Source organism: Lipophrys pholis (genome assembly GCF_963383615.2).
Source record: "Lipophrys pholis genome assembly, chromosome: 21".
NCBI classification, from domain to species: Eukaryota; Metazoa; Chordata; class Actinopteri; order Blenniiformes; family Blenniidae; genus Lipophrys; species Lipophrys pholis.
In genome coordinates this window covers 16696804-16824758 of record NC_137649.1, presented here as the reverse complement: position 1 = coordinate 16824758, position 127955 = coordinate 16696804, and the positions used below count along the sequence as shown (strand labels likewise).

Here is a 127955-nt window from a genome sequence, read left to right as displayed (position 1 = left end):
ACCCCCGAGCAAGAATGGCTGGTGTGTGTAAGTCTGCATGTGAATGTTGGGCAGATGGGTAAAGGGGAGGGTTGAAAGGGAGGAGAGGAAGGTAAAAGTGGGGTCATGGGGCGGATGGACCGAACAGGTTTCAGAGGAGGTGAAGGATGGTGGGCCTCATGTGTAAACATGGCCTGAGAGTGACATGAGAGACTTTCCAAAGTGTGTGTGTGTGTGGGGGTCTCGGTGTGTGTATGCTATTATTTTCACATAGTTATCCACCCGAGCGCCTCTTGAGGATCACCTTGAATTTCATTACTCTAAGATGATGAATAGCCACCTCGGGTCATCAATCAAGGACATGAAGGACGTGAAAGACTGAAGTTTTCAGTCAGATCTGCAGGTTTCTGCTGACATTTTGCTCTCTCCTTCGCACCGCCGCTCTCAGCAGTCTGCCTCCCTTTGTTCAGGCATCACCTCTAACCTTGGCCCTCAGAGACTTCGCAGGGTCATTTGAGAGCCCACAGTGGAAGGTCATAAATCTGCTACGAGGAAGACAAGTAGCTCAGTCAGTATAAATGCTGCACTTCACCTCTACTGACATAGGACTTCTTAGATTTTGAATGGTCACATCCATCAGCTGGTGGGAACCAGCAGGAAGCGTGTCATTCAGAAAGAAAAATGAAAAAAAATATGGTCCAGATAGTAAGATTTATTATTCCTGAAGTGCACAAAGTTTACTTTCTGAGTTATGTCAAAGGGAATTTGTTTTTGTTTCTTACAGTTTAGTGAAACAAACAAATGCATGATTCAAGTTAAATGATGGTTATTTAGCCTATTATCTTGTGTAAGACCCTCACCAAATTAACAATTGTGACAGAATAACCACAGCCCTGGTAACTCCTGGTGTCCTCGTGGCTTAAGCCGAAACTAGAACTTTCAGGATGTTTTTCTATCCTGTAACTGCATCGTACTTATATCGATTTCATTCCAGTGTCTTTATTACCACTGTTGAAATGTGAAAGATGAATGACAGGCCAAAGGTGAGCGTCTACTGGGATCTGTTCCTGTAAGTCAAGAAGTAATTCACAATACGGGTTTCAGCTATTGTAGACTGACATGTATATCTGGAACAAAGGTTGTCAAGAACGTACTGACAATGCAAGGAACTTCTAGAATTCAAGTCAGAATAGAAAAGTTTGAGAGGTGAAAGAGAACCAGCTTCTTAGAGAACAGATGGAGGTGTATTTAAAACAAACAAGACATCCGAAAGTACTCATTCCTGAAAGCTTCTAATCAGACCTTAAGAAGGCAGGGAGGTCTGATAGACCATGAAAACATGGAGTAAAGAAACAATCCTGTATTCTGAATCGGTCTTTTGTGTCCTCTGTATTCAGGTTCATAACCAACATTTTGCTCAATAAGGAGAATGAACCACAAAGAATCTTTTTTTCCATCGATCCCATGAAGGAAAAGTTCTGTGTTTCTGAGCTCATTCATGCCATGTGTGTGAAACAAAAAAACTCACTAAAACAAAGAAAATAAATATTTCTGTATATTGTCAAACCGCCTTTAATTAGCCATGACTGCACATTAAAGGATGCAGGAATGCCAGAAAGAAAGAAAGAAAGACCTGCAACACCAAATAGATTCAACAAATTGAGTGAGTTGAAGAGACGGACCAGGAAAAAGGAAAATGTTCCAATGAAAGAAAAACATGTGAGGTTGAGATTTTAAAATCAGGGTAACTTTTCCATTTTAGGCAGAAAAAGCAAACTACAAGCAAGTTGGTACGCTGGGTCTGAAGGCTATGGTTAAATGCTTATTTGACCACTGAGGTTCCACCATTGCTTTGGTTTGCTTGACTGCAATCAAAATGGAAACTACTACACAATTACATGTTGTTTTAAAAGACTTTGCCTTTGTCAGCACTCTGCAAACAACCAGTTAAATCTATTTTTAAATTTGAGTTATTGGTCGCTTTGTACGTGAGTCAACATCCGAACTGGCGATCATAACAGGAAGTCTCTTTTGTGTAGATCAATAGATAGGAGTCGCTGGTCCGTCTGACAGGTTTGACTGGAAATGCTGATGTTGACACCCTGACGTTGGCCCTGTCCACATGAACCAAAACAATATTTTTTTTTCTCCGTGTAATTCTTAAAAACGTTCCCGTTTGGTCGGCATCGGTGCAGGAAATATCTGTGTCCACACGGCTCTATCAAAACGACTCAAAACAATGTAGTACATACGCCAGGCCTATCAGTGGCGCTGTAAATGCCTCAGAAATACACCATAAACAGAGAAGAAGTGATGTCGCAGGGTTCTAGGTGTCGAGAGGCGGGGTGATGACATCGTCGTTTTCATCAAAATATCTTGCCCGTCTACATATCAATTTTCAAAATTTCTCGCCTCTGGAACCCGTTCTCAAAACAACACTGTGTGGATGATCGGCCAGAAACGATGCAGTTACAACACACATTATTGAATTCGAAAAAAAGTGACATGAATACAGAAATAATATTTTCTTTTAATTTAATACAAAAAAAAAATCTGATGCCAAAATTGGACATTACTGATTCCAGGCTATCCTGACTGGCCAGTGTTTCACTTGCTACCGTCAGGTGCAGATCCAGCAAACCCAAGTCTTGTGACCTAGATGCCATTGGTATGCTCAAAAACTAGATGCGTCAGTGTGTGTATTTAGGAATTTTGTTTTCCTTTAATGTACAGTATGTTATACTGCTGGCTGTATGCAAATTGCCCTGGGAATATAATAAACTTTGCCTGGACTTGACCTTGAGAAGTTGAAGTTATGAAACAAGATTTATTGGCAGTAGCATATCATCTATAAAACCTGACCAGTCATGCCTATAGCTCTCAGCAGATATTTTCGGCAATCCCTTATTATGTAAAGATATCACAAAATCCAACTATAAATTGCAGCATTTAGACTGTAACACAGAAATCTTAACAGTATGAGCTGAGGACTTTTCTTCCACCTCGCTGAGGGCCTGAGTCTATATTTACACTATAGCACGTCAACCACTTCTCAAACATCAACTCGCATTTTCAGTGTGTGGATTGGGGCATCACAACCAACTAGAGAGGATCGCACTGTTTGCCGTGCAAACAGGCTATGTGCACATGCACTGACAACACGTGCACATTCACACACACCTCACAAGTACATACACAGACATGGATGTTGCACGTTTCCCATGTGTGCTTGTTCTTACCAAATACCAGGAAGTGGGAGGGGCAGTAGCCTCTGGTTGGTGTAGAATCTTCTCTTCTCTTCTCTTCTCTTCTCTTCTCTTCTCTTCTCTTCTCTTCTCTTCTCTTCTCTTCTCTTCTCTTCTCTTCTCTTCTCTTCTCTTTCTACACTTGCCTAATGGTACATTAACACTTTTTGAATGACAAAGTTCATAATTAAAAGTATTGTTTGACACCTGTTCTTGCACATGATGTGCCATAACATTAGATTTTAACTTGTACAGATATATACACAATCAATCCTGCAAAATCTGTCACCAAAAATTACACATTTGGTTTTCATTTTCCGAAGCACTGCAGTGAAAACATTGGTCAGAATTAAAAACACATTTTAGATGAAGTTGAAGGCGAGTCCGCACTCGTGTCCCAGCTACAATCTTGATGAAAAATTCTGGTGTGGCTTCTATCAGTGTGAAATTTGTGGAGTTTGCTGACCAGTAGTAGCTTCGCCAGTAGTTTTCAGGACATTTATTTCAAGTTCTGCAGAGTCAAATCTTATAGTTCCACCCAATGAAAAGTTGCAGTTGGTAAGTTAGTATCCTGGGGAAACATCTATGGAGAATTTAGTAAACACTTTCTGATAAATTTCAGTTCAGTTTGAAAACATCCTAGGTTTGGAGAGATGGCTGGATTAACAAAGGGCTCAGTTTAGATGCCAGAGACCTCAGAGTGAATGCTGCCTTTTTCCAAAAGGCAACATTCATTTCTTTTGACCGCGACCACGATCTTTATGAAACTTTTACCAAGTGGATTTCGTTGCCAAACCAAACTCGTACCACCAAGGCAAAAGATTACAAAGTGCTATTGTGAGCTGTGGCTGTTTCGAGCTTCCTCAATATGATTCACTGATCATAAGAAATGCTTTTTTCATGCAATGACATTCACAAAGCTACAAGATGATGTTTTTAAACGAGCGATTCACATATTGCTCACAAAAGCCCCTGAGAAAAGTTACAAAACAATATGTATTTTATAGAACGAGACCCAAGTTGTGACAGAGTGAAAGTCGGCATGAGCAAGTCATAAATGATGAGTTTACAAACAGACTAAACCCACAAAATCCGTTTTTATAGTGCAAAACCACATGATATGGATAACTTCCACAGTTGTAAATTAGACATATTTCACATATTTCTCATGTATACTGTATATATGTTTATCAGAGGTCAAATGCTAAGTGTTTCAAGGAATATAAATGCACATATATTCGCAATGTGTTGTTGGTGAATGACATTAAGCTTTAATATTCCAAAACAAAAAATAAATAAAAAAAATGTTTAAGGTCATAGTGCTGCAGAAGCTGAATTCAATGAGAGGGGAGAGCAGCTGTGTCTCACTGTCAACTTTAAGATAAGTTTGTTTTTTGTTTTTTTTCTCCGGTTGGGAACAATGCTGTGTAAATGAAACCAACAAAAAGTGAGTGTGCAGACTTAGCACAGTCTGCTCATGATTTTCAAACCAGCAGCACTAATCACGCATAACTCGCCAAAACATTTGCCCTGGTGGGTATCTGCAGACGAGCTGTTGTGATGAAGACATCGTCTGGAATGGATTTAAGAGACAGAGAGTCCTTCATCGCATACTCACTAAACCATTTCCTCCCCGTAACAACTTTCTCATTGACAATCCAGGAGCAACATTAGCACTTTTATAGAGCCTTCAGGAAGTGGCAACACACAAATTACGAGTGTCATGCAGCCATATACCATGAAATGATATACGATGCTGTAAAGCTGAATCCTAAACATGCCCACATGCACATGATCATTTCTTGAGGCCACTTAAACTTTCTGTTTCCCTGCATTGCAACAAAGCTATACTTAAGCACATACAGGTGTGTGTTTGGCACAAGCAAAGTGCTGGCAGGTGTGTTTGCCGCTACAATGTGATAATCACTATTATTACAACCCAGGTAAGAATAGACGTGTTCGCAGGCGGCCGGGACGGAGACGAGAGCAAAGCAATATTGCCTTTACCAGGATGTGATTGCACAACTGGCATTTCTACTCCTTTACACATGCAATACACACACGAGAGAGGTACAGACACACACACACAGAATGACAGAGTGTGACACACAAACACAAACTAACACAAATTGGCACCTTGCTGATTTAAATTTAGCTCGAAATGAACCCTTAAGATGATATCAGTTCTGGGACTGAATACTCAATACAAACAACCATTATCCCACGGGAGGAAGAAGTGAGGGAAAAGTTTGTAAAATGAGGATAAAATGAGGATCATAGCACTTTATAAAACAATTTTATTGATTTTTTTATGCATAATCATAAATAATCACAAAGAAGAGTTCTAACACTTTGTTTGTCTTCTTTTATGTATTTGACCGAGCGTAGCATGTTATCATGAATCAAACTAAGTGACAAACAAATCTCCACCCAGCATACACACAAACAATGAAACAGGTAGTTAAAAAACAAACAGATATTTTCTCATGCTCCTGGGCTAAATATATCACAACCTTTCAGTACCTCCCTGGGTGTTGTAAACAGAAACGGGCAGATGTAAAAAAAAAAAAAAAAACACATGTGCCATGCAGTGTCAACTTCCAAACTACAAGCCAATGTCTTATTATATGACAGCTTTGACCCTGTTATAACTTTGAACGTTCATCACAACTCAAATTCATGTAAAAGTGAAAGTTACAACCTCCTCTTGGTTTTCTGTGGTGGTTGAACACTTTCATACCTTCCGGTAACCTTGCATTGACTTACATTCATTTCCTGCAGGCTTGCCTAGCGTTGAAACATGTCTTCTCCAGAATTTCTAATAGTTTTCTTTATGGGGACTTTATAGGTCTCGATAATGGGAGTGTGTAAGCAGATTTAGCTCCCCATTACAGTAACACTCACTCTCTCTCACACACACACACACACACACACACACAAACGGTCTTTAAACATGGTTGTTCTGTAGACAATCTGGGGAAAGCTCCAAAGAAAGCATTATTCTCCAGAGTGACGTTTTAGGAACCAAATCTCTGGAGCCAAGACAAACGACACGGCATGATAAGCACCAGCTGCACCGGCGATAAGAGCAAAAGTGATTTCCTAATTACTTATACAGTCATGATGATGACAATTACAACCATTTTAATCCAGATTGTGTTCAATAGTTTGAGTCTGTTCGTTGACTCTCGGCACGGTTAGCATCGTGTTTGGGGCTTCAGTATTAAAGAGCAACTAGTGTGTGTGTTTGTGTGGGGGGGGGGGGGGGGGGGACGACGGACGGACGGACTTGTTCATCTATACTGGTGGGGACCTAAACTTGACTGCACACTGACCCATAGGGACTTCGTGTCACTATGGAAACATAAAATAGAAATCAGTGGTTCCCAAAGTGTGCTCCCCCCCCCCGGGAGGCACCAGAGAGCTTCAGTGGGAGAACTGTATCAGAAAATATGTGTGAGTCAGGTGGATGCCAAATAACTATTCATAATTTTGTGATTTCATTTGTTTGTGTATGTTAAAACTGTCATTTAGGTCAAATAAATTCTTATTACTGAATTTGTTTTAAGTGTAAGGAAAACAAATTAAAATGGCAAAATAAGCTTTAGAGAGAGAAACCATTTGTAATAATACTTGTTGAACAGTTGTTTGTATATCAAATAATATAGCATTCAACCCCGGATGTATTACTTGTCATGAGACAGGATATGCGGTTTTATTGTTGTTTTGATGGTTGGTGTGGTTAAAGTCCACTGAGTGGGCCTTGTCTTTTAGAACGAGACTATGGTTAGTAGTTACAACTGACTTAAGAGAAATTCTGCAAGAAAAGAATGTAATGCAATGCTACGTGTGTGCGTGCATCTGGAAGGGAGATGGAACTCACGGAAACGTCTTCCAATGTTCTGATGTGGAAAAATATAACTGCATCTTCGTCCACGCCAGGCAACGACAGTTTGATTTAAAAGCCATTTCCCCCAAGAGGTACCCTTTATGCTGAGTTTTCAAGTTTTGACTAGTGGCTGTAGTGATGCTTTTACTGATGTATCATGGTCAGAAACACGCCTAGAGATATTATGTTTTCATGCTGTGGTTCTATTCCCAGTAGTGTGATATCTCAAACCAGCCCTGTGGGAATTTTGTCACCATAAACGTTCGTTTTAACTCAATAGAACGTTTTCATAATTTGTTGCTCTAAAGTCAAGGTTACTAACCTCACAAAGCTTCTTTTCACTTTAAGTTTAAAACGACTTTATTTCCTCAAGAGTGCACTAATAATGAAAAATCAACTCAAATTTTGTTTTTCAAAAATAGCCGAGAGTTTTGAAATATGGTATTTCATATCCGAAATGCCAAACCTCAACTTCACTGTGACATCACAGTGCCAATGACAGTTGCAATCTGATAATTGTCAGGATTCGAAAACAAATGTGTGTGGTGCATTCGCATTTTAGAAGCTTCCAGCTTCTTGGAGAAACATTCATATGTAAAAAACTTCCTTGAAGTCTAAACATGATACAACTATCAACTACATACATGAAACTCTGCCCATAAAAGAATAAGAAAAAGGATGATGCTTTTTCAGCTACACAATTATTTTAATGAATTGTGTATAATTGTGTAAGTTGCTTGTTAGTACTGTTGTTAACAATGTGAATTGCTCCATCACAGTTATTGGCCCTGTGAAATCTTTGTCATCATTTTTTAACTCTATTGATATCATATGGTTGTTTGTTGTTACTGGAAGATTAGGCCAACATCAGGGGATGGGAAAAAAACTGTTCAGATAGGTCGTTTCAGGTGTGTAAGAATACAACTACAACAAGAAAAAAGAAAAGAATATAGGGTTTGAGCTGAGTTGATTACATCAGATTATGTCTTGACTACACGTTTATTGCACAAAGTCTACACTGCAAGTTGCAGAGACTTCCTGTGGTGATTCCTGTTAAAGGTGAGCAGTGAAATAGATATTGCTGCATGGTGAGGTTTTGTCTCTTAAAAAACTTAAACATTTATTTGGCAAGTGATCATATTTAGTAACTTGTGTCCTTGTGTCAGTGTTCTTTTGTAGTGTTTATTACAATCACATACACACACATTTCACTTGCTCCCCATAGGCAAACATCTCCAATTTGAAGCATGCACTCCTGGATGATAAGAACATAGTGCTTGGCCTCCATTAGAGTGACATGAAGGATCAGAACTCCCAACAATGTTATCGGAGGATTACAGCTGTCTTCTTCATTAATTTTATAATCTAATCAATTTGTGGCATGCATTTTTGTTGCAGCTCTTTGGGGGGGTAAACGGACGTCTGCATGCCTGACTTGCCACATTGCCTCTGTCATAATACTTTAACCAGTAGAGGTCACTATATATCTTCCCTTCGGGCTCCAGATGGGCCTGTTGAGTCCTTTGTGCCGTTACCAGACAGCTTGTGGAATACGGCATAAATGAATTCTCACTCAGTCTCTCAAATGTGGTCGTACGAAATTCCATTTGACACAAATCTCCTTGCTGTGCACTGATGTGAAATTCACCAATGTTCTATTTATAGATCTATGACAAAGCAGTTCTTTCTTACTGAAAAAAACAACATAATTTTGACTGCTGTCAAATGACTGTCTGCCCCTCCCTCTCTATTAATGGTGATCTCTGCTCTGCGACAAGCTAATCTGTATTCCAGTGCTTTCCCTGCTCCAGCTGGAGAACTATTTACATAACTAGGCATAAACACTTAAGTTTAGGGATGAATCTGATTTATTCCTGCAGCCTGCCAGTTGTTTGGCATCTGATATCACGGAAAGTCTCTGTGGTTGGTTTGTTCCACATGTATGAATTATTATGATTGTGTTGTCTAATAATCAAGAAGATCGGGTTTTGCTTATGGTGGCTATTTTTAATCTCTAAAAGCAACACCGCCATGTCTGACACAGAATTCTAGACGCTAAGTCAAGTTTTCCGCTAACACAAACACATGATTACAGACGTGCGTGCACATACACACTCGTTCTCATCTTCTTCATTTATCTCCCTTTTTCTCTTTCACACGTGCGCGTATACACTCACAGATCGTTGTTTCTCACAGTCTCGTCTGGCTGTTGTTTGATTTACTCGGTGACCTCTGACTCCGGCCGGGCTGAGCTGGATGGACTCTTGGCCGCACTTTCCCTCCAACTGGTTCATCTCCAACACACCACTGCTGGACATGAGCACGTACATGTGAGCGTTTGAATGTATGGACAACTTGTAGCGTGTACAAGCGCTCTTTATTTCGTAAACGCAAAATAGAAAGGGAAAAATACCACAACAAGCACTGAGAACACGTGATGTGGTCGCTTGTTTCTATCTGCTGTTATTTGTACCTGTGCTCCTATCCACACATAATAAAAACATCCAGTCAGCGCTATGCCCATAATTCATGTTGCTGCTAAGTGGTGCTATTCATTTCTTGTTTTTGTGAAGTCTAAAATCAATAAAAATGCCAACAGTAATGTGACTCCATCTGACCTTTGCCTGTGAAAATACCTCCACATAATCCTGGTGTGCAGCAGCCGTGAACCAAAGGACCCAGAAGAGTACCATCTCAAATAATTCAACTATAGATGACAATCACTGAGTTGATTTTTCATCAAACTTTTCTAAATAGTCAGATTTCATCTGTGGCACATTAAATCACCAATAATCTTCTTAATTGAACTCCTCACAAATTCTCATTGGACTTTGCTGGTTTTCATTTAGTTGCCTTAATGTTTTCCTCTAAAATGTGGCATGCATTATAATAAAATGCCTGTTGATTTATCTGTCCCTCCAATCTCAACGAGTGCCTAGAGAGCTAAAGCAAAACAAAGCGGTGGTACAGATAATAGCCTCCTGGACAATGAGAAATAGCAAAATCTGTGCTAAATAAATCTGTCATCACTTGCATAAACACGTAAATCTATCTAGAATCTTTTAACTTGCGTTTCTTTGAGCAGTGATCATTTTTCCAAGCATCCTTCAAGGCTGTCCATGGCTTTTTGAACAGATGTGACATTTCCACTGCATTTTCTTTCACATCTTAGTAAACTAAGATCATAGTCTGGTGTAGAAAGTCAAAAGATTGTGAGTCTGAATTCTTAAAGCAAACATTTCAATAAAAGCATTTTCTTGCTGGATATTAGCAAAGAAAGTCAGCAGTGCTCTGAGGCCTGTAGAGTCACTATAAAGCTGAAGCCAGCAGGCAAATAGCTTAACTCAGCAATAGGACAAGAAACGGGGACGAGCCACCAGCCTGGCTTTGCTAAAAGGCAATAAAATCCATCCACCAACACCTCTAAAGCAAGTTGTATCTTTTTATTTTGGGTACTATATTATTTCTGACATTAAGAGGTGCCGTTTGGCGCAAATGGTTGCATTTATGAAAGAGGAAGGCCATCTGTTTCTCTCATTTCCTGGCTTTACATTAAGCTGAGTTAACCAGCTGCCTTCGGTCAACTCAATGTAAATACATGAGAGCATCAGTTTGACAGTCTAGGCTTTAGAGATGGAAAATGAAAATGAGAAATTCTTGTTTCTGGTCTTATAGTGAGTACTAAATTATGTTTTTTTGTTTGTTTGTTTTATTGACATGATTTTACTTTCACCCTCTACATTTTAACACAAGTGTCTCATTTCCAGACATGGGTAATTCAAAATGTGCGTAAAAGTATAGCATGTAAATGGATAGACATGTACAGTATATACATCTATACTGTGTATATTTTTTATGTGCATATATGCACTTGTGTTTTTATATGCATGATCCTTTTTTCTGAATAAAGTCCTGTAACACGTTTAAAAAAATCTGTAATTAGTTTTTTAGTTCAATTTTTACTTCAAGTGTCTTTTATTTATTATATATATTAACTGCATCAGTGACTGCCTTGCCAAGGTATGAGAGCCTGTGAGTGTCCTTTCAAAGCACAGTGGAGGCAAACATTACATATCAGGTTCAGGTAAACCAGGGAGGGAGACCTAACTGCAGCAAAAGTTATTGCTTTTAAGTATAATACAAAAAGTGCCGACAAAGAGTTTTTGTTCATTAGTTTTTTCATACACTGGATACATTTCAGGAACTGTACTTTATACTCTGACTTGACAAAGAAGTTCAATGAGTCCATCCAGTGTTCCTCTTTTTTTCTTTTCTTAATTAAAAACTTCTACTGGGGTGAAGAATATGAAATTATTGTCCCTTGTCTTTATGACATGTTTGTTTCTTCTCTTTTCCAAATAATTGGGTGACACACTGTCTCACCACAGCCAACTTGTTGAGACACTCCATTAAAGCACAACCTCCCTGAGCTGACCGAGTTATTATGGTTAGCTCTTTTCCTCATTGTGCAACACACTAAATGCCTCAATCCCTTGTTCTCAGTTCCCTTTAAGCCCTTGATAAGGAAGTGGACTCTTTTTTTTTTTTTTTGTGCCCTTTCCAGCGAGACTGACCTGAAAGACTGCAGGAGATGGGGCAGGTATGTGTTACAGTACAATGGCCAGCAAATCTCTCCACAGAGGCAACACCAGAACCTTGAGTACATGCTTACAGAGGAAGGCTAATCAGCTTTCGGCAGATGGGCTAATGTCCTTATAGTGGCTGAGAGGGGGGCCTATATTTAGCAGACACTCTCTCCCTCTTAACTGGGGATAACACAGGCCCTGTTCTGCTCTTCATTGCTCTCTGCTTAAATTTGGAAGAACAAGAGAGCAAAGCAAACACTGCATATACACATAGACATGAAAAAAAAGGCTGTGTATTCATGTGAGTGACTTCCCTGACGGGTGACAACCTTTACACACACCAGAGGAGCATTAAAATACCAGAATTTAGGTGAAAGGCAGAATTAGAGTGACTAGAAAAAAAAAAGCAAGGTGGCAGACAAAGAGAAAGCAAAAAGACTTTGATAGTATTATTCCCCAACATCAGCAGGGAAAGTGACATCTGGAGGCTTCAAGGCATTAGAGTGACGCAGACCTGCGGCCAATCTACTCGGCAAGTTACCATGTGTCTCTGGAGACCAGGGCTCTGCTGGTGGTAAGGTCTCTGTATCATACATACAGAGACATTATCGCTCCACAATGTAACACATTTATTGACCAGCGCAATGTATGTATCCCTAAAAAGCTGACTGAAGTCTGATGAAATTATGTTTCCATGCAAAATCAACAAGCCGCTTTGCTTCTGAAACTCGGAAGAAAAAAAAAAAAACAGCCCAGTTGCAGGTGGTGTAAATTAGAGACAAGAGAAAAAGCACGGCTATTTTCATGAACAAATCTCAAAGCACCAAGACCTTAACGTCGTCTAAGTGTTTGCATTCATCGCAATTCATGTTTGTTATCTCAGGACTTGAGCAGCATTATCTGACGTTTGCCAAACACTGTGCAGCCCTGACAGACATGTGCGTGCAGTTTCACTCAGAACAAATGAGGTTGGCAACGCTTACCCACCATTGACGTCAACCTGTGATGTCCCATGACGGGGAAATCCTTCACGTTCAGCTGTCAGTCGCTGGCAGGAAACGTTGTGCCCGCTGGGCTCGTGCAGCCACCTAAGTGCATTGACCTAATGAAGACTATTTTGTCTGTCAAACCCTGAACATCACATCTCAACGCCAGAGCTGTTTACCTCGGATAAACTCTGGTTCAGTGAGGTGAAATGTCAGGCTGACTGTCATTGAAGCTGCAAGTGAGAGTGAAAGAGGCTACAAGAGGAAGAACACTGACAACAGCTCTGTTCTGAGGGTCATTTCTTTTGGTTTTAATCATCAAGTCAGTCAACTTGAGCACAATTATCAGATCATCACTTTTATGCCCGGACAAGACGGGAATTAGAAACACTGAGGAAACAATGAAACAATCTCTTTAGAGCAACAGAAATCCATATGAAACAGCTCAGAACACACATACAATAAACACAAGTGTCTCATACTGTCGCTACTGTGTCCTCCTGCACCGCTCTTCATCTGCCAAAATAATAGACTCGCTTGCGTACGCCACCCAAAAAGATTACTCTTAGATCTGATGACACAGCGTCAGGTCTGCCTTGCTACATCAGCCAAACTGTACAAAAATAGAGCTTGATAGAAAAATAGGAGATCTGACATGTTTGAGAGAATATAGTTACTTGAACATGTAAAGCTGAAAAATAATAAAATAAAATGTACATTTTCACAATCATCACAATAAATGTCATCCCCAAAATCCTCATCAATGTGTTTTTATTGCTACTTAAAAATTATCTTTGGGAATTCTGTTTGCCTGCGTTCTTGGCTCTTATGTGATTTCCTCACTGAGATCGAGTTAGAGCTGAAAGACAGGAAGAGTTTACATCATATTTGAAGCTTTTTGCTTTTCGTTCAGCGAGGATGACTCTGCTGGGTCTCTGACTCTCCCTGCGTTTTGACTGTCGTCTGCTGTAACATTCCTGTACACACAATCCATTCTCCACCCTTCTGACAAGCAACCTGCTTGCGGTTTATTTCACACATAGAGATAGTTTTCTTTTACAGTGCACACATTAAGAAAAGATGCATTCAAATTGCACAGTTTTGAAAAAGAATACCATACTTATTTGTATTTATCCAAATATTTTTACATGTTTTAACGTATCACAATTTTCCAGTGTCCATTTTGAAAAGTGGTCGCCTCTGGTTCATAATTTAATCTCCATGAGCGTCTGCTGTTAAAATCACTGTGGTGACCAGAAGGTACCCTGTAGTGTTTCTGGAAGCCAGTAGCACTGTAGAGCCATGTTTCTGTGTCTATTAGTTGCATAAGCGAGGGAGTTTTTCCTGGCCACTGTTGCTTGTTACACCTGCTTGCTTTGGAAGGGTTTAGTTGGGTCCTGTTGTACTCTATCATTGTAAGAGCGCTTTGAGATGTTTGTTGATGTGATTTAGCGCTTTACAAATAAAATTGAATTGAATTGAATTGAATAAGGATGGACGCATGCCGCAGTGGATTAAAGGCAGATTTGGCTGACATGATTCCGCCGCTTTCATTCTATTTGCTCATCGACAGCTTTGTTTGCGTTAGCTCGAACACCCTCATCAGACATTAAAGGAACATTTGGGTGTATTTTGGTGAGTAGCACCAAATGTAAACAAGAGCGTTATTTGCTGACAAGAAAGCTCCATGGGGCATTTCAAAGTAAACTTCAGTTCTGTATGTCATCGATGCCAAAGTGCACAAAAACACTGCAAGGAGTGCATTTCTTTTTGCAGATTATCATCCCTTTGAGATAGCTGACTTTTTTTCCAATAATAGGCTGTATGCTTGGATTCAATATCATTTTTTTTATACACATTACAAACAAAATACCAAGATTTGACTCCTACAAACTCCCCCGCTTTTTTTTTTTGGTTCACCCTCTTAACCCTCCCACAAGATGGTGAGATTATGTGGTTACTTCCTCTTTGGTAATCAGGATGTGTACTTGTAAAGCAGGACTGCTGATAAGAACAGTCTTCCAGCCAAAACACTGTTGACAAGGATCATTAGGTCCGAAACCTCCCTCAGTGTAAGAGGCCGTACTCTGTAAAATCTTTGACCTCTCAGTACATTCGTTATCACCTTGTAAATGTCAATGAGACAGTTCAATAGTCTGCTATGATAAAGAATCACAAAAATATCTCTTCCCTTTAGGCTTTATCTAGGCACTTAAAAATGATTCCTGTAAAGAAATAAAGCATGCATTGTTTTGTTGTTTCTTTCTGGGTTAGACTTGACAAAAGTGGGTTAGGAAACAGTGTCCACTTCCACTTTTTCTTGCATTGTCTGTAAAGGGAAAGTTCAATACACTCAGTGCACATGGGAAATATCTTCAGCACATTTTGTGTCTTCCGCTACTCTTTTTGTCTCTGCGAAACTGTTTCGCCTCATAATGTGACAATGTGGCTCATCCACATGTTCATCATTTGAAATGTATGTTCCTGTGAGCTGCAGCTCGCAGCACATGATTGAAATATCTTATCCAAGCCATTGATGACTCTGATGCTGAGCTGTGGTTTGCAGCTGTTCCGCCAGCTCTGATGGCACCTTCCTCATTTGTTCCCAAAATTCTCCAGCTGAAGCACCTTAACCCAGGGAGGAGCATTCCTTTTTTAATTCTCTTCTTTTGTCTGTCTAATTTTATCTCCTGTTTATCCTTTCCTCATTTCCCTTCTTCGTCCCATCTCAGGGATGAGATGCAGAGATCAGTGCTTGTCCCTTCAAAGGGGCAGTGAGTTCCTCCAGTTACACATAAGTGCATGGATGACATGAATGTTCACGGGTTTTTAGTTACAGGGCAACCAGGTGGCATACATGGGATGTGGCGTAGCAGCAAGGTACCGTTGAGGAGGTGAGGGAGGACAGGGGTAAACAGGCTGGACCTGCGCTACGTAATAGTTGCTGAAGTTGCCGTCTGAGACATAAGGAGCGGGCTGGTAGAAGCAGGTGACGTTGGCAGCATTGGGGATCGCGTTCTGCTCAGCAAGGACCCGAAGGGCCAGCGAGGAGATGAGGCTGAGCGTCTGACGCCTCTCATGGCCCATCAGGCACACAGTGCTCTCCTGCACCACGTTGTGCAGGGTAGCCAGGTAGTCGTACTTTCTGTCCTCCAGGTCCACAAAGTGGTTCTGCAGATATGACTCCAGCTTTCTCCTCTGCTCACCCACGTCTGGAAAGTCTATGAAGAAACGCGAACACATGTAGCGCTGCAGCAGCTTCATCTCACTGTCGGAGGCTGCACGGAAACCCCGAACCAACAGGTGGCAGTACTTGAGCAGTCCCCCACCTCGGATCTCCTCGGGACTCCTAGTGCAGATGAGGCGCTTGCGGAGGTGGTCAAGAGCGGTGGGGAAGTCGCCGTAGACGCTCTCCCCGAGGATTGTGGGATGGAAAGTGGCAGCCATGGGGTGCTCTGAGCACTCATAGAAGAGGAGGAGTGAGTCCAGACGGATCTGGAAAGAGTCCACGCTGAACTCGAACTGACGTCGGAGAGAGTCCACAAACTTGAGCTCCACATTCTTGCCATGGTTGTTGGAGAGTGAAATGAGACTCCAGCGATCTGAGTCATTACAGACCTTCACCATCTTCTGCACATAGGCCTCCTAGAAACAAACACATCGAAAAGATTACGCATCATCACAGACTGGGAATATTGATCCTCACTGACAACACCTCACATTTCTTCATGTGTTTATCAGGTCACTGAGTCCATTTAGAGAACCTTCAGTCAGACAGTCAGGAAGTTACATCAGTACCTAAATAACAAGATATGGATAGTGTCTTTCGATAGCTAATAAAAACAGGGTATTTGCTGAACTTTCACTGAGTAATTTTACTTATTTAATTTTAGGCGGCTAATATGATAGTCTCTATAATCTCATAAAACCAAATAGTTTCCTGTACTGGATCATATGAAATCTCAATAAGCAATTAATATTTAATATTCAGGTGATTTTGTATTAATTTTGTCATCAAGACAACTGGATTTGCTCAAAGTTTTTAAAGTGCTTTCTCCTATGATTTATGAAGTCTTTGGACATAAGGTGATTTATGTTTCAAACCACTAAGAAATCCAGTTGCCTATACATCCACCACCTTTTTTTCCATCCTTCATGAAGAGGCCTGTTGCTGTGAATCTGCTCCTCCTCTGCTCTTTTTACAGCCGCATTACTATACCAGTAATTGTAGGTCCTCTTCATATGGTGCACAACCAGTTCATCTTATCAATGTTTCTGTGATTAGGTTTAAGAAGGATTGCTCCGTGGGTCATGGGATGATATGATTTGGATTAAAACACCTTGAAGACTGCTTTAGTTTGTGCAGGCCTCAATAGCTCCCCATTACTGTTATTTCCACCAGATAAAAATCTGTACTCAGCATGTTAGTCGTGATGTTTTGCTGATCACATCTATTGGTGGGCCATTAGTAGCTTGGGTAGTCCTGGGTATCCAGGTGACTGAGGGAAGACTAATTAATGTGGATCCGACTCCAATTGGATTAGACTGAATCCTCTTTAAATTGGAAACCTTTTCACTATTTGTACGTTTATATTTTGTATTGTTTGCACATAACCAGGTATGAATTCAGTTTGTAAAATGAGATTAAGAGTTGAATTAAAAATATGAGCAATCACGGGAAAATGAAAATCATCCAGCCTACCTTTAAGGTCACTGGTGTGATTTTTTCCTTGTTCACTCCATCAGGCAAGAAGTCCAGGAGAGAGTCCAACACTATGTCTTTCACAATCTGGAACTCCATCTCTCCTTTTAGATCTGCGCAGAATATTAGGTCCAGATCTTTCCATCCCAGACCGCTGTCCTCGTGCAGGACATAGCTGGCCGCGGATCCATTCAGCCTCACCTCCCGGACGTGTATCCGCTTCTCCTCCATGCGGCTCCGGACCACCTTGACGATGTCCCGCGGCTTCACCTCCAGCGTGGGGAAGCTCCAGCGGCCGTGGATGGGGATGGAGCCGGTGAGGATTGCATCCAGCCGCTGCACTTGCTCCCAGTTGAGCACGCTGAGGTTGATGCTCTCCCTGTCTGACGCGCACTCGACGCCCTCGTCCATGTTTAATCGGGAGGTAGACTGCGGGACGTTACCGACTGAAACTTTCCGCCAACTCCCGCTGGAGCATCAGCCGGGTGCAAAGTATCGTAGAATTGACCCTTTGGAGCTGAACTCGATCATAACAAGATGCTGGACGGCCAAACGTCTCTACGCATGTCGGAAAGTACAAGCTGGGCGGCGTTGTCCTACTTCTTACATAAAGGTCTCAACTGCAGACAAATTCAATTCATGAGCTCGTCCCACATATGCTGCACCGGTCCACACATCAGCTGAAAGCATCTAGCTGCTGGTCCCTGTCGGTGTCACCTTCTCTCCACGTCCCAAAGGCTCACCGACGCATCCATCTCATCCGTCTGTCTTTAACTTCTGTCCTCCTTGTTTGGAGCAATTTTACGCACGGGTCATTACGCGTCCGCGCTGCGCAGGAACTTTCTGCATAGTTGTTTTTTTTTTCTTTTTTCTCAGATTTAATCCACTTCTCCAACGCACACCTTCTTTCTGGAGGCGGTATATGGCTGCTTGTCCTTTACATTTTGGCCAGTGGTCGCTGGTGATACTGCGTGATGCCGCAGGGTTGCTGCTCCACAGCTGCTGGAAAGGTTGTGAACAGTGCGCTTCCCGTCTGAGAGGACTTGGGGCGGGTCGGGTTGATTGACAGCACTCACCTACTAATAGCTGCCCCTGCTTCTCATTGAGTATTTGACTGGATGCGACTTTCAAGACTGAGGCGTGTCTGCATAATAAGTGTTGAAAGAGGGAAGGTGTCAGAATATGAAACCAGACTTTTATAATTTGTCCATCACCACGTCCCGATCCCGCAAAACACACACTTTTACTCGCGTCACTACAGAGATGCAGCCGCCACACACTCATTTACAATGGTCACTTCCACATACTTGGTCCACCGGAGGTATCATTTAACTGTAATATAGAGTAATACAGTCTCGGTTTAGTGTGATTCTGAAAGAACTTCTAACATATCTGTACAGATAGGTCTAGTAATTCTTTTATGGGATTGAAGCTGCACGTGCACGCCCTCTAGGGTTGTTTATCCAGTCATTCTTTGCAGTCATCCTAATATTTTTTCAGTTTGATGCATAAAGAAAATGCATTTCAGAAAGTTGCATCAAAACATCAAAGAAATGCACAACCCAAAAAAGTAGATAGTGTAATATATATTAAGTAACTAATGCTTTCAAAGTCTCCCTGTGGGCAATGAAGGCCTCATATTAAATGTAACCTGTCCATCAGGATGTAGGCCAGTCTCAGGTTAGTTGTCATGGAGAATCTATCAGTGCAGAGCTTGGTGCATATATCTGCGTCATTGCAGACGAGCCCATAAACCAGCTTACCAGATTACCCTTTATGTGCAGTGACACACACGTTCACAGAGATGCACACAGGCATACACACACACACCCTTCAGTTGAAATGCGCTGTCTTTGATGCTCTGAGAGAAGTTGAAAAGTACGAGGATAAAACTATTAAACAAATCATGCAATGTGAGTAAGCTGCACTACAACAGAAATATTTCACAAAAAATAGTGATTTCCTTTGCAAAAACGCAAGCATTTGGGGTCTATTAGAAAAATTACAGGCTTTAATCTAATGCAAATTCTATCATTTCATAATGCAGCTGGACACACTAAGATTAAGTAACAAATTGGATCCGTATATGTCTATGAAGTGTGTTTGCTTTGGTTTACACTTGTTGGTAGTTTATTTTCCCAGGTCAATTAAGCAGCAGACCCATTAAAAGATATGTTTGAGTTTCATGGTTATCCTTATGCAGTTTTGTTTATTTGCAGAGTTTTTTTCTAAGACCCTAGTCTGTGTCTTTTGCAGGCTGTTAATAGAGAGCAGGTCAGTGACACTTGTCTCGCTTCCCCATTCACCAAGTGGCTCAGGCTTACTGATCGGGATACTTACCTCGAAGCAGCTCCAGTACTTACCTGACCTCTGACTTGTCAAGTGGATGATACTGGCTTGGTTTCCGATGTCTGACGACATCGGAGGATTGGTGGGGGATTTCAGATAGACCCCTTGGCAGCTTTCCAAACCAATTGCTACATAAAGAGTCTAATTTCAGTTTTGAAGTGTATGTTGCATGTGCGTGTAGGGAATGTGGTGGACGTTCAGCTCACATTTGTGTGGTTTTGATTTGTTAAGTATGCATGTCTCACTGTGTGTGAGTTACAAATGCTTCTCTCTCTGTTCAGGAACAGGATTGATGGAACCAACAGCTTCATTGAAAACTTCAATGTTGCTGTTTGGTGCCTGACTTTCTGATCTCATCTAAAATATGTCTTGATATGTTCAACTGTTATATTATACACTCTATACCTACTCTTCAACGTTTATCATCCTTCTTCCGACCCCTGTTTTCACCATTACTTCACGTGGACGTTCATTAAGGGATTACAGTGAACCCGTGAAGTCAACGTGGCTCCAGTCCGTCCTCTCTCTCTTTCTCACCTCTCCTCTCCTAACGCCTTTTACTATTTTTGTTTTCCTTCTGGATTTTCATTAGAAGGGAAGAATTAGAATGTTGAGTCAACGTGGGATCCTGCACTCTCTTTGGTCCAAGTAGCTTTCTTGATTGTTAAAGACTGCTGAGTCTCAAAGCTGATAAGAACTTGATTCATTTGGCGCCACAGTATTTGGAGAGTCTAACAGAGGCATCATTCAGTGTAATAGTTCTCCGTCCACAATAAAGACCAAATTTTGATCAACTATATGCGAGCTAGATTTACCAAGGAGGATCTGACTTGATTAAATGTACGTGAACCTGATTTGAATGCTGCAATCGTTCATGTAAATGCAAAATTCCCAAACTATAGCTTTCAGGTTAAATATGTCTCACTCCAAATAATATTTTAGCTGTTCATACAAGCTGAAAATGTAAAAGCCTTGGTTATGTTGCAGAGAATGGATGGATTTTGATGCTTTCTGGTGACATAGTTCAAATCAAACTTATCAAACTTGCAAAAGTTTATTATATATCATATATATATATATATATATATATATATATATCATTATCAGTATAATGATGTTTTGTTTTTTATATTTATCATGAGCACAAATTTGAAGCTATCACCAAAGTCAATTATAGCTAATCTATACTAACAAAAGCCAAGGTTACACCCAATTAGCTTTATTTTTAGAAGAGGAACTGCATTTCAGAACGTAAAACATGTTGTAGATAAATAGATACGTCTCTGGTGAGCGTATTCATGCACTTGTCTTTAGATTTGAGTTGTCAACCAGCGCGAGTGACCATCTGAGGTGTAAAGCGATGCTTGGAGCAATACGTTCTTTACACATAAGGCGTATTCTCATGCAAAGAAGTGTAAATTAGTGATAGGGAAATCTATGCTTTAAATCTACTAAATTATTAATATTTGTTTTGATAAATTACATTCATGGCCAACATGGTTCAGTGGGGCAAGAATTCATTTACAGTGTTTGTCAATGACACAATTTACAAACTTAGCAACAAACAACCATCACCGTTGGTGCTGTGGATGCGTTTGGTTCTGAATTTGTAAATTATAATGGCATGTGGCAGGAAGGATTAACCTACTGCTGATTGAATAAAGGCTGGAGTAAGGCTTCAAGTGAGCAGGTGAGTATTTTCCATTACTATTATCCTCCTAGCTCCCTGACCAGACTGCCTGGTATCCCCCCTGAACCGGATATTCCAATATTAGAGTCCACTCAGTGGTGTAAGTCCACTCCACCTGTGAACTGTTCCCCAGCCACTAATGAGATTCACTGGTATGCTGCGTGCTGCAAGCCAGGTCGAAAAGGCTCCTCGGTTCGACTGCAATGGCTGATGTAAAATACAAGAATGCCTCAAGCTGATTCCTGAAGTAAATATTACAAGTCACTTTTCACATGATATCATGAGTTTTAGCCCGGGCAGGGTTTTTTTTTTTCTTCCTCTTGAATTCTACTTGTGTAACCGTCAGATTATCACAGGACTGCACTTGACCACGCACGGACTGTTGTAAAACAGATTTATGAGTGTTTTTTATAGTCGTCCATATCAAAGAGCACAAAATGAACCTGTTTGCATTTCATCCATCATTAAATGGAGACGCAGCAGACATTGTCGGTACAGACAAACGTCCCTTTTTTTAAGCATCTGGAAATATGAAAGAATATTGTCTGTAAACTGGACTTAAGTTTTTATTTTTCTTTAATGCAATCCTTGAGATTCATACAGTCCCCACTGTCTTCCAAAGTCATGTTTTTCTTCAGTCTTCAAACAAATTGTTCTGCTTTTTTTTGGAACTGTCATGACTGATGGCTGTGAGCTGCTGTAACAAAGCAAATAGGAAGTGAGTCGCTAAGTGTGTGACTCAGCTTCCTGTAAGATAATGTGGTTGGACACTTTAATACCACAGAGACACTGATGGTCTCTTTCTCATGAAGAAAGGGACACTGTGTATGCTGACACTGATGCTAAAACATTGAAAGTTGGGTTAAGTGTGTAATGAGTGTGCGCCTCATCCACAGGAAAGCAGGCGACGTGAAATTTCTTAAATAAATTAATTAGGTGATCTGGAAATGACAACCCAGTTTAAGAAGTCTATTCGGTAATCTCCTTTTTGACAATAGTCATTAAATGATTTGAGTAGGTGCTTTCCAGATGGTGTTCGTACATAAACATAGTTTTGTTTCAGTTCCATGTATATGTTCTCTATTTAAAAAAGGAAAAAACAAAAACAAGTCTAATAAATTAATCTCGTGGCATATCAGGGTGAAAGCTCGTGTTATAGCTGAAATATATTCACAATGAAGTGAAAAAATTGGAAATAAGGGTGCAGTACATTATACTTTTATTATATTGTAGGAGGTTGGGTGTGCCTTCATTACATGGGAAGTAACATGTGTACAGTGCTTTCGTCAAAGATGTTATAAATAACTGCACTAAACCACACAAACACTCATTGATTGACCCTGGTAGAATCATTATGTCTCTTTTGCCAGTTTCTCCTAATCATAGTAAATGTTAGGATTAGATATGGATCGGAAATGAAACGGCAGGTAATAGTAGACAGGAAGGGACATAAACTTATTTATTTAATTTTGTTCAATATACTCCCACAACCCTGAGAGATAGGAAAACCCCTGCATAGTACCAGCGAAGGTCACATTTTAAACATTAAGGCACTAGAGCACCATCTGCTGGTGTCACCGTCATCAGCTTACTGTGTCCACCCCGCTAGAGGGCGCTCTTTTCGTACTGGTTGAATCTTAGTGGGCGTTTTTCTCAGTCATTTCTCTCATTGACTCTCAGCTTCCCCCAAAAGAAACGATACCACGTGTATTTGTGCAGCTGTGTTGAGTAAACAGAGTCGATCCTGCGCCAAGTTTAGGTCAATTTAAACTTTATTGTGGTGCATGATGATCCCGTTTTCAAAACTTGAATGGGTAAACTGCACTAATTAAATGCATACAGACACTCAAACAGACCAGTCATCAATCGTCTGGACAATGTCTGTTTCTTCTCTTTCTCTCTGTTTGTGTAGGGATTATGTGTGTGAGGACAGATTTAGGGCCCGTATCTGAAATCTGAGTTGCATGACTGAAGTGTCTCCAGAGTGTTATTATTTTCTGCATTTTTTCTTTCCTTTTGACACCTGTGTCGGCAATTTCCCGTGTCAGAAGTGGAAAGTATCCAAGTATTTAACAATGTAGAGTAAAATGCCTTTGGGGAAGATCTCAATGTTGAGAGTGCAGGGTTGTGTGCGTGTGCAGGAATGTGCACTTCTCAGATCACTCTTCATTTCAGGCATTTTCTACAGTGTTTCCTACAGAGCATCTGCAACATGTTAGCTACCACGATGAGGGAAGGCAACATGTGAAATGCATAGAAAATAGCACAAGAAATGCACATGTGCAGCCACACCCGAGTATTGGTAATCAGTTTGTTTCACTGTGAGTATACACAGATTTCAGCTCACATCAGGCTACCGCCGGGTCTTTAAGGCTCCAGATGAACAAAGAGTGTAGATATCTTGATATGCACCCTGGTCTTTGTTGAGCCAGGGGCTGCAGGTGATGTGGCAGTAATTTCTGTGCTGTGGTTGGTCATTTGGCACTTTGCTCTATCATGAAAGGTCTAGGGTGGGGTTCCTCTTCTCTGTCTCATCTCCTGCAGAGTGCAACCCTGGCGAACAGTGATTTAGGGTGAGCTGTACTTGAGTCACTCCCACCACGCAGACCAGCGGAGGTCCATAGAATGGGGCCGTGTGTGTCAGATGAAAAGAGGAAAAATGCTCCTTGCTGTGTAATTGAGGTCTTGGCTGAGTAGAGAGAACAGTGAAATAAAGAGGAGGGTAGAGCGTAGACTGCATGGAGGGACGATGAGTTGGACATCAGAGGAAGGTGTGGGGGAGAAGGAGGCTGGGAAACATAAACGAAACATCACAAGACAAAGATGAGTGATGAAGAGCCCAAAGTAAAATTGCTAACTCAGGTCCCAGTGGACCACGTTACAGTCTCCCAGCCAGCTCATCCTATCCAACCCTGATGTCACACACCACATCTTAGCTCATCTTCGTCATGTGGGAAATGGGAATATCCCTCATCCTCACAGGCTTTTACTTTGCTTTTCCCCCTTGGCGATCTTTAGCTCGTGACATACCTCCTATTTCTAATCCTTCTTAAAAAATATAAAAGCACTCTAAATGTGTTCTCAGAATCCCTAAAGACTCATGTCCAGCTACTACATATAACATCTGTTTATAAAAGTCAATGCCGATCTTTCATCTTCTGAAGTATTTGTCCAAACAGGGTCACGGTGTCAACGGTCTCAGCGGAGAACACAAAGTCACAAACGTCCTTGTTTTCTGAATCATCCACCAGCCCTCTCCCAGTTGGGAGACGTCCTGTTGGGGTATCCTAAATACTGTAGTGCCAACGGGGGATTTCAGTCACCTCACAACACCAGGAAACTGTGTTTCTAATCACGATAGTTGATAAAACAGTACATTGGAATATAATAAGACAGTAAAAACATTATATACATTTCTCAAGACATTTTACAAAATAAAACTGAACTAACATTTTCCTGATCTACCTTCCTACTCTGCAAAGGAAAGCTATTCTCTTTCAGCTGCTTGTATCCATGGTCTCATTGTTTTGGGTCATTACCCAGAGTTTAGTTGAGGAGAGATGTAGATCATCGGATATAGCTCAGCCTGAGTCTGCTGTCCACTCTACAGTTATTTCATTACTGCCATGGCTTGACACAACCTGCAGCTCATCTTATGACCCCCATCCTGAAGGGGTCCCAACAAACTTGAGGAAAGAGGAAAATCAAATATTTATTTCACTAAATCATGTACGTGCGCAGCAGGAACAAATAAAACAGTTAACACACATCAAACATCAGAAAACAACGATTGTTACTGATAGCACCGCTCTGTCTCAATAAGCATTAGAACTTTATGTCAAATTTAAGTGGAAACAGATTGCAAAGGTGTGTAAACTATCAAAACTAGATTCTCAAAATATAATAGATGCAATGTGACCATATGTGTGTGTGGGTTGGGGAAATAATTAAATATTTCAAATGATATTGTCTTCCCTGTTAAACTCAGTCCTTCCTGGACAGCGTCTTTATTCTTTAAAAAAAAAACAAGAAAAGAAAAGAGGGAAAAAAAAGCATTTATCAGACTGGAGATTTTGCTGGTGCCTCATAAATAAGGGCTGTGTGTTTATAATCAGAGCTTTTCCTGTTTGGAGCACAGAGAAAAGACACTTCAAAGGTCAGCGGGGTCGGAGTGAAATGCTTCTCTGTTTCTGTGCGCACAGATGTGATGAGTAAGAAATATAAAGAATATAAATGACTATTATCGATCCACCCTGTCAGGAAATGAACTGAAGTGGTCAAGTAAATCATCTCTCGTCAAAACAAACTGCAGTAACGGAAGGTTTCACTTTGCAGAATGCTGATTTTTGTTTGTTTGTGTTCTTGTGTTGCTATGGTTGTTATATTACCTAAATGTGTTTGTGGTGTCTTGTCAGCAAAATCTTACTGAAACTTAGAACGCGCTCACAAATGACGGCAGCCGCAGGCCAGCAACTCTCATGTTCTGCAAGGTGAAACTACTGCTGCTTTTGTCAACTGAGTCTGGTGACTTCGATGGAAACCAATGAATGTGTTCCCGTCTGGGGGGAAAAAGCCCCTGTGCAAACATATTGGAAACCTGAAGTGATATTTATTTTTTTGGGAGGGGGTGGTGTTCTTCTTTGAAACTAGAATGATCGTATTTTTGCTTGTCCAGATATTGGTTGACCCTTGTTTCCTGCATTTAATGCAAGTATTACTACTACTACTACAAAAAAAATTTAAACACTAGAAATAATCCAAGCACTGTGAAGCAAGCACTGTCCATCACTTTCACTTCTGGGTTTACGGGTCAGTCTTGAAGCAATGCAAGATTTCACAATTCCACCTCTCAAAGTTTCCTGCCAGCTGGCTGCACTTGTTTTTTTTTGTGTGTGAAAATCAACTCTCGGAAACCCAAAGAACCTTGTCTATGAAAAGACAGATGAGGACCCACATCTCAACATCTGCATGCTATTTAATTTCATTATTATTCTTGTTAAAAAGCCCTCTGCTCTGCAGTTAAGAAAAAAAAAATACTTTTTTTCTTTCTCTTGCTGGTTTTTTTTCACTATTCAGACATTTCTTTGATTGATGCAACAACAAGACATTTACGCACTTGTCTCCTTTCGCTTGTACGTTTAAATGAATCAACTGACAACTTTTCCCACCTCCTCTAAAAGTGTGGATAGTTTCAGCGGTTAAAGTTTAAGTTCCTTTTCATTGCGTCTAGTAGTTTGAGCCGACAGCCTGCAGGTTTGGAATGGAATGTGAGAGTCATCAAGTGCAAGAACTCAGAACAAAGTGTGGACATGGAGAGGTCATACGAGGACATAAAAACGACAAATGCATGTTAAGTGATATGCGACTCTGTGCAGAGAGTCGGGGGGGGGGTCGACGACCAAAAGATGTAGTCATCAAAAGGAAAGAAGTTGACTACATCGACCCACATTTACAGTCAGCCTGCACGCTGGTGGTTTGATTTCCTTCTGGCTAAACTGCACTTGAACATTTGCACAAAATTCTCTTGTCACTTTTTTTTTTAGTGCACTCGCCGTTCAGCTTGAACTTTGAAAACAAATTATGGCAGAGGTTTGATTGTTTAAAGTATGCCGTTTGAAGTCGACGTGACCTTGAAATGTGCAACGGCTCCACCTGTCAGAGGGCGTCGTTTCCAGAGTGAGATTACAGTGCAGCAATAATTGTCCTTACTTTACACTGATGGCATTCATGATATGAAACAGCATCACTTTTCACGCGTGTACCTGTTATTTAACGCCACACCCTCCAGACTAAGTGCACTTCAGCAAAAGACTGACTTCAACGTTTTTCTGCCAGGCGGAGGAATGAATTAAATACTGAAACAAGTGTTATCTAGTTGTCTGTTCAGGGTAGTTAAATACTTTTATGGAGAACAACTCCTGCATCTGGCATCAATATAATGTGCAGACTCTATTTTCCCAGATTCCAGGGTTTTTAATTTACTCCTCATCTTCAACCGCTCAGCTGATAAACTGGAGCTCCAGGCAAACACAGTCTGATAACTTTGCTTACTTTCCCGGGCTGCTGCTAGTAAATTGTGTTTTACTTCGAACCCTCATTTGTTACAAAGTGATGAGGGCTTAATAAACTCATTTTGGTGTTTAGCAAAGACTTACACCGTGAGAAAGAAACAGAGAGCGAGGCGGACAATGGTGTTTGCCGACAAGCATTCAGAACCAAGGATATTACACCCATGTGTGACTTTTAAAATCCAAAATTAACAAGTGAGACACAAGAGGATAATTCAAGTTGATCGTAATTTCGCGAAGAGTCTGGCCTTAAATTTGTCCCAGAGGTGGTGATTAGATTTAAAGGGGTGTAATTTGTGGGGTGTTTGACAAATGCCTCATCAAGCTTTCCATATTTAGACTCAAATGCTGCAAAATCTAAATTACTGCCCTCAGACTAAGTGTGTGGAGAAGTGTTTTCACTTGGCCGTAATGTGGATTTTCAGATTAGTTTATTATGTTAGCGGTGGATATTTTATACAGACAATGGATGCCTTTGTATTTCTTGGTCAGTGATTTGTACAATGATTTATTAGATTTTTCTTACTCGTCTGACAAAGTCAAGGTTTGGCTCAGCTTTATGGGATTCGTAATAACGAATGTTGAAGTCAAGAACAGTGACCGGAAAAAAGGAGAAACAATGAAAGGACAGCGAGACAGTGATTTATACCCCGATTCAGTGACAGGCTTAGAAGGTCTGCATGTTCTCCCTGTGCCTCCGTTGTTTGTCTAAACTTTCTGTAAGCTTTAAGTAATGCTGGAGAATTTTCCTTGATCAAGCCTCTAACAGTAATCATGTGAGAGGAAAAGATCTCTCACGACTGTGAGTTAGACAGCTTTGTTCCGCTAAACAGTTTCTTCTTGTAGAAGAATATCAACGGTCTTCAACTGCATCACTGTCCAGGTTTAAATACCTTCACATCCGTCCAAATTGTAAACACATGGCTGAACACGCAGCACTGAGCGAGTGCAGAGGAGTAAACAACAACACATACAAGTGAGCCATACAATTGCAGGGAGTCGGTAAACACTGAGGGACACACACACACACACACACACACACACACACACACACACACACACACACACACACACACACACACACACACACACACACACACACGCCCTAACGACTCACCCCACAACCAACATGGGTGTCCCACATGCACACGCCTCCAAACAAATACACACATTTGATGTGAAATAACAGCACAACAAATTCCTCCTCCAGCTGTTGTTGGAGAGATAACATGACTGTCACCGCACACGTCAGCCTGTTTATAAGATCTTGTAGCAGAAAGATACAGAACACATTAAACACAGATGTTTTCTGCGCTGAATCTCATCACGTATTGTCACAACTGTTTGGACTGTAGACTGCTTTAAAGTTGGCGCTCTGACTCACTTGTGTATGATGATACAGAAGAGGAAAGTTTCAGTGCCGCTGCAGCGAGTGTGAATCTTCACATTGTGTGTGTAAACTGATGAAATACTGCCGATCAGCCCTCTTGGGCTGGTATTGGCCAATCTTTGAAGCTCCGTTGAAGGAGGGCGCCCATCTGACCGCCCGGTTAAACCTGTGATCTTGTGAAATGTTTGATAATCAATTTAAGAATTTCTTTCTTTCAGTGTAAGGCGGGATTTCTGGAAAATAGATGTATTTGATATGTATGATTTATTAGTCATTAGATCTAAAGAACAAATAAAGCTTCTTTGTGGGCGGTGATTGCCGTACCACAGGAGGGTTACTGGTTCAAACCTGTGGGCTGACGGGATCTTTCTATATCGATTTTGCGTGTTCTCCCTGCGTCTGTGAGGTTAAGTTAATGAGTAAGTCTGCATGAGCATTAACTGCAAATGTGTGTGATATTGTGTGTTTTCCCTCTGCGTGTGCGACCTTCTTCCCCTCATTGGCCGATATCGACTTCAGCCGATTCGAAACCTTAGTGGTTAAGAAGATGGATTAATCGTATCTCATGGAGCTAAATTGATTTATAACAACCACCTTTTAGAATCCATTGGTCGATGCTGAATAGAGCTGGTAAAACTATCCTGGGTGTTTCCTTGACAGACTGTTTCTGATTTATTCAGTGTTGCAATCATGCATAGTTAAAGCTGAGCCAAATATAAAGAAATACTCCATTTCGACACGACAGTCCTTGTTTTAGTCTGGAAGTCTCCTCTGAGACTGCAGACTGCTGATCTCCAACTGTCCACTGCACCAGTCTGCCTCATTCATTTACTTGGCGTGGGTGCTTTGTTTATCTCTCTGTCCCTGAGATCATGTCCACGAAAGCATCTGTAGGCGGCTGGGGGAAACTCTCTGTTACAGATTATTGAAGTTTTGTGAAGTGACATTTGAAAATGGCCAGACATTGTTTTATTAAAATACAAAACTTTTGGGGTTTTTTGGAGAGCTGTTGTTCCAGGTACAACTACAAACTTGCTTTTACAAGGTCACTACATCACTCCATTACAAGTGAAACAAAAGGCTCTACAAATGTGCTCAAAACTGGATTTTCTCGTATTCTTTTGAGTCAAATAAACTAAACATTTGAGGGGTAAAGACCCTCAGTTTGTTCTGTATTGGTAATTGGAGGTCACTCACAGTATATAATGCTTTTCCAGTAATTTAACAGCCCTCGTTAGTCACATTCACCCATTCATGCATACTTTCACTCATTAATGGAGGCGGCAGGACGCTCAGTCGATTCACTGGGAACATTCAGGTATTGATCGATGTTTTATAATCTGGACTTTACATCCCTGGAGGGTTCATCCGTGGACCTGATTGGTGCAATTTAATTTATATGGCAATTTCACAACCATGGGACACAGCGTGATTTACAATAAATATAGAAACAAAACTGGGGGAAGCATGTGAAAAAAATAGAAACATGAAAATAAAAATCATTCAAAAGCAGGTTAAAATAGGAGGAAAATCATCTGAAATGCATTAAAAAGCCATGTGTGGTGTGGTCATTCTGTCTCGTGTGTGTTGAGCGCTTGAGGACAGCTTTTTGGATCAACTGTGGTTTTTGCATGTTATTTTTACTGAAACCAGAAAAGGATAATCTAATATGGAATATATGAAATCATGAATGACCTTTTCTCAATGAGCAAAGCTAAAAAAAAAAAAAAAGGTTTGATCTCTTGTAAAGGCAACAGTTGTTAAACAGGACTTTGCATGGTTGACTATTGAAATCAAGTCAGACTCAAAAACTAAACCAAGGTGATGTGATGGTGATTGAAGTCATACGCATGGAAATTTCAGTTTTGAATGTCACAATAACATCACAATTACTAAAGTGCCTTTCTTCAGGCCACCACCAAGCGGCACTGCCGGGAGCTGCAACACATGCACACGCTCTATCTTTGGATTTGCTTTATTCAGAAAGTTAAACTGTTCTAACATGTCAGTGTTTTATCTTTGTTTGTTTTTGCACCCCACACTCCCCTGGAATCAAAGAAAAGCTGCGCATCCGCCACATTTATTTTGGCTGACATGTTCTGACACAATTGTGGCTTTGGGTGCATTTACTTCAAAAGCTCCAAATAAAATCAATTGTCGAGTTCTGTCTTTAAAAACGTCTCGCCTCATTGACGTGTATGCACATGAAGAGTTAACCAAAACACACACACCTCCCACAGCCTAATAAACTAACATCGGTCCTCTGACAAATCTTTGGAGGAAAATATATAATCCTATCACAGATCAAACACCGATCTACTGTCAGTGTGTTTTTGTAACTTTGATTGTTAAAGCTGCATCTACATTTGAGTATTCAGGGAAATTCCCTTTAACTGCAAAATGATGAGTGGGAATCAGAAAAAAAACAACTCTGGAGAGATTGTGGGAGCCAAGGTAAACCACCTCCACTTCTCCTCCCGGACTTCTTCTCTGCACCTGGCCTTCTCTGTGAATCCCTCCAGCTGTCGCCAGCTTCTTGCTGGGAGAGGGAGTTGTATTGTTTTTGTGTTAGTGGGTAGTCCAAGGAAGAAAAAAAAAAAAAAGCGTTAAAGAAAGGGTGGGGCAGCCGGGGGCAGATTAGTGACTGGGGGATGAGGAAAAAGAGAGAGAACAGCAAATCCTCACGGCGTGAGAAGAGAAGAGTGGGCAGGCAGCAGTGAGTCATGTACCATCCCAGGACAGTAGTGTTGCTGTTATCTCTGGCTCTCCAAAGACTTGACCTGGCTCAAAAGTCGCATATGTCTCACTTGGACCTTATTTCTTCTGCATGATTCCCACATCTCCAGTAATCTAATTACAATATGGAAATGTGTTTATTATTTTAATTTCACAGCAGTTTATCAATATGATGCCAAACCAGTCAAAATGAATGATCATAAATGTAACAATTATGTTTTCATAATACATCAAAATTATATATTCGATTGAGGCAGAATTTATAATAGGAGATAAGTCATTAATTTATTAGTTTTCAAGCTGTATTAATAAAAAGTAACCCATTTTTGCGTTAACCACATTTTCCTAATGGTATCCTACACAGTCATAAAAAGACAGTACCGATGTTCAGTTATTTAAGTAATAATATTCAGGTAATTTCTATAAAAGTTCATATTTTTTTCACGTAATGCCATAACGACGGTTGGCAGACATTCTTCTCGTGATAACGCTTCTTAACATACCACTCTGCCCACATTTGTTCCTAAATCATTGAACTGACATGACTCTTTCTCAAAAATAAATAAAAAATAAAGGACTTCATCAACAGATGGACAAGATCCATGCGTCTGTCACACACTTGTGATAAGTTTTCTCTGTGGCATCAAAACACACTAATATTGAAGAACCTCCAGATCTTGATAGCTGAAGTTATCTTAGAAAAAGGGACAGGAGCACTTTCTAGTTAAACATTTTTGACACTTTTACAGATATGAAATAAAAAAATAGCCAGTGAATGTTAAACGAGGACAACCCCAGCCAGGTAGATTAGAAATGTGCTGCAACAGGAAACAAAAAGGAACCCCTGTAAGACTGTGTGAAGATGTAAACATTCAATGGTAATTAGTTGATTTCGGTGAAATTAAAGGTGCTCAAATGAGGGTTTCCCAGCATTCAGACGGACCAGATGTTCTCCTGCTCACTTGTCTGGCTAATTTCCTGCAACAACTTGAATGTTTATCTTACAGACGTGAGAGCGATATCAGCCTGCTCTGGCAAAACTCCCCACAAGAAAGCAAATAAGCATATTTCTCGAATTGCCATACTTTTGATCTATTATCAGACCATTCGGCAAACACAGGAATATTTACAGTGGTATTGTAAATACTTCTTGAATCGATATGGGAACTCTCTTGATGTAGTTTTTTTGATTTCCTAGAATTGCACACAATAAGGAGTGTCATTATTAGGCAATATAACCATAATTACACCATCATGTCTGATTTGCACAACTCGACTCCTCCTGCCTTGCTGCACCAACTAAGCAAAAATAATTTCCCCGGAGAGAGCACTGATCTTATTTTCATGTTCTCTCACACAAAACCCCCAAACTGGAAACATGCAGAGACATGGACAAGTGACTCAGATTCAAGTATTTTCTTCTTTTCTCTGCCAAGGAATCACAAGGAATCACGATCTTCATCCTCCTCCTCCTCCCTGATGACCAAAAGCGTGTGTTATGGATCATGAAAATTGTAAGGGAGCATCTTGGCAGCAGTGCATACAGAAAAAGTAGAGAAGAAGAGATCTTTGTATGGGAAAATGATTCTTTGCTTTTTGTGAACAGGCAGAAAAAAAAAAACCTGTCAGGGCCCAAAGGAACAGCTGGAGGAAACACTGAGTCACAAACACAAGAAAGTACACTCTCCCGCAGTAGTGCTGACCCTTTGGGTAGATTGATTCCATTACCAGTGGCGTCTAGACAGAGTTCAGCACAGAACAAAAAGTGAAGAGTTGAGCCAGACTTCTGGCCACAAAGCCCGAGGAGAGAATATAAATGAATGCATATACTCAACTTCTGAGGGCAAGACCAGCACAGTCACTCTGTGAAAACGCCCCCGCACATGGAGGAAGACCCCCCCTGGATCCGCTGGTTCACCGAACATATCAGAGCCGGTGTCAGTTCCAGTTCGTCTGAAAGTTAATAAAAAATGAGGGACAGAAGGTGAAAACTGGATAGAGAGTTGAGGAAAAGTTGGGGGGGAAAAAAATAAAGGAATGAAGGAACCAAATATCATGAGAGACATAAGTGTAAGAACAACACAGGCTTTTCTTGGGAATGATTTGTGCGGTGAGTTAAGAGCAGCCACAGGCTTTTCCAGAACTTAGCTTCACGCGTTAGTTGTTATAATCATTTTCTAGACTTGGTTTCTGAACAGTTGTGTCATCATCGGCCGTTAAAGTAAAAAAAAAAGTGTTTCAGTGTAATTCGGGTAAAAGACTGTTTGTGCTGCGCAAGTAGCTCATAGAAGGAAATCACATTGAGTGGGTTTCAGGTATTAACTAAATTAAACAGGAAAGATAAAGCAGGACAGATAAATGGATGTTGGATCACATCCTGTTGTTTTCTCCCTGCAGCGCTCTCTCCATTTGTCAGCTGCTGAATTATGAAGACAGATGGTCATTCTTATTGTTGGATGAATTCCAGTGCAAACATTAATTTGATGTTCTTATTAATTGTTATTTCCGCTGGCCTAATCTCTCCAACTAAACTAAGATGCTAACCAATTATATACCATTATCAAAGAACAATGTGGATTATTTTGCAGTCCACACACCCACACAGAACTAAATCAACACGAATACACACACCACACGTGCTCTAAGTTAATTTTAAACAGAAATGTAAGTTCATCATTGGTAAATTAAATAGGGAGTTTGGCTATTTGGATTGGAGACGTCTATTTCTACAGCTTCGGCTGAGGGTCATTTATAATTGGCACAAAGCTGATCTGAGGCTTCTGTATCGACTGTTCAGGTTTCGGCAGATGGTGCACATGTTTTAAAACGAGAAGTGCATACGTGATTGGATTCAAGCAAATGTTGCTACTCCAGCAAAGCTCCTGGTATCCGTACCCAACAGCTCTTCTTTCTTGAAAGAAATCACTGCCACACCCGTGGCTTTGTGACAGCATGCTGAAAGTGAAGACACCATGATGATACTGGTGAGCAGTGCTGCTGTTGACTGTGGCTGCTTCACATTTGTGAAGAGCCACATGTAAGCAAATGCCACAACACAACCGAATAAACATCTCCTGGGATCGTTTCAGTTGCCTGAAACATGGTGACGTTTTACTTTTGCTACCTGAGCATGAACATCTGGAATTCTTCCTTATTACATCCTTAAAACTGCCTCGCCACTTGTTTTAATACCTATCACAATGATTTATTGTCACTAAGAGGATCAAAGCAGCTGATAGTTAATGATGTGAGGATCCTTATCAAAATATTGATACTTCTGATACCACATGTCTATTTTTGGATTTGTTTTCATGTTAAAATGCCTATAATTACATTGTAGTTAGTCTTTCTAGAGAAACCACTTTATTGCTGGTGGGCATAAGCACCCCTTCCTCCATGTGTGGCTGTGATGACAAGGAAAGGAAAACATTTCTCCGCACCATTCAGGCCCAAGGCAATTCACAGTGCTTCACAAGGAAATGAGTGAAATACATTCAAACAAGGTGATTAAGAAAAGCATTAAAATGAGAATAGATAAAGTACTTTAACTTTACAGAACATAAGGCTCTGTATAGAAGTACAGAATCTGTAATGTTATCAAAATCTCCATTCACACCTTATTATTTGAACTTAAATAATGTGAATACTTCAAATCAGCCGACAAGATTTGATTCATGGAACTTAGAGCGTCAGAAAAAAAAAGATTCCTCAAGCTTCCCTACATCTTCCCGTTCTTACGCACAATAAAACAGCCTCGTGTGTCCAATCGTTTAATCAAGCAGTCCCTCCACTGAATGAACTCTTGTTGCACTGAGGCAGTGCGAAATGTTAGTTTTTTTTTAAAAACTCAACACACACACGGAGGTTAAAATACAGGTTCCTGTGATCTGTGCGCCCTTCAGACCTCCAATAAAATAAATGCGCACCAACAGTTTTCAACCGCAACGCACCGGATAAACATTGCTCTCAAAGGCAATGTCTCAGCGCAGATCTCTCTGCAAACATCCATACATCTAAATGAAAGTTTTGTTTTTTTTACTTTGAAAGCGTCGCGGTTCAGTGCGTAAAAAGAAAACATTTACGGAATCTGAGGGAAAATATCCCGATCTGTCTTCACTTGGCCCCGTTTTTGACCTCCAATGTTGTCTCACCCGTCAGAACCCCCCCCCCCCCCCCCCCCCCCCCCCCACACACACACACACACTTTATTTACACTCATGAGCTGTCTCACCCTTCAGCCTGTCTGCCTGACGATTTTTTTCTACATCAGTGTGGGATGTGGAAGTCAGGGAGACATTGTGCGCAGCCTCTCCTTCAGTCCCAGTTTTTTTTCCTGGAGCAAAGAAAATGATGGGACTAGTCTGCTGGACGTCGTTTGGCTAGACAGCTTGGTTTTTTTTTTTTCTTATGAGAAGAAAAAAAAAATTCACTGCAAGATTTTGATGCTTCTGTTGAATGTTCGCAGGTAGGAGCGTTTTCTGTCTTATATTGCCTGAATATCAAATGACAATTTTAAAATGTTGTTTATACACATACTAACAAACTATGTTTACCAACAATGATTCACATCTTATTGTTTTTAATTGTTACTTACACTTTACGTTTATCGATTTAAATTTTAGGGTACGTCTTATTATATTCGCTACGTTTAAGACGAATGACTGAATTGAATTGTGGACTTCCAAAACCACCTGAGTCAAGTATTTGTAGCTGACAGTTCAATTGAGATGTTACATGGACTAATGCAAAGATGGCGTGTATTTTGAAGCAGAGCATACTGGTTGATTACTTGACTTTATTACTTTAGTTTTGTATATTTCAAACAAAGATTATACTTTTCTGCAGAGTTATTTAGCATTAGATTGGGGTGGGGCGCCATCTCCTGGCCGTGTATCTTCAGGTCCGAAAGACAGGAGCAGAGATTCTCTCCAACACCTTGGTGATAATAATGACTTTTGTCTCTTTGTTTTTCTTCTTTCAGTGGAATGGACCTGAAAGTCTTTATACATGTGCTGCTCTGTGCAGCTTCCACAATACATTCCGGTGTTTGTGGTGAGAATGAGAGCAGTGATGCCTATAGGTGGGCCAAGCAGAGACTCCCGGGGCTGCAGGTCACACACAGAGCAGTTTTAGACGCACCTTTGTTCAAAGGACTGGTAGACAAGGAAGACCGGGGGCAAAGAGAGGTGTTATGTGGAATAGAGTGTCAGAGCAAGCTGCCCCTGATTGATCAGCGCGAACAAGAGAGGATTCTGGGATATGAGACAATGTATGAAAATGGCACTTGCACACACACAGACGTGAGTTTGCAAGCGTTCAACGGGACAACGGCAAAGTTGTCAGGCCTCTCATCAGATCGCACCAGAAGGAAGCGGCAGGTTTACGGAGCAGACGGCCGCTTTGTGATTTCAGGCTCTCACTTCACTACCAAGTACCCATTTTCCACTGCAGTCCGCCTCTCCACTGGCTGCTCTGGTGTCCTGGTATCTCCAAAGCACGTCTTAACGGCGGCACGCTGCATCCACGATGGCGAGGACTACTTGGAGAGTGCCAGAAAGTTGAAAGTAGGGGTGTTGCAGCTCAAGACCAAACGAAAAAGAGGGGGCAGGAGGAGAGGAGAGCAACACAGAGGTGGGAATAAAGAAGAAGGTGAGGCAGATGTGGGGCAGCTGATGGAGGAAGAGGAAGAGAAGAACAGTATAGATGGAGATTTAGTGAGAGGAAGAAACAGAGGTGAAGGTAGAAAGCGCAGGGGAAGACGGGGTCACGACAATGAGTTTAAGAGAAAAGGCAGAGGGAAAGAAAAGAGCCTCAGTCGTAAGCGGCGCAGTGCCGGAGCCCAAAAAGAGCCTGTCTTCCGCTGGGCCCGAGTGAAACAAACTCAAATCCCCCAAGGATGGATCCGCGCAAAGAGCTCCACAAACTCTCTCTCCCCCGACTACGATTACGCTGTTCTGGAGCTGAAGCGGCCCGTCAAGCAGAAGTACATGGAGCTCGGCGTGGCTCCCTCTGCCACTGACCTGGCTCGGATCCACTTCTCAGGCTATGATGCTGACCAAGGCCTGCTGAGCAGAGGCGGGGATGAGAAGGTGGTCTATCGTTTCTGCTCCGTGGCGAAGCAGTCCGACGATCTGATGTATCAGCATTGTGACGCGCAGGATGGTGCAAGAGGTGCCGGCGTCTATGTCCGTCTCAGACAGGAAGCAGGCAGAAAAGGAAAGTGGCAGAGGAGGGTGATAGGTGTGTTTTCAGGTCATCGGTGGGTGGAGGAAGAAGGAGGCGAGCAGAGGGACTTTAATGTCGCGGTGAGGATCACACCTCCCAAATATGCCCAGATCTGCTATTGGATCCGAGGAGATCCAAGTCTCTGCAAAGAGATCTGAACTCTTTATTTTCCCCCTTTGAAAGGACTCAAACATCAGAGCTGTGATGTCAAATTTGTAAGGCAAGAGCCTATGAGTGGTCTGTACTGTTGCCTCACCAAATCTTTGGTTACAGTAGGACTATGTTGGAAAAAAAAAAAAAAAAAAGCCAAATATATCTTCAAGTAAAAGTCTAATTCCAATGTGCAGCCTCCAGTGACAAAGTATTGTAACATAAGGATCACGATCATCATCCCTCGAGCACAGTGCACCTTGAGACGACCCGTCAACTTTGTGTGTTCTTCAGTTCAACACACAAGAAGAAGATGTGACGAGGATGCGCCCTGGAGTTACAGTAATGATATGCTGTTTTCATGTATGACTGGGAGGAATCTGAGTGACGTCATGGTTGTGGGTATCTGATTGAGAATTTGTATGAATATAATTTGAATTAAACATTTTCTTAACTTTGACGTGCAAATGTGGTGGATCTCTACAATTTCTAATGTTTACTGGCAATTTTCGATTCAACATCACAGTAATTTAACTTTATTATATTCGTCTTTCAACAATTTGAGAGGATCTTGATATAAATTGGGAGGATTTTCACATCGCTGAGAATCGCACTTACATGGGAGAATTTAATGGTCAAGAGCAGATACACCCTTTAATACCTTAAGAAATGAAAGCTTAACTATTCAATTTTGACTTAAATAAATGCAGAACTGAAATGCTTCACTCATTTCTGTATCAGTCCCCCCACAGCTTTTACGAGTTTACAAATAGGAAAATCTTTGTGACTGTAATGTATTTCCTATCAAGTTTTAAACCCTGAACCCGAGCAGAGAATAGTGAGGAGCCAGGAGCGTCGTTTGGATCAGTGTATTTGTTCTTTATTGCATCTCATTTGGACTCACATGCAGGTAGGGTTGATGGAGGAAGGACGATGTCATCCATAATAACCAAAAGAAATAGAAAATCAAAAGGGAAAATAAACCACAACTTTCATTGGAATACTTAGCAAACATTATTTACCCACATTCTTTTTGATTTTATGTATCATAGTCACCTTTATTTTGCTTTCAACACTTTGTTTATGCCACAATGGATTAAGATACAGCCACTTTTTTTTTTTTGGAAATAAACAACACACAGAACATCCAGTGTATACTCGAGTGCTTTAAAGTGAATCCCCCGGGACTTCTGCAGCAGTACTTAAACAAATGTACCAAACACTGTTGCATCACAAATAACCCAGAAAAGTTCTGAGGGCCTGTTCCAATCACAAATGCTTCCTCATCTCATTGACTTCCACATTAAAACCTCTTGTGTGGAGAAATGAGCTCTTCGAAAGTATCTGAATGTATCCCAGATTGAGTTGTGTTGCACGATATGATGGAGTATCACTCCATACCAGCAGAGGGCGCAACAATTCACACTCTGCACTTTGGAGAAGGTTCCCATTCACTCCCACATCTTGTTACACATTGGGAGGTTTTGTACAAAGAGGGTGGGAAGCGTTTTTCTGTCTACTTCTTTTTTTTCTTTTTTTTTTTTTGTCAACGTTAAAACTGAATGTAACTAAAAAATATATGATATATTTTTCACTCAAAATAAAGAAAATATGTGTAATCTATCATTCAAAATAGACTAGAATGCATATGTCAATTTAAATACAGTTTTGCATGTTTCATACAATCACAAAAAAAATAAAGTAAAAACAAAACTGAACACTGTTGCATGTGTTCAATGATAAAATCCAGATTTGCAGTCCAAGTTGCATCAAGGAACGTTTCGATTGAGATGTTTCATTTCTCCAAAACTCGAAGTAGACAGGTGTGAGAATGGATGGCCAAGCAGGTATAGGTAGAACCAAGTGTTTATGACATTAAACATAGCTGAGTATTAGTTTGGACAACGGGGATAGAGGAGTGGGGGTTGGCCAGTGAAGTTACACCGAACACAGTCCACATTTAACAACACAGTCCTCGTCTGGGAGATGCGCAAAGAAACCAACATATATCCACCATTCCAAGTCAGCTGATACGCCGAAATCCAGGATGAATCTAAATACACATTTAATTCTTCTTTTTTTTTTCTTTTTTTTGGTAGATTTTCTGTAGTATATTAAGTAAAGGTTAACACTGAAGTACACACACACCCACACACACGTAAACAGAATCATTTTTTTTTGTATCTAGGGTTCACATTCACAGTTGTGCTACAACATTAGATAAGGAAGGAAGGTCATCTTCTTTTAGGGGGTCGCGGCAGGAGGGAGGGCAAAGGGGCCAAAGATGGAAGAGTTGATGGCTGGTTGGCTGAAGGGGCAGGAAGGGGGAGTGCAGACATCCACATCCACAGAGCTCCAGACACAATGACAAACCTGTCGAGACGAGAAAGAAGATTATCCCCGATTTAAAAATGCACTCTGAAATATTACAATTAAACTGACAACGGGCATATTCACACAAAAAATTACTGGAATAGCATTCATGTAGTCAGATCGGAAATACGTTTACAAGTGTGTAGCGTCCTAAATCAAACATTTGTGAAGAGGTGTAAAGATTTAACCGTTGACATCGCCAGTTGAACTGTTGCATAAAGATTAATCAATATTCTTCATCTAATTTTTGATACGTATTTCTATAAAAGAGTCTCAAACACATTCATCTTATGCAGGTTGGCCACGCTGCTAAACTCACAATTAATAAAACATTTGAAAAAAAACAGAGCATCAGAATGACATTTCTCAATTCTGTCTGTCTTTTTAAAGTTGAATATGTACATCCTGCTTTAGCCTCAATTATTGTTTCTTCTTCCCACAAAGCGAGCGAAAATTAAGAACAGCAAACATCAGTGTTGTAACGATATGATATTTTACTGTGACCTCTGTGTGTTCACAAGAAATGTAAATTGCTATTTAACCGTTAATCACATTCACAGAGGACGCTTCCACACATGGACACATGTGCCCTCCTGGTCCTCAAAGGACGCAATCCTGCAGGGCTTCAATGTGTCCTCACTTCAACACACCTGATAGTAATGATTGGCTTGTTATCAAGCTTTCTGCAGAGCTTCATCGTGATACTTTCATTAAATTCAGGTGTATTGGAACAGGGGTCCCTCCAGGACCAGGAACGCCCTATCATGGTTGACATTATAGTACACTGCAACACCACACTATGATCTCTATGGCTCGTCATCTGCCCCAATCAGATAGAGAGTACGACAGAAATATTGCAATTCAACTCTGCTTTCATGTGAACTCTGGAAAAGATTTGTCTGCAGTTTGAGTTTGTCTCCAGTGAAGACTCACTGCATGTACCTCGGGTGTTTATGGGTCAATCAGTCTACATGAAGTCCTTGATGTTGAGGTCATCCAGAGCGTTCCGTGGTGGTGGAGGCTTTCTGGGGCTCTGGGCCACTCCAGGAGACATCTGCAGAAACAGTTCATTTTAGTACTCATGCTCTTTTAACCAAAGTGACCTTTATGCATGGGGTTGTTATGAGGATTGAGCATGATACCGGTGCCCCGGGGGTCGGTCCCGTGGCAGGGAGGCCAGGCCTTGCCATTGGCATCATGGGAGCTCCTGCACCTGGTGCCGGGCCCTTACATGGACACAGATGGAAGATATAAGGCTCACTAAAATATAGTTTTTGATATCTGATGGGTGCGTATCCGGCCACCTAGAGGGGCGATTGTCCTTCAGCATCCAGTAATGTCCTGGACAGACATTGCAGGATTGGACTGCACTCTCGGTCTTACCATGGCGAAGCTAGGGTAAGTCCCCATAAAAGGAGCGACACCCATGGGTATGGTCTAAAGGTGTGGAGGGCAGCGGATGGAAAGGAGGAGGTGGGGTGTTACTATACTACAGACATTAAGACAAGACATAACTGCTGCAAACACACACATAAACAAACAAAATGGGAACAGGATGCACAAAGAAGTGTCGAGGACGCTGGACACACCACCACACAAACAACAAAACTAACTAAACCCATTTAGTCTCTTTTCACTCATGCATGAGCTTTTAGAGAGCAGAGGGGAAGGTTGTTGCACGAAGCCTTCAGACGGAAGCTTTAAATCTGTTGCGGCCAAATATACAAATATGGCAATGAAGTTGTGAGTCAGGCTACGAGAGGAGACCCATTTGGTGTCTCTGGCCATATTAGGCTTTAAAGAAAATAGAAAGTTAAAAGAATACAAAGCCGTTTCCAAGCAACAGCTTCTTTGATCGGCATTACCAATTGCCACTTCATCGCTCTCCAGTATATTTTCACCAAATTATTTTAATTCATACAAATGACATGCCTACATTTCTATTGCTGATTGACATCAGATCATCAGCATGTTGTCTTCTTGCTACAGCTTGAATGGAACATTAAATCTTTGCGTCTTTTCATTCCTCATTGTTTCCTGTCCTCTGTTTTTGTCTACAGCTGAAACCTGGAGAGCCAGATGAAGGCAAAGCTTGCGATTGCTGCTACAGGAAGACCCTGTCTGTCGCTGCCATGCAGCTCCACTCCATGCTATAAGACACAGACAACATTTACCATGGGAGCACCCCAACTTGGGGGAGCTACCTGAGGAGCTGCTGTGGTTCCCATCGTCAGATCTTAGGCAAGAAAATAAAGGAAGAGAGAGAGAGAGAGATAAACACAGGTAATGTAACATGACTGATTTCATGTGTTCATAATCACACCAGATTCAGTACAACACATTGATATGTTTAAAACAGAATCAATTAGGACCCGAGGCACAGCTGGCAGTGATGTGAATGTATTTATTCTACGATGGAAAGACTGGGAGTCACCATAAAGTAATACGCTTCCACGTTGCCTTTGGTCTGAATTGATTGTAGTTGTTGACATTTTGGGAAATATAGTTATTTGCTTTCTTCAGCTGACAAGGTAAACATTCTCAAACCATAACAAATTCAAAACTAAATCAGAGTTAAGCATTGATTAGCTTAGCTTAGCATAACACTGGAAACAGAAACAAACACGTGTTAAAACCAAAACTACAGACATGCTCTAATAAGAAAAATGGTTTTGTTTTTAGCAGGAAGTTTTAAGGTTTTTTGAAATCTGAGGTAAATAGGAAAATCTCGGTCCATTAAACTTAAGGCTGCAATTTATTTAGTTCTGCATAAAGCCTACAAATATAGCTCAATCGTCTGTCTGGTCAGGCTCAGGTGAGATGTAACATGTCCTTATTAAAACTGTTTGTTGAAAGACGAATACACAATTTTCTAGTCGTCGTTTCATATTTATTTTATTCCCACCAGAGAGCAAAAAAAGCCAATTTCCCAAAATGTCGTTTTCTTAGGAATAATCTAGAAATCTACTCATTTTAAGGACTACTTACTACTAGCCATGTTAGCCATGGAGGTGTCAACATCCCCCGCCTGAGGGGTCAGAGTGGGCTTCATTACATCTCCTAAGCCATCAAATACTACAGTGGGGACGGAGGAGATACAAGGAAGGAGGAGGAGGGTGGAGAAGTGAGGGAGATATTAGCATCCTTCAGAGCAAGCTATCCTCACACTCAGTATCAGGCCTCCTTACTACTGGGGATTACCATGACAACCAACAGATGTCTCCATGACAACAGAGAGATGAGAAACCCACTGGGTTGTGAAACTACTGAAGACAGTAGGTTAATATAAAAGAAGATATTGGGCGTCATCAACGGCCAACAGTGTGATAAATGTTTTGTCTGACGGTGAAATAGATTCAACTCATGTTGTCGCTGTCGCATCAGGAGACATATGCTACGATAATATACAATTGAGTCATATAAAATAAGAACTTCACATCTTTGAAACATGCATATAAGCCTAAACATGTTCGATTTGGAGTTGTGTGTTTTGTTTTTGTTGCAGAAGCTGTGGTGGAGGCAAAAGCACGGCGGCTAAAAATGAAGCTGTGCTGATTGCTAAAGCGCTGCTATGTTATTACAGCTACTTTACACAGTCTGTGTAACCGTCAGGCATATGGTGGTGGAAGGGACAGTGCAGCTGAGCTTGCCGTGCACCACTGCAATGCAGTGCACTGTGGGAAATTGGCGTGTTAAAGAGCAAGGAAACTCACCCAATCAAATGGCAGGAAGCAAGAAATGAGCCAGCCCAAGAGCCAGATGGAGAGAGCGAGCGAGCGAGCGAGCGAGGAGGAGGAAGAGAGGATTGTGACAAGCACAGATGCCAGAGAGAGGGAGGGGAAAAAAATGCAATGAGGTTTGAAAGGAATCGGGGACAATGAGGCCGTGAGAGGTTATTGCATAAATGACAGAAAGAGAGGGAAAGAGAAAGATTTCAGCTTTAAAGCAGTAGTATTGCAGACCATCAATTTACATAATATGAGACTGGAGGAACAGAGATGATGGCGAGGAGGTGAGCATGGGCCTGTGTTGTTATGGTAACAGATATGCGTAGCGAGTGAAAGAATCCCCTAAACACAAATATCTTCTTTAACTGTGGTGATTTTAATGATGGCATTCAAATGGCCATATGTGAGCTTGACAGAAATCTGACGGATTCTGTGACTTCACAGACAAAATGGAAAGTTTCCTTTGTAGTGTGTTTATGGGTGAATACACACAATGAGATCTTGTCATCAAACAACAACCAGTTCAATAACTATTCGAAAATGTAAAAATCAACTAACACAAATCAAGTACTTCAGCAATAGGGAACAATGCAGGTGAAGAAAATACATCTAACAATGGAACAAGCAAAACTTTACATTATTCAAATCACGTGTTTGCGTCTTATATTAAGTCAAATGTATGCAGTCGAATCACAGGGTTAGTAGTTACTTTTACACAGCTGTAGTAGCCACATGGTTTTATTTAAGTATTAATATTTTGGTATCAATCTGCGCAATACTCCAGATTCAGGCTTCTTTACAATGCTTTATTTAAACTATTTACTGTTGCCAAAGTATTTTAAGCAGATTACATTTGGTTGGCAGGCCCACATTGTTTTTAAAAAAGACCATTGTAATAAACTGGAAGCAGTCCATTTCTTTAAAAAACTAAGAATAAAAAAATTCTTTATTCAACAACACCACTGTCCTTTGTGTCTGTCCTTAATGTCAGTGAAACATCTCAATGAAATGTCTGCTACATGTATTTACTGTCTCCACTGTGCACATGCAGACTACCACCTGTCACATCTGAGGATTTTACCTGACATCAGCTCAGCAGCGGGGGCGGCAGGAGCCGCAGCAGCAGCGGCAGCTGGGGCGTCCCCTCCTGTGGACTCTGGCAGATCAGTCCCCAACACACCAAGTCGGAAAAAAAAAAAATCACAACGAAAAAAAGAAAAACCAAACCAATCCATTCCAGGCCGACGCAGGTTGATGCATTTCCACCGCAGCATGAGGGCAGAGAAGGGTAAGAATCAGCCTTCAGCTTCACACTGGTGATGCCAGAGAAAATGTAGCGTTAGAGAAACGAAGGTTCAAACAACTTTTCAGCAAGTGAATAGGGAAGCAGGACCTTTGAGATTAAAACACACATACACACACATACACACACATACACGCATCGCAGCGGCTTTTCTTTTGGTCCTGGAGCTGACACATTGCATCATCCATGTGCAGTTTGAAATTCACACAAGTCTACACTGACGTAATATAATTTATTCCCATTGGATACATTGCAACCAGGAAAACTCTCTTTTATTCTGTTCTGCCTTTTGTTAAGGTTACTTGAAGCAAGAAAAAGAAAGGACGAAAAAAAAACATATCACTCATACTGATCCTTGGTAAATAATTACAATTTTTAACCAAACGTTGTCTCGGGTGTTTGTATTACTCCTTCTCATTCTAATGCTCATTCTTCTTGACGATGTGAATGTCTTCCAATATCTCTCAGCTGTTTTCTCTTTCCTTTGGTGTTTTCAGGAAAAAGGAAATCAGAGTGAACGCAGGCAATCATGTGAGTTACCCACCACCAAACAGGTTCATGATGGCTCCTGAGTCAATTTTGGATGGGGGTGCTGAGGAGAGGATGGGGGCAGGGGAAGTGAACACATCCGCTGGAGAAGGCAAGGTTGGAGACAATGTTTAGACACCAAACACACACACACACACACACACACACAAACACTTGCACACAAACTCTACACTCTTATTCATTATGATGCAAAGTGCACGCAGTACATGCTGGCATTGGAAAGGAGGTAAGAGTCATTCAGTAAACGTTTCAGACAGCTCAATAGCTTTTAGCTGACCCCGTAAGTGAGCAATCTCATTTCCTTTTTTTTTTTTTTTTCTTTTCTCTTCTTCTCTGATCAAAGCCAAGGACAAAGCTGAGAGACAGACACGGCAATCCAGGATATGAGACTGAGAGCGCTCATGGGGTGACAGACACGAGGGTACCTGATGAAAACAAGTCATTGCTGGGGGCGGGGTCTGCTTTGGAGAAGCTTGTGGCTGGCATGGAGTCGAAAATATCTACGAAACACATGCGCACCCAATGACAAAGATTACGAATGTGCTTTGATTCTTCTAAATGGTGACACACAGCAAAGATGCAAACATGTGTTGGGCATCCTGAGGAAAATCTAAATGAATGTATAAACCAGAGGGTGTGTTTGTTGGTGGGGGGTGGGGGGGTGGGGGGCAAGCAGAGTCAGTTGAGGGAGCCAGGGAGATGCAAATCAGTGTGACAAGACAAGAGATTAATATGGGACCACACACATCTCTAACGTTTACCGCTGAAAAGGTCAGTCGAGGGGTTGGTGGCTCCGGGGGCAATGGGAGCTGAAATGGTAGCGGTGGTGGTAATGGTGCTGGATGAAGATAAGAACAGCGGTGAAGGGGAAGGGGAGGGCTGCGGCACCACAGAGCTAAAACAGGCGTCCAGCGAACTGCCGGGGTTATTACTGTCCACCGTCATCAAGCCGAAAAGGTCTAGACCTGAAGACGCTGTGTTGGTGCTGCCCTCCGAAGGAGCAAAGGGGTCTTTTGGGAGGAAGTGGGAATGGGGGGAGAGAGAACAGTAACAAATGGAGAGGAGGGGGGTGTTAGAGAATGACTTTAACATGTTATAGAACGGACATACATGCAGTACGGAGCAAAAGTTGTAAGACGAGGTGACACAAGGTGATGTCAACGTGAGTGACAGGTGATAATACACACTTCTGAGAAACAGCTTAAGTCCAAGGATAAACGATGACTGGTTGTGGAGAATTGCCACATGCGTTTGGGTAGTTAACTACATTAGCTACCGATGGGGTACAAGTTGCAATGACTTGCTGCGTTGACTATTATCATCATTTATGACGGCTCATGAATAAACCCAGCTTTTGTTCTGTACTGTATGTTTAACAAGTTTAACGGTGAGGAAAATACTGCAACTGCTATGAGATGAGACAGAAACATATCGGCATCAAAGAAGAATGACAGCCGGAGGAAATGAACAGAGCCCCAACACACTACTGCTCCGCCCAAAACAATACAGCAAATGTTGAATGGTTTCTCCTCGGAACATGAACCTCGGAAGATCGCAATGCAACCGAACTGCAAACGAGACCGGCTGACTGTCACAAGCTCACACACCAATTCTCCTCTCATTTGAAAAGACAAAGTGCAAGTGTGTTTCCTGATTGCGACAGAAAGTACAAAAGCATTCACAGACAGAAGCAGGGATGAAGAGTGAAGCTGGACCCCCTACTGTTCCTGCACAAACACTGGAAATGAAACTCTGATGAGTCCAAGGAGAAATGCAGGCTTAGACACACACGCGCGCACGCACGCGCGAGCTCGCCCACATACGCCCACTCTACAGTCTGTTCGGCTATCGAACTCAACCCTCAGAGCAAAAGAAAAAGAATAAAGTAAGGCTTGATTTGACCCAGTGGGAATCTAAAGGATCGTTGGCTGAATTCACTTGACAAGCTAATTCCGCAACTTAGGAATTAAAAAGCCCAAACTTAGCACTCTTTAGCTTAGTTTATCCAAATACCACTAAAAGCTATTTTCATTAAATTTATTAAAATTGTTTAAACAAAATGTGAAAAGTTCCATTGCAAATGCTAATCATCTGTTTCATTACAACTATTACATGATGGTGGTGTCATCTAAGTTAAGGTTGCTGTATAAAGAGTGCAGGACATTCGAAAGAAAAACTGAAATCCAAACAGACGAAATTAATGCTTCATATATTTTTATTTACTTTTTAACCCTTTCATTATTGAACTGACAAGATTTATTTATCTTTCTATTGCTGTAAGTGCTTCTCCATCTTCTATGATAACTTAAAGATCAATTTTGATCACGTTACAAATGTATGTTACGCTGGTGAATCTTGATTGGACAGTCATAGTCTCAGGGCCCTACTATAATGTCTAGGTCTTTTTTTTTTTTTTCAATGTTCTCCATATATGTGATATAGTTTTGGTAAGTGTGCAGCCAAATCATGTTGTGGCACAGAATAGGATGGCCGTCGGGAAATGTCGTCTGGGTGGGGAAAGTTCACCAGTGTTGCTGATTTGAAGCATAAACATAATTTGAATAGGGTGGACAGCAAAGACAGGCTGCATTATATTCAGTTGACTGTTTTGTTTCCATATAATTTAAAAGAGAATAATTTCAAGCTGTGTGGTGAACAAAAGATGACTCTTGACAAAAAAAGCTTTTCAGCTCCTTATAGTGAATGCACACAATAATGATGGCATTAGACGTGAATATTGATGCTAAATGACTGAAAAATAAATACAATTCAATGGAAAGTCAGTGTGTGGTGCCTACATTTGCAAATTTACAAAATGCCACAGTGACACACACACGCACACACACACACACAGACACACACACACACACACACACACACACACACACACACACACACACACACACACACACACACACACACACACAGACTGATTCACCCACCAGCTCCTGTGTTGGCGGCTGGGGTGGACGTGGCTGCTGCAGCCCCTCCTTCGGCTGCTGCTGCAGAGGCCTCAGTGGCAGGGACAGGTGTTGCAAAGGCATCTGAAGTTTCATGCAAGAGCCCCAGGGGAGGAGAGAAACGCCAAGAGAGACAGATAAGGAAATGAAGATAGAAGGAGTCAAGGAATGTGAGGTGGAAAGAGAATAGCAGGAAAGTAAAAGTAAGTGTACAGCCGATGAGTCAAGAGCATTTTTTTTTTTTTGTTCACTCTGTGTTCAGTATACAGCCTTGTTATGTGACATTAATGGCTGACAGGTGAATGGAATGGGGATACAGACAGGAGGCACTACAGCAAGGATTAATCTACTGCACAAAGAAGAGAATAAGCCAGAAATCTATGAACGTTACAGCTGCCATGTGTAGCTGTAGCTTCAGCCATGTGACAGCGTTTGATAGAATTGCTTTTCGCTGAGATCAAAGAAAAGCATGTCTGCCTATCAAACAGGACGCATGTGGAGAATGAGAGTAGCAGTGCTAATGTGCAAGCCAGACGTGGAGTAGAGCAGGAACAATATTGTGTCTGCGTGTGTGAGCATGTGTGCAAGAAAGAACCTGAGTTTTTTTTCTCAATCCAAATGAATGCAGTATTTATCTACATAACTCAACATGGAGGCAAGCTGAGACCGATGCAACTCTTATTTTTTAAATGAATGCTCCCTTCTGTCCATTGCATTTAATCGTCAAGCTGAAACTCTTTTTAACGTCATGCTACTTTTTTTTACTGTCAACGACATCAAAGATGAACATTATATATCTGGTGTGTTTAATATGTGAACAAATGCCTTCAACTTGTAGATAAATACCTTTTTCAGAGTAGAAAGCCAGAATGAGATAGAGTGTATCCATATGGATCCCGAGTTGGTTTCTTTGTGAACTTCTCTCTTACAAAGCTGGACTCAACACAATTCTAAGTTCCTAATTTCAGGGATTAATGTCATTGGTAACAGAACTTGAAAGACAAAGCATTATCATTTGATCACTCATAAGGGAAAAATATTATAGATCGCTTAGAAATGTTTAGATTGTAAATTTAGCAGGAATATACACAGCTCTTGGGGAATGTTTAAGACGTTTATAATGAAACGAAGATAAGCTTCATTAAGGAAAATAGTGTGATAAATAGTGAAGACAGTTTCATGTTAGTATCTCACTATCCATTCATTTATCTTTTCTTTCTTTTTTTATCACCATTCATTCAGGCATGATACATTTTGAGGTTTCCTTGATATTCAAATCACTTAATATTGAGTGATTTGGGCCTCCATCATTTTCAAGCAGTGTATAGCTGGCGTGATGAGTGTGCAGAAGAAGTGCTTTGGATGATGCAACTTTGCGAGCAGTGTACAGGCAATATCTGCAGAAAATCAGCAAAGTTCTACATACTGTATGTGTGCAAACATGCAGTCATTTCTATAATCATATCGTGTGATGGCTTTTAGGCTTGAGCTTCCCAGAGTGATTCCTTCAAGCAGAATTTTCTGGAAGCCCACTGACCTCCCAACAGATCCATATTGGCGGCGCCAGGGGAGGTGGTGGCTGCTGTGCTAGTGGGAGGAGCTAGAGACGCTCCAGGTTCTGCCGCTGCAGGAGTGGGCGTTGCTGCTGCAGGGGAGGGGGTGGGCTCTGCTGTGAGGGTGGGTTCGGATAGCAAGGAATCGCCCATTTCTGCGAGTACCAGCGGGGGTGTTTAAAATCCCCAAAGAAAGTCAGCAAAATAAAATCATAAAAAACGACAACCAAAATAACCAGTGGCATCAAGCCAAAACAAAAGTCCAAAACAAAAGAAACCCGGTGAAGAAAATTTCAAATTCACCAAGAAAAACCAAAATCCATATTTTTTTGGACCAAATTAAAGTTCCGGCACCATCCGGTCATGGCCAAGAAAGAAAATAAAACCAAGCAAAATAGCCCCCGTTACAAAGCAAAAACAGACAATGGAGTATGTGGAGGGAGGGGAGGGAGAAGGCAGAGAGAAACAAAGAGACTTCTCAGACTAAAGAGAACAGCTGGAGACAAACAGGGAGCTAACCATCTCAGATTGGTCCATACAGTAGTGGAGCAAAATGTCCTATTTATAATACAATTTCAAGGTCGAAGCTGTTGAGAAAGAAAGTTGACATTCAGGTAACTGGGAGGGAGACGACACTAATGAAGACCAGAGACTGTTGAAAAGCAGAGACTCACCTGATCCAAGAAGATCTATGGAAGCAGGAAAGGAGACAAAATGGGGGGGGTTAAAATCTTTTTTCAGTCCATTTTCTATTCCTGTAAAAATTGCTTATTGCACAGTCGCTAAAGCACTTTTTATAATTTTGAACATGAGCAGTGATAGAAGTGTCAGTGTACAACTTTACACATGCTTGTTAATGGGAGTGCATTTCTTCAGTTCAGACGTATTCAAAATGTGGGATGGCAATGCTAGACTGTCTAATGATTTTTACATTATAACTACTAATAAATCCATAGGCAATAAAATAAAACTGCCTATACTTGTCATACGCTTCTAATTTGAGATATAGGATAAGAATTCATATGTAATCTGTAACTGTGACATCTGTTAGTCTTCACATTATTTTCTAATTCATCTCTGGTCAACTCACAATAAATTAAGTTCCAGAAACGTCATCCAGCAATTTCTATTCATCAGGATGTCTTCTCAAATATTAAAAAGAGATAATCCGACAGGTAAAAGACCTCTTCTCACCCAAACGTCTGTCTGGCTCAAAGGGGACATGAGGGGACGTCAATCACTGTACAAGAAGGAGCCACTTACCTCCCCAGGATGTGGGGGCTGCTGATGGTGCTGAGGGCCCAGAGGAAGACAGCGGGTCCAGGTCCAACAAAGAACTGAACAAACAACAACCAACATCTAGGTTATTATTCATTCCAGTCCCAAAAAAAATAATAAAGTAAATTGACGAGATTGGCTTTTTGCAGCTGGTGATCAACATTATCAATTGATGATGTTCATCCCATGTGATTTTTCAGGAGACAGAAACCTACTCTTCGACTGGTTCTGGAGCAGCTGAAGCAGCAGCCGCGGCGCTCTCTCCAGGAGGAGGCTGCAATGTGGGAACAGCGTTTGAGGATTTGGCTGGAGTCGATGTTGGAGACACATTGTTTGTTGGAGATCCCTGGAGGATGGAGAGAGAAGCCCCTTTTCAGTGGTACGTCAGACTGGAAGTGCTTCATGTAAAACGAAGACTATTTGAAAGTCTTACCTTTGTTGGAGACCTGGAGGGGGAGGAGCAGGAGGCAGTGTTAGTAAGATTAGTTTCACACAGAATGAATTTAATGATTCATTTATAAAGTTAGAAAGGTCTGAACTCAGGAAATGAAACAAATAGACTGAATCGTATGTGATCATATGAAGAGTTCAAGTCCAAAGTTGTATATTGTATGTTGAAAATAATTTAACAGGCTAAAATTGTCAAATTTTGTCATATAAATGCATCACTTTAGTGCAAACAATTTCACTTGGGAGCAAAACCCTTCATATATTGATTCACATTGCATATTGATATATGACAGCAGACGTGGCGACTTACTGTTAATGAAAACATGTGTTAGACATCACACATGTAATCACATCAATACACACATTTACACATGTGAATCCAGTTCGCTGTGGGGCGTAATCTGCCCCTGCTCGATTCACGCGTGAATAATGTGTACGTATATCTGTAGGTGGGGTGACAGTAAAAACATGGTTCTCTAGGAATCTGATTTACTCCGAACAAAACACACAATATATGCTCACCCTTCACTGATGTTTCCAAATCAACATAAAGGAGAGTAAAAGAGAGGAAGGGGTTAAAAGAAAATGTAGAAATATACCTGTAAAGACCTGTTTCCGCTAACATTTCCTGGGATTAAATTAGCATTTGTGACAAATCTTGAAAAAAAAATAGTGGAAAAGATATTCATTGGATTTTGATTATCCCAACTATTTTTCACTATTATCAAAAGAAAAGGCACGACACACTTCCTTACCCCTTCTTTCCTCCTTTTACATCCTCCAGGCCGTTCATGTGTGTTTCCAGAGACTCCAGGATACTGCTGGGAGCCTGACGACACATGCAGTCATCAATAACACAATTTTCCAGGCTCATTAATCAAAGTTTACATTTCAATCAACAGAAAAACAGAGGAGATGTGACAGAACTTCAGAATCTCACAGCAATATTGACATGCATTTATAAACACCGAACACACACGCACACACACACTAATTTGCGTGTGTGACGTGTTTGTCAAAATAAATTAGGATCAACATGCCGACACTTCATCCTGCAAACAGGCACTTAGCCAGGGCACCCTTTGTTTCTGTGGTTACCGGCTCCTCGAGGGGTTTAAAGGGACAGTCCTCATCGTCTGAGTCTGCTAGATCCACTACTACCCCCGGGTGGAGACACTGGGTGAGGAGACGGTGGTTGGGTGAGACATGTGGATCTGTGTATGCATGTGTGTGTGCGTGAGGCGGGATGGACGGCGTCCGAGTGCAACAGATTCTGAATCCTAATCCTCGCACGTAGTTAAAAAAATAAAAATAAAAGATGAGCGTGTGCAACTTACATAGTTGATGTCAGGAATGTCATTTTTGTCAACTCCAACTGTCTGTGAAGGAAAGTGACAATGAAACAAAAGGTTACTACACATAAAAGGTAAACACTGTATGGTCAGTACAAAAAATTAGAAGGAAGAATCTGTGTTAGTAATTGATTTAGGAGTAACATCTTTAAGATGTAGAGGAGTTACTTCATCGGTTATCGGGATTAAAAACTAACTAGTGACTTGAGAATGCTATACTAGCATTACGTTTGTTTCCCAAATTGATAAGCTCACTGAAACTTTAATGACAGTGCCTGCATTACAGATTTAATATTACCGTTGTAATCAGTTACTCATGTGTGCCAAGAGTAGCAGCAAATGTAGCTGAGCCCTACCTCTGCCAACTTCATGAACTCTCCGATCTTTGTCACCCTGGTCAGGAACCTCTTGTAGATCTCCAGGGCATCCTTACATTCACTTTTCTTCATCTTGAAGAATTTCTCTGTATCCAAAAACAGCAGAGTCAGCAGATTGACAGACGCTTCGATCTTTAAATCATGTCTATGAAGGAAAACAAACCTAGTAGGTTGATGATTCCGTCGTTGTAGGATGCAAAGAGTTTGACCAGGTCCTTGAAGAGAATCAGGAATGCAGCGTTGATGATCCCGTTGTTCAGCTCCTTGGGGTGAACCTGCAGTGATTATGGCACAGGGATATTGAAAAAGACTCATCTGGTGCTCCGATCGTTTAATCAAAACCCAAAGGAGAAAAAAGACTGCCTGGGGCAAAGATGAAAGCAGAGACGCACATCAAATTCCAGCAGCGTGTCAATCTGAGTCTGCAGGACTGGCATGCCTTTCAGCAGCTTCTCGGTGGTCATGGTCCTCATCACTCCTTCAGCACTGTTAAAACAGGACAAAAGGTTCACACTTAGAAATAGTCACACTTTCCATTAAATTACACGAGAATGACTTAAGGTCTGAGAAATAAGTTAGAAAGGCTCCAAGTAAACAGTGTTTCAGGTTTACCCACCCCTTCTTGACTCTGGTGAAGTCAAATGCCATCTGGCGATAGGCGAAGGCTTTCTCGTTCAGGTAGCGTCCATACCGCCGGATGAATGTCGACATGTCATAGCCTAAACACAGACATTTAGGTTAGGATATGAGAAAGCTTGCTTTCCTATAATGAGATTTTCATTTGTTCTGAGGATTGATTTATTTAGTTAGTTAGTTTATTTTTCAAGGACCATGTACAAAAACACTAATCTTAAAGAAAAGATGCTCCGTACCAGATTTTAGCCGTAACTAGTTTCAATCTGCGCTCCCTGGATTATTATCCCTTATAATTTCAGTTCAGTCCCGTTTCTTTTATATGCTCCCTATTACAACAGTTATTTCGCGGCTTTTACAATCGAATAAGAGACAATTAGACACTTGTCCTTCACTGAGTATCAGAATGTATTTGATAACTTTGGCAATCTGTTTAAAATCTGAGAATTCATCTAAACCATTAAAAAGTTGCATTATTGATCAGCTATGGCCTCATATCATAGATTTGATCAGAAAACAGTCTTGTCTTCTAAAGCATTTTTTCGTGTTCAACATTAAATTTCTTTACATCTAAAAGTAAGCTATTGATTCAGGCACGGTACTTTTTTTTTCTCTCGTTAAAAGTGAAAAAGAAATATAATTTCTTCTTTTTTTGAATTTATTTTCAGAGAAAAACATGCAAGATCACATTACAATTAATTATTATTCTGTGTGTAATATGCATATAGTCTGTCTTTCATGTGTCCATAAAGGAAAGTATCTCTTCCAGCTCGTTTTGCTGTGACACACGATGACAGAAGGGGCTAAAACAGACCGTGAGACTTTCTCACCGTGAGAGCCGGTTTTGTCAATGAAGTTACTGAGGTTGAACAAGGAAGTCCTGGAAGCCAAGTACTGAATGAACCTCTGGAAAGAAAAAAAACAAAAAAACAGGAAACGTTAATGAATACTTTATCAAATCGGTGATGAAAATTACAGCACAATTGCAGGCCTTGAATATGTGCTGTTCTTTGTGTAATTTCTGAGCACTTTCCCAGAGAGCAGCTTTTACAAATCTGATGCTCTCTGCCACAGGATACAGACCATTTATTTGAGCAATTGTGGTTGAAGCCATTAATGATTACTGGAATATCAAATTTCTTATTCAATCTCAAAGTGGCCCCAAAAGACCAGTTCCAGCGCTCTAAAGTTATAACTAAGTTATTACTCATCTGATTTCTGCCCACATGTGATTGGCTCACATGGTTACAAACTGACCTCGTTGCCGTGGACACACATGTGATGAGTGGTGACAAGAGCTTTGAAGACGACCACCCAGCTGGCATTGGTGGATCGCTCAAACAGTGTGTCAGCCATCTGAGGGATGTTCACATTGGTGGTGTTAGTGGCTGACACCAGATCTGCAACACAGTCACAAGAAGATAGATTCCTTTGTCAGCATAACGCAACACATTCCGTCTGCCGAAAGGAAAGTCATAGTAAGTTTATCCTCAGGCGAATGTGCTGCTCGTGTTTAACTGCTCTGATTAAACTTTTATCAGCTGAGAAGACCAAGTGTTGCTTCAATCACCCATTTGAATGTAAATTCTCGAGGCGGACCTGATGCACATACAAAATACTGCTGGTGCAGGAACCCATCCAGACACACTTGCAAATGCAGACACACGAACACAAACTCGCTGACACTGCAGAGAAAATGATGCTTTGTCATCTCCTCTTCATGGCTGCCAGTTAGGACACTCAGACAGACGGAGAGGTCCCCCAAAATGAAGTGTTCGGACTATTGCATTCATGCAGAAGAGAATATTACTACTGCTAACGCTGATTCACAGTTGTTCTTAGAAGATGCACATTTTTTGTCGTTGTCGTTGTTTGATGTTGATATTTTCACCAGCTTTTTTTTCTTGCTTATATGCATACCAATGGTCCAGACATTCGTCTCACTGTATGACGACAGCAATTCTATGATTTCCAACCCCAAACACAAACCATAACTTTGAGGTAATTTACTATGCTAATTAATCAATAATGCGTGTGTGTGTTTGATAAAGTGATATAAATGTCAAAAATGCGATCATTTATGGAGGTTGTTCCTTCCTGTGCATCTCCAAACTGGTGGAGGGAAATCATCTAAAATTGCCCACATTCATCTATCTTACACCACTTTATCCAACTTTTTCCAAGCATTAGACAAAGCTGAAGTCGATCCCAGTTTACCAGCTAAACACTAGAGTCAATGACATTGCAAATACAGAGTCAATTTATACATTTATAGTCACCAAGTAACTTGAAATGCATAATTTAGGATTGTGTGAGGACACCAGAGCACCCAGAGAAGGTCCATGCCCAAACTCTGGGGATCGTCTCACTTTTGAATGAAAGACGAACAACGACTTAGAGCAGCGCCTAACAGACGGCATGCAATTTAATGAGAACCATAGCAGGTTGAAATAATTCAATTTCTCTTCTAACAAACAAGTTCTGACTCGCTTCATCTCACTCCTTTTGAACAGATTTTTACGAATGTGAAACCTGCTCTTTGTTGTGTCATACTGTATATTTGAGAGAGAAGAAATTACATTGCTATTATTCTTTCATGTGCAAATCATCTACGTGTATCATGAGAACAGGAACAAAAGGATCAGGTTAAACAGAGGATGACTGACTCAGAAGGTATGGATTTCATTTTTCACAACGAGTATAGAAGCTCGATGTATGTAACAGAAATGTGTACATTAGTTGTTGCTACAAGACACAAACTTTTTTTTTTTTAAGTGCACCGTCTTTACATTGACATCTCTGAAGGCCAACACAGAGTGTATCTATACAGAGAGCAATACAGCAAATATTGGCAGGTCTTGCAGATAATGGAAGGAGTGAAAGGCTATTAAACGGAAAAGGCCTTGGACCAGCCATAAATAAGCAGAGACCTCACTGCAAGTCATCCCAGAACAAAAATACAGCGAGGTGATGAGTACAAATCATGAGCGGATAGGAGCGAGCGAGGCAGCTGGCACTGAGGAGAACAACAGGAAGTCAGGTAAGTGTGTAACATGTTGAGAGACGTGTGAGTTGGAGCGGCGAGGCCGTTTAAGCTCAAAACAGGGTGGCAGGTTGGGCGCGGAGGGATTGGGGGGGGGGGGGCTTTTGACAGAAGATTATTACTAATCACTGATCCTGCTCTTTTAGTGGTGGACGTCTCGCTGCCCTTCCCCTTTACGCAGCACTGCACAAGCACACTTCGCACTAACTGTTTCACAGCCCCCGTCATCTAACACATCTCTGTTACGCACCTTTTGTGTTATATACTGTGTCAATGCCGCCAGGCTGTAATGATTATCTGCCAAGCATCGTATGATACAGGAGAGTGCCGGTTGCGACAAACAACATGGAGCTAAATGACACATATAATTGAAACCTTGTGAAAATATTTGATTTGTTATTTCAAATTGTGGAAATTATAAATCATCTTCTGATCTTTGTGGAACTAATTTTACTTCAGTCAGTCACCAGATGGTAACAGCCACATCAACCAATCTCGTGATGTCCCATATTTCTGATATTCAATGAAGGCTGCAGTGACATAAATGCTACCGCCAATGTCTGTGTTTGGATTTAATTTAGTCTTTTTTCATGTTTTCTTTAATACCAGATCATTTCAGTCTCTGATTTCTGTCCCATTTTTAGTCTTCATTTCTCCTCTCTCCTGTGTCAAATGACCAACCATTACAATCCCCTGCAGCCTTTTCAAATAACACATAAAAACGTGGTCCGCAGTTGCTGATTATATAACCTTATCATGTCACTGGCATTGCTACAAGTTAATATTTCTGCTGGCATCATGAACGCAGCGCCGCACACAGCCATTCTCTCATCCCTCCAGCCCATAATAACTGTGTAAATAAGTTATTTTACCTGTCTGTGGGTTTTACATGTGCTGCCATTTGGGGTATATCATTGTCTATAATCCCTGCTTTCTGTTGTGATATCATTACCTGAAACACACTCGCTGATATACAACTGGTGCGAGTGTGCACGATGAGGATTGGCTGAGTTAAATAAAGACTCTTACAGTAATCCACAGCCCAGAGGAGACTTCTAAGAATGAACTGTGAGGCCTCATGCTGTGCAAGTGTATGTCTGTGTGTGTGCGAGGGAGTGTGTATTTAAGTCTGTGTTTTTCTTCTGCCCTGTCTGAATGTGCCAAGGATAATTGTGTTTTGCCGTACTTAACATTTCACACTGCAACTAACCAGAATTTATCAGAAGAGAGTAAATAATGTGCTTGTGTGTCAGACTGGCATGTGAATTGATGCAGGTAGTTTTTATAGTGCCACCCAGACCGGCTTTTCAGGTAATTGGTTCCTTTCAGCTTACAGTTTGTACCCAGAATCACAACCATTCATAGTCACTTTAAAGCTCAATGCACTGTGTGCAGTAGGATTCAAGCACTTGTAGAGATGTACTGTACTACAGAATTTTGAGAGCAGTGTAAAGAGCATAGATTTCACATTCATAACTAAAGTGGCAGACAGCAAACATCGTGGCCTAAGAAGTGAGTAGGAAGTTGTTTCGGTCACTCGCTTTAGTTTATGTGAACTAAGCATCTTATAGATGACACGTTTTGAGTCTAATATGCTACAGGTTAGTTAGGAAGTTACTGTGATAACATTACATGTGGTTTTTTTGCACAAGATTGTACAAATTACATATCAAACAATTATATAGTTTATTTTGTTCAGATGAAAGTTTACCTCTGCTATACTAATTCCACTTATTTATTGTTACCACAAAGAAGGCTAAAATATATCTCAAGCTACTTTAATTGGAGACAAAATATATTGAATATGCTGTGTTTTATAATCTAATTGAAGTAGATGCATGATTTTTTGCTGAATATATTGTTGTCAACAGCTGATCCATTGGCAATAAATCACATATGTTGATTAGTGGTAGTTTGAGACTCATGTCACTGAAACCGTTATTAACATCTTGCATTTGATTTTGTCTGCATTTATAATTTCTACAATTTCACCAAAAACATTACGTTTAAATATAATTATAAAACTTTTCTTTTTACAATTTATCTGATGCCATTTAATTCTCATTAGAATCAAATCCCACCTTGGCAACATTTGTTCTTTGATTCTTTTTTTTTTTTTTTAAATCACCAGCTCAAACCTGCCTTTAAGCTGTAACAAAGAGCACACAGGTGTGTTTTACTTCTTATCACTATAAATTATGAAGATCTAATTACAGGAGATATGTAGGTCAGACTTGGCATATGAGTAGAGATGTGAGCATGACCTGAAAAAAGGAAAAATCAAGGTTGTAGTAACTGTGCAGGCCTTCTTTAAAATCATTATCATTTGCTTCACGGTGGATTTGATCAATTGCGTGACTACGAGAAGAATAAGTCACTGTGTGATAATGCACTTCACATTTTGCAGAGTAATACAAAGGTAATGTAAGAACTATTGTATTGAATAACCTCCCACTGGAGGTAATAATGACACATTTCTATTTTAATCAAGGACACCCACTCTGACCCTCCTTCTTTCTCACCTAAGATGATTGGGATATCCCTCCGCTTAGCAGAATGAATGAAGAGATATTTTTTGCTCACTTTCTTTCTGGGCCTTCTGCTCTGTAGTCCTTCGCCTGTAAAAAGCCCCAGCTCCAGACTGGGCAGCTTGACAAAGACTAAAAACTGTTTTACCTATTTAGGTATTGAGGCCGTGACTCGTTTATTATGGCTTTTGTTTCTCAAGGCTTTCATACTTTTTGAATATGCTGCCTCTCTTTAATACACTGGTTTTTCATGCATAGCAGTTTAAGGTGTCTTTCTACACAATGTTAAATTGAACATTAAATGCATCACTATTTTAAAAGGTTTAAAGGTTAAACAAGAAGATGAATGACTACAGCATGCGGAGCATTTCTTATTGCTTCATGCTTTTTGCACAACTACTCCTGACACCCCAAAACGACAACATGCTTTTTACACTTGAAAGAGTGAGATGCAATGTGTTAATTATATTTAGAGCGACTGGTAGACATCTTTATATAAAACTATGCGTACTGTGGCTCATACTGACGGGTAATGTGGCGCTACACACATTTTGTCTTCAATTTCAGCTTGGGCTTTTAATCTACTGTTTTGACATCTAGTACATTAACAACATGATCTCATATCAAGTCCCTCCTATTACTTGTATTCCTGAGTGGACTCTACTCTTTGAGTTCCCTTTGTAGACTCATATTTGCTCATTTGTACCCCATGCACTCCAGGAACTCTTTACGCTTTTATTGTACAGTATGCTATGTCTACATTAATACAATAAGCCAAAATATGTCCTTCAAACTACAATGTTCCACTTGATTACATGCAAGAAGGCATGTAATCTTTTTTTTTTAATGCTACTCTCTTTTTTTTCTATAGATTCTGTTTGTACTTTTCAAATACATAAAATGACTGAAGCATGCGTTTAGTCACTGATACTTGTTGATTTTGTGGAAATGTTTTTTCAGTATTTTCAGGTGATGAAGGTCTGTCTAAAGTTACAGGAGAAACATGTTGGCCTACATACAAGAGGCTTGTTGAGTTGCTCTAGAAATAGACACAACGTAACCCAATTTATGAATATCCTCACGAAAAAATGTTTAATGTTGCATCTTGCCTAATCTTATTTGAAATAATGCAAATGAGGATATTTCCAACATGTCTACAGTTTTTGCTCGATCACAGAAATCCAAGGAGCTATTTCTCATTTCAGTTAAAGTTTTCTCAATGGCTTGTCAAGGCTGCACAGCCGGAAGTTAAAAATACAAAAGGCCAACACATGAATACAGCAGAGAACAGGCAGGTAATGGCCTCAGGCGTATTCTAGCTTTAGCATTGTCACCTTTGGCTGTGTAAATAATGCAGGGCAGTCATTGGCTGATTATTGAATTATTCAGCAAGGGAGCGGATCACAAGATTTAAGGTCCAAGCAAAAGATACAGGACCAGACCTGTCCAGACATGGAAATACGGAAGAACAGCAGACAGACAGACTTGAAGGAAAAAGCAATGTAGCGTTGATTAGACAACTACCAGTCATTTATATTGACATGTGCTCTGGTTTGATGCTCTATGGGCAGTGACTAACCATGATTTATCATAAGGTGGTCCATGCTGTCCTAGAAGTGTCAGTAAAGCTGTGAGATTTGATGTTGGTATTCAGCTACGCCTTTATGGACATATATGGAAACTCCATAGAGGAGTCTATGCTATTGGAAATGCCCATACAGCATTGAATTCAAATTTTATTGTTGCACTTGTACACAAACTCAGAAGTCAGCATGCAGAGAGGCTCTTCACCATCACTGTTGCAGTTTTCTTTAGATAAGCAAGAATGGAAAAAGTGAAATGATGAGGAGGACTGGAAAGGAAAGTATAATGGGCTTGTCAGGCAAACTGAAATGATGGTCACGTCTCCCTCTCTGAGTTTTCATCATCTTCATTGGAGACTCACACATATAGGGTCACCAAATGGGGTCATCACCACAGCTACATCGATTCATTATGGCACCACACCCACTTAAGCAAAGGGAATTAACAAGTGACTGCTCGTCGTGGTGGTGAAGGCATGTGGCCTGTGTCGGAGTGTGTGACTGCAGGAGGCCTGCTGTCTCTACAACATGCATGGGTTAAAGAGGAGGAAGGAGCACACACTTACAGTCCAGGTGCTTCTTCTTCGGCGCCATCACCTCATGAGTGGTGGCTTTGCAGACAGCCCGGGCCATATCTGATCCCGTTAGCTGGTACTGCGCAGCGGCAATGCGATCCGTGAGCGTCTGCCCCGACATTTTCTCTCCGCTCGATCGACCACCTCAAGAATCTATTCCTCCACGAGACGTTTAGTGGGGAAATGTGAAAATAATAACCCGGTGGTTTGGATCTGTACGGTGAGATCCGGCGCGTTCCTCTTCCTCCGACTGACAGGCCTGTGACCTTCTGTGTGAGAGGGAGGAGGGAGGAAAGGGGGTGGGGGGAGCACGGAAAATAAGCTCAAGCTTCCAGAAAAATTAAAATGTATCACAAAATCGTGCGGTCACGTTGATGGTGGCATGAGCAGACTTACGCAAGGTTGTGAATTCCCCACAGCTCGTCCCGTTCTAGGCTCCAACCCGTTCGGTTCAGCACCTTGGACAGCTAAAGCCACTCGGTTATGTAACACTCAGCTGGCAATAGAATAGGTTTTCTCACCCCGCAGCTATTATACAGAAACCAAAATAGGCCGACGAGGAATCCTCCTGCTCGTTAAAAAAGATTGACTATTTTCTTGGAAAAATGCGAGATGAAAATTAGCACTCCATCGGTCGGTCAAATATCCCGTTTGGACGGAGGCATCAGGTTTGGCTGCCTTTCCTCCCGCGTCGTTGCAATAATAGTCTTTCAAAATGAGAGAAGAACCCGCAATGTCCGACTCTGCTTCCACACTGCGGTGTTTTTTTTTTTTTCTCTCCCCTCTTTCAAATGTGCGTTTGAGCTCCGAAACGTCGCTTCAGATGCGCTGGTCCTCTCCTCAAAGCGTCAGAAAATGCGCACCGCTCCCCGGTGGTGTCGCCAGCAATGCGCAGCGCAGGATGCTCGGGAACAGGAAAAAGACAGAAGGGAATTTCCTCTTCTCCGTCCCCCCCCCAAGTCGTTTGTTTATTTATTTGGCCTTTCTATACGTCCATCTAGACTCTCCTCCCCCCCAAGCAGGTTCTTGGATGGGGTTGGGTGACACGCGTTACATCCCACGTCTCTTAAAGGGTCAGTGTAAGAAAACGATGCGCCAAAAGGGTTAATTTATGAGCGTGACTGTGGTTCACGCACTGCTGCATGTAGGCTTTGCGTCGCATGGGTCTGTGAACGGTAAATGATGAAGGACAAGCACTTTCTGTCAGATCTATGCAGACACGCTGTGCAACATTTTACTCAAATTTCAATTTGGGATCACCTAAGGTTTCCTTTCAGAGTTGTCCGACAATAATCTGCTTGTAGGGAGAAAAACAGTATTCGTGTGTGTTTACAGTTTTGCTGTTTTTAAGGATCCACGGTGGTTTCTGTCATTTTGATTTACATTTTTATACATTGTGATTTTGTTTTGAGTGTGATATCTGTGAATCTGTAAATGAAAACAGCACAATTTATATTGTGTTTCATTTCATATTTTTATGTATGCGTCTCTTATTTATTTATTTATTTATTTATTTATTTGTTTATTTATTTATTTATTTATTTATTTAAATCGTATCGGATCTTAACCTATGAGCGTATCCGCGTCACGTGACGTTCACGGAAGTGCAGCCACGAGTGATGAGTGGGTGACGTGCCTGGAGGGTAAACCAGCATCGCCGCCATATTGGATGAGGTATATCACTGTCGGGTAGCACCAGAGTCGACCGGAGTTAACGCAGAACGAGCAATGTTGCCCGTGTTTTTTATCCGGTAACTTGAAGTACAGCTGAAGAGAGCCTACCAGTGGACCTTTCTCAGCATTTCCCTGAAAGTGAACCACAGCCCGCTGCGAGTATGTGAGTATTTGTATTTGATATGTCCCATAAATTCCCGTGGGCCCACCACCCGCAGGAAAGGTTCTTAATCGGTGCAATGTGGTCTGGGTGACAGTGCTCAGACTGCCACCCCCGCGACCCGGATACGGATAAGCAGGAGAAGGTGGATGGGTGGATGTCCCATACAGCTGTGTATCATGGGTCTGCTCATACATATCTCCCTTTCTTTCGGCAACTCTTTCGCAATACTCACACAACCACTTTATACACGTTCCCATGCACACGTATGTATAGATTCAAGATATTTATTATCTTGTGTTATTCAGTAAATATCACAAACATCAGCCGTTTGAGACAGGCTATTTGGGAATCTAAGCCTGTGAGCAGAAATCTCGACAAGACATGACACAAGGTGTGTGCGTTTGTGTACGGGTGTGTTTAAAAGCAGCAGTGGACTGTGGGTCGACACACACTATGAGTTAGACAAAAAAAAAACATTCCTCGTTTCAACAGTTTGGTTTGGTGACGATGTATTCCAACACAACTGAGTGAAAAATGTACTCGAAGTTTAATACGAATGCGTGCGCGTGTGTGTAAGGGACACAGAGAAATAAATCCAAATGAACAATCGGTTTCTTAATTTATGCATTTATTGATTCATCATACTATACCTCTGTCGTTGTTAAAGAGCATAATACCGCCCATGAAAGCACGTATTTTATATGTGTGAAAAATTCGGGGAGTTATAATTATTGTAGTTGGACTACACACCTTCCAAAGTAGAAATAAAAGCACTGGGGGCGCATGGGTGCCCCATCCAAGATGGCGGCCTCGCTCCGCATATCGTATTGCTGCATGTATGTGCAAATCTGAAGCATTGCGCTCAAGTGCATATAGTCTTTTTATCAAGGGGTTGACATACGAGCCTGAAACTATCTTCTCCTAAGGCAACTCCACTGTAGCTTGTTGGAAAGGGGCAGGCAAAAGAAGAGTTTCTCCTATGAGTTTAAACTCATCAGCTTTAAGTGGAGTTATGTCTGTATTGAGGGAAAAGAGACCCACACTGGTTCCGTCAGATTATTTAGCCTTGCCAGCTTTAGCACTTGTTGCCAGCAAGTTTCAGGGTTGTTTCGTTCCATCTGTTCCTGCATTTGAGCAAGCTTCTGTTGGCTGCGGTGCTTGATCAGAAGTACGTTATGATTTGCCAAGAATTGTGTCTGACTGGTGCAAGTGCAGGGATTTTATCACATTATTCTTTTCCAATAAAATTAAATGAGAAATGAATTAAATACATCAACTAACAAGCGAAATAGGAGGAAAAAAAGCCCACTGTATCGGTCACGTGACTTTTTCATAAAGCGACAGGCACACCGTTTCGCGCTGTGAGTTCGACGCATGCGCCGACGCATCGTTGTCGCCAGACCCGTCACTGCCAGCCACGTCAACGGCGGAGAGGGGAAACAGAAAGTGCTTATCTCTCAGTAACGCGCTTGCAGAAAAAAAAAAAGTACATAGGTAAGTGAGTTAAAAAGCGAATCCTAGTGTAGAAGGTGGCGCGAGGGGAGGCAGAGGCGGAGGCAGGACTTCCGGGTTTGTGAGGAGGGAGACGCGTTTAGTGTTTGGTGTTTAGAAGTTGCGTGCGGGGAGAACTGCCCTCCTCTGGATCTGAATCTCTGTCCGAAGTGGGATTTGTCAGTGTGTAAAACACTTTGCCAGTGTGAACCGGAATCTACAAAACTCTCAAAATACCTTTCTCATTGACTTTTAATATTCGTAAAAATAAGATCTTCTAATCTGTATTGTGTACATGAAATAAGATTTGATAATGGGCACAAAGATCGTCAACGTTAAAATCTACGTATTCGGCTGAAAATGCAGACAAATCACCAGGTACGAGTGGTAAATGTTCTATTAGGTAGCTGCCCTTCACTGTCCACTTCAAAAGTAATCTCAAAGTCCATTATTATTCCCTGATTTTTAACCATGTTTGAGACTCTGCTCCTTTTTGTTTGTGCCCATTTTATTATTACGGTATTTTGTTGTTTTATTGCTTACTCTTTATGTATTTAGGTTCCTGTCTATTTATGTACAGGACTTTGGTTCCCGCTGTAGTCGTTTTATAGTGCCTTAGAAATAAAGGTGACCTGACTTGATTTTTCAGAGATGGCCGAGTTTCAGGAAGTGTTAAAGCAGTCCACTCTGCACCCAAAGCCAGCCGGCCTGGTTCTGCAGTATGGCACCGCCGGCTTCAGGACCAACGCCAAACAGCTGGACCACATTATGTTCAGGATGGGGATGCTGGCCACCCTGCGCTCTAAAAAGACTCACGCTACCATCGGAGTTATGGTGACTGCATCTCACAACCCAGAGGTGAGCCTGATTCAGTCAGAATGACTCTTACTTATTCAACTGACATGTTTGGTTTTATTGTAATTGTAAAAGTAACAACTTGGAGACGTCTATGTCTTTGTTACAAATAAATGTATGTATTCACGTTCTTTGTAATCATAAAGCACAAAACCTTTTAATATCGGTGCTCGTGTAGGAGGACAATGGGGTGAAGCTGATTGACCCGAAGGGGGAGATGGTGACACCAACATGGGAGGGCTACGCCAGCCAGCTGGCTAATGCAGAGCAGGACGATTTGGTCTCTGCTATGAAGGACGTCATACAGAAGGAGGCTATAGATATGAGTCAGGAAGCAAATGTGTTTGTCGGAAAAGATACCAGGTATTGAAATGTAAAAGCAAAAAAAACTCTCAAACACTGAAACATTGAATCCAATAAACTATAAACCTGCCATTAATTGATCATGCACATTCACACTTGTGTTTGTGTTCTCGGCCGTCTAGGAGCAGCAGTGCTGCACTTTCCAAAGCAGTATTAGATGGAGTTTCTGCTCTTGGTGGTCACAGCAAAGGTAAGGCTCATTAAAAATGTTTTGCTTTTTTTGTCTGTGAACTGGATGCGTTTGCTCACCTTGCTTCTTTTCGCAATGACTGTTTCTGCTGATTCTCTCCATCTGTGTGGTCAGACTACGGTTTGGTGACCACCCCACAGCTCCATTACATGGTGTGCTGTCAGAACACACGGGGCAAATATGGAAAGGCCACAGTGGAAGGATACTACAGCAAACTCAGCCAAGCTTTTATTCAGCTCACCAAGAATGTAAGAAAAGAGTACATGTAATGTTTTGTCAGATTGAATATCTTAGTTTAATACATCCACCCTATTCATTGAGGATTGTTCTTTTCTCTTTCCTTGTTCCTTTCCGGTAGGCTTCCAACCGAACAGATGACCAGAAGCACCTCTGTGTGGACGGTGCCAATGGGATTGGGGCACTGAAGGTGCGTGAGATGGAGCGTCACTTGCAGAAAGAGCTGCAAATTTCTCTCATTAATGATGGTAGCAAAGGAAAGCTGAACTACCAGTGTGGGGCCGATTTCGTCAAAGTGCAGCAAAAGCCTCCAGCAGGTGCAATGATGCTTTCTAAATATCTACAATGCTCTGGTGTCTCTAAAAAGTGTTTAACAAAGACTAAATCTTGCATAGAATTCTGCTTTGTATGAAGATTGATTAGTGGTAATGCGCATAACAGACGAGTATTGTATGTAGTACAGCATTTATTAAAGCTATATTGTTTCAGTTGGCATCATCGAAGCTCATGCGTAGTGACATTGGTATCTGTAATGCTGTAATTAAAGTTAATCATGTCCAGCACAATTGGGAAAAAAATGGGGTGGAATCTAATTTGCCACGTCTCTCCCCTCCCTTTGGAAAAGGCATTGAGATTAACGCAGGGGAACGCTGCTGCTCCTTCGATGGTGATGCTGACCGGATCGTTTATTACTACACCAACTCTGAGGGATGTTTCCGCCTCCTGGACGGAGACAAGATAGCGACTCTCATCAGCACTTTTCTTAAAGAGCTGCTTACAGAGGTATACTCACAAAAACATGTATACAACAAATACTCACACATATACACACACACACACACTTTGTGATGACTTATCTTTCCCCGGATGCACAGGCAGGCCTCGACCTAGAGATAGCAGTGGTGCAAACGGCTTATGCAAATGGCAGTTCAACACAGTATTTGGAAAACACAATGAAGGTGAGTAAACAAAAACAAAAGTGCATCTTTTGTGTGATGTTTCTCATGTGCGGATGCTGTCAGACATGTTGGTCTTACACAGGTGATCGTGAGATGCACTAAAACCGGAGTGAAGCATCTTCATCATGCAGCTCAGGAGTTTGATGTCGCTGTGTACTTCGAGGCCAACGGCCATGGGACTGTGAGTAAACGCCTGCACACTTTCCCAATAGCAATAATAGTCACGAGATCTGACCAATTATTTATGATTCTTAATGTCTGTGCACTTACTTTAGTTGGCTTTGTGTCATTGAGAAGGAGCAGTGTGTTGACATCATGTGATCAGTGCGCAGATCTGTCTCACAGAGTAATTGTGTGGTGGTCAGGTGTTGTTCAGTCAAGCTGCAGAAGAGAAAATCCAGCAGCTCGCAGAGGATACTAACAGCAATGACATGAAGAAGAGAGCCGCTCTCCTGCTACAGAATACCATCAACGTCATCAATCAGGTACACACACACACACTCATGTAGTTTACGTGTTTATGTTTAAAATCATTAACCCTCATTTACTCAAGAAAATTGTTGTGCACATTTGCTTTTTATCTCCACGTGTAAGATAAGTCAACATAGTTCAAGTGTTTTATCAGACGTTTGTCCCCGCTACAGTTATATTGTATGAACGTAGGCACATACAGCCACTGATCAAATTAACGAACAGTGGAGACTTTTTAATGTTAATAGATGCTATTGGTAATTCCTCTCATGTTGACTTTAAAGACTGTAGGAGACGCCATTTCCGACATGCTACTGATCGAAGCCATATTAGCTGTCCGAGGGATGACAGTCCAGCAGTGGGACGCCATCTACAGCGACCTGCCCAACAGACAGCTTAAAGTCAAGGTACATACCTATTTATTTTTTATGTATAATAATTAGAGTCTGTGTGTTCAGTGTACAGGAACATAAAGTTTGTATGTTTGTATAGTCGCAGTATTGTCATTGGTCACAATAATGTTCCGAAGAATTAATGTGAGCAGGTTACTCCTCGCTTTATGGGTGTTGTCATTACCAGGACCTCCGAAGCTGTAAATATGCCTGGACTCTTCACTCTCCTGTAGGTGTCCGACCGCAGAGTGATAGACACCACCGATGCAGAGAGACGGGCAGTGACCCCAGCAGGACTGCAGGAGGCCATCGACAGTCTAGTGAAGAAGTACAGACAAGCTCGCTCCTTCGTCAGGCCTTCCGGTACCGAAGACGTGGTTAGAGTTTACGCAGAAGCGGAAACACAGGTGGGGGATATTGGAATGTTTCTTCTGTTCTCTCACACAGACATCAGTTGGTGAAAGATCCTTGTGGGTGAGGTTGTATTGTGAAAGACGGATGTCATGTGTTTGATTTTCAGGAGAGCGCTGATGTCCTGGCACATGAAGTCAGCCTCGCGGTGTATCGGCTCGCTGGAGGGGTGGGTGATGAACCCAAACCATTATAGTAGAACACTTAAGGGATCTGTGCTTTTTCTACATGTCAGATTCTTCACAATGTCAATCATTTAAAGTGCCATGTTATCATTATACGATGGACTTGGTACTGTACTCCAGTTTTCTTATTTATAGTTCTCTTTCACTGCAACGATGTGGGAGGATAATGAAGCGATGTTACTGGAGCTCATAAATCATGCTGTGTATCGGAAGGGGTTTTCTGGTGTCATCAACAAAATACTGTGCCGTTTTTATACGTACATTGTCACACTACCAATAGACCAAAAAAACAAAGTCATAAGACAAGTTTTACAATAATTTCTCATTTAATTGTACATTTCTAACCAATAAGGCCCTTTTGTGTACTGTAAGAAATGAAATGTTTATGTAATGCTTGTAATTTCTGTTTCTTATATTTTGAATAAGTAAAGGACAAAAAGAGCTATTTCTTACTATTAAAGCAGTCAGTCCTGTAAACCTTGACCACCGTTTTTGATAATGAATTGAAAGCCACGCTTGTTCATTAAATACCTTCAAAAAGACTTTACTGAAACGAAGAAGGCTTAAACAAGCCAAGAGGCCGAGAAACGCTGACGGAGAATTTGCAGGCAAAGCAGAGCGAGGGGACACACTGAAGATCAAAATCTTGTAATGTCTGACAGAACTAATGTTGGTGTAATGGGTACATTTCTGCTATTCAGTAGTTGGTTTTTTTTCTGATATACAGTTTACATTTTTTAACAATAGGCTTAATGTGAGACTCAGAATTAGTACACTATTTTTTAGTCCAAACAAACAAATGGATTTACTCTTCATCTGTGTCATCGGCTGCTCCAGAAATGATGATTGTGCACTCCTGTGTCTTTCTCTCATAAGACTCTTCATCTGTTTTAACTGTTCTAGGGGTGAAAAAAACAATTACTGTGTGATTTGGCTGAAAATCATCTAAAGTGATAAGAGTCACTCTACCTGGTGAGGACCGTCTTCCTCTCAGACGTCTCAGTTGCCTGTTTACTTAAGGTACAGTCAGTCTGGGTGTCGGATGAGGCCACCTCCACCCGACGTGCAGCTTTCTCTGCACCGACGCAGCTCTTCTACACGCCGGCAGAGCTGTCCGAGGTCGAGGTGCCGCCACTGGTCTGCATTTGCAGACCTCGAGTCGAGGGCAAGTTGCAGACCACGGTGCTCAGGCGACTGTCTTCCCCTTCAATCAGCTTCCTGACAAACAGAAGAGAATTGCGTTTGCATTTACAATTCAAACAACAACAATAAAGCAGCATCAGTTCAGTTCAGCTATAAGCACCTTGTGATCGCTCACCTGTAGGTGATGATCTCAATCTCAAGAGCCATCTTGACATTTAGCAAGTCCTGGTAATCCCGCAGCCGCAGAGCAATCTTCCCCTTTGTCACCTGTAGATCCACTTTAATCGCCTCTATGCGCTCCTGGTGCAACAGACCAGAACATTGCAGTCACATTTGAGGGAGCTCCGGCCCATGTGAGGTCTAGAAAGCCCATTGCTTAACTATGCTTGAGTAAAATAAGAAACCAAGATGTCACACCGCACCTGTAAGTCCTTCTCCTCCATCTTATATTTTTCCACTGCGTCACGGATTTGAGCCTCCATATACTCATTCTTTGTCTTTAGTGCCTCCAACTCGTGCTCCTTATTGATGATCTAAACATGGATGTAAGAAACAGCTTTTTTATTCACTCGAAAAAACCGGGGAGACAAAGTCGGAACAGTATTTAATACTCACGTCCTTTTTATAACCGGCGATTTCCTCTCTCACACTTCTCACACTCTGAACGTGTTTGGTGGAGGCATTGCTCAGGTCGTGAAACTTTGTTGTGTACCAAGTGTCCATCTCCTATAAGCAAACATGAGGAGCTTTTTACCTGAAATGACTCACTTTATTGCTTTTGATTCGGACCTAAATAACATAGAGACGACAGCACATTACTTGTACTGTATTATTTAGAAAAGACTTAAAATGGACAGAAAAATACGGTTTGAATTTAAGTGTGGCGTGGGGGGCCTCTCGATGTGGAGTTTGCATGTTCTTCCTGTGTCTAAGAGGGTTTTTCCATCCATGTATTCCAGTTTTCTCTCACAGTCCAGAAACATGCATTTGAGGCTTTTTGGTGATTCTATATTTCTGATAAGTGTGAGTGCATGTCTTTCTGTGTTTGCCGTGTGACGGACTGGTGACCAGTAGTCAGCCGGGAGGGAGCTCTGTACCTGCAGGTTTTTGGCTGCGATACTGTCATACTGTGACTGAATCCCCTTGAGAGCAGAGGAGAGGTCTGGCAGGCCAAAGGTCAACTCCACCTTCGAGACTTCCGAGTATATCTGCTGCAACAGCTCTTCAATTTCCTTTCCGTGGAAGAGAAACAAACAAACACTATGAGCAGGAATATCACATGAGATAAGAAATGCAATAAGCCTGAGTGAGTTTCATCTGAAATCCTGTTTATAGTGTATTATGAATACCACACTATTTATCTATGCAGATTATTCATTTCATTGTGGATTTAACAGACACAAAAACTGTGTTTCCTCGAGTGTATTAAAAGATTTACAACACTACTTTTCCCATCACATTATTTGTACCTTTCTTCTTGCTATGAGCCCTTCACACTATGCTGATAAGTGTTTCTGGTCTTACTCACTTGATCCATCAATGAGGTCTTCATTCATGTGAAAGCAGTCACATCAATAATTACCAGCCCATTAAACCATCAATGACAAAATGAATGGCATGCCAGCCACACGCCGCAGAGCAGACAGATGTTATGGTACCTCCTTGTGAACTCTCTGTAGGAAGGCCAGCTCAGCCACCAGGTTCTCCATCTGCTTCTCCAGTGCAATCCGGCTCGAGGTGGCTTTGTCCACATCCTGGAATTGTAAGGTGAAATAAGAGCATGTTTCTAATTAGACACGTTTTTCATAAATCACTCCTGCATTCAAACTAAAAAGTCTTTCTCGATTATCTTACTGGACGCAGATTCTCAATGTCTAGCTCTGCCCTTTTCCTGGCTTCCAAAGCATCATCATATTTGACCTTCAGCATGTCAAGCTGGCCCAGCGTCGCCTCCTTGGCCGCCAAAGACAATTCCTGCAGAGAACAGAAATACAATATAATTAATGGTGTGATATGATCACTACTGACACCAGAAAAAAATATGCACTGTCTCTCGACTTGTCATTTGAAAATACTGTGATCTAAGTATGCTGTGAAGACTCTCACCCACCCTCTGCACTCTCATTTGCTCAGCTTCCCTGGTGAGATCCCTCAGCTGAGACTCATATAGCTGCCTGAGGCCAGATGGTCGCTGGAGCTTCTTCAGAGCCTCAAGCTCAGTCTCCAGAAGCTTGTTTTTGGATTCTAGTGTTCGTACCTAAATTGACAGATCAGGGAAAAGATCAGCCTGATCATCACAAAATGAAAAATGTAAAAGACTGTTCTTCCACATCATTCAAAAAATTATAAAGAGTGTGATGACAAGAAAACACAAGCAATAAGAGAATAACCCTTTAAGTATTAGATGTTCACTGTGGTTTTGAGGCTTGAAAGTTTGAACAGTGCACACAATTATTTGGGTCTTCTTGTATATATACAAGACTTGCAACATTGCAGAAAAGTAGAATTATTAGAGAAACATATTCTTGCCTTTCCACAAGCAATCAAAATATTGTATGCCTTTCCTGATGGAAAGGTCACACAAACTGAGTCCAGCAACATCATTAAATTATTAAGATTTTTTTTTTTTTTAAACATACTCTAACAGTTGTAACTGATAATAGTGTTTTGGTAGAGTCTGTCTGTGGACAGATTGCTTCTTGCCTTCTCAATATACACTGCCAGACGGTCATTGAGGGCGATCATCTCCTGCCTCTCATTGGTGCGGGTCACCATGAAGGCCTGGTTCTCTGCTGCAGCTGCATCCAGGTCCAGTTTTGGCCCCAGGCCCATAGCAGAGTTAAAACACAGCTCCCCCATACTGGCACTGCTGTAATTGAGAGGCTTTGGGTGAGTTTTAGTGGATTTGTTTTTAATCAAGTATCATAAAGGAATCATTTCAATAATTGGTTGATTGAACTGAATGACTGTCCTTTCACACTATAAACCAAAAGGAATGTAGTTCCATGCACCCACCTGCTCATGCGGGGTTTGGTGGTGCGCGTCCTGCGTCCCACCGTGACGCTCCGGGTGAAGCTGGCCGAGCGGTGGCGCGTCTCCCTGCGGGTGGGAGATGAAGTAGACCCGCACAGCTGGTGGGCGAAAACACCATCGAAGTGACGGCGATATGAGGACATCCTCTCTGGACTGCGGCTCATGTTGACGGTTCTAAACCGACCTGGAAAGTGATCGCTCACCCTTTGAGAGTCTTTATATCCTCTCTACACCACAGAGGAATGTTGAACCTTCCCAACCAAAGGGTGAATGTCCTTACAAACATCTATCAAGGTTCCGTGAAGTAATTTAGTAGTCGTGTATACTGTTGAAAGACTACCATGACGATGATGATGATGATGATGATGATGATACAAATTGTATCATCATCATCGCGGTTGTCTTCCAACAGTCAACATGATCGTATCATATAATTATGTTGACTTCGTAGAAAAAGTTATTTAATGGACTGTCCGCAATCAAATACACACACCACTGTATTAAATGTGATTTGTCCTATTTATATCTGTTTGTTTTCTCCAGTGTGAGGAAAAACTACAAATTTGTGTTTTAAACAGTCTTCAGAAAGAAAGGGAATTTATGTATTTATAATGATTCTTTTTTATTCTTTTTTTTATCTACCAACCTGAAGGACCAAAGGAAGCAATCTTAGTGAGTAAATTTGATTAAAACAAAAGAGGCCGATTCTTTAGTGGTTGATTTGAATGTACCAAGGTTCTTTATAATTATATTTCCAAATTCTTTAACTAATAGTTTTCTTCTGTTAGTCTTAGTTCACTATCATACACTTTCAGCGCATTTAAACTGTGTAGTTATATTTTAAATAAATGAATTCGTATTGAGGGAACTATGTAAACATATAACTTGATCGACCTTAATGAGATTAAAGAAAATCGGGTTTAAAGGCGGAACTTTAAGCGGACCGGCTTCATTGGGCTCTCCGGACGGATTTCGCAGTTACTCCTGCATCCTCTTAGCACAACTGTGATAAACACTTCTTTTCAGACTGAAAATACGGATTTAAAGTGTGATTTTCTACCTCAACTTCCACGACATGGCAGGGAATTTCTGGCAGAGTTCTCACTAGTAAGTTTCCGTTAAAATCTGTTGACGATACGTGTTTATTTTATAATTTACCGTCTTTGTTTTGAGGCCTAGCCGCGTCTGTGCAGCGTTATGTTTCTACGGAACTCTTGCTGTGAGACAAAAAAACACTTTTATGAATAAAGACAGAAATAAAACGTTTGCGAAATTGAAAATTATTACAAAAACCTAAACTTACGAGTCCCACTGTACATTGTGTTGAAAGTGATATCGACAGCTTTTGTTCAGCTTTGTGTTGTTGTTGTTGCGTCGTCCCGCTAGCTTCCCAGCTGAGAGTTTTGACACTTTCAGGGTTTGTGAAATATATTTATTTGATATATCTGTTAAAAGTCTGCAGTGGGTGCTGGATAAGCAAGACCTGATGAAAGAGCGTCAGAAGGACCTGAAGGTCCTGACAGAGGAGGACTACTGGAAGCTGCAGATCTTCTTTGCCAATGGTATTGTTGTATTGGTTGAACTCTCTGAGGCTGATTTAATAGAATACAGTAAAGGTATACTGCCAGTGTGTTCTCTGGCTATATTTCAGAAATTGTGTACACTTATCGGAACTTTAAAACTCCCTGTATCTTGAATTCTACTCCTTCCGTCCATCAGTCGTTATTGTCTGTTTCAGTGATTCAGGCTTTAGGAGAACACCTGAAGCTTCGACAGCAGGTCATCGCCACTGCCACTGTCTACTTCAAGCGGTTCTATGCCAGGTAAGATCTCATTAACGTCAGTGAAATGACAATAGAAAACATTAGATTTTATTTATACTTGGCACTGAGGACAGAATTTCTAATGAAGTTATGCCAATACTGATCATTTTCATAAGAGTCATCAAAAAACTTCAATAATGGCATTCATCCATCCATCTCATATACCGCTTTACTTGCTCAGGGTCGCAGGTCACTGAAGCCAATCGCAACTCACTATGGGCGAGGGCAGGGTACACAGTTCACCAGTCCATCACAGGACAAGCACAGAAAGAAAAACAACCACACTGCCAGTCATACCTAGGGACAGTGTAGGCTCATATGCATGGTTTTGGACTGCGGTCCCATACGCACGGGGAGAACATGCAAACTGCACACAGAAAGGCCTGCCCTGTATTTGAACCCACAAATATTTGATCATATTTGCTTCAAAAGTTTAATATGTATGTATGTATGACAGAGAAAACTTTGCTTAATGTTAAGTTTCCAAGTTAAAAACTATTGTTGTTTATCTTGTGTTGTTTTCAGGTATTCTCTGAAAAGTATCGATCCCGTGCTCATGGCTCCTACCTGTGTTTTCCTGGCTTCTAAAGTGGAGGTTTGTGTGTTACTTCAATGTCGATAAGGCATCGGTACGAGCTTATGTCATCATAACAGGGAGTAGATAGCGATGAGGACATTGAAAACACAGCGCGTTGTCTCAGGGCTTCCACTTTTTAAATCTTAGTTTTGATGAATTTGAATTTAATCGTTTACTTCCTTTCAGGAATTCGGAGTTGTGTCTAATACCAGACTGATTTCTGCAGCAACGTCTGTCTGTAAGTGTCCACTTTCACTTTTCGACAACAATAGTCTTGATTCAGCTTTCCTCTGCAGAAAAGTTGAATTAACATACCTTGCCTGTCTTCATACAGTGAAAACACGGTTTTCTTACGCCTTTCCAAAGGAATTCCCATACAGAATGAATCATGTAAGTAAAATGAGATATTTACCTTTTAGGTAGATAGTTGCTGGTTTTGAGTGTGACCAAGATCAAGAAATATGTGTGAAAAATAATGTGAACACTATAAATCCAGAAACTAGTCTGTATGCAGTGATGCAGCATGGCAGTGCATTAATGACTTTACAGAGAGCAACTTTACAATGTACTGCAGTGTTGCCACATTAGTGTCCGTCCCTGCGTGAGATTCCTCAGGTAATGTTCGCGCTCTGCCGATAAAAACTCAGTTGATGTGGGAGATGGTTTCCCGCTGCATCTCGCACTGTGGTGGGAAGTGCAGTGCGCTGCCAACATCTTATTTATGTAACATCATGGTAGAGTTGCCTGGAAGTCCGAGGAGCTGTTCTGAATTGTTGCCTGTCCAGAAAGTTGTGTAAACTCTTATTTATACTGGGCCACCGGTGTGTGATTAATGAGGGAGTGAAAGAGTTTGCTGAGGCGCTACAACTTCAAAACATTTTTGTTTTTGTTTACAAGTGTCCACTCTGCGTTTGTAGTAGAAACGTCAGCATAACTGGACAAACAAAGTCTTCAGAGTGTAATCAATGCAAAGTCAAAAGAAGAAAATATTCCTGTTAATACGACTGTAGTGGTGAATTGTTAGTTTCAGCATATGCCGTGGTCTCACCTAAAATAATTTAATATCTTTCATTCTTTTCAAAGTCTATTTTAACTTATGTGATTTACAATTATCGAACAACATAAATTCAAAAAAGCAGGAAAATATGCATAGCCAGATATTTAATAGATATATTACAAACTCGCTAAACCCAAGTCTTATTTCTTAGATGTGTATTTTGATGTAGGAAGCCATCGTGTGGTTTCCTTCAGCGAGTCCTGATACTGTTTACACCTTTGTTTTCACAGATATTAGAATGCGAGTTCTACCTTTTGGAGTTGATGGTGAGTAGATGGGGGGGGGGGGGGGGTGAAATGTTCTCACTGCTGGACACTTGAATTGTTTGTTTTGGTTAAACTGAACTGTTGTGTTTCAGGACTGCTGCTTGATTGTATACCACCCGTATCGACCGCTGCTGCAGTATGTGCAGGACATGGGACAAGAGGACATGCTGCTGCCTCTGGCTTGGTATAACACACTCTCTGTTAAAAAAAAACCAAAACATTTCTTGTGTACTTTGACTCATGCTAAACATTTGATTGAGTTTTTTTTCTTTTTTTTTCGTTGTCTTTACCAGGCGGATAGTGAATGACACGTACAGGACAGATCTGTGTCTGCTCTACCCTCCCTTCATGATTGCCCTTGGTAAGAGTTGTCCCCACGTGTGTCCACTAGTGGCTGGGTAATGGTGGCTACTGGCCTGAAATAGGCCCGATTAGATGTAACTTGATCAGTTCTTCTTTTCCTCCCACAGCCTGCCTTCATGTGGCCTGCGTGGTGCAGCAGAAAGACGCCAGGCAGTGGTTCGCCGAGCTCTCCGTGGACATGGATAAAGTCAGACCGACACCCGTTTTAATGTTTAATATCGAGACACATATTCATGCACGAACGTTTAGGAAAATTAACAAAGTTGTTGCAAAAGTCTATGATAACTGAGAGAAGTTTTTACAATGTTTGCATATTTTTCTTGACTTTTTAAAGTTGAAGCAAACTTTATCTGCATTGTGAATGCCGTTAGTCTTTTTGGCAAACGCTCTTGCTGGTGCCAATTCTAAAGTACCAGAAAACTAAATAAAATACTAACTATTGTTGAGTATTCATCTAAAACAGGTAGCCATAGAAGAATCTTACCTAAGTCAAAGTTAATCATAACACGGGAACTCTTTCTGCTTGATGCTGTTTTGACAGATCTGGTCTCAAACGGTAGGTTGAATTATATTTGTATACTTTTTTATTCCGTTAAGATCCTGGAGATCATCCGTGTCATTCTGAAGCTCTATGACCAGTGGAAGAACTTTGATGACAGGAAGGAGATCGCTGCTGTCCTAAACAAGATGCCAAAACCCAAATCACCTCCCAACAGGTACATCAGCTTCTGATCCTGCTCTTCTATTGTGAAAATATGATATATTGTGTTCTGGTTATTTTTTAAGAATGTACAAGATGTGAACAAAAACCTCCTTTTGAAAACATAACTTAGTCACCTTTCCCTCTATATATTTACACATACATTTTGTGCTTGGAGATTTTCACTCCTCATGTCTGTGACTTCCAGAAAGAATCCCACTAATCAAGCATTACGAGAAACTATTTGAACATATACTATATTTCCATTACTGCAAATAATTGAGACTATCACAAAACTCGTGGAAAAGGATGAGGTTGTTGGTTCTTTTGGATCATCTGCTGCTCTTGACTACACACGCATGATCAGGCTTCTCTTCATTCACGATAAAAAAAACTACAGACAGCTTTTTGATCACACCTTGTACTGTAGACGGCAGCTTGAACTGTTGTGAATACTACAATCCTCCATTTAGCCAAAATGTGTGAACTGCTAAATGAATCGACGACACCGTGCTTGTTGCATTCAGTACGCTTTTAAAAAGTCCCTCAATTTAATTCCTTGGTTAATAATTTTCAGCCTACTCCCTTAGCCTGATGCACTCTGGGAAATCTGCCACTTTGCAGGGAGCTTTATGTAATTATTCCGTCTTTGTGTCTGCAGTGAGAGCGATCAGAGCTCCAACGGGAACCAGAGCAACTCCTACAGCCAGTCCTAGCACAGCATCTTATCTGAAGCCATAATGTCCACGTAGAGAGGGGGAGGGTCTTTAACAAATATCACACAGTGTAAACTTTGCAATGCCAGGTTTAAAAAAACCAAAACAAAAGCCTGCACATTTTAGCGGAGTCGGGTGTCCATTCATCACCACCTGAGATCACTTCTCTGCTCATTATGGGTTCGTAGGATCGAACCAGCAGCCTCTGGAGCGGCTGCAGTGCCCGGGACAAATGAACTCTTGAAAGAAACTTAAAACTGAGGAACAGATGGGAAGAGAGCTGGTGTGATGGTTGAGGAGAAACTTGTCATTGCGATGATCCTGACATCCTTGAACCACCCAGAGGAGCCAGTCTGTTCACACGAAGCTCCGCGGGATTTTTAGAAAACTTGATCACAAGTTGTGTGTGTGTGTGTGTGTGTTTGCGTGAGTGTGTGGGTGTGGGTGTGGGTGTGAGGCAGTGAGTGGCCAGGCTGTGTGGGGTTCTTCATTCCTCAGGGTCTGCAGTAGGCTTCTCTGTAAAATCATGTCGTGCAGTGAGAATCTGGTTGGATGTCACCATGTGAGCGTGTGACGGGAAGGGGAAACGCCTGCCTTCTGCTTGATCAAAGAACTGTGGCAGGAAAACTCCCAGGAGTGAGAAATGAGCTCCTTTTTAATCCAGTTTACTGTTTTGAATCATGACAGCTCCACCTCCTCCCTCCCATTCCGCATTTCATTTTGTATATAACCGTAATTATTTTCATTCACTTTAGATCTTTGGCTTAATCATGACTGGGTTCAGCTTTGTACTTGTGCTTCAGGTTAAAGTGCCCCTGGTTTGTTTGTTTTTTGGTTTTTTTTGTGTTCTCTCTCATGATTCATTTCGCCTGCTGCAAAGCTTTTTATTGTAGTATGCTTTTTGGTTTATTCAAATTTAGTTGTAGACTTAACATGTAAAATAGTGGTGTTCCTTTTGAGTAAACATTGCAATCAATATGTCTGCACACTTTAAAAAAAAAAAAAAAAAAACCTCCCATTTGTTTAGACACTGATGTGGCTATGTACAGGTGTGTATGTTTTAAATGTCTTCATATTTTTGTGATGTATTACAGCGGGACCTGTGTGTGTGTGTGTGTGTGCACGCACAAAACAAGGTGCTTGAAAGCCTTACAAAAAGCTGCTGGTTGTAGGGAAAATCCATGACTAAAGCACATTGTCCATTCAGGTGAGCTGTAAAATATGCTGGGGTGTTTTGTTGAATTATTTGGGTGCGTCTGATTCTTCTCCCTGCCTCGAGGAATAAATACTAAAACAGTGGAGCAAATTGGATGCAGCCGTTCTGGCATTTTCCGACCCTTCAGGACTCTCCATCTGTCATTTCTGTTCCTCAGAATGGGCATAAAAGCAAAAGGGCTTCACTCCAACCAGACATCCCCTCTACTTCTGGTCGATACCATTTTCCCTGCATCGTTTTATTGAATAAAATGTTTTGTGTGCAAAACGAGGTGGGCTCTTGCTGTTATGTCATGTGAATACAATCTCTTTTTTCTGGGAAAATTCCAGCATGATGCCAAAGTCACATACGGACCCTTTTACACAACTTCAATGTCAGCAGTGGTCGGATCCCTCTAGTGGTGAATACTAAACGTGTAACATTGTACCTTTTTTCACACTTAAAAACTCTTTAGTTTTAATTGTCGTGTTATCAACGCTCCTGAAGTTGGGGAATAGAACAATATTTCGTGTTAAAGGTTCGTGTTTAAGGTGAAGAAAATTGCACAATGTCATTACGTAGCCCGTGACGTCACGTTGGAGGCACGGAAACTACAGAAAATACCGGAAACGCTGCTAAAGACTACGTTGTGTTTCCTATAAAATAAAACCGTATTCGATTTGAAAGACTTAAACAATCCCTGTCCCGATACAAAGTGAGAAGATTTATGGTTGGAGGAGGGAAGCTATAACAGTCAGAGTAGTACAGCCAGATATTATTCGTATAGTCCAGTTTTAGTAGACCAAAAACGTTCAGAAAACGGATAGGAAGTTTACTTTGAAAGGCTCTTCCGGAAACTGTGTTATATACTAGTGCGTCTTGGAGGAGTCGGGGCAAAAGAAAGCTCCGAGCAGGCTTCGGAGGATGCCCACCCCGCCGCGGGGACACGCTCCGGGCGGGATGTTTGTGTCCAGTCGGCTGTTCCTCGTCGTGTCGCCCCGCAGCCGGCACCCATGAAGCCCCCCCTGATGAAGCCTCGAGCTGCCGGAGCGAGGCGGAGAGCGGCCGCAGACAGAGAGCATGTACTGGCGCGTCGGGTTCGCCTGGACGCGGTCGTTTGTGGTTGATCTCGGCCAGAACCGGAGCTTCTCCTCCGGCCTTCTGGGCTCCGATGAGCAGCTCTCGTTTTATGGATACATCGTCGCCCAACCACTGCAGGACTACGGCGGCATCATGTCGGCTCTGGGCTCCGACTCGTGGTGGCGGAAGACGCTGTATCTGACCGGAGGGGCTCTGCTGGCTGCCGCTGCCTATCTGCTGCACGAGCTGCTGGCCATCAGGTACAAACAGCGCAGAGGACCCCCTCCTCCCCCTCCCCCTCGCCCTGACAGGCAGGCCTCCACTTATCAAACCAGTCTTATCTGCATTTTCACTCCAAATCTCCGAGGTCCGCTGCTTTATTACTGCTTTCTGATATTACTTAATCCCGTCTGTTCGGGCGGGGTGAGAGCGGAGACGGTGGAGAATAAGGAGTCGTGAGTGGGTGGGTTGTGATGTAACGGAACCCCCACCCATCATCCCCAACAAACACACACTTCCATACACATACATACACACACATATGCAGTAGGTCTCCATCTTCATTGGATTATTGAGGTGGATTAAACGCGCCAGCGACCCTCCAGTAAAGGTCATGGCTGTTATTTCGCCCTGTGGGTCATTCAGGATGTTGATGGGTTAATAATGGCTCATTTCCATTGGTGTTTGTTGAAGTTGCTCTGTTTGCCAGCACGCAGGCCCTTGAGGCAGCTCTTGTTTTCACGCGGGTTGACACGAGAGACACTGACAGTATAGGGCACTTTCATTTGAAGGACATCAGGTACATGTGGTGTTTTCTTTATGACAGTTAGAGGTGTGTATTTTACAACACTGCGCAAATGGGACCTCCATCCTATCTCTAGAATCTAAACATTCATAATGTCAGGAAGCTATGCTTTATTATAAATGCGGTAATGACAGTAAAACGGGTTTTTACTGAGTTTTTAATTAGCAGAAGTGAAGGTTTTAGGATCCGGCTTTGCTGGTTAGGCTTCACCTCACAGCATATGTCCCAGCCATGCATTTTTATGATGTTGTTAAGGACATTTAAACTATGTCGAGATGACATGAAGTCAATTTAGCTCATATAAAGAATAGTGGCACTCAGACACCGTGGGCCTTTATTTTTTTTACAAGCTCAAGGCGGAAATATGGCTGGTGAAATATTCATTCAAACTGAAGACTGAAGCGCCTCTGTGAAATCCCGCATCTCTCTGTCATTCCAACACTTCAGTGGTGTTTCTATGAAAGGACAACGTGTACTTCACGTTATTCTCGTTGCCTCCGTGTGAGGCAGCGGGCACTTCAGCACCACCCTGGCACGGACAGCTCCTCTGCTGTTGTTTTCACCGTTCAGCACCGCACACAGTGGACAGCTCCCCCTCGTCCGCTCACGTGAGGTTGTTGCCACTTGCAGGCCCGTGGCGGTCCAATAAGAGTGGCCCGGTTTCGCCACTGTCAGCCACGTGAGTGCACGAGCATCTCTCCAAGGAGATGCCTCATTGTTTTGACGCTGCAGTTGGGATGACAGGCCCTGGGCTGACGGTCTCTCGCGGCCAGTGAATGGATTAATTCAGTGATTCATATGATAGATGAGCTGAACTCTCTCCATGCCTCTGTCCACCTCTAATTCTATATATCTTCTTCTATCTTCTTGATATCTACTCTATTATCTTCCACCACAACAACTATCGTTTCCTCCGTCTTCCATTTTATAGAATTGTTCATTTCAATCGCACAGTAAATCGATTGCCTCAAAATGATAATTAATTAGAAATTCTTAAAGAATTAGCCTTGTGCTTAATCCGGCATATTTACAGTAACCTCGTGATGACATGGATTGCACATTATTGTGCTCTGTCCCGTTCAAATAAACAAATTCAATAAATCCTTATATTAATTAATCTGGGGGGACATGAATGATTAAATGAAAAAGGAACCAAATTGCACTATATTCTCTTGTAAGGTAGATTGCAGTGGTGGGTCACTGTAGTGCTTGTCAGAGTTTTTCTCTTTTGTGTCGTTATGTGAAGAGGTTTAAACAGTCTTGTGTGATACACGGTTCAGTTTGTCAGCTCCTGACACTTATTAATTTGAGGTCAGACACAAGAGCAGAGGTAACCCACTAATTATCCCACAGGGCATGTTGTATAAGTAGTGGTCAACACAAACAACATGGCTTCAAAATGTGGATTGACTTCCTAGAAATTTCTGCAAAGTGATCATGGCTTGTATTTGTCATTTGAATGTGGGGGACCTGGTCTGTGGCATTAAAGGCACAAAAACTATTCAAGTCCGCAGTTGAAATTGCAATGACTTTCTGTGTGAAAATCAAGCAGCCAAATAGACCCTGCTACTATTGTAGGACAAAAGCACTCCGTGTAGTACAGGTAGACTTTAACAGGGGATAAAGCCTATTTAGAGAGAAGTAGAGGAAGCAGAAGTGGTGGATTTTATCAGTTTTCTTACCCAAAAAAAGCGTTGATTGTATAATTGACAAGATAAAAGTGTATATTTATACTGACTTTGGAGTCTTGAGGTATAATGGAGATTTTCATAGCTGTATGTGTGTATATTCTTCAGAAACAAATGAAAGTTAATTATTTTCCATTTGCACACAATTAAACAAGAGCCTTTTAAACAGTTGCTGGGTGTGATTTTAAACAAATTAATGAGTAATTCTTCACTGACGTTTGGAAATGAACACAAATAAACTTGAGGTATCTGTTTTCCGCCTCAGAAATCTCTGCTAATTACTGTCAAACCACTTGACATATATGAAAGTTTATCGTCACAGCAGAAGTCTTTCTTTGTTACTCTGTACACTTGAAGTCGCTCTCGGTTACAGAGAGATTGACGCCTCCTGCGCTAAAGTGACTCACCACATCATATTCTGGTAGGAAGCGACTCTGGGTGAAGGTTCAGTGAATATTTACCTTCATGTATTGTCGGTCACGACCGTGAGGGTTGTTTTAGTTTGATGTTGTTAAAACAAAGGATTTTTTTATCTTCCACCTTCATTCTAAATCTCACTCCTTTGTTCATTGATCGACTGTTTGTTTTGGGGTTTTGTTTGTTTCTTCGAAACCATCAGGTAAACATAAAATGATCAAACAGCCATATCATTGGTAACACACAGACACACATACAGTATTTGCTTGTCTTGAGCCTCTGACATGTTTCAACAACACAAAACGTCACCAAGTATTTGTGTAATGAAGGAAGTGATATTTATATAGCACTTTACACAATAAAAGTTCTCCCCGATAAGGTAGAATAAAACACAGTACAACAAGGTTCAAGTTTAGTTTTTCTGCATAAACTGTAATAATAGTTTTTTTCTTTGTGTTTTGAGACGCACATTTCACGTTCAGTGGTTTGCACTCGACGAGATCCTGCGAACGGGATTTGAGCTCAAACTCCCTGTTACATAGTGACGGCACACACTGACCCACCACAGTCTGATTCTTCCTGACATGCAGCTCTGTCCCACACAGAAAGGAGGAAGAGCTGGACTCTAAAGATGCCATCATACTCCATCAGTTCTCCCGGCCCAAATCTGGTGCTCCGTCCCTGTCCCCTTTCTGCCTTAAGCTGGAGACCTACCTCCGTATGGTGGACCTGCCCTACCAGGTAAGACTGAGGCAGACCTGATGGTTGACGGTGCTCTCTGCACTGAGCGGCTGCAGTGCACTCTGTTTATATCAAGTTTAAATCAATTACACTTTAACACCATTTCCCTCTGTCAGACAAAGTTTATATCAAACATTAAAAAATGTTTCATTTAAATGCTCTGCTGTTGTTGCTTTTACCGAGTTTTATTATAAAGATATTCATCTTTCCAAGTGTCCGGTTGCTTATTGAACGTCTTCCTTTTATCGTTTCCTCTCCCCGCAGAACTACTTTGATGGGAAGCTTTCGTCGCAGGGAAAGATGCCGTGGATCGAGTACAACCAAGAGCAGGTGTGCGGCACCGAGTTCATCATCGACTTCCTGGAGGAGAGGCTGGGCGTGAGCCTCAACAAGAGCCTCACCGTGCAGGAGATGGCCGTGTCGCGCGCCGTTACCAAGATGGTGGAGGAGCACTTCTACTGGTGAGCGACACAAATGCTCATGTAGTTTTATGGTCCCGGAACTCGACTGTTTACAATGTCAGCGACTTCATCAGGTGCAAAATGAAAAGGAAGGAGTGTGAAGACGACATTAGGTGCTCCAGCAATATGTTGAAAACAATTGCTTCACAACAATGAGCAGAAAGTTTAGTTCAGACCACAGAGGTTGTGTTTTACAGAGAAAAACCCACCAAAACATTGGCAGAGGTGGAAGGAAAACACTTTGCGCAGAGGGATTCAAACCCTGGATTAGGTCGGGCGGGAAACACGAGCAAAAAGCAACAAACAGATTCTAATTACACTTTTTTAAACTGATGATTTGTCCCAGTTGTTCTCAAAATTTGAGATATCTTTATCACATGTCCTCTGCACCACAACAAAGAACAACTTGCAAGTTTAAATTGTAGAGGTTATTATGGCACTATTGTACTGGTCTGGCTCACTCGAGTTGAAATTGGTGTGTATGCGGCCTCTAAACTAAAATGACAGCTCTGATGTGGAGGCATACTTAATGCTTGATATGATAAATATTTATTGATACTCTTTGGTGGCTCGAGCCAAACTCTACACATCAGCAGCAATATTGATAGCAGGCCTCGCTCCTCCCAAACATTTACTTTCATTCTAAGCTTTGTACTGTTTTTCTCCACATACCACTAAAGAGTATCATGGGTTTCAGAATGAACGCTGTTGCTTATTTTTCCCCACAAATAACAATAACTAATCGTTTCGTGCTTTTAGTGTCATGCTGAAATGTTATTTTCCCCTCCTGTCGTGCTTTTTCTTCTGAGCGAAAGGCACACGAACTGTCGTCACGGGTGAGGTTGATATCCGTGCGTCTGTCGTTGTGCCGCAGGACAATAGCTTACTGTCAGTGGGTGGACAACCTGGAGGAGACGCAGAAGATGCTGTCGGTGAGCGGACCACTGAGCGACCTGCTCAAGTGGATCCTGAGTCACCTGACCGGCGGAATCGTCAAGAGAGAAATGTACGGGCACGGGATCGGGCGCTTCTCCAGGGAGGAGGTTTACACCCTGATGGAGAAGGACATGCGTACCCTCGCCACTCTGCTCGGTGAGGCTGTTTGTGTTTTGTGGCCGTCGTCTTGTGGCAGGTTGAAAATATTCATTCACCGAACCGTCCATTCATCATCTTTTCTATGCCTCCTTTATTATCTTGGGCAGCAGGGTGCGGGGGGGGGGGGGGGGGGGGGGGGGGGGGGCTATCGCAGCAGACACAGGGTGAAAGGGGAATAAAACTCAGGACAGGCCTTGGTGCAGGACCGACACAAAGAGATGGACAATCACCCACACATGGTTACACCAACAGCCAATTTAGAGTCACCAGTTGCCCTTTGTGGGAGAAATTGATGCAGGCGCATTCATGCTGTGAAGCAACTTTACAGCCACCGCACCGCAGACTTCACAGGAGTGATGCAATTTAATTATCTGAGCTTTTTTTTTTTTTTTCTCTATTTGATTTGATTTATGTCATTCATGTCGCAACTGAGCCCCTCTGTCTACTCTTATGAATTCCTCTGTGGCACTGAGAAACCCTGGCTCTATTCATGTGTTGATATATGGATTTATCATCCAACTAAAATAAGTGTTCAACGAGAACCTTGAGGATTGTAATTGACAAGAGTGAGTAGTCGCAGAAACAAATGGATCAACATTGACCTCCAGTGGTGAAAGGCAGAACTGCAGTTTGTCGCTTAATGAGTCAGAGGAGTAACATGAGAATAATGTTTGTATTTTTTTGTAGTGTTCTGATGATTCTCTTGTTGTTGCTGCTGTTTAAGGGGATAAGAAGTACCTGATGGGCTCCAGGCTTTCCACCGTAGACGCTGCAGTGTTCAGTCACCTGGCTCCTGCTATGTGGACTCTACCAGGGTCCCGGCCGGAGCAGCTAATCAAAGGTGGGTTCATCGAGAGTGGAGTCTGCTGAATGACTATATTATGTCACAAACCATGACGTTCCATTTTAGCTTTAGGGTTTTCTATAGAAAATCCACAAACGTTTCACCTCATAACTCCTGTTGGTGCAATAATAACGATTTAGAAAAAAAACAGTTACTGCAGAATCAATTCATGGATTTATAACAAATATGTTTTATATGTATAAAACAAAAATAGGTCCGTTTTGAGTGTTGATTCTTTGTGCTCCAGAGACGCTTGAGGCCCTCAAATTAAGGAATCAGTGAGCTCTATTTCTTTTAGTGATATGTTGTGATGAGACTCCCAATTAAAAAGAACAAAACAGTGGAAGGAGTGTTAAACTCATTTTAATCCACAGACAACAACATTTCATCTCTATTGGGCTGTACCAGTAAAATAGAAGCATAAAAGCCTTTGAGATACACATTTCTGGACAACTTTTGAAGTTTCCCCTTTTTAGAGCAAAGATATATGATTCTATTATGGAAAAAGTTCACATTGAATTTCTTCACAAAGTTGCACATTTTCAAGAAAACTGTGCAATTTCTATATGCCATTATTTTATTTTTTTAAATGCTTTCTGGTGCAGAATACAGTGAAGTAATGTTGCAGCCTTCAGCATGCATGTTTTTACAGTCACCCTCACAGAATAGCATTCATGTCATCAACGTCAACCCGGTGGGCTCATTGTCGCCCCTCTCCAGAGCAGCGTTTGTTTTTGTCCTACCCTGGACCAACATAATAGTCCCTTATAGGGAGCTTTTCCATATACAAATATGAAAATCTTATGTGTGAATTTCATGATCGGAATACAATAGAAAAGTTTTGTAAAACTCATATCTTTGATCTGATAAAACTAAAATGAAATATTAGAAGCGTTTTTGTTTCCTTCTTTATGATATTGGCTTTAAAAAGAATACAAATCTAAAATAGTTTTTCAAAATATGAAAATACTTAGATGAGACATGTTTCCTGGTTTTGTCATTGAAAGCCATATTGATCACAATATTTAAAAGAGGATTGAAACTTTTAATTTTACCCATTATGAGTGGAAAAAAATAGAATATAATTCAAAAAAAGTAATTGTGTCTAATTTCTTAGATTATAGCTCCTCTATACTGGTGAAAACAGATGTGGTTTCTAAATGCTGTCTTTGTGTTAACAAGATGAGCGCATTGACGTTGGACTTCTGGATGAACTGGAAGGGTTTTAAAACTTGCTATGGATAGCATATAGCAATATAATCTGCTATTTAAAACAAGGATTATGCAGAATGTAGGAACAAATTGTACAGAAGGAAAACAAAAGAAAAAGATTTTTCAGCTCGTAGCCAATAAAACTGATGATTCTCCCCTCTCACATTGTGAACCAATAACCAGATCCAGGAGTTGTAAATCAGTTGCGATCAAGCTGTTCATCTTCCTCAGGTGAGCTGATCAACTTGGCCATGTACTGTGAGCGCATCCGCCGGCGATTCTGGCCCGAATGGTTTGTGGACCTGGAGGACTTCCGCTACAGCGACACCACCGAGTCCGTCGACTCGCCGTCCAAGCTCCCCGACCTGGGCCTGTACTCCCGCACGGACACTTTCCAGGACGACGACGACGACGACGACGACGACACGCACCCGCACACGCCGCACACCCCGCGCGCTCACACGCCGCCGGACCCGCCGTCGCCGGTCAGCGACCCGACGGGCCACTCGCTGTACGACTCTGACATGGACACGGAGTGCTCCGAGATAGACCAGCTCAAGTGTTGACAACGCGTACACTTAAGAGTACACACCACATTTTAGGCACAGCGCAGGGTGGGGGGGGGAGCTGCTTCCCAACCTGCTGCACACGGCGCCTACCTCTGAGGACAGAAGAAAGAACCCCGGGGGGGGGGGGGGTGTTTCTGGTGGTGCCTGTGCCGGCGGACTCAGTGAGGACGCGGAGGGCGAAACATGCAAAACTGTAGTGGAGGAAAGATTGCAGCAGGAAGAGAGAGAGAGAGAGAGAGAGAGAGAGAGAAAGAATGAGGAAATCAGGCGGAGAGTAGAACGACGCAGGAACAGGACATAAACCCTGAAGTAGAGGAATTCAATCCAGGAGTAAATGACGCCGCTGCCGAGAAACTCCTCCACGTGCTCGACATCGTCTGCAGTCGCAGCCCCGCGGTCTGTTGTCCCTTCGCCGTAACCATGACAACCATGTGTGTGCGTGCCCCTTGTTTGTCCCTCGTAGCACCCGGCACCGCCCCGCTGTGTGTGTGTGTGTGTGTGTGTGTGTGTGTGTGTGTGTGTGTGTGTGTGTGTGTGTGTGTGTGTGTGCTTCGACTCACTGAGCCCTTAACGCCTTCTATCAACAGGACCTGTACAGGATTCATGCGGATGATTCAACTCGGTGTAAATAGATACGGGAATCTGATTAAAAAATCTCAAATATAATAGATAGAATATTTGATTATATATAGGTATAAATAGTATAGATAGCCTGGAATAATACAACCATCTGTCCTATGATGTAAATACTGTCGGTATGTGTGTGTTTTAGTTTGGACACAAGCTGTCTTGTATTAGTCTCCATGAAAACCCACTCTGCTGCAGGAGGACGCCTCATAGCGTATCGATCCACACAACAGTGATCTGACAGTGATTCCTGCTGTCCACACGGCGAGACTCTGCAAGTGGACAACGGATGACAAACCCTAACCTTCCACGAGCACTTTGTTTTGTCTTTCGAAGACAATAGTTTTACCAAAAAGTAGAGAAATAAACCCCACCTTATGATTTCAGAGTGACGACAAACATAATCAGGCTGCTGAGTTGCTTGGATGAAATAAAAGGACAGTAGCTTTAGGTAAAAAAAAAAAAGACCTTTTAAAATTGTGCATTCAAGCAATTGAGCGCGAGTCTAACAATCATGTAGACGTAGGCTAGTCGGACTGAACGTGCATGGCTGGTACGTGCCCACAGAACTCTCCCTTTACGACTTGCTGTGGATTATCTTAACTATATTTCTTCGCTGGCCCATTTAAGTTTTGATGCAGTTTGTTTGTCGGTGCCTCCGGCCAAATCCACCGTACAAAGATGGGTAGCTGTCAGGCACATTGTATTTGTGACTGACATCGCTCTTCATACTGGAAATGTTCAAGCAATAAGAGGGCAGAGCTTTTGTTCACCCTTTGATTTCATGGTGACGTCACGGCGCCGGCTTTATGTGTATTTGTCGATCAGCAAATGCACGCACGGACAACATTTGGCGTTTTGGAACCTGCAAGCAGGGCAGAGGAACATATGCATGCCTGTGTGTGTGGATTATGCCACAGCGGTGAGGATTCCCACCTTAAACTTTCCTCACACAAAGTGTAATAACTTCATTGTTCAGCGAGGGAGTTGACACCATAGGGGTTTTTACTTGAATGACTTTATGTTTGAAGTAATATAGGAATTGTCACAGAGTAGTTTGGTGAGAAAAAGCCTAAAGTCTAATTTCACCAGTATGCACTATTTCCTCTGACGTTACTGAGAAGAGATGCTGAAGCTCCCTGATCCTGAGTGAAAACCGATATTTTGTGCTCACAAGATAATTCCAATGATCTGGACGTACAGGTGGAAAGATTTCTTTGAATGTGAAACAAAAAGCAGTTTTCATTCAGAAACACTGTCAATAGAAAGCGTTTCATTCTACTTACTCGTATCAAATAGACCCTTTCTCAAACAATAAGTACTGTAGTATAATAAAAAAAAATCAAACAAACACGGCGTAGTGTAGTTGTGAGCAGTAAGAATTAAAATCCCCCACTTGATAAAAAAAAAAGTGGCCCAAACTCCAACCGAAGCACGTTGTGATGTCGTCAGCCTCACTCCACCTGTCAAGATGTTGCACTTGTGACACCGAGTTGGATTTTGTAGCAGTGACATGTAGCAGTAGACGTGTTTGTGCTTGGCGATGTCGCTCATCTCCCCCCCCCCCCCCGGCCGTCACACCGACAACTCCCTCCACCCCGGCCCCTTCAACCACACGAAGCACTCCAGGTTCTCCGCCGAACAAAGTCTCGTCCTCAACACGTTCGGCTGAACTCGTACGGGAGCCTGCCTTCGGGAGCGAGACGGCGCGCAGCGAAAACCTTGCTGGGCGTTTAATGTCACGGTTGAACTTGGAACATTCGGCGAGGAACCGAGGAAAAAAAGAGGAAGTGGAAATTTTCTTTCTGTGTCTTAAACTCCCTGGCCTGCATGCTGTTGCCTTCGCTCATCAGTTGTCAGATTTCGCCTTATGGAAACCGAACCGTTTACTTTCTACTTGTGCCAGCGTATGACTTATGTTTTTTTTATAGGTTTGTATTTATTTATTTATTTATTTATTGTCCTTCTATTTATTGATTTCAATGGTGGATGTGCTTGAATGGAGGACATACCGTGGATCACGTTGTACTTTCTTCTTCTGTTTACATGCGTTTTGTCCCGCGGCTGCAAAATACTGTCAAAAAACGAATTTCCTGATCTGTGTATTCGCGCAATATCGTAGATTCTCTTCGGACACACGACACTGAAACATCTGCATATTCTCATGCCACCTCTCATTACTGTAATTGCATGTGCCTCCATTGTTTTTTTTGGGTTTTTTTCTGAGAAATCGATAAGAATTTGTGAGCTAGTAACGGCGTCCTGGTGTCGACGTGTTACAACAGTTTGCCGTCGGTTCGGTACTTGGTATGTTCGTCAAAAAAAAGATCCTGAGAGGGTTTTATTCTGCAAGTCAAGTTGAAGCTGAAAGACCAAACTGACCGCTAAATCTCTTCCTCTCACTCGCCGCTGAACAAGTCTCCATCTGTCTCCGTGTGTCTCAGCAAGCTGCAGTTTCAGTGGGGTGACGGTTCAGCCCCACCACCATGTATCACTGTCCCATCGCCACTTCCACTTGTAGTCCGTAGAAGCCATATTGCATTGTCTTTTGGTGTTGTGTGTGCTGATACACTTGTGGAATCTCATTGGACTGTACATAAGAAAGCCTTGGGGGGGTAAAAAAAAAGGCAAAATATTACATGAACATGACTTAAAAAGAAAATGTTCTTAAAGGTTTAAAAAAAAAAAAAAAGAAGAATCTCATGAATGTATCATAAATAGAGATAAAAAAGGCTGTATGAAAATGGATATAATATAATATTTCATTAAATATAGCTGTGATATTTTCTCCTGGGTTTGTTTTGCTTATTATTTGCACTGTTAAGTGATGAAATAGATGTAAAATGACTCGGTCTGGGGTGAAATAAAAGGTGAATCTCTTGCAGACGTTTAGGTGGGTATACTCTGGTATATATCCATCTCATAATCCCTCTCCCTCTGTGCATGCTACCATACGACAATGCTAAGCCCACCCAACAATGCTGGAGGATTAGCTCTCTGCCCTTTTCTTTGTGCTGGTGTTGGCGCTCTGGAGGAAGGGAGTGAAAAAAGGAGGGCAGAGGGAGATAAAAGACAAGTTGTGGGAGCGCCACTGTGGAGATGGGGGGCACGGGTTTGGGTGAGAGAAGGGCACGGAAATGCAAAGAGACAAATAGTGGTGAGGCAGACGCATGATATTTGATGGATTTGGCTGGTCGCTTCTCTGAGGCCATTGTGCAAAATCCCTGGGAAGATCCTTTCCACACAAGACGGGGGAGACAATCGAGAAGCGACAATGACACCAGAGCGTCAGCCAGAGATGGCGTACAGTGTCAGACGTAGCAGCTGAGTGTGTGTGTGTGTGTGTGTGTGTGTGTGTGTGTGTGTGTGTGTGTGTGTGTGTGTGTGTGTGTGTGTGTGTGTGTGTGTGTGTGTGTGTGTGTGTGTGTGTGTGTGTGTGTGTGTGTGTGTGTGCATGTTGTGTGAGGTAGGACATCGTGTGCAGCGAGAAGTGTGTGCGAGTGTGTATGTGTGTAAAGATATGAATAATGCAGAGGATGCCTGTAGGAGCATCAGGGCCGCGAGGAGGGCAGATGGCCGCCCGCTGATAGGACAGAATCCAGGCAACAGGGTCCTCCAGAGAGGTGGGTTCAGACCTGACACACACACACACACACACACACACACACACACACACACACACACACACACACACACACACACACACACACACACACACACACACTCACGCACACCAATATTTATCCATCCTCCTGTTTTCTGCATTTCTGCTTCTTGATGAAACAAAGTCGGACATTTTTTAATCATTTCAATGCTGCAATTATAGAATTTTAGTTCCATAAATGTGTCATTTGATACCATATAAATGATATAACCACGTGCGACCTTATCAAAAGCTTCATATAAGAGGATCAACGTTGTCAACGACCAAAATACATTATTTCAGGTCCCCACCTCTGCAAGCTCAGACAGTTTGCCATGTTTTGATTATTTGTTTATTCAAAAAATAGTTTGGACATTTTTTAGTTAACTATCCAAATATATTTGAGAAAATGTTTTTTGTACATTAAGGAAATTTTCCAAAACAACACGTTTGAAATCTACCAAAAATAACAGCCACCATCAAATAAATACCATTTTGCTTTTGTTTTTCTTTTGATTCAGACCAGATTACATGTTTTGTTTTTTTTTTTATAGACACTTAAACTGAAATATTATGATGCATTGGATTCAGAAATCCAATTAATAAATAAATAAGAGGAAAGGTTGTAGTTGTATAATTGAAAACTGTTTAAGAGCATCACCAAAAAATATGTAAAGGAAATTAACAAAGGGGGGAAAAGTAGAATAGAACAGAAAAGAAAGAGAAGAATGTGAAGGGACAAGGGGGAGAGAAAAGGACAAAATCAAAGAGGAATAGATGATCATGAAATAGAAAAAAGAAATTAAAAGGAGATAAAAGCAGAAAATGACAATGAAACTGATAAAAAAACAAACAAGAAAAGCAGTCAAGAAATGTAAGAGCAGAGAGTAAAAAATGAAATCACGAAATCACATCAAAGAAAAGAAAGTAAAAGAAGAGAAATATGTGTGTCGCTTGACTCACAGCTAAATGTCTATTTGTGACCACGAGGGGGCGCCAGCGGGCCGCTTTGGGAGCGTCCACCATGGCGCTCAGCTCGGCTGCAATAAAACAGATCGTGTGTCAGACTTCAGGTAAACAAACCCAAGACAGGATGAGGAGTTACAAACACTTTTCCTACTGGTGCAGAGTAGAAATATATCTCGCTGATAACAGAACATCTTTTTAGATCCAAACATACTGACTGACAAAAACCTACAATTTAATTTCAAGTATTCCAAATGTGTGCACGTATCCACACATACTTTCTTTTGATTCTGCAGCTGATGACATTGTTTTCCACAGCACCAAAACGCTACATCTGGCTGGGATCGCAATTATTTCTATTATGGCATGTAGGGACTAGGTCCGACTCAAGGTGATTTGCTTCCCTTAATTTATCAACTCGTGTTCTGCACACTTATCGTGTATGTTTTTCAGCTCTTTGAACATTTCAAATCACATTTTCCCCATGAGTGTCTATTAGTTTTCACACTGATTCTTGTCATAACATTATTTGTTGCCTCGAATTTGAGTTCCAGGCCCTTGCTCTGAGCATCGCTCGTAAACACTTAACCACAGCAGCTGAAGGACATTTTACAGAAATTCATAAAAGTCATGATTATAATGCAAGGCCGCGCACATAAATAATCAAATAAAATAGCTTGCTGTCAGTGTTACGCCATTTGTTTTTTAACCAAGAGCTCAATAAACGTGCAGGAGTGCAGTATTTTATAAAACAAATACGATTTAATGACAAAAAGCATATAGAAATTGTGCAATCGTTGATTTCTTTTTCCCCTCTTCGTTTGATCACAGATTTCAGGTCAATGCTTTTTTTGTTTTGGTTTTGATTTTTTTTTTTGTTTTCCTTCCACCACAGAAACTCAAATTCAGTTTGAGGATTGCATGACGTGCAGTCAGGATTACGATAAATAGATTTTATTTTTTTTTAATTCAGGGCGAATTACAGGAGAATAAATAAAGAAAATGTATTGCCGAACATCGTGTTAAATATTGCTGTGAATTAAAAAAAAAAAAAAAAACAGCATTGAAAAAGTGATTTTGACTGGGACTCATAGTTATTGAAATGAAAAGAAAGGAAAAAAATAAAGCCCCAAGTGCATTCAAGTAGAATCATGTACCTCAACTGGATTTGAGCTTCTGTGTTTCTATATTTTCTTCAGGATTTAGTCAGAAAAATGATTCTCCAACCCGTGGATTTCCCCACACAAAACCTCCACCATCAGATCAGATTAGATCAGATCATTATTATTCACAGGATTTAAGTGGCACAAAAACACGTGTCTTGTGTTTGTGCTTTGGCACAGACTGACAGAGAAAACTGAACGAACATACAAACAAACGAAGCAATACAAAAACGAATGGAAATACATCCCACAGATCGTCTTCTCCGTGAATGAATTACTCATACAGCAGTAGTAGAAGTAGTAGTGTGGCCACCAGAGTGGCCAGAGCTGGTACCAGGATAGATTCAGTGTCTGTCATCATTATTTATATTATTGTTATCCTTTTTTACTTCTATAGGAAAGGAAGGCAAGATGGGCTGGATTGCTTTGAGTGTTTCCAGCCGGACAGTCTCGGTCTTTCTCATCACAGCATTTTGGAAAAGTACAGAAATAACAAACAGCAAAAAACACACTGTAAACAGGCGCACAGAAATGTCTGCACAGAAAGGAAAGCATTAAAGTCAACCAACACGCAGTCTCCCGCAGTACAACACATTATTATTATTATTATTATTATTATTATTATTATTATTATTATTATTATTATTATTATCATCATTATTATTATTATTATATTGGATTTAAATTGCCATAATTCATATCGATATATTAAAGGCTTTTTTCAATAAATTGGTAATCTTCTTTGCTTTATTTAATATAATATAAATACATATATTTGAATCTATTTGGTTGGGTGTTTTCCACCCAGCCTTCTCTAAACATAATAACAACAATAACAACAATAACAATAATAATAATAATAATAATAATAATAATAATAATAATAATAATAATAATAATGATAATAATAATAATAATAATAATAATAATTAGGCTGGTATTGGTTGGATTTTGACATTGTTCCGCAGGTGTCTGCCATTTCAGCCCGGTCTTGCTACAAGCTGTGAAGAACCCCTGTTGCTTTTGTTATGACGGAAAGATGGCGTTTATTTACCCACACTGACTGCGACTAAATCATCCTGCCCCGAGCTTGTTTTGATGTTTCCCCCCGGTGGACAGCTCCCGTCCACATCACACTCTGCCTTCCGTTAATGACAACGTTACATAATGACACACCTGGATCGAAGGTGTAGAAAAGCGTCGCAGTTTATTTTTCTTTCTTTCTTCTTTTGTTATTTTTTTGGTTTGCACACGCAGCCTCTGCGCACAGCTATGAGTATTTGTAGCGCTCCAGTGTGTCCCCACTGTGTGTGTGTGTGTGTGTGTGTGTGTGTGTGTGTGTGTGTGTGTGTGTGTGTGTGTGTGTGTGTGTGTGTGTGTGTGTGTGTGTGTGTGTGTGTGTGTGTGTGTGTGTGTGTGTGGGTCCAACATGTCAACTGGCCGGGGTCCAGTTCTGAGCGCAGCAGCACAGAGAAGTAAAGGAAACCGAGTCCGTGTGTCGCTGTGGATGGATGAAAGTGGGGTCACTGCACCGGAGTCTGTCCTCCGTGGTGCGGTGGAGTGTCCCCGTACATGTCCTCTCCCCCCGCTATTTGTCCCCCAACGGGTGTCATCCTCTTCTCCTTCTGCCGCCGGTTACAAAACCAAACCCTCACCACCTCCTTCTCCAGCTGCAAGCTGTCCGCCAGGGAGTTGATCTCCGCCGCTCCGGGTTTTGGACATTTGAGAAAATGGCTCTCCAGAGCGCCTTTGACGCCCACCTCGATGGAGGTTCTCTTTTTCCTTTTCCTCCCCTGTGCCGCGATTTTATCCAGGCTGGTGGGACTCCCCGAGGTGGAGTCCGCCTCCTCCAGCCACTTGTTCAACAGCGGCTTGAGTTTGCACATGTTTTTGAAGCTGAGCTGAAGCGCCTCGAACCTGCAAATGGTGGTCTGAGAAAACACGTTCCCGTACAGCGTCCCGAGAGCCAGACCCACGTCCGCCTGCGTGAAGCCCAGCTTGATCCGCCGCTGCTTGAACTGCTTAGCGAACTGCTCCAACTCGTCGGAGGTCGGCGTGTCCTCGTCCGACTGGTCCTGGTGGCCCCCGTGCTGGTGGTGGTGTGAGAGAGACTGCTGGTGGGCCCCCGGGCCGCCTCCGTGCTCACTGAGGTGCGGGCTGTGGCTGTGGTGGTCCTCGTCCCGCAGGGGGTGGTGGTGCATCCCCCCTTGATCTCCCCCCGGCATCAGTCCGAAGCCGGACTGGGAGTACACCAGACTCTGGCCCTCAGACGTCGCCATGGCGGAGATGTGCGTGGTGGCCGTGCTGGTGCGCCATGCTCTGCCGTCGTGATGCGCCTGCTGGTGCGCGAGGTGAGGGTGTCGCTGTTGCTGCTGCTGCTGCTGCGGCTGCTGCTGCTGCTGCTGCTGCAGACTGCTGGAGTTCTGCAGCTCCTCTCGGTCACTGTCATGCAGCACGGGCTTCACGTCCTGCTCTCCGAGGGGACTGGATGGCCACTGCGCTCCGCTGTCACCGTGAGACAGCGCCGTGATCCACTGGTGCGCGTGGCTGAGCGGATGCCCAGCGCCCGGTAACGTGCCGTAGTCGTTCTGGAGCAGGGTGTGCGCGTCCCTGTACGCAGCCGCCTGCTGCATGCTCCCGGACTCCGAGTGCGGCGGCGGCGCGCTGCTGGGGGTGGTGAGGACGCTGTAGTGGTTGGACGTTGCGGTCGCCATAACTATCGGAGCCAGAGTGATAGCTGGAGTTAAAAGGAAGCTGTTTTGACAGTAACTCTTTTGCGCCACGGGGCAGCTAGGCGTCTCTCTCCAGCATCTCCCGGGCGCTGTGCCAAGGGGACGCAGAGGCGCGCACCTGTGGTCCGCCTCGCTCCGCTCTTTATTGGCCAAGAACGGTTGACAGATGTGGTTACCCCTGACAGCACCCCGCTCATTGGTCACGGGAGATTGTACAGAAACCCCAATCACTCTGCCCAACAATGCTCGCAGTCCTGCAGCATGCGAGAGTACAAAGTGGAGGGAGAAATCTGGCTGCCGAGAGTAAACAGAAGAAGCTTTACTATACAAAACGGAAAATGAGATTTCTTTTTGGTTAAAGCAGTTTATTAACCTTGATGTAGGTCACTGGGTCACGAGTATGTGTTCGTGCGCCAAAAACGCTGCGTAAAAGTTACTTGCAAAAATCAATTTACCCACTAAATTTAATTGCGTTAGAAGGGTGATTTTTGTAGTGGAAAATTAAGATATTTAGGGGTTTCAATGCCATTAAGTGACAAAAACCTTAATCTTATTTTGGTTCTTCAATTGCAAAGTTGAACATTTGGAGGCTGTGGTGCGCCATGAAGCAGGGAGCAGTGGTGGTGAGGAGAAACTTCCAGCTGCCTCTTTGCCCTCAGGACGCTGGAGAGGGGCTGCGTGCTTCCAGCTTCTTGCCCCGTTGCCATGGAGAACGCGGTGAATGGAACAACGACGCCCACGTCACAGCTGCAATCCGCTCCCTTCTTTTCGCTCCCTTCCAAAAGGGCTCATTGGGGCCGTGCGCTCGGCCGCCAGGACAAATAATGGGGGGCGAGCGAAGAGGGCAAGTCGAGGCCAAAGAGAGGAGGCTGCAAGAATGGAGTCTTTAGCCTGCTCTGCGCCCGCCGTGCCCCCTTCCACCTGCTTGTTGGGTAAACTTTGAGTTGGATGCACCCACAGAGGCACGCGAGGCGCTCATTTTCTCCCAAACGTCCAACTAAAACAGCAGGTCTTGAATTCTAAAGTTTCAACAAAGATGAGGGGGAAACAAAAGTAATGGCACGTGTTTCTCACTCCAAACCATGCAGCTAAATATGTAACATTTCCTTATTCCAGTTAGAAGAACTTGACTATTATTCCATTTTACATTCCCCTTTTCTCCACAAAATGTTTACATTCTCCCCTTATATTTATGTTATACTGTGGAATAGATTCCTAAGTGTTGTTTTACACCATGGTGTTACAAACATTGTAGTCCAGGGGCCACACACAGATCAATGTGGTCTTGACCAGTGAAATGGTGCAAAAATAAAAGTTGAATATACATTTTTGGACAACACATACATAAGATTTTGTCGAAATTCGGATTTCACTATGGAATGCAAATCAAAAACAATTTCATTGTAATAGCTCAACAGCGACACGAAAGAAATAAAATTAGGAACTAATAGGTAGAAATGATCCAAAACAAACTGCGCCTCGGTATTATGATTTCGGTATATTGCACAGTGATACTTGGCCTTTCCAAAATCCTGTGGGTGGTATGAACATTAGAAATAAATTTAAGTGCTGTTTTAACGACGTAGTATTTCCGGCTATGTCTCCTGGTGCAAAATACATTGAATTGTCCTTCATTTGTGGCATTTTGCAGCGTCCAGTATATTTTAACAGGCTCACACTCATCTTTAATAATAATGCTACTTCATCAGTGTGATAGGTGGCTTTCACCGCTCCATCACTCATCTATCGGCTCAAGCCTCAGGCTTATGTTATGTCTGATACACCTAATGCAAACCCCAGTAAATACCGTACATTAGAAGCAGCAGTAAATATTATATAAAAACCATTCCGATTGTGTCTTCTGAGCAGTTTCTTTTCGTTCTGTGGGCTGGATTAGACCCTCTTACTCGGCACTTTTAGCCCTCGCAGCACATGTTCTATCTAAATGAATACATAAAGTTTAATAGGTTATTAAATTTGATCTAAGCATTCTCGCATATTGTCATTGCTTCATGCATTTGTTGATAACAAACGGACACTTTTACTGAACCCTTCATATGACATTCAGCAATCTAAAGTCAGGGTAAAAAACACCCTTTTGTGATTTTCACACATGGCATCATACAGACCAAAATCACCAACATTCAATGATCTTTAGGTTAAAAAGTTCCTTAACTGGATGCAGTTCTCACTTGACTTGGTCAAAAAGATTGGCTACATGCTATTGATTTGGACAGTTCTACTAAATTGTGCAGTTTTCATGAAAAAGGGGCACATGTTTGAAAACTTGCACTCGTGTTCTGCTTAGGCATGATTTGTCGTAGTGTATGATTATCTCAACCGACCTATGTGCATAAATCAATAATATTTAAGCTCCTTGGTAACACATAACAGCAGCAGCAATAACAAGTTATTCAATCAAAGAGCATTACTTTAAAAGAAACAGGGAGAATTGATGAACTTACCAAATAAGGTCATATGCCCAAAAACGGGTTCAGTAAAAGGAGGTTTAATCACGGGGGAAACTTTTATTTCACTAGTTTGAACATTTTCCATCATTTCAGTATCACTGACGGTAAGTTGAGAGAAAGTTCATCTAAACACAGATTTTGCAGAATCTGCTCGTCCTGTCCTTAAATTAATGCAACAATATTGAGATTAAACTATTCTTCATTCTGCTGAGTCCCCCTGAAACCCTCTTCCACCCCTGGGGGAGTCCCTGGACCTACTTTGGCAACCCATGGTATTTAGGAGATGTGATTTTATTGGTTCAAAGTGGGACACTGGCAGTAAAAAAAAAAAAAAATCACAGCTATTATGAGGTTAAAGGAACCTCAAAGGATATAAAATAACCAAGTTTCACCTTCAAACAAGTATTATAACCAAAACATGGGCATAATACTTGCATTCAGACTGAAATTGAAAGCTAAACTCCAAACACATGAAGACAAAATAGTTTATGAAAGAGCCCAGCGCAATAAAATGACAGATAGGAGTTGGTAAGTTCATCAGCGAATCCTTTGACTAATCAAGCTGAGGATGCATGGACATAAACTGACACACATTGAGTGATAAGAGATCGAAAGAACACTGGCTTATGATTAGAGTGTAATTCGGAGAATTACCAAATGTGTCGCCAGGGGCTCTGGCAAGCCGTGTGTTGAGAGAAGCAAAACATATTACCCTAATAGACTAATATGCAAACTACTGGCCGCCCAATTACAGGACTTAATAACGCATAAACGATGCGAGTCCTGTTCTTACAAGACGAAGAGGTCGCTGTTAATTCAGTCAAAGGGCTGGATTTGCTGTCAACACAGGCAGCGGTTTCACACACATACTGTTTCTACTTCCCTGTCTGTATTCAAGAGTGAGTTAATGATGGAGATTCTGAGCGTTAAATTAACAGTAATTATGTGGCCCCAGAGCTGTAAAGATTCAATTTCTTTGCAAATCTAATGGGCCTAAGTGTCCCTGTGCGCAGGCAGAACTCTGTATGAGATATTTATGATTGAAACACACACACACACACACACACGCACACACAGAGTGAAAACAAACACACACAGAGACACATGTGGAATAAAGACACCTGTGGCTTTTTATGAATTCAGACGTGGATTGTGTGGCACTTCTGAACTTGAAAAATAACCTCTTCAATGTAGGTTTGCCTCAAAACCAGATTTGAAAAGCATCTTTGGTGTTGTTGATTTTTTTTTTTGCTCTTGTGTAAACAGTGGCACCAGCTCCTCCACGGCGCTTTGGGAAAAACGGTTCAAGTGCGAGGTGAGACCATTTCCACGAGGGTGTGTTTGTGAGCAAGCCTGGCCGCGTTCACTTTCTCCAGACCAATATGTGACCGGCCCATGTCCCTCCCCCTGTGGGAACTCTTAACACAGGGGTAACTGGGGCAGGGGGGGGCTTCTTTATACTGCCGGACACAGGGAGATAATGGCCATTCCTCCACAGCTGGCCCACACAATCAAAGGAAGAGGGGGCTCGGAGGATTCCAGCTTTAACCAGGCCATTGTCTGGGCTAATTACATCTGAATGCGAGACCCCGAGAACCCCCACCCCCACCCCACCCCACCCCACACTGCCCCCCCCCCCCCCCCGAGCAAAACCTGCACAGAATACCCCAAGCAACCCTTCAGAGATGAGGGAGAGTGCACGCACACAAAAATATATAAGTCCTAGTGTAATTCATTACAACTAAACACACGCGCACGCACACACACACACACACACACACACACACACACACACACACACACACACACACACACACACACACACACACACACACACACACACACACACAGAGACTCTGGACTCTTTCATTACCCGTACACACTCCTATCCCCAGCAGGCTCTCATCAAAGTGTTGTGTGTCTCTCTCACTTGCACACACTCACATGTGGCACTCGGCATTAGATCAGATCTCAGCTTGCTGCTCTCAGAAGAGATGAGGAGGCCTTAGAGGACTTAGGTTGAATAGAAAACACAGTGAAGAGCCTTTCCCCAGCGCACCCCCATAATCCCAATCTATACACTCCCTCTGGCCCCCAACCGCCGGTGCTCGACTCCATCTGTAGCCTCAACTATGCAGCTTCAGCTCAGTACAGTGCAGTTTGTCTCTGTAAAGAACTGCTTAGCGAGTTCAGGGAGCCTGGTAGTTTTGCAATGACAACATATCCAGCTGGTTTCATCAGAGTCACTGGCACACCGAGTTATTCCAACAAAATGACAATTGCAGTGAAGACAGAGGCAAACCTAAAGACACACCACAAAAGCCTAAAGCGAAAGTATGCCGACCACATTTGAAATTGTAGCCCTAAAACGCCTTCAATCAGGTATGCTGAAAGGAAAATGTAATTGTTAGTTGAAGCACTGAAATGATTTTAGATGTATCGAGTACTGCTACATGATCGTGAAATCACTTGAGAGCCAATTAAAAAAAGAGATGAAGGTTGAATCTAGTTGGAAAAAATCGCTGGACTGTCAGTTGAGTAGAGAAAACAGTATTGTGACTGTCGTTTTTAAAAGTTGGAGATGAAAGTAATGCTTCATCTGAAGTTACAGTGCTGAATAGATACCTCAGAGAAAGTTTTAATATGTGAGCCACGGGCTATTTCAAGTAATGAACCGAGTGAAACTGTTGGTGTGTTTGTCAAAACAAACAAAGAACTGTTGCTAACTATCAGGTTCACTATTTTATGCAATTTACATTTTCATGTTGACATAAAGGATATTTCTCAAAAATGTAAATATCTATTTTCTTAATAATAACAAATATAACAGATTATAGCCAATAAGCATCCATAGCAAGTAAAAAAGTAAAAGATGGACGCTGAGGTTTATCATAGGTTGATTCTTTTTTTGAGATATGAGGTCATGTAAAGAAGCTAAACTCACTAAAAGTCAAACTATTGAAGGTAAGCTGGGGCTCGGAATAGAAGGCAATGGAATAGTATATAGTATATCATCGTTGCTAAAGAAACAAAAATAAAAATGTTCAGCAGCTTGAGCTTTGCATGAAGGTAAGAGAAATACTAAGATGTCGCGTTAAACAATTCCTACATTAAACACTGCTGCAGACATTACCCGGCAAACCAGCTACTTTCTCCTCTGTTTGTGTGACTGAAGCTTCCATGTGGCCATAAACATCAGTTTCACTGTATTTGTGTGTACGTCTGGCTTACAGTGCCTTTTTTTTTATATACCGGTGTGGGGACACCGTTTTGGCAATTCATGTCACAGCAGGGAGATATATAGAAAAAAAATGAGGCTCTCATCAAGCAAATCATTCATTTTGAAAATGTTCTCTAAGATTAGGGTTCTATCAGGGTTACGGTAGGAGTCCGAGTTAGTGGAGTGGCAGGCACAGCTGAGTAAATGAAGGTACATATATCTATGTAATGTACCAACAAGGCATGAAAACATAACGTGTGTGTGTGTGTGTGTGTGTGTGTGTGTGTGTGTGTGTGTGTGTGTGTGTGTGTGTGTGTGTGTGTGTGTGTGTGTGTGTGTGTGTGTGTGTGTGTGTGTGTGTGTGTGTGTGTGTGTGTGTGTGTGTGTGTGTGTGTGTGTGTGTGTGTGTGTGTGTGTGTGTGTGTGAGTGAGTGACAGTGTCAGGGTTAGGAGGTCTCACTGGTGCTCAGTTTAGCATTGATTTATTCTCTTTCTCCAATTTATTTCCCCTTCGCCTGATCTGCCTCTGGGAGGACAAATGGAGGAGAAACGCCAAGCCCAGTAACTATCTCGTGCACGCACACACACACACACACACACACACACACACACACACACACACACACACACACACACACACACACACAATGACACAAGCAGACAAAAAAAAAAAAATGCAGACATACACTCAGATTTATATTTCTGTATAGAAGTGGCAAAAATGCACAGAAGTACACATGCATAAATACTAAAATCCCCCCGAAACTCTGGTCTCCCTGTGCAGCGTCACTCTGCTGGACCAATCACACTGGTGACCATTGTGTAGAACTATAAATTCACAACACTCCCCAAGTCCCAAGGCACCAGGGCTCCTATAAGACTTCCCATGTTGTCCCATATAACTGTCTTCAGAGAACCCATAAAGACATAAAGGGACGCTCCTACCTCTAGCTGAGTGGTCATAATTCACCGGCAGGTATTTTTACCGTGACATTGCTGTCGAGGTGCACAGATTCATCTCGTCTCCTGCTTTATAATGTCCTACACAAACTCAAGATAGGAGAAGCATGAGTGCAGTCATATTTTACTGGCAGCTACTTGTCACACCCCGCTGTAATGGTGCGGAGCTGGAGAGCTCCGTTTGAGAGGCGGAGTGAGCGAGCCTGTGGATACGTGCTTAACGCCTCATGTCACTTCTGCTTTGGGCTGTGATAACGAACCTCTCCCTTTCCTTCTCAAGCAGAAAAAAAGTCTGTCTCAGAAGAAGGGGAGTGAGGGACAGGAGAAGGGCCAGGTAGGTCGTTAAACCCACTTGAAAGCTCAGCGCCCTGATCGATAGTCTTGGGCCAAGCAGGGATTAAAATTGGGCTAAATCTGTTCCAATCAATACTGATGGCTAACCCCGAGGTTAAAACCGGAGTAAATCTCCATACATGTCCATACACAAGTCTGCACTGTGGCCTACAGTACAGATAAATCTACAGCTATCCATGCAAATGGACACACAATGGGTTAGCACGTGAGTGCAGTCGATAGGAATGAGCGCTGTGTGGGCCTTCAGCAGCGACATATGTATGTGGTTTTATTCTTCTGGGTATACAGTCTGTCCAGTAGGAAGACTCAGGACATAAATCTGGATTCGTCGATGCAGATGAGCAGAGTGGGTAAAGCTCTCATAAATATGTTTACTGAGTGTGTATGACAATATGTGCAAAGGGCAAGAAATAGTAATTTCTGTTTCTTCACCGCAAAGCGGAGAATGGCTTATAGACGAAGTGCTGACATGCGTGATTGACCGTTTTACACCCTAATGGAGGCCGGACATGACTGTTCAAATTGATCTCACGGCCACATGTCTGTGTATCAATTACCAATACAGATCAATGCAGCTATAGACAGACAACAGCACAGAAAAGCTGTTCTATATTCCTATCAGCTAATTTCTCGCAGTGCAAGGATTTTCCTCTTTCTTAAATGGGTATCTGTTTCCTTTAATCATGGAGGGCAGATTTCAGACAGGACCGAATTGATACAATTGATGAGGGCAAGTCAAGTAGGAATAGTTTGACATTTTGGTGTACACGCTGATTTGTTTTCTCACTGAGAGATGATAACTTTGTCATAGCCGTCATGTCCGTTGTCTTTTGTCAAGTCTAATCTCATGAAGATTGTTTTCATGTTTCTTCAAATATCACATCGGGTGCTCTGTTCACATTGAGCGTATATTTGATGGACAAAAAAAAACTACTTATTGCACTGCTGCTGCCGTTATGCAGTTTCCCCCTGACTTGTTTTACATGTTGACACCTCAGCTGGACGCACGCCAACAAAAACCTGACAGCTCTCTCCCAAACCCTCGAAACCAGTTCTCCAAAAATACAAGCACATTTCCCATTTTTCATTCACATGGCAGACTCCAAATTCACACCTTTCCTCTCCCTCAAAAAGGATACACAACACACAATTGACCACATTTGGCACAGCCTTCATCACGAAAAGTCTCTCGGTTACATGTGGACGGCATTGTCTCTTCAAAACAGTGAGCACGAGGATCAGTTGGCCACACTGATGATACACAGGTGCAAACACTAGTTACTAAATTGGTCAATTACACATGCGAGCAGGGGGGGGCGAAGGTGAGTTCTGCTGTTGTGGGGATGAATGGATTGGGAGCTATGCAGAACAGTACAAGGAGAACGGGAAGGGAAATGGGATGAGATTTAGCATGAAGACTCCGGTTGATCAAGTCGTTTGGTATTTTCAAATATATTAGCAGTATGATGAATTACAGGGCAGAATAGAGGCGTCGTTATTAGCACTGTCGCCCAACAGCAAGATTGGGGGGATTTTTCCATGAGAAGTTTGCATGTCCTCTGTACATGTGTTCTGCCTCAATCCTGCTATAATCTACAAATATGTGCTGCAGTTTAGTTTCCGACCATAAAGGTATGAATGTGAGTATCTGACTGTTTCTGTTGTGTTTGCCTGTGATGGACTGGCAAATGCAAATGTCATTTCACACCCTTTGCCATATATGGTCACGTCTGTATTTTTCTGGTTTCTCTAAAACTAAGAATTGTAATTTAATAATAGTTACATAACAAATCAATTGTTTTAATAAACTAATGTATCATAGGGTACGGGATGTGATGTGATATCCAGTAAATGTAGGTGCCATTTATTTGTGTCTACTTATACTGAGGTTTTTAAAAAGTATTGCATGAAGAAATAAAAAAAAAAAAAAACTTTAAATGAAATTAAAAAAATGGGCAACATTTCTTTCACCGCTTATAAATCATGCTTCTCAGTGTAGTTTTACCTTGTTTTTACTTTTTTCATCATTGAAGTTAATAGTCGTAATCTGGCCAAAATGTAGATTTAAGGGTAAATTAAGAAAGAATAGATAATGTAAAGTTTTTTTTTCCCGACAAGATAGTGACATTTTTTTCCGATCTTACAGGCTGTGTTCGTGGAGAACATATTAAAGGGTTGCACCTTTAATTACCATTAGTGTGTAAAACGTGCAGAACATTCCTGATGCAGCGCATGAATAGCAGCTTATCAAAGCATGTGCAGCTCTTTATTAAAGAAATGTATGAACATAGAGCAGAATTGAATTGAATGTATGACTTGAACCTCAATAACAGTCCTAGATTGTCATACAGCCCCTTTCAAAATATATTCTCCCACCTAGACGTAAAGACAGGATAAAGTTGATAATGAGTTCTTGTTTTTGTGAAATGGTATGTCGATGTTGTAGACTCCACCAGACTTCACCACTGTGCTACTGTGAATATACTACATTTAAAGTTAAACTAAAGCAAAATTCAAAAGACAAAAATCTAATCTCATATTGATAAAGTAAAATAAATAAATAAATAAAAAACGCAACAGAAAGTTTTTCTTTAGTCCTTCATGTCACATCGTTGTCCCCTAAAATCACTTGGACAGCACTTCCTGTTCACAAATGAATAGAGTATTGACATATTTGTGTGCTTCCCGAGCTAAAATTAATTAAAGTGCTATAAAAACCGTCGTTAAGCTTTTACAAGGTCGAGGTCAAGGTCAGCGTGTAACAGAAAATGACCACCCGCCTGATAAGAGATGGCGCGAGGCGTGACTTAAGCCATGCCTGCATTTAAAGATCCTGTCCTGAAACTCAGCCAAGATGTATGTCCTGAGATCGAACCAAGATGGATAGAGCAGAGACCTCGGGGAGCAATAATGGTTGTTCTCAGCGTGGTAATCAAACTAATCTCTGTCTTGTTCTCTTACTTGTTTTCTGTCTCTAACACACGGCAGAGTATCTCTTTTCCTTTGCCTCCTCGAGATTTTCTCTCTCCTGCCTCACTGTCTCTAAACATATCTTTACTCTGCAGTTTTTCTGGGTCGTCACAAGAGCAGTCTCCCAGTACTTCCAGTTGCTGGTTACCATGGGATACAGATGTGTTCAAGTTGATTAAAGTGTCTCTCGGCATGTCGACTTTACGTGACGCCTAATGAACAGACAAATTCACCTTCAAACAAAACATCAAATGAGAGCAGAACATACCCAAAAGAAATGTTTGGGGGAACATCATCCCTGTTTTCCGGTGCATAACAAGCTAATTGTATACGTTGAGACTCGTACACAATTACATAACTGCGCTGATTAAACGAGTGACAGATGCACAAAAGTGAAGGAATGAAAGCAAACGATGCTTTTGTGAGGCTACGCTGCTTTTACAACACCCCTCCCTCCACCCCGTGCATATCAAATATGTTTCAGCAATTGAAAAGCATAATTCAGGGTGGAGGAAAAACAGAGGAGCTACTCTTGGAGGCAACCTAGCCAATTAATTTGCAGCTCAGATCTCAAAGCCTCACTGGAGAGGTGCTAGGCTACATACCACTAGGCTAATTTGTGTAGCAGGTCGGTATTAAATATATGCATGAGGCTAATTCAGTTAGTGTCGTAGCCCTGTAGCTGTGGTGAGTGCGGCGCTAGCTCCCATTAGCGATGTTTCTGCCTCCAGTGGAAATCAACAGAAGTCGAGGCCGACGCCGCTTTTTTGCATAAAGCAAACAAAATTAAATTTGCTTCGCTAAATCAAAGTGCAGTGCCAAATGTGGGACTCTCTCCCGCTGCCTCTCTCCCTCGCTGTATGTCCGTCTGTCTGTCTCGCTCTCTCTCTGAGGGATAAATTACTCCAGCATCATAAAAGAGTGAAAGAAAATTAGAGAAAGAGAGGAAAAGAGAGATTTCAGTCAAGTGGGATTCCCCCTCCCAAACAATCCCAGCATGCTTTTGCTTACTGACATGTTGGCTTATGTGCCTCCGGTGGGTTGTGAGAGTCTCTCCGACTCTGTGTCTTTCTCTGCATGTTTTCCTCGGTGTCTCTGGTTGTAGGATGCATGTATTTGTGGGTCTCTGCCAGCTGGATCTCACAGGAAAATTCACACTTATTTGTACAGAAATGAATGTCATGTTTCGTCTGATGTGTACAAACAGGAGCAAGCAGAGCGGGCACGCAACCAGGGAGCTTTGCTGTTTTGCTCGATTTTATTTGTACATTTTCATTCATGAAACCGTATTTTAAATCCTGTTTAAACGTAATCAAAATATCTTACAAAGTTTAAACCCTCTAATATAAACGAACACATTGTTTTTAATGGGTGGTGATGGTGCTGCAATTGGAGGATGCTTGAGAGTGGCATTTCATCCTGCAGCCATGTGTGACTTCATTTATTTTGCGTTGGGTTTTTCTATTGTCAGATTCAGGTGCCGAAGCCGGCAAGTGTACAAAACAAAAGAGTGTGTATGTGTTTGTGTTTGTACGTGTGTGTGCGGGAAAGAGGATGTTAAGGAGTGAGAGCTCCTTGCAGTTTACTGCAGAGCTAGTCAGTTAAAAAAAAAAACGGGGGGGGCGGAGGGCCGCTTGGCTGTTCCTATTGAACTTGACCTGCGGGCCAGATCAATGTATGTGTGTGCGTACGTGAGACAATCCTGGTATTTGTGTTTGTGTGTGTGTAGGTGCGTGTCGGCGAGTGCACGCTGCCAGATCAATGTGTCTCCGTGTGCCACAGAATGAGAGAGCACACTGATTACCCAGGGGTGGCGGGAGGGAGAAGGGGAGGAGGAGGAGGAGGAGGAGGGTGAGGGAGGTGGAAGGATGGAGGAGGAGGATGATGATACAGAGGGGAGGGAGGGGAGGTGATGAGATTGAGCGGAGGACAGAGCTGAGACCAGGATCAGGAGGGAAGCTCAGCTCATTTCATTTTCATTTTCCCTTCATTTCACTGCGAGCTGAGCCGTGTGTCGGGGCATTCCACACGGATGAGGTGCCAAAATTCAGATCCACAGCCAGATGGCATAGATCAGCTGGGAAATAGCAGCACAATCTGAATGGAATAGGATTGTTTGGGGTCACTGAACCACACTCCCTTTGCTCCCCTCCTTTTTCTTCCTTGCACTTTTTTTTCTCGTAAAGCACCTCCACATTCATAAACTCGATGCTCATACGAGCGGGGAGATGTGCGGCCAGTTTACAAGGTAGACATAAAACCCAGCCAGCCCGGAGGCCATTGACAGTATTTCTTTATGTGTGCATCAGGACGCGTGCTGTCTGTGTCCTCTCTTCTGTGTTTTTGATGTTTTCATCGTTAGGAGTATGAAGGGCTGTGGACCAATCCTCGGCACTGCAGGGGCTCCTCTCATCTCTCTGCCGCTCAGTGTAGTTCCCATCACAAGCAGTTCTGTTTGCAAACCCCTGCCCGCATCCAATCAGCACGTAGCCAGTGAAAAGTGTATACGTGTGTGTGTGCGTGTGTGGAAGTGAGAGAAGGGCCTATGACTGGAGGTGGGAGGTGATCTTCTGCCTTCTTTTTGAAGGGCTATATTTCATCTCTGATGTATTTTGTATGTGAATATAAAGCCTGAAAACACCGCACGCCCCGGGTTTGTGCGAGTGAGGCCAGGGACGGCCGAAAACATTTGCCAATTTCTGTAAGCGTGGAGAAATTAATTCCGAAAATCTTACATTTAATTAAAGAGGACAGAGTAAAGGCTATGAATTTCACATTAAGCGAGTGCGAAATTGTGCAGGGCACGGCCGTAATTTTCTGGGAAAAGCAGGACTCACTAGCATCTAAGAAGGGCTTTTTAGTCCTTACTGCTATGGATTTCTAACTCAGCTGAACTGTGATCACTTAATCTGCCCTTTTTCAAAACCGTGTCAAGTATCGTTTCATCATTGACAAGCAGAAAAACCTCTGATGGTATCAGTATTGAAGAAAAGGTAAATTCTTGATGTGAACTTTCTCTATTATCGTGCTCGCCAATACATGGCTAAAATGACGAGCTAAAAACAAAAATACCATCAAAGAACAGTGCAAAGTTACAAATGTACATGTAAAACAAAAAAAAATTAATTGGATTGTGCAACAACTACTCAGTTTATTTTGTTCCAGAGATTGAATTAATTTATGATGTTGCATAAACAAAACTGACCTGAACCGGTGACAGAACCACACATCCTCATATAAAATGTTTCTAAATCTATAACCACGTCAGACGAAGACATCCTCGCATCTAAATAGTACAGCAGGTGATTAGCATCAGCAGTTGTGAAATCTAGTGAAATCCCAGTTTGGCTGGTTTTAGATGCAATTACTGTTTGGTTAAAGTCAGTACATATGAGACTTAATGATATGATATGATATGATATGATATGATATGATATGATATGATATGTTATGATATGATATGGCCTTTGTCCTCCTTTATATATCATCCGTCCATCTCCTATGCTGCTTTATTCAAATAAGGCTTGCAGATGCTGCGGCAGACTCCTGGTTACAATGGATAAAGGCACGTTAGATCCTGGACCTAGTCCATCAAAGGGCAATCTCAGAGACACAGTCTCACACAAGTACTATGCACAGGAAGAACATGGAAACTCCAAACAGAAAGACCGGCAGGCCCAGACTTGACATTTTTAGGGTTGTCAACATGTCTCTTAAGTGATTCTCACTTAAGAATCCCATCCTTGCTAACTACTAAATTTCAGTTCTGCTCCTGTCGCCGCAAGACCACAATGCCGCTTCCCACCACTTGGGGCAGTGACGTGTCATTCAGTTGTTGAACACGCTCCAATAATCAGCAGAAGAAGAAGCCAGATTTTTTTTTTAACTTTTGACTGAAGTGATGGAGAAATTTCGAAAACGGAAAAAAGAAGATGAAAGTGATGCCACCCCCTCCTGAAAGTATGTCTGCAAGTACAACCCTGACTTTCTTAAGTTGGGCTTTGTGAAGGGAGGCAGCGAGGCAGAGCCGAGAGCCCCGTGGGTTGAGTGGGTTTAACACACGCGAGCGAACCACTGAAGCCTTCAAAACTCCTGTGGCATCTCAAAACCGAACGTCCACAGTTGGTTGGATTATTTCAAGAGAAAAGGAAAATAAGCTACACATGCAGAAACGATCAAACGTGTCAGCATTAGCTTTTGGAAAGAATAAACCATAATAAGCTTTTCTCTTCCACTGAGGCCACAAACGTTGCACTGCTGCTGGTTTTTGAGCAGCATTTTATTGATCAGAAATTGTCTTCAGTGTTTTGAATATTTAAATCAAAATATTTTCTGGTTTCTGATTTTTGTTGTTGTTAATAACGACTTGAGCCTTTATATTGGTTCTTGTAGCAACGTGAGTTGTTATAATTTTAAAATATTTAAATGAGCCTGGGGCCACTTTGCACTGGGAAAATTGGGCCCCGAGGTCAAAAAAGTTGAGAAGCCCTGTCTTTATGCACGACAATATTGGATGGCCATACAAGGTTTAAAGAAACTTACTGTACACATCCTCCTGTGTGGAGCACATTTGGTCTGACGAAGCACATTGCTGCTTTTTAGAATGAGCAATGGGCAACACTTTTTAGTCAGCATCGTCATTGCCTATTTAAGATAGAAGGGTATGATATCATAAAAGACAATGTGGATTCCATTATGACTACAGTGCTAATGTGATTAATACAAATTACATGGAGAACCTCATAATGTCTTTTGAAATTGGGCTTTTGTTTCTATTTGTGTGTGTTTGCACTCAGACTTGTGATTTTATGTCAAATGTTGACAGTTTCTGCATAAAGGAACTCCACACATGATTAGTTAAAGTCTGTGATTCATTTATACAGAATCACATTTTGATAAATGCATCAGCTGCACAAAGTTTTGTTTTTTCAGACTTCTCAGAATTTAACAGTTAAGACATATAAAGTAGCAGCAATGTACAGTGATCTAAATTGCCCTTAAAAAAAAAAGAAAAGCCCTCAGCTTGAAGCTTTATTGGAGCTCTTATGTTAGAAACCACAGATATAGCACACGTACGCATGCACACACGCGCAGATATCCCTATAACCTCTGTCCGTGCAGCTCTACCTCAGGAGGAAATTGAATTGGAGAGTTGACCCTGCCTGACACAAGGCAAGCACCATTGATTTTTATTGAAACATGAGCCATCGATACTGAAATTGCTTTTGATTTACAAGGTTTCTGCTTCTGTGTGTTTCCTCTGTGAATGATACAAGCTCTATTTCATTTTCATTTCGGTTGTCTTGTTGTGATTTGAGGCATGGCACATAAAAATAAAACCTGCACATCTTGGATTATTCTGCAAAATCCGTTGATTAAGAAAATACAAATGAACATCAGACATCTCTGAAATAAACTGGCTCGAGTTTCAGTCTGAAAAACAGGATTTTTGTCAATCCCTCTCATTTTTCTCATTGTTGACACTTGAAACAGTCACACCTCCAGGCCAATTTCACATCTGTAATTTCATTTATTAGAAGAATGCTTCAACTTTTCAAAGTTCCACTGTTTTGGTAAGTTTGAGGTTCTGTGGGGACTTTACATTCTTCCCTGACTGGCAGTACCAGCAGGTCTCTAACTTGCTGTGTTACGCATTTGCACTGTCTCAGTGAATATTTCATTATAACTTTACAGTGAATAATAAAAAAAGAATGTGTACATGTATGACACTGAAGAACTTTTTTATTTGTACTGATGCACAAAAACAATATATTGCTTTGCTGACATAATGTTGTCACATAAGCTGAAGAGAAATCACCTGAAATCACAGAGCTTATTTGCACATATAAAAGTGGAATATTATAGTGTATAATCAAAACTATTGCCTATTCATATAAAATAGATATTATTCTATCCTGCTTTATATATAATTTGCATTTCTTAGTATTCCCCCCCCCAAAAAACTTGTATATTAGATTAATATTGATGAAGTAGAAAACATTATTGTTTTATACTGAACCTTCTTAAGACCACAATGTAGGATTTTATTATATCATTATGTACATTACAGCATTCATAAGCAGTTCCCTAAATAAATCGTATTTGTTTTAATTAGATTTTGTGTGTGTGTGTGTGCCTGTGTGCATGCGTCTCACACATGTTGGCACAAAATAAAGCCTTAACCTCAAGTTAAACTTGTTCACCTCTCCTACATTTCACACTCCTGTCCGGATTATTTTGAGAAAGCTACACAAGCTTGTATGAAATGTTTAACAGGATTTGTGTCAGTGGATACTCTGACGACTCTCAGCTGACCACCTAATACCATCACAAATCTGGAAAAGGAGCTTCACTTTTCCTCATTCAACCTTGATCACAGTAACGGCCACACAGTGCTCAGAGTTAAAGAGCCTTTCATACAGCTGCAGATTCATAGGAACATTAAGGGGGGGGACCCTGTAATTCTTTTTACATCAAATAATTATGGTCGCACTCAAAGGATCTGTGCTTAGGTATTTACCAGCACTCACACACAAACACACAGTAGACTGATGAAAGCCAGAGCAAAGAGGCTGTGGTGGTGCATACTGATGCCTGGCCAAGAGCTCCCTGCTGGGCTTAGCTTGATCCCAGAGTCCCCTGATGGCTCCGCAGCTCAGAGGACCTACTCAACGTTTAACCTGCAACATATATTTACACAGACTAACACACGCGGACAGACATATGTGCACGTGACCCTCTGTACAGCTCCAGGTCTGACGTGTTTTATGAGTCTGAATTTGGCTTTCAGCACACAGCCGCAATTCACTGTCACAAGAAAACAAAGCACAGCGACCTGTGTGTGTGTGTGTGTGGGTGTGGGTGTGGGTGTGTGTGTGTGTGTGTGTGTGTGTGTGTGTGTGTGTGTGTGTGTGTGTGTGTGTGTGTGTGTGTGTGTGTGTGTGTGTGTGTGTGTGTGTGTGTGTGTGTGTGTGTGTGTGTGTGTGTGTGTGTGTACTGTATGTGTGCAGAGTGTTTGTGAAGCTGTCAGTGCCGCTCGTAGCTACCACTCTCACTCTTTTCCTCTCTAACACATGCTGATAGACACTCATATTTCCTGTGGTAACAAGCGTGAAAATGGCCTCATAAATCCAAAGTGGTTTTACAGAGACCACATCAGGGGCCTAAAGGAGATGTATTATGTAAATAAAACAACACGCTATCAGTAATACCGGATTGTTGCGACCACCAGATCATAATGACACAGTGGGAGACTCTTAGTTGAATATAGCAACAGTTTGATTAGGTGTGCTGTTGTATGTGTGTATGTGTGAGTGTGTGTGGGTGAGTGTGTGCATGTATGCGTGTGTGCACAGCCAAGCCCTGCCGCACACATGCCCCCACTACATAATTTCATATTTCATCATAAGTCTCTATCTCGGCATGGTGTGGTTCTTCACAGCCCGCCATGGTCCAGCAATCTGTCAGCAGAGCACCGGGAAGGCAGGGCCAATCCACTTCCTCGGTTTCACACACACACACACACACACACACACACACACACACACACACACACACACACACACACACACACACACACACACACACACACACACACACACACACACACACACACACACACACACACACACATCACACTGTTTATTAAAGGTGAAAGAGCCAGGAAAGGTGCGTGTGTGCGCACGCGTGTGTTTCTAGGCACGAACGCCCGAATGCAAACATAAAATGGACTTGTTGTGCACATTACAGTGCGGGTTTGATACACAAACACCTCTCAGACTCACATATTCAGTAATTCACACTCACATGCATGCACGCGCGCACCCCAACAGCTCGCCCAGCTCCGACCCGTGATGGATTGGCTGCACTCCTGCCGTGACAGACGAGCGATGGATGGAGAGCTGAGAAGATGAAGGGAAGAAAGGGACGTGGGGGGGGGGTGGGGGTGGGGGGGGGGGGGCAGGGGGGGGGGAGGGGGGCGGTTGGCGGAGAGAAAAAGAGCTGAGTGCAGTGGTCTCAATGCCAGGGAGGATCTTACATGGGGCCAAGCAGATCATTTCCTCCTCGGCAGCACGTGTCATTTCTTCTAAACAAACAGCCCTTCTGTGGACAGGAGAGAGGCTGAAGGCCTGCCCTGTCAATCTCTCTATCTCCCTTCTCTCCTCTCTTCTGCCTCCCTTCGTCTGTATCTCCTTGATGTGCTTGTGTGTGAGTCTTGGAGAGGATTTGAGCATGAATTTATGTGTATGGGTAATGTAAATGAAAGAACTCATACCCCATTGGCACGATCACGTCTGTAAAAACTGCTGTGCTCAGTTTTGGTGCTCGATCAGGCTTTTCTGGATTCATTGTCTCAACACTGTGTTTCAACACCCCACCCCATCTAATCAGCAGGTTTCAATACAAAAGTTGTGGATTGTTGCACTTTTGGTTCCCTCATCATCACATCTATGAGTTTTCTGTCATGAATAATTCCGGCTAAGTACGTTTTCATGATTTATCCTACTATATATTTAGTCCTGGGCAACAACTCACATTTTTTCTTTGCTATATTGTGCATTTTTATTCTGAAAAGAATGCAATATAAACAAAAATGCAATATAATTTGGTTTACCGCCAACAATTACAACAGATAAGGTGCTTTTAAACAGCTGAGTAGCACTTTATGTGTTCAAAATCAAAAAGTTTTACCATTGTCAGGGCATTGAAATTTCATCACGCTTGTTAGAAAAACGTTACCTCAGAGTCCAGAACCACGATCATAACGCTGTATAGGTCCAAACTAAAGATAGATTTTCTTTGGGGTGTTGTAAGGTGGTCGGTATCTGCACCGGATTTTGGCATGTTTCATGTTTCACAACAGAAATGTCATTCCAGTTCAGCACTACTTTACTGGATTACACAATATTTTGAAGACACGTGTAAATATATCCCATGCTATTCAGGCGCCCACTATGTACAGTTGAAATTAGCGGTTTGCTGGGTCAGTGGAGAAATATCTCTATATTACAATTGTTTGCTAATCAATGCATGTAAGATTCTGAAACAAGACGAACACGCTGGATAAGATTCCCAGATACTCAACTGTGCCGGTTAAATGTGCAATAAATAGTGATAATAATGGAGGATAGGAGGCCTTCAGGTGCTTCAGTCAGATGTTAACAAGCTACTCAAAGGCTTTAAAATGCTGCATCTAAGACCCACCCCCAAGAGTACCGATTGGTTGTGACAGTACTTCTCACCATCCCACCCTTCTCATCCTTACATTTATGTAAATATCCCATTCATGATTTCCAAAATTGTACCTTAAGAAATAACGACTAAACAAACAATAACAGACCGTTTATAATAGTAGGCTATGTCGGCATGTTTTGGTGGTATTGTTGTGAACGTTTCAAATGAAAGACTTGTGTAGCTTGTTAGAGGTCACACTGAGAAGAAATTATTTGGTGAGAAAAGTTAACGTCATGAACAAGACTTAGCTTATTGTGAGCCAAACAACACTGATATGTTTAGTAATTAGCAATCAACATTGGTACAACAGAGCCAAACGTTTAAAAATCCGAACATAATAAACTGCAGTTGTTTTCAACAATTTGTGGAATATTCTAAAAACTGCAGTAAAACTTATGTTCTTAAACTTTCAGCACGGCCTGTTGACAAATGCATTCTTTGTGGCACTTTTTCTATATTTCAACATTTTATCTTAATAAGTCATTATTACAGCAACTTGATAGATTAAATAAAATCCTTGCTAGATCACCGCATATCATGTATTAAGTACATACTCTATTCAATATATTACAGTCTGAGACTGAAGATCCTGTTTTTAACAGCTGGTCAGTTAGTCAAGGCTGGTTTCCTTTTTTTGGAAAATTGAGTTAGAAATCAATAAGGCACAATAATAACAACAGTGAGTACACTAATAGTGAACAGAAGATTGTATTTTCAGGATCCCAGAGAGATGCAAACACCAGTGCATCGATTAACAGGTCTCTCCAGCCAGCAGCAACACAACTCACCATTTAGCCTATATTGATAGCGAGCCTTGCTATCTGGAGTGTCAACGATGGCTGTCGTGAGACCAACAGTGGCTGGATAGAGTCTGCTGGATATTATTTTAATACATCTTTAAACACATGCAAACCCGACAGCTTGGGGTAGTTGCAGTTGCATGTTTATTGTCTCAGTTTTGTTTGCACATTGTTCATATTAAATAAAAATCGGATATCATGTCAGCTTCTGTGCAAATTTTACCTTTGTTGTGATAGCAAATACAGCAAAACCACATTTTCTCCAGTACAGTACTAGAGCTAATAACTACTGCATTTGGAAATTTGTTAAAGTTAAAGATGGCTTATATTATAATTTCACTAATACAAATGTGTCTAAGTCCCTCTCTGAATCTGGTCTAGAAACTCCCAAGTTCGTGCATGTTCCCGTATCACCTGTCATGTCTGCACTAAATAGCCGTGTGAGGCATAATGTCAGACATGATTTGTGTTTTCGAGTCAGGAGTGCGCTGTGTATGCAAACCACCAATTTAACTTGCTTCTAATTACACACTTAAAGACGTAATTAGGCCTGCTTGTTCCATTGCTACACAAAGAGCTATCACACAGTACGCTGAGCGAGGCGCTCTGCGGAGAGGGTTCACACATGGCCAAGCAAATACACATACACACATGCATTTTAATGAACATATCAACTGCGCAGACATTACATATATGGAAAAAAAAAAAAAAAAAACAATTTCGAAACAAATATAATTGCTCGTTATTGGCTTTATGGGTTGTGGGTTAAGGCTGTAGCGAGAGCTCAACAGATGGTAATTAAAAAATAAACTTTGGCATATATTCAATCACATATATGCAGTGTGTATTAAAAAAAACTCACTCAACACAACTAGGAAAAACAAGAATCATACAAGTCTTCAAGGGTCATAAAGAAACTCCACCACAGTGCTACGGTGATTAACAATCACTCAGTAATGGAGCACGAACTTGCTGCAGCATCAATACTTAATCCTTGTTTTTTTTTTTACCTAAAATAGCAGTTTTGTTTTGTTTTTACAATTACGGGGGGCACAAAGAACAACTCACTATACTGTGATAGTAACTATCACCTAGAAGGCAGATATACAGTGTGGCGAAGAAACACAGTCACAACTCGTTGTCTGCCGGCAGGTAGCAGTAAACTGCGTGTGTAAATGAGTGCAGTAAGGCAGAACCAGGCTGTTAAAGTCGTGGGCCTTAAAACCAAAATAATGAGCCAAGGGGAGCTAAAGTGCTCCAAAGAACTGAGCTGACCTGCAAAGTTAGGTGATAAATCTCTATGGCATCAGGGCTGCGTGCTGCCCCTTTTCACTTTAACTTTCATTCATTCCACTCTATGTCATTTCATCTGTTGTAAATCTAAAAATATTGATCGGAGCAAATTTAAAGTGCAGTGCATTTGGCTCTTTTAGCTGCTCTAATATCTGACAAATTGCCTCAGTCAGTATGTCCTTGCATGTGCTGAGCTAAAAGCAAACATTGTACTTCTGACGTCCCACTTTCACACCCTGTTCCCTTTACACTGTCCAATAAAAAAAAAAAAAGTCACTGGCTTAAAAATAACCCCCCCCACAAAAAAAAGTCAATAGATGTGATCAAAATAAAGATATTACACCCTGGGAAATCACAGCGCGAACTGCAGAGACACACCTAATCGTTACCTCAACATGCATGGTGGGGCTCCCAGGCACCGGACTACAAGAGGAATGTAGCACTAGCATTCGTATGAACCCAGATATAGGCTGTGTGTGTGTGTGTGTGTGTGTGTGTGTGTGTGTGTGTGTGTGTGTGTGTGTGTGTGTGTGTGTGTGTGTGTGTGTGTGTGTGTGTGTGTGTGTGTGTGTGTGTGTGTATGTGTGTATTTAGCAGCCCTCACTCTCTAGCTGGCTGCTTAAGAATCCAGTCACATCTCTTGCTAGCAGGCAGGCAGTAAGGCGCTTTCACGCTCACAGGTTTGCTTTGGTTGGGTCTAATACCCCTTTCTCTCTAGTGCGTGTGTGTGCGCGTGTGTGTGCGCGTGTGTGTGTGTGTGCGCGTGTGTGCGTGCGTGCGTGCACATGTACCTAAATCTGACTGAATGTGTCATTTACTCCCTACTTCTTTTGTTTCTTTACTTTCTCTCTGTGTGTGAGACAGTTATGTGTTCAAGTTTATGACATGTGAGTGCATGTGTACGTGTGTGCATGTATGTAAGTCCGTGTGTGTGTGTGTGTGTGTGTGTGTGTGTTGGCTCTCGGCGGCACTGATAAACCCACTTAGACTCTCCCCTGATCTGTTCGCTCTGGGCTGGCAGCCCCCTGCTTTGGCTAACACACACACACACACACACACACACACACACACACACACACACACACACACACACACACACACACACACACACACACACACACACACACACACACACACACACACACACACACACACACACAGAGCCCTCTGCTTTAGCTGCTAGCTGATCTGTGACGGCCTGCCACTCAAACGCAGCTCCGTTGAGACACTGCACAAAGGAGGAGAGAAGGCTGGGAGTGGAGGGAGGAAGGGAGGAGGGAGAAAAGGAGGAGGAGGCGGCGGAGGAGGAGGTGGTCGTGATGGTGGGGTGTGAGGGAGAGAAAGAGAGAGGGTATCAGTGTCTTTCTTTCTGGTGCCTGCTAGCTCCCACTCTCTGGCTGTCTCCTTATCTCCCTGCTCCTCACTCTCCTCCAACTGACTGGCTTTGGCAGCTGCTCTTCACTCCCCGGCTCCCCTCTTCTTCCCCTCCACCTCTATTCCGCTCCCTAACCCCCCCACTCACCCTCCCACCCCCGCACCCCCTCAACAACACCACCAATTTCTATTTCCTCCTGTCTTTATTTTCCTGCCGGACCAAATGTTGGTTCATCTCACTCTCATTTACTCCTCAAGACAAGGGAGACTTAGCAAAAGATGAAAGGGAAAAAAGCCAAAGAGAGTGAAAGAGTGGGACAGAGACAGACTGAAAAGGCATTTTGCAAAAAAAAAAAAAAAAAGGATGTACTGTAGAAAAAAATGCATTCAACAAACCGTGAGAAAAAACGGGAGGAGGTAGAGACAGTGGAGGAATGGATAAAAAAGTGCTGCTCAGAGCTCTGTGTGTGTGTGTGTGAGTGTGTGTGTGTGTGTGTGTGTGTGTGTGTGTGTGTGTGTGTGTGTGTGTGTGTGTGTGTGTGTGTGTGTGTGTGTGTGTGTGTGTGTGTGTGTGTGTGTGTGTGTGTGTGTGTGTGTGTGAGCTGTATCACTCTCAGGCAGTGAACATGCAGTAATAATCCATTGCCAGCAGCTCAAGACTGGTTGTACTCTGCAGCTCCCCGAGTCTGAATTTCCAAAGGAACCACAAACATACTCTCGACTATAAAACACAGACAAATACATCAGCATGAGTAAATTAATGATCATTGGAACTTCCCTTCTCAAAGGAAACGGTCCTTTAGTGCCTTTGTATATACGGAAACACAGAATCCATCAGTAACTTAATCCAACTCACATTTAAAATTACTGAATCGGGCAAAACAGTTTTGACCTCATCTTAACCTCAAAGATGATGTATGAACTTTGCAGATGGTGAGACACAATTGTCACTTTGTCTTTTCGTACGGCGGAAATCCTTTGTAGTCCAACGGTGACAACTGGATGTGATGTTAATCGACTGTGCGATGAGTTGAAAATGTTCCTGTTTGCCAGGTGACTGAGTTTGTGTTTGAAGTGACGTGGAGGTTTGTGATTCAGCAGCAGGACTACAGTGGAGTCAAAGCCTCTGAAAAGCACCTTACAATGCTGAAACCTCAGAGTGTCTGCAATATGTGTACAAAGACAGGTGTTCACAGCGAAAGGTAGTGTTTCTGCTAAATGTTCATGTATAACATCAGGACAGGTCAGCGGGTTCAATAATTCTAAATTGTCAAGGTTAATGATAAATGATTTTAATGAAACAATATAATGATTACTTTGGTCAACTTACTTGTGTTAACCTAGTAATATATATCATTAGGCTCTGCACAAAGTCAACTTGAGTACTTTTGTTTTTACAAAACATGAAATATGTATCTGTAACTTAATTTGTGTGTAAGTTCTATAAAACATATGCCTTTTTTTTTTCAAGATAATAGCTTATCTTAATAATTCAGATAAACAGAAAAACTATATGTAATTCTAGAAAAAGTTATTTGAAGAAATAAATAGCACCAGAAAAGAGTTAGGGTTGAAGTTAGTTGGTGCTCAGCTGGTAGCGCACATTTGAGTTAATTAGTTGTTATTAAAGTTCAGAAATTGCCAAAGTACTCACGTTCTTTTCTTAAGTAGGAGTACTGTAAAATATTTCACTCAACTTTTCTCATTTTAATTATCTAAAAGTAAGGAAAGTACAAAAATCTAAGTTACTTTTTACCTTTAACATCACAGGCATTTTCTGGTCGTGGTCAGATACACATATCGACATATGTACACAAATATGTACATTTATTTACACAAATGTAAAAAAAGTAACTTGACATAACTCAGCAAAACATAAGGGAATCCTGGCATGACTTAACATTAAAGACTTCTAAATTTTACATTTGAAACGGCAAAAGGAAGTCCAGATATTCAACCATTATCAATGTAATTGGTCTTTCTCTTAAAACATCTGTGGCTTCAGTATTAATACTAACTAAACTAATAAACTTAAATAATCATATTAATCTTACCTTTTTTTTTCTGCATTTGTGAAGCAGCTACTTTACATTGCTCTGGGGAGCTGGTGAGGGTTCAAGGGTCTTGCTCAGGAGCCAACAGTTGTGGGATTCAAACCTGCGAACGTCCAAGCCCACCTCTGGGCCACCACTGCCCCCATAGCAATGGAGGCGGCTGCCATACAAGGCGCTCAGTCCATCCAATGGGAGCAGTTCGAGTTCAGACTCTTGATGAAGGTCACCTCGACATGTAGGAGAGATGGGAACTGGAACCTGCAACCTTCCAATTGAAAGACGACCACTCAACGGCTTAAAGGTCTTGCCCAAGGACGCCTTGACATGTGAACAGAGAGCGACGAGGAATCAAACTTCTGATTGATAGACGACCACACTACCAACTGACTCTAATACTTTGACCATGATCGTTTCAGAAAAACTCTGAATCAAACTCATGGCGGCTGAAACAGTGATCAGTTCTGATATTGTTACACAAGTCTAGTAGTAAAAGTGAAACTTTGTCTTAAGAAAAGATACTCTAGTCCAACTTGCCACTTCTGTTTTTTTTCTCCGAGCCTATTACTACCTACTTATGTCCTCCTGACCAGGAAGCACAACAACAAAACAAAACAAAATTTTACCTTCTTAAAAAGCAATAAATTCTCACCTAACCCAACCGATGAAGGACTTTGCGTCTTTCCCTCGCGAGGTGGTGGAGACCAAAATGGAGCCATACAGCTTGTGACAACTGGACTCATATCTGTCAGACTGGTGCAGCTTTACCTTAAATCAATAATAATACAGATTCATGCCGGGTCAGCACAGGGACACATTAACTGAATAAACTGTATCTGGTGATAACATGTGAGACGCGTGTTTACAGCTCGTTGTGCTGCCCCCATGTGGCCACAGATTGAATGGAATTTTTCTTTTTAAAAAAAGAAAAAAGAAAAAAAAAAGTGGATGTGAAAAATCAATTTCCTCGTCAGCATGTGTCTGGGAAAGCAACGCTGCAGCAGCTTCTGTCCCTGTGTTTCATTAAGGTGAAGACTGTGTGAAAGTGAGAAAACAGTGCGTGACAAAACAATCTAGATAGCGAAAGCTCCTCTATATGTGGAGCACCAGAGGGAGGAGAGATAAAGGGAGATGCAGTGGGAGAAGAGGACAAATGTGAAATTGAGGAACGGGTGAGGGGGGGAAAAAAAAGGAGGCAGTCGTCCTCAAGAAGCAAGAGACAAACGACAGTGGAGAAAAGTTAGCGGTGAGGTTGAGGTGGACGAAAGAGACAAAAGAAGGAGTTTGTTGTGGAAGAGAAAGAGCGAGCTCAGCAATATGGATCCATAGCCTTGGGTTAGAGAAGACAGAGAGAACTCTTCATCAGCACCTCGACTGCTGCCAATATTGCTGAGTCATCATCGCCCTGATACACAACTGCAGGATAAGGAGAAGGAGAAAAAGAAGAAGAAGAAAGAAAAAAAAATCAAATGCCTCATCCACCATCACATTCATTATCACACATCAGCCCTGTCACTATTGCTACACTACATAACAGGCAGCCATGTGCATCATTCAGTAAGAGAGAAAGACAACAAATTCACTATTAATTCACTTTTTGAATGAATCAAACTGTAGGTGGAGTTCATCTCTTTAACTATTCTTCCCAGAAGCCTGGTGGATGACGCCTGGAGCTATTGGGCATCTCTCCCAGTGCCAGCCTCGCACCTGCTCCTGGCAAAAACAGAATAACCATGCAAAACTCTCTCTCTCTCTCTCTCTCTCTCTCTCTCTCTCTCTCTCTCTCTCTCTCTCTTGCAGAATATCTCTTCTTCCTTGTTTCCTCTTTCCCTCTTTCAGTTTTTAATTAAACAGAAGCAGAGGGCTGCAAAAACCTGCCACTAATTACACAGTTGCTGCCTCCCTCTCTCTGTCTCTCTTCCTCTCTGTCTTCCTCCCTCCCTCTTGCTCTCGCTTCTGTTTGCTCGTTCCTCCTTGCCCTTCCCTTCCTTTCACTCCTTTCCCTCTCTCTCTCTCTCTCTCTCTCTCTCTCTCGCTCTGAGCTGAGCTGGAGCTCTGCCAACAGCCTGTGGAATCACTTACCGACTACCACGACGGGGGAGAGGAGGTACACTTGTCAGCGTAAACACGTGAGAAAAGGCAAAAAAAAAATAAAAAATCGCTTGTGCACCCACACGGAGACACCAAAACAAGACCCGTCACAAGTTCAAATGTGCAAAATGCAGACTTGCAAACACGTACAGGTCAAACTGAAAACCTCACGGAGCGCTCGTGCTTACCCATTTAGAGGCTCGGCCTTCCCAGTGTGTGTGTGTGCGTGTGTGTGTGTGTGTGGCAAAGCATGAGGGTGATCAGCTCCCTAATGAGAGGGAACACTAATCATATTTCACACTGACAAAAACACAATCACAACATCTGTATCTACTGCATCCCGCCCTCTCATTCCACCCCCACCCCCACCCTTTTCTATCACGCACTCCCAATGAGCCTTCCTCCCACTTTTACATCTCTCACCCCAATCTTCTCCTTCCTTACTTTTCAATTTTCCCCCACCCGTCCCTCTCCTCCGTCATCTATCTTTTCTGGTCTTTCTGAAGTGATCAAGCACAGAGAGAGCCTGAGACTGACACTTCTCTCCACCTGCTCTCCCTCTCTCTCCATTCATCAAACTATGTATCTCCTCTTTTTACTCTTTTTACTCTTATTTAAGCTCGAGCTTTGGGAGGGAAGCGGGGGTGGGGGCCGTCGGCCCTGTAATTTAACAACGGGTTATCCAATCCATCACAACACAGATAATGTAGGCTACACATGCTGCTGCGTATGCATCACCTGCAGGTGTGTGTGTGTGTGTGTGTGTGTGTGTGTGTGTGTGTGTTGTCGAGAAGCAAAAGATTCTTTGAGTGGGAAAAGGGGTAAAAGGAAGAAAAGGGGGGGGGGGGCACAGAGGTAGTGAAACAGTGACAGAGATAAACATAAAGACGAGTGCAGAGGCGCATCCACAGAGGAGCCACACAATAATAGCTGTGAGCACTGTTGGACAGAGGATGGAGTGATAAAACAGGAGTGGTAGCTTGATGATAAGAGGACGAGGGAGCAGATAGAGAGATGCAGCTTGAGCGAAAGTAGCTGGACAGCAGGAGTGGGCGGGACACAGAAGCCCCCTCAGCTGCAATCAAGCCTCTGTCACCATCTGGACGCCATTTTAAAACCATCAGCTCTGGCTCCCCGTGTAAACAAGGGCACGACCCCAAACATGCTCCCCTCGCTAAATGGGCTCTTTCTGGCATCGGCGGACCCCAAAATGGCTGACTTTGTGGGGTGAAAACTGGAGCCAGAATGGCTGACTGACTGTTTTACAGGGGGAGGGCGTTCTGTTCTTCATTACCGCAGCATCTCTGGCTGTGTACAAAAGATGTCAAATTATCATTCATCCAAAGTGTGTGTTCGTCGTACTGTGCTCAGGGTGGCAGCACTTCCAGAACATTCATTTCTGAGGACAAAATACTTCATGGTGTCTTGTTCCAATGAATTTTGATTTGATTACTTAGTCCGCGGATAATCTGACAAGGCAAATAAACATGAGCCGGTTAACCACATCAGCAAATCACACATTTCCTATGTGTAGTGCATTGATTCACATCGACCTAACGGTCAAAAACAGGATTTTATGCATTCTGGTGCAAAATAAAGATTCAATTAGATTTTGTTTATCCAGTCAAATTTTGAATCTAACAATGTTTAGTTTTTCTTTTGTTTAATCATATATCATCAATTCATTTATGACTTACCAGTCCGCACACAGTGGAGTACGCAAGCGTCAACATGTTCATATTTACGAGGTGAAAATAAACATGTGCATCCTTGTTCGCTGTCAATCTGCAAATCGTATCACCAGCTTCAACTTCAACAGTCGTTAAAGACGAGATGTGGTCTGAACATGATGTGTCACTCAATTAGCAAAGAGCCGTTTGAAAGTGACTTCTCACTCTGTGTACACGGCCCATTCATCTCTCCAGGGTGAGCTACTTTGGGGTGTATTTTGTGCCCCTTGCGCCAACAGGTTAGCAATAATTGGCATTTAGATTAACACAAACAAATATGCAAACAAGGATTATGAATGGCAGATTATTGAGAATTATGACGCGCTTACATGGGTGTGGGACAAAGATAGAGAGATAGACTGACAGTGGAAAACAGAGGGAGCATGTCAGAGGGATGTGTGTATTCCTGTGGGAGGGGGCGTGTGTGTGTGTGTGTGTGTGTGTGTGTGTGTGTGTGTGTGTGTGTGTGTGTGTGTGTGTGTGTGTGTGTGTGTGTGTGTGTGTGTGTGTGTGTGTGTGTGTGTGTGTGTGTGTGTGCGTGTGTGTGTGTGTCTGAACTTTGCATCAGATCTTCAACTGTTTCTGTGTCTGAGCTACACACACACACACACACACACACACACACACACACACACAAATGTGTCACAGGCAGCAGAAAGATAATGACATGGAAATGATATGGTAATGATATGGTAATCTGGCAACATTATTCTGCCCACCAGAGACTAGGAGAGTGAAGAACCTGCCACAAAACACACACACACACACACACACACACACACACACACACACACACACACACACACACACACACACACAC

The 127955-nt window shown here is 42.0% G+C and overlaps 8 protein-coding genes across 11 annotated transcripts; 4 read left to right on the top strand and 4 right to left on the bottom strand.

Annotated features, from left to right (window-relative positions):
* Window positions 1-13879: 13879 nt before the first annotated feature.
* On the bottom strand, window positions 13880-18423 carry LOC308126194 (terminal nucleotidyltransferase 5A-like). Its single transcript, XM_080490383.1, has 2 exons — window positions 17388-18423; window positions 13880-16330 (listed from the first exon to the last, which is right to left on the bottom strand). The coding sequence occupies exons 1-2, from the start codon at window positions 17796-17798 to the stop codon at window positions 15515-15517; spliced, it is 1227 nt and encodes a 408-aa protein (XP_080346509.1). The 5' UTR covers window positions 17799-18423; the 3' UTR covers window positions 13880-15514.
* A 17454-nt stretch (window positions 18424-35877) lies between these two features.
* LOC308126537 (inactive serine protease 35-like) lies at window positions 35878-38207 on the top strand. The gene is made up of 2 exons (XM_080491039.1): window positions 35878-36085; window positions 36602-38207. Exons 1-2 carry the CDS (start codon window positions 36063-36065, stop codon window positions 38001-38003), a joined length of 1425 nt encoding a protein of 474 aa, XP_080347165.1. The 5' UTR covers window positions 35878-36062; the 3' UTR covers window positions 38004-38207.
* A 649-nt stretch (window positions 38208-38856) lies between these two features.
* On the bottom strand, window positions 38857-63237 carry LOC308126642 (clathrin coat assembly protein AP180-like). Its single transcript, XM_080491176.1, has 22 exons — window positions 62677-63237; window positions 62272-62549; window positions 55809-55951; window positions 55382-55457; window positions 54535-54637; window positions 54311-54404; window positions 54082-54193; window positions 53898-54004; window positions 53527-53568; window positions 52945-53018; window positions 52173-52185; window positions 51955-52085; window positions 51725-51798; window positions 51136-51150; window positions 50446-50616; window positions 48891-48992; window positions 45178-45252; window positions 43357-43443; window positions 42543-42604; window positions 41511-41594; window positions 41311-41422; window positions 38857-40368 (listed from the first exon to the last, which is right to left on the bottom strand). Exons 2-21 carry the CDS (start codon window positions 62399-62401, stop codon window positions 41336-41338), a joined length of 1782 nt encoding a protein of 593 aa, XP_080347302.1. The 5' UTR covers window positions 62402-62549; window positions 62677-63237; the 3' UTR covers window positions 38857-40368; window positions 41311-41335.
* Window positions 63238-63942: 705 nt separating this feature from the next.
* pgm3 (phosphoglucomutase 3) lies at window positions 63943-70116 on the top strand. Of its 4 annotated transcripts, none has more exons than XM_080491503.1 (13): window positions 63943-64117; window positions 66258-66466; window positions 66642-66826; window positions 66949-67016; window positions 67131-67264; window positions 67375-67570; window positions 67879-68036; window positions 68129-68212; window positions 68295-68393; window positions 68578-68697; window positions 68968-69090; window positions 69309-69482; window positions 69596-70116. In XM_080491503.1, the coding sequence occupies exons 2-13, from the start codon at window positions 66260-66262 to the stop codon at window positions 69680-69682; spliced, it is 1635 nt and encodes a 544-aa protein (XP_080347629.1). In that variant the 5' UTR covers window positions 63943-64117; window positions 66258-66259; the 3' UTR covers window positions 69683-70116. The 4 variants fall into 4 exon arrangements, with proteins under 4 accessions (XP_080347629.1, XP_080347628.1, XP_080347630.1 ...); XM_080491502.1 differs by lacking the exon at window positions 63943-64117 and adding an exon at window positions 65500-65611; XM_080491504.1 differs by lacking the exon at window positions 63943-64117 and adding an exon at window positions 65608-65986.
* A 360-nt stretch (window positions 70117-70476) lies between these two features.
* Window positions 70477-74133, bottom strand: ngs (notochord granular surface; the record flags this gene model as incomplete). The annotated part of the gene is given in 13 exon segments (XM_080491507.1): window positions 70477-70570; window positions 70641-70765; window positions 70769-70889; window positions 70990-71114; window positions 71237-71347; window positions 71430-71540; window positions 71912-72046; window positions 72473-72568; window positions 72669-72788; window positions 72925-73071; window positions 73518-73683; window positions 73830-74073; window positions 74076-74133. Coding segments are annotated over 13 exon segments (1653 nt in total).
* Window positions 74134-74803: 670 nt separating this feature from the next.
* Window positions 74804-80835, top strand: ccnc (cyclin C). Its single transcript, XM_080490985.1, has 12 exons — window positions 74804-74954; window positions 75303-75409; window positions 75586-75670; window positions 76196-76265; window positions 76434-76485; window positions 76582-76637; window positions 77535-77570; window positions 77663-77754; window positions 77864-77931; window positions 78041-78120; window positions 78531-78649; window positions 79295-80835. Exons 1-12 carry the CDS (start codon window positions 74923-74925, stop codon window positions 79347-79349), a joined length of 852 nt encoding a protein of 283 aa, XP_080347111.1. The 5' UTR covers window positions 74804-74922; the 3' UTR covers window positions 79350-80835.
* Window positions 80836-81403: 568 nt separating this feature from the next.
* faxca (failed axon connections homolog, metaxin like GST domain containing a) lies at window positions 81404-90433 on the top strand. The gene is made up of 6 exons (XM_080490982.1): window positions 81404-81884; window positions 85140-85275; window positions 85540-85736; window positions 86611-86828; window positions 87556-87672; window positions 89119-90433. Exons 1-6 carry the CDS (start codon window positions 81625-81627, stop codon window positions 89451-89453), a joined length of 1263 nt encoding a protein of 420 aa, XP_080347108.1. The 5' UTR covers window positions 81404-81624; the 3' UTR covers window positions 89454-90433.
* A 6945-nt stretch (window positions 90434-97378) lies between these two features.
* Window positions 97379-98785, bottom strand: pou3f2a (POU class 3 homeobox 2a; the record flags this gene model as incomplete). Its single annotated transcript, XM_080491249.1, has 1 exon — window positions 97379-98785. Exon 1 carries the CDS (start codon window positions 98567-98569, stop codon window positions 97379-97381), a length of 1191 nt encoding a protein of 396 aa, XP_080347375.1. The 5' UTR covers window positions 98570-98785.
* Window positions 98786-127955: the final 29170 nt, after the last annotated feature.

Excerpts from the sequence above, each read along its gene's own strand:
- pgm3 (XM_080491503.1), top strand. The coding sequence starts at position 66,260 with ATGGCCGAGTTTCAGGAAGTGTTAAAGCAGTCCACTCTGCACCCAAAG. Across the intron at positions 67,017-67,130 it reads TCTTGGTGGTCACAGCAAAG|ACTACGGTTTGGTGACCACC; the intron begins GTAAGGCTCATT and ends CTGTGTGGTCAG. Across the intron at positions 69,483-69,595 it reads ACGCAGAAGCGGAAACACAG|GAGAGCGCTGATGTCCTGGC; the intron begins GTGGGGGATATT and ends TTTGATTTTCAG.
- LOC308126537 (XM_080491039.1), top strand. The coding sequence starts at position 36,063 with ATGCTTCTGTTGAATGTTCGCAG. Across the intron at positions 36,086-36,601 it reads CTTCTGTTGAATGTTCGCAG|TGGAATGGACCTGAAAGTCT; the intron begins GTAGGAGCGTTT and ends TTCTTCTTTCAG.
- LOC308126194 (XM_080490383.1), bottom strand. The coding sequence starts at position 17,798 with ATGGACGAGGGCGTCGAGTGCGCGTCAGACAGGGAGAGCATCAACCTC. Across the intron at positions 16,331-17,387 it reads TCACACCAGTGACCTTAAAG|GAGGCCTATGTGCAGAAGAT; the intron begins GTAGGCTGGATG and ends GTTTGTTTCTAG.
- faxca (XM_080490982.1), top strand. The coding sequence starts at position 81,625 with ATGTACTGGCGCGTCGGGTTCGCCTGGACGCGGTCGTTTGTGGTTGAT. Across the intron at positions 81,885-85,139 it reads CACGAGCTGCTGGCCATCAG|AAAGGAGGAAGAGCTGGACT; the intron begins GTACAAACAGCG and ends TGTCCCACACAG. Across the intron at positions 85,276-85,539 it reads TGGTGGACCTGCCCTACCAG|AACTACTTTGATGGGAAGCT; the intron begins GTAAGACTGAGG and ends CTCTCCCCGCAG.
- ccnc (XM_080490985.1), top strand. The coding sequence starts at position 74,923 with ATGGCAGGGAATTTCTGGCAGAGTTCTCACTA. Across the intron at positions 74,955-75,302 it reads TTCTGGCAGAGTTCTCACTA|TCTGCAGTGGGTGCTGGATA; the intron begins GTAAGTTTCCGT and ends ATCTGTTAAAAG. Across the intron at positions 75,671-76,195 it reads TTCAAGCGGTTCTATGCCAG|GTATTCTCTGAAAAGTATCG; the intron begins GTAAGATCTCAT and ends TGTTGTTTTCAG.
- LOC308126642 (XM_080491176.1), bottom strand. The coding sequence starts at position 62,401 with ATGTCGGGGCAGACGCTCACGGATCGCATTGCCGCTGCGCAGTACCAG. Across the intron at positions 54,638-55,381 it reads TGACAAAACCGGCTCTCACG|GCTATGACATGTCGACATTC; the intron begins GTGAGAAAGTCT and ends GTCTGTGTTTAG. Across the intron at positions 54,005-54,081 it reads CGGAATCATCAACCTACTAG|AGAAATTCTTCAAGATGAAG; the intron begins GTTTGTTTTCCT and ends TTTTGGATACAG.